Source organism: Hippoglossus stenolepis, chromosome 4 (assembly GCF_022539355.2).
Source record: "Hippoglossus stenolepis isolate QCI-W04-F060 chromosome 4, HSTE1.2, whole genome shotgun sequence".
Taxonomy (NCBI): domain Eukaryota; kingdom Metazoa; phylum Chordata; class Actinopteri; order Pleuronectiformes; family Pleuronectidae; genus Hippoglossus; species Hippoglossus stenolepis.
Genome location: NC_061486.1, coordinates 5,240,303 through 5,371,250, shown reverse-complemented (window position 1 = coordinate 5,371,250; position 130,948 = coordinate 5,240,303). Strand labels below are relative to the sequence as shown.

The 130,948-nt window shown below is 41.7% G+C and overlaps 2 protein-coding genes across 3 annotated transcripts; both read left to right on the top strand.

Annotated features, from left to right (window-relative positions):
• Nucleotides 1–29,024: 29,024 nt before the first annotated feature.
• gbe1b (glucan (1,4-alpha-), branching enzyme 1b) lies at nucleotides 29,025–109,786 on the top strand. Its single transcript, XM_035153729.2, has 16 exons — nucleotides 29,025–29,243; nucleotides 38,726–38,895; nucleotides 42,262–42,377; nucleotides 44,647–44,772; nucleotides 45,788–45,923; nucleotides 48,849–48,939; nucleotides 51,197–51,406; nucleotides 60,558–60,673; nucleotides 61,578–61,705; nucleotides 62,102–62,200; nucleotides 71,133–71,243; nucleotides 71,334–71,505; nucleotides 85,681–85,865; nucleotides 90,728–90,858; nucleotides 99,441–99,558; nucleotides 108,797–109,786. Exons 1-16 carry the CDS (start codon nucleotides 29,146–29,148, stop codon nucleotides 108,857–108,859), a joined length of 2,070 nt encoding a protein of 689 aa, XP_035009620.1. The 5' UTR covers nucleotides 29,025–29,145; the 3' UTR covers nucleotides 108,860–109,786.
• A 10,815-nt stretch (nucleotides 109,787–120,601) lies between these two features.
• Nucleotides 120,602–130,382, top strand: LOC118106194 (high affinity cationic amino acid transporter 1). Of its 2 annotated transcripts, none has more exons than XM_047339559.1 (12): nucleotides 120,602–120,776; nucleotides 122,328–122,741; nucleotides 122,830–122,988; nucleotides 123,418–123,589; nucleotides 123,677–123,810; nucleotides 123,897–124,119; nucleotides 125,136–125,275; nucleotides 125,962–126,064; nucleotides 126,541–126,746; nucleotides 126,856–127,007; nucleotides 127,442–127,550; nucleotides 127,657–130,382. In XM_047339559.1, the coding sequence occupies exons 2-12, from the start codon at nucleotides 122,372–122,374 to the stop codon at nucleotides 127,839–127,841; spliced, it is 1,953 nt and encodes a 650-aa protein (XP_047195515.1). In that variant the 5' UTR covers nucleotides 120,602–120,776; nucleotides 122,328–122,371; the 3' UTR covers nucleotides 127,842–130,382. The 2 variants fall into 2 exon arrangements, with proteins under 2 accessions (XP_047195515.1, XP_047195516.1); XM_047339560.1 differs by lacking the exon at nucleotides 125,136–125,275 and adding an exon at nucleotides 125,610–125,746 and having other exon boundaries at nucleotides 120,603–120,776.
• Nucleotides 130,383–130,948: the final 566 nt, after the last annotated feature.

Genomic DNA, 130,948 nt, shown 5'->3' with positions numbered 1-130,948 from the left:
CTGGAGGCGCTGTATGTGTGTGAATGTCCCAGTGAGAGCTTCCTGACTTTCTGTGGACTTTCTGCGGGCAGCCCCCCCCCCCAAGTAAGAAGTCCACAGAATGTCCGAAGGAGCCATGGTGAGTACGTGATCTCCGCAGTTGAATTCATAAGTTAGAGATTTCTGTGTCGTTGTAAACATGTCTAAGTGGAGAATCTCCCGCTGCGTTGTTCATGTGTTAGAGGAAACCTCCGGAGAATGTACAAACCCAATTCTGCGGACATCCTCTGGAGTTCATTTCTAAAAAACGGCTTTGCACTCATTGGAAATGCAATGAAAACGGCAGCAGGCTGTGCAGTAACAAAAAGAAAAGACCTGGCCGCGTTGTGTGGAAAAAGGCGGTTGTGACCTGGCGTCGGGGTATCAGTGCACGGGCGCAGGGGAGGTTAATGGGCTCCCAGACATCCCTCTTCCTTCAAAGGGTCCCTGTGAGTGGTGCAGGGAAGCGAGTGTGACCATCCCTAAAGACAGAGGTAGGGGGAGAGCAGCAGCTCCAGCCAGGGATCGTTTTCTGAGCCCATCGGGAGGATTTTACACATGGTTTAACATGCTGCTGGGTGAATTTGGTTCAATTTTGCACAGTGGCCTTCCACGCCACTCCCACTTCAAATCAAATTGCTGACCTGGCCGCACCACCTGAGGAAAAAGCTGCCGAGCCAAAAAAAAAAAAAAGTATCCCAGCCTCTTTAAAGGGGGTCGGCTTTTCTCTCAGAGGGGATAAATGTAAATGGAACGTGAACCTGCACCATTCATTATCTAAACAAGCAATCACTTGGATCACTAATTTTCATTGCCGAACAAGAAATGAATGCATTGTTGTTGTTTTGTTTTTTTAGCATGTTCTAATCCATTACAGCTCTTTAATCACAACAGTTCAAATCGGTGCCTTTTACAAAAGATGTGCACATCCTCCGTTTTGGATGCTGATGCTGCGTTTTAGCTTTGTAACATGGAACCGTGCACATCTCTAATCCCCGCGGAACCATTGTTGCCTTTCTGAACTGTAAACCTTGAAGGACTAATCGCTCTTGTGTGACATACATTCTCTATACGGCTCACTTATAATTCAGGGCAGAACTATGCAAACCTAATTACCATGAGGATGGTGGTAAGGAATCAATCCCATGTGTCCTGAAGGTCAATTCCGAGTCATTTCATTAGATCTTTGAGAGCTGGATTCTTCTCATGTGCCTTTTAAACACTGAGAATTTATTGACCATGTGGGTTCAGCGGAAAAGCACACGGGTGCTGACATACATCTGTAATCCAGAGGAGCATGATACTCTGTTCTTTTACCTCTGGGAGTGTTTGTATCATTTAAAATGCCCGACTGTGTTCACGTTGCCAGATATAACAAGGTCACCGGCTGCACTTGAGAATCAACCTGCACACAAAACAATAGAAGAGCAGCTTTGCATCGCGCCGTTTTCATCCGAGAATATTTGTTGAAAACGCTCAGTTTCCACTGAAACTCAACACAACATGAGATTCTGAGTTCAAACCTGCCACCATCCAAAACAAAGCAGGAGACAAAAGTTTAGGCTAAGCTGAAATACATTAATATGCATTAACCTGTCACTGATAGCATTTAATCCTCCCCGCTGATCGAAAAACAACTAATCCAGACACACTCGGTGCACAATCCATTTCAGCACGGGCCTGAGTGACAGCAGTCGGCGGCTGAATGCTTTATATGGTCCATTTCCAGAGATGAAGTGCTGCTCATAGGATCGGGGCATCGGCTGTTGCCATCTGTTTGCCACTCATGCAATAAATACTGAACTACACTACATAATCCTGTACGCGAATCCAAATTTGATGTTGCCATTTCATCAGGGTTTTTTTCCGAATGGAATCTCTCAACATGAACTTGGACTGATCACGGTCTTGGTTTGTTCTTCTGTGTGTGGTTTGAATTAACATGATTTAAAACAACATCCACATTCAGTAGAGCTCACGACTCATACACTGCAAAATATATTGTAAAGAGACCGGGCTGGTTAGCAGAATTGTTGCTTGGATTTTGAATTTTTGAACCCAAAATCAGTTAATCGCAGACAAACTGATGTCGTCATCAAGGAGATCAAAAACAAGGCTCCTGAGCCTTATTGTGGCTCAGGAGCTAGATTGGTGGATGGTTCGATTCCTGGCTCCTCCATTCTGCGTATGAAAGTATCCTTAGGCAAGACAATGAACCTCCAAATTGTCCTTCACAGATGTTCCGCTATTGTGTGTGAATGATATGTGATAGCAGGGCTCATAGTAGAGTACAGTGCTTTATGAATTTTGGTGCAAACAGGTGAATTTAGCTTGTAGAAAACCTCTTTAGATAACCTTAACAAAGTGAAATTATCTGCTCAGAACATATGTTGGTCTCAGTTCTTTAATAAACTAATTTAAGGTCCATATCAAATATGTAAAGTTACATTTAAGGTCCAGATTGAAAACCTTATGGGGATCTATCAGAAAACATAATTGCATTTCATTTATTGAAAGAGAATACTGTTTTCAGATATAATGTAGGTATTGATGCATAATCTAAGGTAACGAAAACACGTTTCTTAATTTCAAGTGATCCCTTTTTTATAAAGGACACTGCACGTTCTGTGATAAGGGTTATTCAGCTTGTTGCAATTTTCAAGTTCACATCTAGAGGTCACTAAATCCTCCAAACTGAACCTTTAAAATAACGACTGATGTGGTTATTTAACTTAATTCAAATATTAATATAGGCATCACCCTGAAAAATCCAGTATTATTTTACTTCTCAAATCTGTTCATAATATTACCTGGTCAGGTGACAAAAAAGCTAAAGAATAAACTAGTTGAAGCAGTTACACATGTGCAGAATCTATTGGATTTGTTAAACCTGACAAAAGGTCACTTTAAATCCGCCGGCTTTGAACAAGATATGTTGTTTTGACAACTGAGATTAAAATGTTCAGTTTTCATACTAATGAGCTCCCGGAACGGTTTTAATTAATTAATATAATAAAATTTCAATTATACACTACCGTTCAAAAGTTTGGGGTCACTTAGAAATGTCCTTATTTTTCAAAGAAAAGCACTGTTTTTTTCAATGAAGATAACATTAAATTAATCAGAAATACACTCTATACATTGTTAATGTGGTAAATTACCATTCTAGGTGGAAACGTCTGGTTTTTAATGAAATATCTACATAGGTGTATAGAGGCCCATTTCCAGCAACTATCACTCCAGTGTTCTAATGGTACATTGTGTTTGCTAATCGCCTTAGAAGACTAATGGATGATTAGAAAACCCTTGAAAACCCTTGTGCAATTATGTTAGCACAGCTGAAAACTGTTTTGCTGGTGAGAGAAGCTATAGAACTGGCCTTCCTTTGAGCTAGTTGAGTATCTGGAGCATCACATTTGTGGGTTCGATTATACTCTCAAAATGGCCAGAAAAAGAGAACTTTCATGTGAAACTCGCCAGTCTATTCTTGTTCTTAGAAATGAAGGCTATTCCATGTGAGAAATTGCGAAGAAACTGAAAATTTCCTACAACGGTGTGTACTACTCCCTTCAGAGAACAGCACAAACGGGCTCTAACCAGAGTAGAAAGAGAAGTGGGAGGCCCGGTGCACAACTCAGCAAGAAGACAAGTATATCAGAGTCTCTAGTTTGAGAAATAGACGCCTCACAGGTCCTCAACTGGCAGCTTCTTCAAATGGTACCTGCAAAACGCCAGTGTCAACGTCTACAGTGAAGAGGCGACGCGGGATGCTGGCCTTCTAGGCAGAGTGGCAAAGAAAAGCCATATCTGAGACTGGCCAATAAAAAGAAAAGATTGATATGGGCAAAAGAACACAGACATTGGACAGAGGAAGATTGGAAAAAAGTGTTATGGACAGACGAATCAAAGTTTGAGGTGTTTGGATCACACAGAAGAACATTTGTGAGACGCAGAACAGGTGAAAAGATGCTGGAAGAGTGCCTGACGCCATCTGTCAAGCATGGTGGAGGTAATGTGATGGTCTGGGGCTGCTTTGGTGCTGGTAAAGTGGGAGATTTGTACAAGGTAAAAGGGATTTTAAATAAGGAAGGCTATCACTCCATTTTGCAACGCCATGCCATACCCTGTGGACAGCGCTTGATTGGAGCCAATTTCCTCCTACAACAGGACAATAACCCAAAGCACACCTCCAAATTATACAAGAACTATTTAGGGAAGAAGCAGGCAGCTGGTATGCTGTCTGTAATGGAGTGGCCAGCGCAGTCACCAGATCTCAACCCCATTGAACTGTTGTGGGAGCAGCTTGACCGTATGGTACGCAAGAAGTGCCCATCAAGCCAATCCAACTTGTGGGAGGGGCTTCAGGAAGCGTGGGGTGACATTTCTACAGATTACCTCAACAAATTAACAGCTAGAATGCCAAAGGTCTGCAATGCTGTAATTGCTGCAAATGGAGCATTCTTTGACGAAAGCAAAGTTTGAAGAACAAAATTAATATATCAAATAAAAATCATTATTTCTAACCTTGTCAATGTCTTGACTATATTTTCTATTCATTTTGCAACTCATTTGATAAATAAAAGTGTGAGTTTTCATGGAAAACACGAAATTGTCTGGGTGACCCCAAACTTTTGAATGGTAGTGTACGTATCAGTCACAGAAGCATTTTCAGTTTGCTTCTTACCTTCAGGGAGTATTACGCATGTTACACATTACACATTCTGTTTTACACCGAGAAGACAAAGGCTGACTGTGCCAACAAGTTACCAAACGCAAAAGGCCTCGCCAACCCTTGTTCCCTCTGTATTAAATAAATACTGCATACGTTGTCTCTGAGATTACAACATTTACTCTCATTTTTCATCAGACACTTTTTCAGGCGCTCGTCTCCCTCTGCCGAAAGTTGTTATTTTATTTTGAAAGGGCTCCTGTCAGCACTTTGTTTCATGATTGTGAGACTGAATCACAAGTTATTGCAAAATATCAATAAACTGCAAAAGAGTATTTGGGTCTGATATGTACCTGCATGTCATTTGGGAATCGTATGCAGCTCTAATGTGCCTCTAATATTCTTGATCATGTAAAAGAGTTTGCAAATAGCAGCATGCTTAGGGAAGCAATTGAACATTTTAATTAGCACTAAGAGACTTCATCATAACGAGAGATAAACACTAATATTTTAAGGCCACGGTTAATTATTCGGCAGCACGTCTGTGTAACGACGTGCGGTGAGTAAATGTTGCTGCTAAAGACGTTAGCAGACAAAGATGAAGAGGAGCACTTAGAAGTTCAAACCAGTTCTCTAAACGATTTGTATTTATCTCAGCTTTCTCCTATTACTTGCATATCGGAAAAAACGACCAACGCCGTGTCAAGATAACGCACAGTTAGAGTTTGACTCTGTGCAAAAAGCGTTTTCTTGTTTCACTAAAAGTTTGAAGAAACGCTAACAAGCGGCTGCAGCTCACGAGGTCAGCGGCGCTGCACTTTGTGTACGACTCCCTCTGTGAGCCCGTTTCTGTTTAATCCAACGTCTGACACATACATGTTTTTCTTTTCCTGTCAGTGCTCCACGGGGAAATAACACCTGCACTCTCAAGCTTTGCAACGGTTGAACTTTAACAGTGTTTTATAATCAACGCTTTATGTCCTCGGTGCATTTTCTTAGAGGAATATCTGCTATTGATGCTCGGCGGGAAATACAACACCATCTGTTCATGGCCTTATTGATGGGACACTGCGAAAAAACGTTACATTTGAAATTGGCTTTTCTGTACCAGGCGAAGAACATGCAAGTCAGCAGCCAGCGGGTTGTTGTTATATGTAAATAAACACTTAAATATGTCGTCTGGAGATGTACGCACCCCTGCAGCCATTCCCAACAGTGTTTTAATCTAAATTCAGAATCAAATATACATAAATATACACAGTCATGATTGTTGTGCACGCGGGTTCTGATAAACATTTTAGAAGTGGAAAACATATGTTCGTCTTATCTCATCCGCTGCGTAACCTGGGGAATGCATTGTTTATAATCGGCCACACGCTCAGTCGGTTGGACGAGTCACAATCAAATCCAAAGCGATGCAGATCTGTGTTGAACGCCACAGGGAGAGAAGGAACCTGAGACTTCATAAAAACATAAACTATAGATTTTGGACAAACTTAAAGTAGTTTACTCATTAGTCTTCATCAACATTCCTATAGCCGGACTACGTGCTGCAATCCTGGCTATTGTCTGGCCACCAAATGGCCTCTGGGGGCAACAGACAGTATTTTCCATCTTCCGTTTCCTTTATCACACAAGTTAAACATTTCTCCACACAAAACACAAACAGTGATACTTCTTTTCTAGGTGTTTTAGGTCCAGACTACATTTTGGCCCATCTCCATTAACAGCTAGCTGCATACGAGTGCAGATAAATTGCCCATAGCTGATGCACTTTGGTCAACGTGTTCCGCTCGAGCAACCGCAAGCCTCCTCAAACACGATTAGCCATAAAAATCTTTTTTCCCCTCGCCTACAGATTCAACATTTTCGCATGCAGAACCTGTTTGTTACAGTAACTGTGGCTCGACATCACCTGGAGGGGAAAAAATAGAATGTGTATAATGCAAAAGTCGCAAATTACAGGAGCCCAAAATTAACAGATTTAATTAACACGTCTCATTCTCGACAACACAGGGACAAATATAGGCTTTACAAAAGGAATAGTTTGTCTTGAGGGCTGTAGCTGCATGTGTGAATGTTACTCTGTGCTTGGATCACGTTTGAGTTCACTAATCTAAGGGGAAAACTCATATTCTTAACTGTAAACTGTGGGTTTTGTAGGTCTGCATATGTTCTGATGCACTGGGAGAGTCAATAAATATATTGGATTTAAACTTTGGTTTCCCCCCCGCAAACATTTGATCATGGATGAAAATATACTCCTGGATGACGAGTAACAATAAAAGTCTTATTTCTTTTGTGAAGGGCACGAGTTGACAGAATGAGGAATGTACATATGGAGCAGCGTGGGCCAGGAGCCATTTTATTTGATGAGGCTGTAGTGTTGCTTTGTGTAGCCCCCGAAAAAGGTGGTTTATTTATTTTTGTTCCATTAGCGGTTTGAAATATTACACAAACCATGGCTCTAAATACCTAATAATAATTTACTGTAACTCCGCTGACCTATAATTAATTTCCCATAAAAATTTGTAGGCGCTCAGAGTCAGCTGGGTATAAAAGGGAGTCAATGCAGGTCACTGGTGGTCAAGACCATTACAGGAGAATATTCCTGAGAACCTCCCTCACACATCCCATATAAAAGCACATCTTCAGGGTTCGTGAGTTGAAACAGGCCCCGGGACAACCATGTTCTCCTTTCAAACTATTTAACCCACAACACACTCTGCCACTCAAGATTATTGAAAATATAACTCCAACTACACAACCTTGAACAGGGTTTTAATCTATAATGAAAGTTTTCTTAAAACACACAAACAGGTACACGGTATTCCCTGAAAGCCCCATTATCCAACACTGCCTTCGGATTTCAAGTATCCTGACACATATTAGAGTTTTGGCTGCAGTTTTTCTTTTTTCGCTCGAGTAAAACATTTCAGCACCATTTAATGTAGAAGTGCTTCTAAGGATACCCAGCGTAGTACAACAGTGCAATGTTGTGTTACTCAAATCACAGGATTTCTGGGCAGCACCTTCGCACGGCTCATTGATTGCAAATGAAATGTTAAATAAACACGGGGCCACCGGAGAACCCCCCCCGCCCCCCCGCCTCAGTCTCTGCTGGAAGTACCACTGAAAGATGAGTCATCGCTGGGGCCAGAGGAGCTGCATGGTAATCACCGTATCATTACCGCACAGCTACGACAGCATGGAGCTGTAATAATTCAATCAATACTGGCCTTTTGTCTTAACTTTACAAACCAAGCATCTTTTCCAAGGGCACACACGCACACTCCGCCCCCGTGGGACCAGTGCGGAGGCACATTCAGGCAGACGCGCCGCTCTCCACCTCTCCAGCCTCCAGCCGAACACGAACACAGCCCGGTGCCCTGGTTGTGCAGAGTAAAGTGCTTTGTGTTAGGGCTCACGTCCACCACCATGGCCCACGGCAGCTGGTGTTCTCACAGGCCACTGCATGGAAAGAGGGCTGATTTCAGGATTTAGCTGCCCGTGGTGGATCCTCTCATTCCGCGCTTGTTGGGGCCAGAAACACTTTTGATATGGACTTGCAAAAGATTAGGGACAGGATTCTCAGTCCCTGATCTCAGTTTGGTCGTTTGTTGCTGACGTTCGCCCGTTATTCGAAAACTCAAGTAGTCAGTCAAGGTTTTTAAACAACTTTTTACAAAACCTTTTGAGGAAAACATGTCAAATTCCTCTGGTTTCAGCTTCGCAAATGCCAATAGCTCCTGGTTTCAGAAGTCTCCTATGATATCAAAATCAATATTTGGGGGTTTTAGGACTGGTAATCAGTCAAAAGGGGAAACTAGTGTCATCTTGGGTTAGAAACTTGGGTTCACCTAAATGGAATAATCTTTAATTTACGTGAGGCGATGGCTCGATTCTCTCCCTCTGTGCTTATTGGGGCCAGAAACCCTTTGAGCTAAAGATAGACGACAACATTCTCAGTCCCCTGGTCCCAGTTTGGTTGTTGTTGCTGTCGTGCGCCCATCATGCAGCTTTGATTCCTCAGGTAGTCAATCAACAGAGACATTAGAAAACAATTTTGAGAAAATGTCAAAATCCTCTGATCTCATAAGTCTTGTATGGTGTTTAAATCAATATCGAAAGGTTTTGGAGACTATTAATCATTTGGAAAAGACATTTGTGTCATCTTGGGTTAGATAAAAGGAATAATCTTTGATCTACCTGAGGTCAGACACACTTTCACATGGCGAAAGATTAGCGTGGATAGATTCTCATTGTCCTGGTCTGAGTTTTGCTTCGTCTTAGCTGCTGACGTGCGCCCGTCACCACGCTGCTCTGACAAAAGCAGCCCAATTATCATACAGCTATTCAGTATTTGCATCTTAGTGAGGAAACAGGCTCTGATGCATCTGTTGTGATCGTTACGACGACCGGGGGAGGATAACGCCTCAACTCAAGCATCAAGGTCACCGCATCGCATTTGTCGATGTAAATAGAGGGGAAAAATAAGCAGCATAAACCTAAATGATTCTGACGCGATATATATTTCAAATATATTCATGTACCGAATCTGAATATGTGAATCAATCAAAAAGTGCCACATCTGGCGTCGCATCAGATGGAGTTTTAGAAACACTGCACGACTTCCTCGGCACCGTGACACGCCGAGCGCTACCAAAACTTTTGATAGTTGGATGGCGGAGTTACGCACAGAATTATGATGCCAGTGTCTCGTAGCTCATCAGCACTCTCTGCACCTCCTTTGCTTATCTTTGCATAACTACACATCCTGGTCATGTTTCCTTTCTCCTCCTGACCATCTGTTCCCTGCTGCCAATCTTCTGAGCGTGCCAGCTTCTGCCTCTACAGCCTCTCCCTACTGAGTCAATCTTAGTATTGATATCGTATTCTCCCTCTCTCCTTCTCTTGTCCTTCTCACACACACACACGCACACACACACACACACACACACACACACACACGCACACGCACACACGTCAGTCTGAAGAACAATAGAGCTGCAAACAGAAGACTTGATCAGTACGGCAGTTTGGAATATACAGTGTTTGATTTGTGTCACTCATCTTGAACTTATGACTGAGCATCTGGCTGACGTACAGTCCAATAGAAACCATAAGGAATCTCTTATATATCAGGCTTAAATAAACAATAGCCTTTTGTCTTCTGTTTATTGTTATAAAAAATGTTGGTTACCAGTGAGAGTGGTTGTTTCAAATATATTTTTTAAAGTTAGGATTAAGCTGCAACAAAAAGATAAATACTTCATTTTCAGTGATTCATTTTGTATAATTGTTTGTGAAAATGTGCCCAAATCCACATATTTCAGCTTCACAAACAACTTCTGGTTTCTGTCGTCTCCTACGATTCTAAATTCAATATTTTTTTATTTTAGATTGTTAACGAACCAAAACCAGACATTTGTTTCACCTTGAGTTGAATTAGAATAAGTCAGAATCTCTTTGTCTTTTGATTTTCGTTAAAAATCGCTCATCTGACCGACTGGAAAGCTTTTCACTGCACATATCTGCTGTCACTGAAAAATAAAATAAGAATTGAAACACAAAAAGAAACAGTGTTGTTCTGGCTGCAGACGGAGGCATCGGCAGCAAAGTATGAAAAGGTTCAGCCACCAGCTTTCCTTGAGAAAATACTTTAATGTTCCACAGAGCCGACTAATGGAGGAAATTATGGTCCTAGCCGCGGTGGTGAGTGCTACTTTCTGGTTTTTGCGACAAAACCAAACCTTCACCATGCTTCGCATTATCAGACAAGCACCCATTACCAGGTCCTGAAGACAACTCACCACCGTGTACCGGTTACTGACCGACGAGAACACATCTGCGAGCAGAATATTCATCTTCAGCCAAATATTGATGTGCGTTCCAAGGAAATGTTTTTGTGTTGTATATTTTAAAATAAAACTTTACTTTCCCCCACAGAACATTACTGTACCTGTTCCTTCGCAGACCTCTGCACTCACCACGTCCTCCTGGAGCCAGTGGCTGGCATCCAATACAGTGTATTAAGAACTCCGCTGCTTGCCTCAGGCTTTTAAAGTAATGACTAATACACTCTTTGCAAACCGCTGAAAGGCTGCTGTAAAACATCTCAACCTAAACAGAGTGATGCATGTGGGTGCAGTAATACACTGTGGTCAACACATTTAACACAGAGGTCTGCGTATTCTCCGACGTTCTGAACGTTGGCGTTTGGCAAATATGGCCATTATGATGTTTGTGTCCAATTTGCTAAACGCGAGCATCAGACACTATGGAAGTTACCACAAAATAAAAATATTACTTTCATAAGTTTTGTTTTGGAGAAAAAGTGAAATTCCATCAGTGCATTATGCATAACTAGTAAATAATTCATACGTAGATGAAAATTTCATCAAGGAAACATGATGACTGAGGTACACGCAATTACAAGCTTTGCCCACATCAAAGTAAAATAAACTGATATGAATAAATGATGGTACGTAAGGAAACATGCATTCAGGCTAATGGAGGCTCCCGGAGAATCCGCAGTGCAAGTTGTATAATGAGGTTTTTGGTCAAGCGGGCTGCTCCACTGTCGAATTAGCACAGCGCACAACGGCCTGCTGCTGATGTCTGAATTTTTTCTTTTCACTCTCTAAAAGCCGAATTTGAAAGTGCACTCGTGGTTTTTTTTTACGGCCCGGTCGAAACTTTAAAGATGTGCCTCACGAACAGCTTGTCAGGCCACAGCAGGGTGATTAGAGTTTGTTGTTGTGCTGTATGCTAACCGTGGCTCTGTTTGCAGACCTGACAGGTGCCAAGCCTGATCCATTAGGAGGCATTTGCACCTCTCCCCTAAAGAGAGTATTTCAATATGTCCTCTTTGGTCCAAACAAAGCTGCCAGGGCGACAATGCCAGACCACAGCGGACGAGAGGGCGATCTGCCAGATGAAAACCTCACGTGGAGAACTGCAAAGTTAGAAAATAATGACCTGAACTCCAAATCCTAAACTTTGAAATCATTTCCTGCTTGTTTTTTTTTTTTACGTTTTAACATTCGTGATATTTTGGTGGCAAATATATCACATCGACTCAAAAGTGGAATATTTTACCGCGGTTGCTCATTTACTTCGGGGCCAATCAACACATTTTTTTTTCTTCCTGTCAGCACTTCTGTGTTCCATTTTCAATTTCACTTTTTTCACTTTCACAAAGACATCTGGTTTAGAGGTGAATTAGCCTTTTCAGTTAATGGCTAATTCACCTCTAGAGTCTATTAGTAGTGTGCACAACCTGCTGTTTCTCAAACTGTGCAGCTAATTTTAGATGACTCTCCAGTCGCTGTACATGTGAAAACAAGGTGAAGGCCCTCAAAAGCAAAAAGCATACTTACCATAAAGCCTGTGTTGTGCTGCACGCTGACAATAAAAAGGGTTTTTAATGTCACATACCATCAATCAAAATAGATTTTCCAATTTGCAACGTTAATACATTTGTGGGTTTTTTTCCACATCAAAGAAGCACAAAACAAAACTAGCCTTGCAGATGATAATAATTTCCCCTGGGTGCTACCTCTCGCTAACAGAGCTCGAAAAAAAAAAAATCTTGATTAGTTCTCCTGTGATTTGTGTGATGCTCCGATATATCTCATTTACTTGACAAATATTCCGAAAACCATTCCCATAAAACTTTTGATTTCAGCCGTTTCATCCCCCCACATTTCCTGTGCCCTTTTCACTGGTAGATTCGGATTGATTTCTCCGCAGGAAATGTCAACACGTAATGGATCAAACTAGTTTCCCAATGTTCCTGCTGTTGCCTGGAAAATTGGGAAGGAATTCACCTGACACACACACACACACACACAAAAAGAGAAGCCTCTTTGTGTAGGGGCGAGGCAATACATCAAAATGCTGTGATTCTTCTCGCCAGACAGAGAGCAAACACTGATGTTCCTTTCGCCGTGCGCAGCATTTCATTTCACCAAGGACTTTGTCAATTATCTCAACACACTCCCTCTGTCTGTGCACGCAGGGTTATGAGCCAGAAATCTGTTGTTTTCGGTGAGATACATAGCAATAAGCCATTTCCAACTGTGCTTAAGTTTTGCAGATTTAGCCCGAGGAAATGAAACGCGCCCCGGTATCACTTTGAATGCATCTCATTTGAAATGATGAATACTTCAGGTGCTGTAAACTATAATAAATCTAATAGTGTCATGCAGCACTGTGGCAGGGAGATGGGGTGGGGGGTGGGGGGGTGGTTACACCAGCTAAATCTGCTGCTCTTCCCCCAATCAATTAGATCTGTGAAATCCATTTCTCTTTGCATGTTTGCTCTTGTTTGCAATAATTACAACCTCCACCCCAAACAGGCACGATAAACACCCGCTGATTTAGGAGTGTTTGTTCAGATCGGAGGGACCTGCTGCTTGTCTTGCTGTTTATAAACCGTGGAAATCTACAGGGATTACACAGGCTCATCACCATCTGTGGCATTACTCCAAAACAGGTCTGCGCACAGAAGAGGCCCCTGCATGGCACCGAGAGGGAGGAGGCAAAGTCAGACTGACATATAACGGGGCTGCTCTCACCTCATCTGCAGCACAATGTCATCACCATTAATTGGGACATTAGAGACTCACACAGAGAGGTACGGTATGGATGTGTATTAAAGAGATTTTTCACAGGGAACTACTTCTTATATCCCTCATTAAAACCTGTCAAATGGTCGGTTTCTCTCTATAAAAAGGTCTCAACCTTGCTCTAAGAAGGGCATTAAGATAATATGTCTATGTACTAATTCAAGAAATCGTACTCGCATATCTGAGGAAGCGAGAGGTTGGGTGTTAATATACGCTGAATAAACAGGAGACCATCAGCTGGGACTCATCAATGTAAGGGACCATGTTGATCGTGACAACGGTGACCAGGTCTGGGTTCAGCGTACTGAGCCGAGTTTCACCGAACATTGACAGGTGAACAGCTCTTTGTGCAGCAGCGGTGGTGCAGCTTCCGGGTCCTACAGTCGGCTCATTTACTGCAGGTCACTGTTTTACTGTTTCACAAAGAAAAGCTACAACCAGCATCACCACAGGTTAAGAAAACAGCCCATTCTAAACTTGTGTAGAACGGGCACTGCATTACGACAAATACATGTAATGTATTGTTAGCAAGGAATAAGAAATGTGAGTGTTTCATATTGCCTATTCAACCAAAACCAGTTGTTCTGGTGGAATATCTGTGGCCTCCAGTTCATATATATGCAATATAAGAATAAAACTACAACAAACACCTTAACTTAAAAATGGACAATAGCCTAATAGAACAATGCAGCAACCACGGCGCTCCACACATGTACGGCATCAGGATTTCTAAATCTACTTCTAGCTTCATTTTAGGCTTTAGAGTTCAGTTTACTCAGGTGAACTCACTAACAGTGTGCACGTGTGACCGATCGCTCATGAATGCACAACAGATCAGGGCCCCCGGAGACCTCCAGCTGTGAAAATCTCACACCTTATTCACACACACAAACAACAAGGGGAACATGGTGTTTACCTGTTTATTGCACATTGCGTTCTGGATTAGATTTGATTTATTTGCAACTATGTTAGAACTGCAATTCTAACCCTCCAGTTTTATGTTGTGATTGTAGAGGAACATCGTGATATTTCTTTAAAAAAAATCTAATCTTTAGGTGTTAATTAAGGATGGTAAGATTTACTGATTCGCATTGATGCACCTGCATAGAAGATCTCGATGCATTTGCACCGATTAAATTGCTCCAGATACATTTTGGGATGCATCCTTTCTAACATCTTTGCGTTGTTAACACCCAATCTATTTTTAAGTAATTAATAGATACCCTATGTCTTTATTATTTTTTAAATCTGACTAATTTGGCCGAGTCTTGCAAGTTGGAGGTGTGTGCTGGTGTTTGACAGATTATCACAAAGGAAGAGCTGCATGTTCCACTCGATTTACTACAAGTCAAATCAGGGTTTCTGTTTCAACAGGTTCGACTTCTGAAGACCGTAATGAATTCACTTAAACAGATGTGTTGTACATTGCACTTTGTTTTCTTCTTTTGTTTCAAAAAGGTATTTGAAGCCAATCGCTGGTTAAAAAGGACAGAGGGGGAGATGACAAGTCATTTACCTTCCACAAACCGAAACTTGAGACTTGTGGAGATAATCTCATGTCAGTCTTTGTAATGGACCTCTTTCAAGGGAGCCGAGCAAATTTGAATGGTCGGATGAGGCCACAGAAGGAGGTCTTAATAGTGCGAGAGCGTAATATGAACTTAAATGGAAGGTTATTAAACTGTCTTTGATGGCAAAAGGAAAGACTTGTCATAATTCTCGAGTCCTGCTGAGAGAAATAAACCTTGTAGTTAACCACTCTGCCAGTTACGGCACTGAGGGCTCACTATTATTTAATCAAATGTTGAAAGCTTGTCCTGACCACAGTTTAGGTTCTTCTATCGGGTATTTAGGCTTCATCTCAAAAGACCTTTTACAGTCAAAATGTATCATAAGGCTGACAACTCGGCCTGAGATGGAAAAGCCTCATTTGGTGCTCTTTGGCTGTCCAGTTCTAAATTCAGTCCTCAAATAATCCCAGTTTGGATCTGATAGCTCAGACAGAAATTACAGCTCCTATATCTTCTTCAAATGTCTGCTTAGAATTTTTTTTTTAAAAAGATGTTGCTCCTTTTGAGAACGATATCAGCATTTTCTTTTTTTAAAAACCCAATAACATTTTAAGAGCTATATTAACACTAAGATATGTCTTCTTATATTAACAAATAACCTTATTTTAAAAAGGAAATGCTGGGGAAAGCTCAATCTTAATCCTTTTAGACCTCAGTGATGCTTTTGATGCCAGAGATCATGAAATTTTAATTGACTGCCTCCAGCTCTGGTTGGAGATACAGCACATTGCTGGCTCAGCTGCAACATTTCCCAAAGAACCTTTTCTGTCACCGTAGGCAGTTTATCATCCTCCTCACTAGAAATAAAATGTGGGGTCCCACAGGGTTCAATTTTAGGTCCTATCTTCTTTTCCTTGTATATGTTCCCACTTGGCCATGACATCCGTAAACATAATGTCCTTTTTTTCCCGCTGAAATAAAACTAAGGGCTTCTATCTTGTAAATCTTGTTTTATATCTTTCTTAGTCTTCCTCCCGGTGTGCTTTAAACGACCGAGCACACAAATCACAGATAAAAGCATCATTGGATACAAACTAATTGTTAGCAACACAATTTATAATAATAATGTAATAGGTCTCTGCAAATACAATTAAGTTTGATTTGAATATTCAGATTATGAAAAGAGTACAGTAATGCTTCTTTCTATTAGATGAAATATGTTGTGAAGTTGTTATTCCAGCTTTGACTGTGCAGCTCAACAAAGACAACTGATCAGAGAATCATTTCTCTACCTACTAACTGAACCCACTCAAGACTTGTATGAACAGCAAGTGCGGATTTTCAAAAGCTGTGTATCTATGAATACATGTAAAAGTGTTAGAGGTAGTTTTTCGTGTCCTCGTCTGGACTCAAATATTTTGTACAATGAAGTTAGAGATTGTTTTTAAGTGGAAGAGAAAATATCAGCTCAAAAAAAATATCTGCAGTCGTGCAGACAAGGTCAAAGTTGGGGGGGATTTTTTTTCTATCACACTCTTTTGGCTCCTGAATGACCAAAGTCTTAAATTCTGATAATATTTCTGCTCTAGATTTCCATTTTGCCACATCCGCTCACTGAGTTCAGCACAACAGAGTGCAGAGAGAGACTATAAAGAATCGACTGTGTCGGCCACCATGTGGTATAGTATTCAATAAAGTCTGTAACAATGTGCAGAATATATTATGTATTGAAGAGAGATGGATCAAATAAAGCTCACCCATCCACCTGAAACACCTCTCTGGCCACAAATCTGATTATTTCTTTACAAGAAACGTTAATACAGATTTACTAGGGACAAGTTAAGTGTGTACACGTTGATTAATGCAGATAAAAGCAGATGTAGACGTATACAAACTGGATAATACAACTTTAAGAAGCTGCCAAATCAGTTTCCTTCAGATGACACTTTTTTGCACAGCACCTGTAAAAGGGGACAACAGCTGGCTGCCACAACCCTCACACAGAAAACCCATTAACATTGTACACACAGCGCACACAGCAACCTTATCCATTACCAATAAACCTTGTTCAAAACATTAACCATGTCAGATAAACCTTAACGTTAACCTTGACCAATAAACCGTATTTCCAACCATAGCCATGACCAATTTATGCCTAATCCTGATTTAATGTTTGGTCCCCATGAGGTCCACTAGTCATGACAAGATCAGTGTATATGCTAGACAGGGTCCCAAAGAGGAAACAATAACTAACACACACACACGCACGCACGCACCTGTGCAGGTGGTTATGAATCCACGTTGGATGAAGCTCAGCTGTCTCCACCCTCCTCTCTTTGTTACATCTTCCTCTCACCTGCTGCAGCTCATTGACTCGTAATGAGAGCTGAAGTAATTGTGTTGCAAAAATTAAGAGTTGTGATGAATCATGACGCTGAGTCTTTTTGACAAGAACAGCAAACGAACAAAACGACTTCCACGTGTTCTGTGACTCTGATGTCGAAACGTGCACAACGTTACTTCCTCAACACACGCAGGTGCTCCGAGGGGTGCATTTGATTTATTGTTCCCATGGATCTGCTTTGTTTTGGGGTTTTTTCAACACCAAACCTCAAACTTTATCGATGTCGTTTGCACCAGACAAAGACGAAGGTTCCTCCAAGATTAGCTGAAGAGACAATTTAATACATTTAACTCTTCATCATCATTTAATCTTGTTTAATTCATGTGACCATTGTTGAGAAGTTTCAAAGACACATATTTGTAAACTGTTCCCCTGCTTTGGATAGAGTTTTAATTTGTTTCTTATTCAAAACAAAACAAATGGTTGTGATCTTGATTTTCAACATTTAGGAGAATGGATTTGCTATTTTCAGATTATTCTGTTTTTAAATTAGCCCTTGCTAAATATTTTTGTGTCTTTTTTTATACGTTTGCTTTTGTCTTGACATCTTGTGACCATGTTGGAAATAAGTGGTTTTTTCACTTTACCTTGTTATCCTATGGATTTGTTTGTCTTTTTGTCTGCTAATTTACAAATATAAATGAATCAATATTCATGATATGTGTTTTCTAATTTCTACCCCATGCATTTGAATGTTTGTGTTCAGGGATCCATGAAGGCTGCTGGATGACAATATGAAGCAGTGAAGGTTGGTGGACCACTTGTGTGACAGCGCCCTTAATGGGTTTCCAGGAAATATAATTTATTATGTATTATGTAAATGTTAAAAAAAGTCCTGATTATCTTTAATGTAAATGTGGCACTCAGATAAACCAGAAACAAGCAGCAGCGAGGTACAGCTAACCAGTTCATACCATAGACTGTGAATAAGAATGAGTCACTCCACTTCCCCCACTGTACAATAAATAATATATACATGTCTTGACAAAATAATGAACAGTTACACATTTTCTTCTTTTGTCTTCTTTAAAATTGGCATGTGTGTATGTGCAGTTTGTAAATTATCCCTATGGTTGTTTTTATTTAAACCCTGCTGTGATTGAAAGATTGAATTTCTTTAAATAATTGCTGTGGTGTGGAGTCGGAGTTACAGGCATTATTTATTGTATTCGTGATGTTCACATCTACACATGATGTGCATATAATTGCACCGCTTCAGTTTTCATCTTGACTACATGAAAAAACAACTAAATTGATAAATATCATTTTATATCCACGGCCCTGCATACATCACTTTGCACACAGATAGATCATTGTAATAGATGAGTTATGGCTTCAATAAGCTCATGAATTATTGTAGTAAACATTTGTGTCTGTTTTGGTGCAAGATTAATTGGGAAAAGTGCAAATTGAGTTTAATTAAGCATAAAGCGTAAATACATCAGTAACTTAAGAAAATATTATGTTTTTGATTAAAAACAAGTTCATTTGTAATGTGCAGAAGAAATAATTAAAGCCCATTTTCATTCAAACTGATGGGGTTCGCTTTTTTTCTTCTTCTGGTAATTGCCTCTGATTATACATTCAGACCGTGTTGAAAACTCTGCCGCTGAGTGTTAGAGTGTCAGGTGAAATAAAATATGAAAATGTTACCGTAGCCTTTTAATGAAAGTAATATTTTCTGAGTTGGGAACAGTTAGCCCTGACTGAACAGGTTATGAGGTACCTTATACATTAATGGACATGTTCAGTCAAATTATGGGCACGCCGCAGAACGCAATTGAATTCAGATCTTCAAGGCATCCATGCATTCGTCGAGGCTAATGGAGAACATTATGTGCCTCTTAAGTTAATTATTTTAATGCAAATGTTCGCTGGTACAAATTGATCTTGTTTTTTTGGGCTTAAAGACTTGGAAAAGGAGATTAAAGCGGGACCAACTTTGAATTAAACTTTTAGTTCTTTGTCACTTCAAACTTGTAACGACATTTCCTGACATTATTCAAGTAATGTGATCAAAGCGGTATGATGTAGCTTCAGCGTATTTATGATCTGAACATGAATTTCTGTATATATCGGTGTGTGTGTGCTATTTCCTTCTAGGTAACACAATTTGGCTGAAAAATAAATGATCTTTTTATTATGTCTGACCAGATTAAGTGTGGCTCCACTGAAGGAGAATTATTATTTCTGTACCTTGGTTTGATTTCCTCTGAACAAAATATAGATACTTATAGAACATGCATTCATTTTAACTTTGCAAAACTTGGATAATATGGACATTGGACACTTCTGATCTAAAACACCTCAGTTTCAGGGTCTAAGGTCTGTGTATCAACAAAATGTGGCTTGTGTCGATTTTTTAACCTAATCTCAGCCGGTATTTGACACCTACCTGCCCCAGTGTGAAAAGAGATACCGTCACTGCCCACTTACATTAATCCATTTTGTTGGCATGTAGTAATTCATGCACCAGGGGGCAGCACAGAGGGGAGAGTTTCACAAACAAAAGAGGCACATGTGGATATTTGCCCCTTTGCCCGGGGGAAGTGACATCATATTGAAGTCTGTGTAGTTTCTGACGAAGTCTCTCTTCAAGAGGTTCTGCCATTGGTGAAATTTCTTCCTTGTCTTATGGTCATTTTGCTTGAACTATTGGCTACAGTGCCCCCTGCATGATTTCCAGTGGTACTGCTCCATTTCATCTCTTTCGTCAATATCTACAGAAGACGTGTTAATACGAGAGCTCCGTCCTTTTCTGTATATGTATCTCACGTTGAGCATATATGAGTTATGATGTAAAGATGGATGACATTGCGGCTCCCCAAACCTAATTATCTTGAGCGCCTCCTAGTGGCTGGATGCATTATGGGTCATAAACCCCTCCCGCATAAGTACCCAGGCTTTAAATATTGTCACCACTGCATCTGTGATATCGAGGCTTCATTTTTTGTAGATTGTGAGGAAGTGGAGACACGTCGTTAATCTTTATTCATGAATTATTTTTGATTGACAACATAGTCAGACATCACTCCGTATTGGACACAATACGTATTTTACAATCTCAAGGGACCGAAGAGTGAAATGTTATTCTCCAGGCGTTCCATGCGAGCCCGACTGAGCAGGTCACGTGTTCCCTTTTACATTAATGACCACAGCACACACTGAGTAGCTTTGTTTAAGACTGAGCGGCCAGTGTGATTAATTTTTTCGAACATTATTTGACAATCATCTCCTTGTTTCTGTTCGAGAAGCCTCGACTTCCCCTCACTGAGGACCAGCAGAAATTTGGCCTCTTCACCCGCGTTTCTTTGACGTCGTCCCCCGAGTCCCGGCGGCTCGATTGAAACCATTTGGCTTGTTATATTGTGAGGTCAAGTGTTAACAATTCATTCCTTCTTAAGGGGCTGACTCGTCTGAAATTCATAAACGGCTTTTGCCTGAAAAGCCTGAATATGGTAATACAGGCTTTGCTTAGCTCCTCATGTCCTCAAACTACATCGGGTCCTTCGACACCGACCAGAGGAAACCACAGAGATTCATCTATTTTAAAGGGAGAGTAAGTGATTCAGGGGAACGACTCCTTCAGAAGCCCTTTCGTTATTTCGCCCCTTTCGTTATTTTGCACTTTTGATATTTCACTACCTTCTCTGGCTTAGCTATCGTCTGTGGTGCTTCAACACTTAGCATTTGGAGTGCGTGTAAAAGTGATTGTGGGTATAACATCCTGTAAGACAACCAGAGGTGGCGCTTGTGAACAGGCAAATAATTCTGTATATATATATTTTGTAGTATATTTATATGGTCTTTATTTCAAGTTATTTATGATGGTCTTATATATTTATATTGTGCCAACTTACGTCTGTTAATGTGAACACTGGCTCATTCTTTCGGTTTTTGTTGTTCTTTATATTTTTATTCTTAAAATTAGAAGGTTTTAATGTTCTTTGTTTTTGTTTTGTTTTAAATATACTTATGTAAGTGAAGAATTTTAAATTAATTTAGCTTTACACTTTCCACCCTTTGTTGGTGTCAGATTATTTATAACATAATGTTGATGAACGCTGTTTGAGGGGCCACCTGGGAATTTATCCCTGGGGCCCCAATAGACTCTTTAGAATCGCCACTGGTGATAGTGGTGTTAGCGTTTCCAGTGCCCAACAGTAGTTGACACCTTCTGGACCAGTGGTGGCGGTTTACGTTATCTCAGGCCACTTTTTCAGGTCGTCCCTCGATAGAAGACGGCAGATGAATGATTACATTATCTTGTTTTGATTCCACAAGGTTTATTCAAAATGGCTCCAAGAAAGAGAATTAGCGTATTCTATCTTTATGACCATTCAGAGAAACTCTGGTTACCGCTGTGTCCTGTGCATGAATATGCTCGTTGCTGATTGGCTGAAACAGTGTTGTGCTGTTAGGGTCGTGTCCCAAACACAGAGCCAAGGCTGTGACAGCGCACACAGAGCAGAGATATTAGCAGAATTTGACAAAAAGTATATTGAATTAATACAACTTGCCCCTGCTTTAAACTTTGTTGCATTCACTGCTCGAATGCATATTCATCAGAGCGAGCACACAACGAGCCTTTGAGCACAACGAGCCCTGAGAGCACTGATATGACGTATCGCTCGGGAAAATCTCGCCTACATAAAGAGCTTCATGTACCTGGTGGGCTTAGTCAGCACCGGCTTTGTGTTCTGCCTCACACTTACGCACTGATATCGCTGCTTTCGTCTTGTCTCTGATGTCTCTGAGACATCATCACCATCAAGATCTCTCTCTCTGTCTCTCTGTCTCTCTGTCAGTCTCCGGTCCTCTGACATCCCAGCTCCCCCATCCTTGAAATTGAAGGCTGGAGTGAATGTTATCTCCTCTCATTTGCTTCTCTCCAATTCTCTCGTGGCTCCCTTTATTGCCGGATGTTAACCTTCTCACTTTAGCGGTATTCATGGAGAAGTGGTGTCCTTCTTTCTGTGCATGCGTTGCAATATTTCACCCCACTCTGATCCATGACATCTAATTTGAAACCCAGACAGAAGGAGGTTGTCTGGATCCTCCTGGTACGCCGAGTATAATTTCTCATTAATTGTCACATTTCCATTTTCCGTTAAGGAGACCTGTTTTAATAGGAGTGCACGAGCAGTTTAATTTATAGAGTTCCATTCTAGAGCGATTGGCGCCAAGGAAAAACACATTTTGAAGAGCATATTTTTGAGCTGTTCACGGCTTGTAAATCACAGAAACTGTCTGAACCTAATTGTCCGATGAAGAATTGGGTAATATTCAGTTCCGCAGACTTAGAAATCAGCAGCAATTTGAGACACAGAAAATGTATAGCAATTATGATGTTGGATGAATGCAGTTCCAGAAGAATTGCCTTATGCTTTTGTTTAGTGTGATTGATGTATTTTGCAAGGAAATTGGCGCCGTTTATTTATTTATTTTTTTCTTCAATCCACAAACAGAAGAGCTGACTCTGCTCCTGTCTGACAGCTGGAGTCGGTGGAAATGTCTGTTGTTTTGAAAACCTGCTCCTCTTGAGAATATCCTTTTTTTTCCACAGACTGCTGTGATGCAGTGTCCACACATGTTTTTCCCCCCATTCAAAGATACAACGTCTTTCTCTTAATCCAGTGTCGCATGCACAGATGCAGACTTGCGATTCTCCACTACTCATATTGACATTGAATTCATCTATCCTCGTTGCATGGCCATTTGGACATACATACATTTTTACTGCTTCTGCTGCTCGCTGGGATATGTATTTGTATTTTCTTAACAAATGGACCTGATTTCTGAGTTTCATTCGTCTAATTTTTCTTGTCTTTGTTCCTTTACCGTAGTGTCCTCACGTGATCCTCACAAGCGCAGCAGATGATTTAGCATTTCATTTCCACATCAAACTGTCAACGTCTCAGTCGCGAAAGATATTTCGAAAAGCTGTTTTTCTTTACTTGTATGTAAATAGCACATTTGTCTGGGAATCACAAATTAATCTGTCTTGCTTTAAAAACAAAAAATATTGAACAAAGGCAAGCGGCAACTTTCTCATGCCACAAGTTCAGCATTTCCCTCGAAGCTCCATTGAATTGCTCTGCGTCAAACACTGTGTACAGTTAAGTCCTTCATATTTTCTGTAGTTGTGGACTTTTGTCATGTGTTGTGTTGAGAATGATTTAAGACAAATAAAACCAGAGGTAAAAAAAAACAACACAATAACGCAGTATAATACCTGTTTCTGTCAGCTGCTGCCCACCAGCTGCCTACACACATTCATTGCCACCAGTTGTTTTCCTCCTTTCAACTTTCATTTATCGAGGATTTCTGCTGAACAAACTCACTCTTCTCGAGCGATGCCCTCATCGACATTCATCTGGTTGCATGCAGTCATACGTCGGAGATGCAGAGGGAAACAGAGACGGAGAGACACAGAGGTTGAAATGCTCTGAATCAGGTTTCTGATCAGATTTTGCCAAGCTTATGCATCGATTTTCTGTCTTCACTCTGCACCTTTTAAACTGTCTCATCCCATATGTGTGCTGTTCATGGTTTTCAGATCGAACCATGTATGACTTATCATTTTGTCAGTTTCAAAGTATAAAGCTGTCAGGAACTCAAAATAGATGCAACAAAGGACCAAAATATAGTGATAATAGCTTAGAATATATCTTATATATAATATAAGTAATATTGTTTCACTAGTAACACGCGTTATTATAGAAGAATGCTCAGGAGATAAAACTATAATGCAGTTTATTTATACGTAAGCAGATTTTTTCTTACTTTCTTGTGACATTTTCAATGAAAGTCACAAAGACCTAACCCTAACCCGTCAATGTAAATCACTGAAATTAAAATCAAGTTGTCTCATCAATAATTCTCTGTCTGATCATAAACACTCAGTGTAAAAGCTTCATTATTCATTGACTTCACTTCTCAATCACAACAGCTTTACATTTTGTCCTGGAGGAGGAATGTAATTCTCTCAGCCTGGTTTCGTTATCAAGCTAATAACAGGAGCTGAAAGACGCCTTGTATTGTCATCATTACACATTATATCAGTGTAGCTTGCTTCTGTACTGAGTGAGTCTTTCGGACTAAAATAGGATTCTGTTGTGGGACGGTTCAGTTCTGCAGCGAGGGGGGGAAGGGCTCAAAACAAGGGGAAATTTGCAGCATTTGAATTCCTGTTGATGATGAAACATTTAAAGACATCAATAGATATAACTGCATTGTCTTGGGGAAAACAAGCTAGATTGTCTCGGGGTGAAATTTGGGTAAATAGGACGGGAGGAGTAACACCACCACACACTGTAATCCTTAATAAATTGCATAATGTTTTGATGACAAAATATATAAATGTACCATTTCTATTTAGATTCTTACTTGTCAAAGGTACAGGGTCATTATCTAATGTCAGGTCGAGCATACAGCCACGTTTCATAGCCTTTATTTCTCAATTCAAGATACAACTAAAGAACACTTGAGCATATATCAGTTTGATAAGAAAAACCTAAAATCACAGATCTTTGAGAAGAAATAGTTTAACATGGTCTTTGACTTTTTAGTGTTGTGTGTGTTCCATCCATTAACATGGTGGAGGCAGGACTTATCACCTATACCAAAGCCAGCCACCAGGTGGAATTCAAGATGCTTTGGTTTCATTTTTGTGGCGTCTTTGTGTCGTCCATCTTTACATACAGTCTATGATAAAGTGCAATATGATCCATAATATCCCTTGTACTACAAAATAAATTCATTAGAAAAGATACTATTCCAAAGTTCTAGGAAAGAATATATATGTATGTATGTATGTATGTATGTATATATATATATATATATACATATATGCGTTTGTTTTGTTTCTTTCCTAGTATGTTCTATGTAGCTAAGAGTCTCCAGAGGTCAGATTTTTTTGATCACATGACTTTCAGCCTGTAGTCAAACTAAAGGCAGGTGAAACTGGGACAAACAGTTCTGACCCTGACCTCTGATCAGAGACAGGTTGGCAGGAATAATGATTTTGTGTGTGACACCTGCAGGTAAAACAAAGAGTATCTTTTCCGTTTGGATTTTGAATTTTTAAACATGAAGATCACGTATAGTTTATAGGTTTAGATGCTGTTTTTATTGTTTTTTTGCAATATTGAAATCAATCAGCTGCTGAAATCTAACATTTCCCCCACAAATCCCTGAGTGAACATTTGTTGTCTGGTGAGAATTTTTATGAGCGTGACTTTCTGGGGTGGACAGCGACACAAATCTATTACCCACAGACAGAATGACACTGACTTCGTGACCTTTAGTGTGGACAGTTTTATGTCGTGACAAGGACAACACTTTCCAGAGCCACACTATTTCTCCAGGCGCGGTGCATATTTATCAGCCCTTTTTTCCGAGAGGGATTCGATGTAAATTACCGCAAGGTTATCCGTCTCGAGTCCATTAAGTTACTTCTTCCACTTCTGTGAGGCAGTTTGTGCTCAAAGTTATCGAGGCCACAGACAATAAGATCAGAACACTGTGAGATTTGTGTTTCAGAGAGACGGGCAGATTAAAAGGAGAGAAGGCGGTGCAGTGGAAGCAGATGCAGAATCTGTGGAGGAGAACCACAACATTTCCAGCCGAACAACGAATCAGCGAATGAACTCGGTGTCCTTATAGACAATTCCCTCACCCACTAGCACACATGCACACAGGCTCTCACGCTGTTGTTGCTTGTTTCAGTGCTGGAGGCGGTTCCATGTGGTTCTAGGACATCGGGCCTTGACATTAAACAAACTTTGCCCAAATTAAACTTTGCTCGGATCAATGGGATCTTTCCTCGTGAAGCGTGTGTCTCTGCTAATGCACGGTTAACTTTTTACAGAATAGCCGTCCAACTTAAATCAATGCAGGCTCCTCTAATAACGTTTTCTCCACCATACATGACATAGCAAGAAATGATTGCATGCAGCATGTGCATTCATGTTCCTTATTTTCTGTAAAATTGTTTATGTTTAGGTATCATATCCAATACGTTTTTAAATGAGAATACATTACTATTACCCTTTTGCAAAACCTTCCTTGTAAAAAAGCCCCGTGTTTAATTTTCAGCCTGCACTGAATAAAATGTCACGATTAAATGACTTTCAAAAGAAATAAATAATGAAAGTGACTCATTATAAGAACAACAAGAGGTCTAAAGCCCCAGAAGTGGCCCTGAGAGGCTGCACTGTTCATTACACCTCATATTATGAAAGAGTCGGACACACCGAACAATAAATGGAGCAGCTTTTATTTTTAGAAGCAGAAACAGTGGATAGACTTCAAGTGTCCTGAGGGAAGCACACGATGAACAGCGGAGGGGTCGTTCAAATCCAAGGGAGCTTCTTTTAGGAGCAAGAAGTTGCAGTCGATTTAATTGTAATCTGTCCAGATGGACTGTAAGAAGTCTCATGAGTGTGTGAGGTTGGTATTTTGGCTGCAAGGTGACAGACTCAGGGAGCGTCCATAATGAGAATGAGTCGCTCCCTGTGAAGAATTAATGTGCTCAGCAAATAAGTCCACAAAAATCTAATCAGTTTATATTGTATATTCTTTGAAAATGGAAAATGTAGCCTGATGGTGGGTCTAGACAGAAGTCTGAGATTATGGACAGTGGACAAACATCTCATATTGCTCAGAAGTTCAGCCAATAACTCTGAGGAGAGCTTGTCAGAACTTTGGCCCGACACTGGCCTTCACCTGCTTCTAGAAAAGGTTGCGGGGTCACCAGGAGATGAGAAGGAGACGCCGCAATTGGCTCCTCCAGTTCACCTAGAGGGCGGTCACGAGGTATAACTCAATAAATTGGAGTGAATGGAGCTAAACGGCCAAAAATCACTCGCTTTTAGAAAAACAAAGCCTCAAGTTGTATTATATTTGTCAAAATTGAAATGAAACAAATACTAATGGCGATTTTGCCCAGTATCATCCTGTTAATGCAAGCTGATTGGTCCGTTAAGGATTCTAATTACGACAGCACACCTTGCTTAATGGCACAAGTCGCGGGAATGTTTATCACCATCTAAAAGGAGGAGCAGGAGGCCGAATGCAAATCAAGCTGATGTAGCGGCCGCTAACTAGTCATGGTGGGTGACTACGCACACACAAAAACTAGCTCAGGTGAAACCAAAATGGTCGTTCATACTTTTCTGTCGTCACGAATACTTACAGAAAAGTATGTCGCTACAATTAAAATGGCAGAAATTAAGCTACATCACATTATTTCATCCCCTTATATCGAAAAACATAATGTTTTGTGGCTAGAGCTAACACCTCGTGAGCGCCCCCTACACATCCCAGAAGTTGCGAGAGAGGAAGTTTTCCCCCTTGTTAGAAATTCTGTAGTGTCTGTAGCACAACTGAAGTAGCCAGTGTTGCTCCATGTTGCTCTGGACTCTGAACTTTGACTCTGCAGCAGTGCTAAAATAAGGGGGTGGGGGGGGGGCACATGAATGTTCAAACAAAATGTCGATGTCATCTGAGCTGTCTTGTTTTTCAGATATTTCAGTGTTGAACGCAAGTGACTGACCATCCAAGGTCAAAAGATACGACGGATAATCCTTCAGTGAAACACTAATGCATCCTCACAACAACTCACATCTTAAAACTACAAAAGACAGAGCTTCCTGTTGTTGATCCCAAATCTCTGGAAAACTCTCCTGATCCACACTATGAGAAATTTTAAGTTTAATTTTAATTAATCTTGTTCTGTCAATGTTTGTCATTATTTTATTTCAATGTAGCCAACCTCATCTTCTACCTGTTTTATTTTATGACAATGATCTTGATTCTATCATGCTTGCATTGCTTTCCTTTGCCGTGATTTATTGATACACCCCCGTGTGTATATCAAGGATTTACTGACTCCCTATGAGCCTGGGGGCCATCAGCTGATAGTGGTTTAGTTCCCAGAGCTCGACTGGGCAGAGGTGGACTAGAGGTCCCCAAACTCTGGAGTGATTTACCAGCTGAGATCAGAAATGCTCAATCTAAATCTGGCACTGCTTTTAAATCCCTCGTTAAAGCCTATTTAAAAATTTTAACTTTTTTGATTTATAAGTATTTTGAATTTAATTGTATTTTGTTGTTGTTTTATTGTTATTTTATCCTATTATGAAGCACGTTGTGACTTTGTTCTATATAAATAAAACTCATTTTATTATTAGGATTATCATTGTTGCTGTTGTAAAGTACTCTGACTCAACTCCTGTTATTTTTAGTGCGGTATAAATAAACTTGAGTTGACCAGAGATTCCATCCAGTTCAAACAGGAGACGAAACAAAAGTGCACAGACAATTCATCCGGACACATAAAAAAACCCAAGACTAAATCCTGACAAATCTAAGAAAGTTTAAAAAGTAGGGAATAAAAATATGTCACAATAAATAATTCTAACTCTGTTGTGACATCTTTGTGTTTTTTTTGAAAGACAGCAAATCTTTAAAAATCCTCCCCTCTGAGCTCGGATGACTTTCAAACATGCTCCCACATGTGTATAAAGGTGCGTTTGTATTAAGGTGAGCCAGAGCCACAGCCTGCCAACCGTAGACTGTATGTGCCAACGTGCACATCTGCATACACAAACACGAGTCATCCTCCTCTGACGCGCCAGATGTTGTCATCTTAAAGTGACACGGTACCCTCTCTCTCTCTCATCTCTAACCCAATGAAAACACCGGCATGTTTAATTTGATGGGCCGGGCTTTTGCAGATCGCAGCCCGATTCGCTGTCGCCTGCTCCGGACATAAAAAAAAACAAACAACCAAACCGTCTCGCGCGCACGGTTCCTGCCAGGGCCATTCCGTGCCATCCCTTGTCCCGAACGCGCATCGGCAGCTCCGCGCTCGATTGGTTCTGTCTAGTGAAAGGGGGGGACGCGATGGCAGAGAGCGAGGATAATGTTTCCATCCCCGAGTTCAGCTGCCTTCTCCAAATGGATCCCAAGCTCAAAGCGTACGAGAAGGACTTCAAGCGGAGGTAAAGAACTGGGGAAACGCGGCTTTAGCGGCGGTTCGTGCGTCATGGCGCGTCGGCACCGTGCGTCCCCGGGGCGGCGAGGGGACGCGGCGGCGTCCGTGTGTCGAAATGCACGTTAAAAAACACACAATTTAAAACAAACGACGCATCCGTGTGAGGGTTGACATTACGGGTTGAGTAGAGGTCGCAGAGACAGTCCCGTGTCCCCCCCCCTGTCCTCCCTCTTCTCAGTCACTGGCTGTTCTCTCTCTCTCTCTCTCTTCCCCAGCCTGTTGTGATAATAACAAAGTATCTCGAATCTCAGTTAATGCAAAAAATGTAATGAATCGTTGCTCAACTTCCCCCTGTTTGACAGTTGCAGAGGGCGCACGCGCTTCCTGGTGTGGTGACGTGCGCGCTGCGTCGTGACGTCACGGCCCCGAGTCGTCACGCTATCTGGCCCTGCAGGAGTCTGGTGCTGCTGCATCATCGACAGCAGACTTTGCCTTGTGCAGGACCTTGCTCCTCCATGATTGGTTTTATGTTTAGGAGTTTGTCCTCTGGTCGTTATGGAAGCATCAGTAATTTAACATTTTAAAGTTGGATTAAAGGGAAGTGGTTGGTCAATTGCTTCTGGAACACTTCTGGAACAAAATCTTATTTGTTGAAATCTTCATGTCCAAATTTCCTGCCGTCGGGATCAAATGATTGGGTGGTTGCGTACCTGTCTGTCATTAAAGCCCCTTTTCCATTGGTCTACAAAATCCACAGACGCCTGTTAACATCTGGCTTTTGTCTGCAATGGGATTCACTCCATGACTCTGCAGGTAGCGACACGGGTTTGAATCGGCTCCAGTGATGGAAATGTGACGCCCGGGTGGTGAATGCACTTATTTGGCAAAACAGCGCGGTTTTAAGTGCATCGGTGATTTCAAACATGATGCACGTTATGATGCGATTAAGACATGTACATGTTTACATTAGGAGACTAAGGTCAGAATAGTCCAAACGTCTGAATTTGATTATTGCTTATTCCGAGTATGACCCTATTTGGGTTAAGGTCATCATGTCATGTTGACTATTGGCTTGATTGTGTATATATCAGAATATTATTACAAATTCTTTATTTACATGTTGTTGTCTGCCCTTCGAAGATGAGTTTGTCCTGTGTGAGCTTTTTGAAGCTGTCAATTGATCAGAGCTCTGGAGTGAAAACCCAGATATGGACGCTTCCAACTGGACCAGTAGCTGATTGGTTTGCTTCTCTCATTGTGGCAGGCTTTGCGAAAAATAAACGACCCCTCAGACATTAATTGACTTTATGCAGCACTCGTATGCTGCACGATTTTCTCCTTCAGCCTCGATTTGGCCACCGTACAAATTAATTATTAGGGTGGAAGTCTTAAGTAGCTGACACTGTATGTGTGGAAGTGGTGATTGTGCAGTGTGCGTGTATGTGTGTGTTTGTGTGTGTGTGTGGGCTTGTGCATTTATTGTGGATTATTTCCAGCATGAATTCCAATCACATTTTACTGCAGCTGCCAAAACTGTGGTGGTTGATGGTTGTCAAGCAACACATAGAAGATTCCAAGATTTTGTTATCAGACAAGAATATGTTTGCATGCGGCATCTTCTTAATTGGGTCATGAGTTAATGCCAGAAATGGACAAACCAAAGCAGAAAGTTTTGATGAATAATACACCAGCGTTGTTGGTTCACTGGAAGATGTTTTAACGCCGATCTTTGACATTAATATACATTTTCAGTCAGAGCCACACAGGTACTAGATAAACCAGAATCCATCTTCAGATTATAACCTTGTTTATAACCTTTGGATTTGTCCTTTTCTCTTTTTGGCAAATTCTGCCAGTTTCTTGTAACATGATTTTGAGCCCATGATGTCAAACATATATCTAAAGACCAGGATGCATCTTCACTTCCTGCCATTGTAAAAAAAATGAAGCCAAAATGTCCTGCATACGTGTGCCGCCATCTTGCGCCGTTGTAACTATTTGGAGTCTGGCCAGTAGTGATCGTGGTGTGATGCCGCAGTATTGAGGTCCCTGCTGTGACTCATGCTCGACCAATCACGAGTCAGCATCGGCTGTCAATCACGATGTTTCACCCCATTTTCATAGCCTCAAATAACTAATTAAAACCAAACTTAGTATTTGGTTTTAGTTTGGTCCATGTCCTGTCTCCCAACATGGACACGGGGGGTTGATGACCAGCCACCATGGGGTAAATTATTCATATACCGGGATTAAGTTAATGCAGGAGAGACAAATCGTACAAAACCTTTTATTAGAAAATTAATTAAATGGACTTATTATCTTATACATAAATATAAAGAAATTTGAAGGGAGTTGAATATTATTATAAAAATTATAAATTGGTTTTAATCAGTGCAGTACCTGAAAATAACCATCATGTGTCTCACAGAGGTAAATACCCTGACCTAGTGTGAAGACTAATGAGCTTCTGTATAAGTCAACACTCAAATATGTTCTTTTGCTACTTATCTTTATACGTATCTATAAATAGCTTGGACTCCATGGTTTTAACCAGATAAAAACAGATTGTATTAGAATAAAGAGATGCTCTTTCTTCTCTGCTCCACCGTGACTGAGGAGCATATAATATGTAATAATAACACAATGCTGAAATCATCATCATTTATAAACTGATTCCGGGTGGAAGAACATCTGGCTCACAATGAGCCTCATTCCTCAGCTCGATTCCCGACCTCATGTCACATTAGCCCTACCTGTTGGATTTAAAGAAGTGTAATGTATTTTACTTACAGCGTGACAGTGATAATCATCTCCGGCTCACATTGCTGCAGTGCTGCCTGCTCACTGTTGGCTTGTGCCCAAAATTAGGCTTTAAAACTCTGCTTAGGGGCCATATAGTTTTATCCATTTTCATTACCGTGTATGATCCCGTCTCTAACGTGGCAGGTAAGGGGACCACCTGCCTTGTATTTGAAACGTGTGTGCAGGGCTATAGCCTCGCAGAGAGATGAGCGTGTCAGCTCCATCACAGACACAGCTTGGGATTGCCAGGCTTCACCGAGCTGCAGACGTGTCTCAAACACTCGTCCCGCTGATGAAAGTTACAGGTAAATTATTTTTTACATATAGGATCGCTGCTGTGTGAAGGTTAAATCTCGGCAAACCCCCCAGTGTTCTCAGGCTCGGCGTCCAAACACCACATCGTGAACACGGGCATAGCAATCGAGAACCTTCTCAGGCTGCGGCGTCACGCTGAGTCCCCCACTGAGCCACACAGTTCTGAGAATTCAGCTGGCTTATCAGGAGACCTATGACCACCCAGAGTGACTCTTTAGATTTCACCGCCATGTCACGGCTCAACGCTGCCCACATCTCAGGCTTGTTGAACTTTGCTTCGTGTCAGATCCAGCCGGTGTGGACAGACGGCACATTTTCCAAAGCTCCCGCTCTGATTTACTATTCCGTGGCTGCAGGCCGCTCTTATTTTATTCCTACCAGGATGTTTGTTTCAGATTGATTGTGAAAACAACCGTTGATGCCACAGTGAGCAGTGCTCTGTTGACACACTTCACTTTTTCCCCCCTTCCTGTTGCACAACTTAGCAGGAAGTGCTACGAGGAGTTTGAGGCTCGTGGCACAGAGTATCTCCTAAATTGGACCGAATGAAGGAAGGGAGCTTTGGGATTGCTGCTTATTATGGCAAAGTTTTTATTTTTTTGCATTTGAGTATGTCATCACAGCTCATTTCAAAGTGAAAAAGCGCAGTAAGCCCGAGTCTTATGCTTGTGATGGTGATGCAATATATATTTTAGGCAAAAACTGATTATTGACTTTGAAGAGATAACTACCAGTGTGTGTGCTCTGACTGAAGATTAATGAGCTCAAAAACAGGAATTAAAGATAAGTAGTGAAAAGGCAGCGGGCAGTTTCATTGGAATTATTAGAGTGACTGGATTAAATGTCTGAAACTGCCTGTTGAATTATAGTGAATGAGGGTTTTATGCACCTTTTTTATTCTAAAGGCAGCAGTTGTTTTAGCTTGAGGGTCAACAAAGGGACGAAGTTCAGTTCCGGGGGAATTTTTAGCCTTCATCAATCAACCTCTCTGCAAATGTTCAGGTCTCACTTCAGCTTCATTACTGCACTTAGTCAAAGACGGGAATTAAATGACAATAATTGAAAGTCACCTTGCTCCTGGGCTGCGTGGAAGCCCTTGAGGCAAACTGAGATCAGGACACTGAGACGTCAGAGCCGGACTCAAGGGGATTTTAGGGCAATGTTCAAATTTACGAAACAGACATATCACCCGATATATGTGTGAAAAGAATTTGGCAAGGATTCCTAAGATGAAATATAATTGAGGTTTGACATTTTACAGTTCAGCTGTAAACTTCTTATTTATATATAACTATAACTTAAAACAAAAATCTAAATATATAGAACTTGAATTAAGAAAATAAGCTTTTTTAACATTAAAATGTACAGCACATATCTGCAAACATAAATGCTGGTATGTCTGTAAAGGGCCATATTGGTAACATTGGTCAGGCTGTACTTTCTACACGTGGTTAACATTATGGTTTCATGATGTCTGTGCTTTTTTACGTCCGTCCCATTCTTGTCAAGGCAATCTATCAAGAACTGTCATTAAATATGACAAAATACTCACTTGAACTCAAGCATGACCTGATTGGAGTTTTGTTCAAAGGTCAAGTTCACTGTGACCATAAGTCCGTCCCAATTTTTGTGAATGTGCCAAATCAGGAATGCCCTGGTGGAGGGAATTTAACTGCAACTGGCACAAATGTCCACTCAGACTCAAGGATGAAGTAAAAATAGTCTAATTGGATAATATGATAAAGTGATGAAAGTTTTGTATCCAGTAAATATCCATATCCGAGTCTAAGGTCGACTCCCTTGTGACGTCATGGAGCAGAAGTGGAGAATGTGACCTTATTTCCTGCAACTCGACTGGTTGGCGGTGCTTCCACTTTCTACTTGTGTTTCTCCCGGCTGATGCAGACTGTCCTGACACCTCTGTGCTTCAGCTGTCACCATCAGTCACACGCAACACAACAGACCTGAACGCTCAGTCTAAATTTAGACACCGCATTGTCTAACAGTGAGTCCATGAACAAGTTACAGGGCTGAGCTGAGCTGTGGGTAGAATTTTAAAACCGTGGACCACAATCAAGACTCAAACTCTAACTTTATTTTATTTGAGATATGAAAAAGTTTTATTCTCTATCAATGAGAATCATCACTTTTCAGTTACAATGGAGAGCTGAACAGAATTAAAAGGGGAGTGAATATTGGACATTACCTTTGTTTGCCGGACAAATGAATGATTGTGTTGCTCTATGTCTTCTGGGTGTGTAAGCGAGCAATTTATCAACTCCTGTATTTATTTATTCAACTTACTTTTGGGAAATGCGTGTCGATTCGAGAGCAGTTGAATGCTGTGTCGTGTCAGGAACAATTGATTCTCACATCTCACAGAGGAACTCCACTTTAAAAAGTTTTTAAAGCTCGTAAATGTACGACTTTTAAAATTCGGACTTTGGTGACTTCTATTTTCAAGTTTTGAAATGATATCTGGGATCAGGTTGGGTTTGGTCATGTTGGTTGGGCCTTCTACTTATAATAATAATATTAATAATAATAGCTATAACAATAATAACAACAGTATTAATAACAAAATGCAGCTCAAAGTGCTTTACAATAAAATCAAAGACCTGAAATAAGATCGATCAATAAGACCAAGTTAGCATTGAAACAGAACTAAAAGCATAAAGGTACAAAAAGAAGTATAAAATAAAGGCAATGCTTAATAAAGTGAATTAAAAGCAACATGGTAGATCTTGAGTTATTTCAATAACAGAAGTAGCTTGTCTGATGTGTGGTGGGAGTAAAGCCGCTGCCCTTCACTTTTTATAGTTCATTTTTGGTATATTTAGCGAGCAAATAGAAGACCTGAGGGGACGGTTTGGAACATACTCGGATAAACAATCAGAATCTGTGTGAGGGTGCTGCACCAGTAAGAGACTTTAAAACAAGTAAAATCATTTTAAAGTCAACCCTCAGTGATACAGGAAGCCAGTGTAAAGACGCTAAAACCGGAGGAATGTGATGTCTTTTCCTTTTTCTTGTTGAAACCCTGGCTCAACAAAGTGCATCACTACTAATAACTTGATTTGTTTTTACACTGCACGTGACTTTAATTGGGGAAAACATCAGGCTTGAATCGGGCTCTGACAATTTTCTCTCTGACTAAGTCGTGTTTGGACAGAAAATTGCGGCCCGAGCCGGACTCTATATTTCAATCACACGTTGGCTCCTGATAACTTTGCACAACAACCTATAACAGTGAGATGAATTTTATTCCTGCCATATTGTTGCAGCTCTAAAATGCATCTTTTTCAACCCTTTGTGTCCTAGTTTAACACAACTCCCCAACTCTGCTCTTCTAACATTGACTTGACTTTATTAAGAATTCAGGGCTGCTGCTGCTGCTGGCGGAGGAGAAAAAAGAAAAAGAGGTTTGCCATATGTTATGAAATGGTCACAGTCTGAGGCTCTGCTCTTTTCAGCTTGATGGGAGAGGGTCTGACGGCCAAATGTTGCCCATGGATACCGTGTGTGGTCTCCTGCTGGATATTGTTGTAAAAAGTGGATGTGGCGTCAGTGTGAGGATAAGAAAAAGAGAGAGAGAGAGAGAGAGAGAGAGCGACACAGTGGACACAGACGTCTGACTATCAATCACAGGGAAATAAATGAAAGTTTTTTGATTTTGCTTCTTGCTTTCAACCGCGTTAATGACTTTCCGAAATGAACTGTGTCTTCACAGGCACAATTCATTTGTGATGTGCGGCAGATTTTTGCCTCCTCGCTGCATTTTCGAGTGCAAACAGACACAAGAGGGGTACGCTGCATCCATACAGGATTTTTGGCTCACGGTTTCCCCCCGCCCACCCCCACCCGGAACTCATTTGTTAGAATCATAGGCATGACTCTCATGCTTATTAATACGCCGGCAGTGCAGCTCTGCCTTTAAATGAATCCTCCCTTTGTCCCTTGTTCCTTTCAGCATATTCTCGACGTGGCGACAAAGTGGCGAAAGGAGGCATGTGGCGGCATTTGTTGGGACTTTAAAGGTTTACGTTTGGCAAGCGCCGTCTGTGTCCACTGCGCCCGACACAGGGAGCAGCTGCTGAGAAATGGCGCTGTTACTTCAGCCCATCATCACCAGCCCCAGGGCATTCACAGGCCAGTCTGAGCTTGGCTCCGGGGCTATAGGGGAGAGAGTGCACTTAACTCAGCTGGCTGAAAGAGGCTTTCTGTACCGGGGGGAATCTGATATGGACACCAGCTGGCTGCAGGAACTTAAGTGAGATAAATTGCAAAGTAGTTAGTCCATCCTTCCCAGCCGAAGGTAACGGACAGAGGTTTATCTCTCCGGATATGCCTGTAGTCACAATTTCTTGAGGGAGCGAGGCAGGTTTGCATCCTGAGGTGGGACCTCAAAGAGATAGCGTTAGCATGGGAACATTAAGATAGCGCACCGGCACGGCTGCTCTGCCTGTGCTGCAATATTTTGAGAAAAGTGGTAAATGTGTATTTTTTTTCAAAACACATACATAAAATATACATATATTAAAACTTTTCTTACTCAGAGAGTTTGAGTAAAATCAGTTAGACAAATATTACGTAACAATAATAAGATATAATACTTATAATAACTATTTTATATAGCACTGTGCTAAACAAGTTTTAAAAAATGAAGAATTGAAGGCAAACAATAGGAAATAGGCAACACTAGACAAAGTTAGAGCACAAATATACGAATGAAAATGTTACAGATAAGAAAAGAGTAAAAACTAAATAAAATTAAACATTCTGAAATAATTTAAATAGTCGGAAAGATACGGATAAGGATTTAAGAACATTTTTACAAATTTGTTGTAAAAAATATTGAAATCTATGACAAAAAGCGATGTTATCATTAAAGTGCTCATTTACAAAATGTATAATATCATGTTGTCGTAGCTCACTGCCTGTTTCCATTCGTTTTTATTCAAGGAAAAAGTTTTTATTAATCACACTAGTTCCTATTTCCTCCTTAAAGGACAAACCCACTGTAAAAGGTTAATGAACGGTCTAAATTTAAAACCATTAATTACACAGAAATAATTAACGACTCAGTTAAATTGATTGTTTGCGTTTGAACGACGTTCCAGTGTGACCGGTGATTTTGAAAATTGCTTCCGCTGCTGTATCCTTAAGATTAGTTGTCAATAAGCAATAAGTGATAACACTGAGGCCGTACAATGGAGAGGCTGCTTTTTCCGGTTATACTGGTAATTACTGATCAGTATCTTCTCCACCAGTAATTTCAATTTGATGAGTAGTTGTTTCGTGATATGTTGTGTGTGTGTGTGTGTGTGAGAAAAAAACATTACTATAATTTCAACTCTATTATTCTTCCTGTTGAGGGTAGAAGCCGCTAGTTGGGAATGAAATTGTGGTGTTACCATGTTTTTATATGAAAACTGTTACAGTGTATGAGTATTGTACATTAATAATTCATATATTATTCAATAATTTAGCTAAGAATCAACAGTTAGCTTTAGGTTTCGCGTCAATTGAATCCTCAAATCCTCGATTCACTATATTTGCACTTGAATGTAGAGAGAAAGCCGGAGAAATGCAAATTATGTTTTTGAGAGCGGTGTCAAAAAGCATTCTGGGAAATGGAGGAAAATGCTGATTTGAAGTAGAAGCAGAGCAGACTTGGGACACACACACACACACACACACACACACACACACACACACACACACACACACACACACACACACACACACACACACACACACACACTTGTGTCTCCATGACTTCAGAGGACATTACATTGACTTACATTGATTAACCTTAAGCTAACCTAACTGTAACATAAACTTAACCTAGACCTAACCTTAACTTAATCTTAACTTAATCTTCACCTTAAAATGTATTGATTTACATAATGTGGACCTGAGTCCCCACAACATGAGTAATACCTGGACCACACTCACACAAAGATACACACACACACACAAACACACACAAATCAATCACCTCAGACAGTGCAAAATAATTGAAACAAATTCAACCTCACTGAGAGATGATATGTTGTAATGTATGTTTTAAATGTTTGATATTTGTGTGCATGTTTTAAATGTGGACCCCACTAAAAGTAGCTCTGTCTTAGGGTAGAGCTAATGGGGATCCTTCTAAATAAACAAATAAGCAAAACAAATGTAACACTGCAGTTATCCAGTCTGTTCATGCAGTTGTGTGTGTGTGTGTGTGTGTGTGTGTGTGTGTGTGTGTGTGTGTGTGTGTGTGTGTGTGTGTGTGTGTGTGTGTGTGTGTGTGTGTGTGTGTGTGTGTGTGTGTGTGTGTGTGTGTGTGTGTGTGTGTGTGTGTTTCTCTCCTGTGGTTTGAAGGTATGAGCTGCTACAGAAGAAGCTGTTCCTGCTGGAGGAGGCGGAGGGAGGCTTTGACCAGTTCACTCGCAGCTACAATATCTTTGGTGTGCACCGACAGCCGGACAACAGCCTGTTCTTTGCAGAGTGGGCGCCGGCTGCAGAGGCCCTCTTCCTCACCGGTGAATTCAGTAAGTAGCCCGAGGAGAAGTGTCAGCTCCCGAACAACACAACAACAGTGTGATATCCAGGTTGTTTCCCTCAAAGTGAGTTCGAGTGCTTGTTGTGTGGATAAAGGTGTCGCGGTTGTTGCAACACCGAGCTGATGTATACGTGAACAACCGGAAATTAGAAGTTGGAGCTTTGACATAATAGTCACGTCTGTTTACTTGTTTTTTTTATTATGATTACGCAAAAACTACTGAACTGATTTCCATGACATTTTGTGGAGGGGTGGGGCAGGATCCAATGAATAATCCATGGAATTTTCAAGTAGATAAACCTGGAAATCGAGGATTCTTTTTTCATTATCTTTAACATGGCCAGAGAGGACGTTGGCTCAGGCAGAAGTATGCACTCTGAGCCCCTCTAGTTTTTTTTTGTTGTTGTAGGAATTGTAAATTTCTTGGTCGCGCATCAGATATCTTCATTCTGTTTTAAAAGAAACATGCAGCACACTGAAGATGAAGAAGAAGTTATCAATTTGCAACAAGTGGTACAACTCAGTAGAGCTGAAACCTCCACCAACGCCCAACAGTCCCCTTATGAAACCACATTTAAATTCACTAGATCTGGATTTTTATGTGGAGCTGCACCAAATTGCAAACACTCATGAATATCAGTCCCCGAAACATGCCTTATTTTATTTTTTATCAAGATTTACACCAAAATTGAATGGCTTCCTCCACCAAATGTCATGGAAATCAGCTCAGTAGTTTTGCTGTTTTTCTGCAAAAACTAAAAAACCACGGACTTCAACATAACATCCCAGTTGGGGATGAAAGAGTAAATGGACACCTTAGTATAAAGTTGAATCCTCTGTCGAGACGGAAAGGAAAAAGAAGTTTCAGTGCAAACACAAAGGTTGCGTATCTCCATGGTGCACTTAATAAGACATTTGACATTTCTGCACTCTTGAACACAAAAGGACCGACTATGAAGGAGAAGCACAGCGGACCGTGGTACGAGGGCATCGGCCCCTTTTGATCAAACCAACCTGGGAGTAGAAAATGTGGAATATATTGATTACACGGGATAAACTTGCATACTTAAGGGGGTTCTTTTGAATGTGGGAGAGTTGGTTAATATTTTAGTAGCTGGTTATTTCATCATCGACTGCAAAGTTGTGGAGGGAGTGCAACCTCTGTATTTGCACTGAAATCTCTATCCCCCCCGGTCCCAACTTTGAAAGTAATTTCAGGTTAATAGTCTTCTGAGTGTTATTTTTTCGGTTTAATGCCGTGGAAAGTGCGGCAAAATTATTTATTTTTATCATCATTAACAAGATTAAATGAGACTTGCTTTCATCCATCACACAGATACACAAGGTAACGCAATTCATTCTCTTTGTTCTCTTCCGCCCTTTTGTCTTTATCAAATTTGTTAATGCACTGAGATCTATTACACACGCCAGGAGCCGTGTATTACTCTTATTGGACAAATACAAAAATATAGTGATAGGAAAAAAGAAAATAACAAGGTGAATGATTATGGACCTGTAACTCAAATACCATTTGTCATGCCCCACCACGGCAGGAACACTACTCACCTCTGCCACCGCTGCTCAGAACCGACACCCCGCAGATAATGATAAAGGAAAGCAAATGCTAAAAGCAATATCCCAGGATTGATACTGCTGCAAAACCAGGGATTCGTCGTTTTGTTTATTGTCCCTAAAAAATATATTTTCTGCTTGTTTTGTTGCCGCTGTTCCGTCTTTCCATATCATCACCTTTTTTTTTATTCACTTCCCGGGACCTTGGGGCAGCCGCTCAATTCCAACATTCTATTCTGCCCGAGATTATATTTTGACACAACTCTGTCATATTATTTGATTTCAATATCAGAGTAAATGTGGAAACAGCCCAGCTGGCCGTATGCATGAATATGATGCAGGTTGGATGCACCTTTTTTAATTCCATTTTTTCCACGAGGAGTTTAAGCGAAGGCAGAGAAATAAATTGTGGAATAAAATAGGACTTGGCAGCCGCCGCGTGAAACGTGCTGGTGTTGTGCCGGGTCACTTCTGGAGCATCTCCCGTGATTCATTTTCTACCCCGTCGTTGTTTTTTTTTTTGTTCATGAATAACAAGCAGATATGGATTAGTGAGTATAAACAAAGCCCTAAATTGACATGCCATGGTGGTCACTTTATAATAAATGTTCGGAGTCGTAATATATTCCTGCCAGTCAACGGCAGCCGGTAATGTGCCATCAGCAGGTTATGAACGTAACGCCTCTCTGTTGTTCACTGGCAGATATAATTCAATGAGCAGTGAAGTGGTATTTTATCAGTTTTGCTTTTTTGAGATCACTGAGCCTGCTGCTTTTTTCTCGCTGCTGTAAAAAAGTCACAGGATGCGGGAGAAGCGGTGCGAAAAAACAACAAGGACGAATTATGTAAGAGAATTTAGAGGAGAGGAGCACAGAGGAAGAAATTGTGTGAAGAGTGAGTGGAGAAGTCAGGGAAATAAAGAGGCCCTGCGACCACATGGGGATATTGAAATAGAGCAAAAGCCACCGTGGGCGAGTCTCATCTGCAAACTGTTGTTAGCACATAGAAAAATGGTGCTATATTACTGGAGTAACAGTTTTCTTTGCACTCAAACATAATTAAAGCCCTGGTGGATGAATTTAATCAGTTCTGACATTTTAGAGGTGTTGAACCGAAAGAACATTAATCTATTATCTATACCTACAAACATATTTCAACTATGCATATACAGGGTTTAGGTAAAAATAATATGTACGTCTCAGTTGTCTACAAATTCATTGTAACATGAGCCTATTGGTTGTTTTAAAGCGGCTATTTCTTATTTTTATGTTTTATTATCTATCCTCTATACCGCTTATTCTTTGAGGGTCATGGGGGAGCTGGAGCCAATCCCAGCGGATATTGGTGAGATTAAGACGCAGGGTGCATCCTAGACTGGTTACCAGCAAATTCCAGGGCCTAGAAAAAAAACATAAATACAATAATATATAATATCTACAATGATGCATAGTTAGGTCTGTGGTCAGTTCCTAAAATAAGATAAGACTTTATTGATCCTAAAGGAAATGAATGTGCCATCTTGCTCCAGATTACAGAAACACAATATGTAATAGGATGCAGAGAATAAAATAAAACAATCGAGTATTAAAAGTGAAATAAAAAATATAAAGTGTAACATGGAATAATTAAGTTATGTGAGAGTAAACTAACACTAAACTATTATGTACTGATTTAGATTTTGTCATATGATCGTCCTTCTTTCTTTGATCAGGACACAGTGAACAGAACCGTTCAGACCCGTGTTCTAAACCATTTCCTCTGATGTGTTTTAAATCCTCTTCAGATGACTGGGACAAATTCTCCCATCCCTACACCAAGAAAGAATTTGGAAAGTGGGAACTGATTCTGCCGCCAAAACAAGACAAGTCTCCAGCTGTGGATCACAACACCAGACTCAAGGTAGAGAACAGAACATCTTCATGCCTATTTTCGCTCCCGCAGCCGGTGGCGTGTTGCTGTGCGCCGGCATGGGGAACGTGTCACCGTAATGTGCGAGGGAGATTGCCTGTCATGTGTGGTGTCTCATGAACCAAGTGAAAACCTGGCGTGTCGCCGTCAACAACATGTCACCCTCGCGGCGCACAGAAGGGAGATTACTGTATGTACACAGTCTGCACAGTGGAGGCTAGATACACCTGAGGAGTCCAACTGATGCCTTTTATTTCCACTCCCATCTGTGGCAGGTGTCCCTCAGGACTTGTTCGGCGCAATGCGCGGTCCACAGTGGGTGGAGATGATTGGTTTTTAGCTCTTGTAAATAATTCATCGGGGGTAAAATGCAAAAGACACACCTCCCATTCTGCATTGTCTCCCAAGCAAACAGCGCGGATGAGAAATAATCCTGAAATGAGATGCCAGGCGAGGAGTGGACGGCGGCGCGGCGCCTCTCTCCTTCGGACCGGGTCATCGTTGGCACACTCCCGCGCCCTGGACAGGCTGCCCAGCTCCCATTGTCAGCGGAGGTCAGTCTGAGGACGATAAGAAGCAGATGGAAACGCTGGCACCTGGCCTCTCCTTGTGCAACCCCCCGCTGCCTGTGATTGGCCGTCTTGCCGTGAGCCCCACTTTAGAATTAGTTCCACAGCACTCCCTCGTGGAAGCACAAGCTCGGCCGCAATCACTCTCATGTAGAGCAGCTTGTCCTTCCAGCCCCCTTTTGTTCCGAGGCCCAATTTGTCTCCTTACACAATCAATGTGCTTTTGTAGGTACAGTATTCACCGCGAGATCTCACGCTTGCAAGTGTGCACGACTTTGAAGGTAGCGAGTGTTATCGAAGTGATCGACTGCCCACGTTTTTCGTCCCCACGCCTAACTTCTTGCAAATTGCTTGGCTCCGAGTTGTTTTTCCCTGTTCGTGCGCCCGTCGGCCGCTCCAGCAAGTCAGATTTTTTCTTTAATGCACCTGATGCTGGCCAATTTGTCTGAAGGACCTCCGCTCTGTCAGGCTTTATGCCAGTCCATTTATCCAACTATCTTTTCCTAATCCTATAAACTGTGAAGCATGTCATAAGGGGAGCCAGGCAGCTAACCCCCAGGTGGCCCGGGCATAATGAAAAAACCCCACAGGGGGGTCTGGCCAAAGGCTCACAGGCAGGTGGCATTGGAACAGTCATTACTTCACAACAGCGGCCAGAATTAGCTGAGTTCTAATGCCCATTTCTGCAGGGGGACAAAACAGGGCGAACACATACTGTGGATAACTCTACAAGATCGATTTCTCGGTGGGTTTTTCAAACTCTCACGCTGGCTTTCTCCTTTCTTATTTTTACTGATGGAGGCAAAGTGACGTGTCGCGTACGATTTTTCAAACTTTGCTTATTTGACCCCCTTCCAGTGCTGTATTGCAGACATAATAGATGAGAGGCGAAAAAAAGGATAATGATTTAGATTTTCCTGTTTTTCTAAATTGCTCTCTGGCTCAAATCCCCTCTCGAGTATGGGCCAGTAAGTGGCTGCATTAAAACCAATGATAAAGCTGCCCCCTTAGCAAAATAAGAAAAACGAAACATAATTACCATTGAATCCAGATTCGCCACAACAGGTTCTCAAATCAATATTGCAATATTGATTTGTCCTCTTCCCCACATTATGTCTTCGTTGCCCCCCCGAGATCCCTCCTGTGTAAAAGTTTTACAGCCGCTGCATTCGAGAGGAAGAAGCTGCCTGCTTTTTTTTAAATTTTTTTTTTAATGTCGACACATTGAAAAATGTTTATCGGTCGAACAATCTGCACCATCTTTCCTGTATAATGGATTGGGAGCAACAGCACGGGTTTTCTGTAAGCATTTCATGGCTGGAGGACGTAAACAAATGTTGCAATGGCAAACATGGAGGGACAGGAGTCACAGAGGACCTTGAAACCTCTGTTTGCTGTGTTGTTCAGGGGCCTTTTAAAAGCCAGATGATCGTTATCTCTGTCAAACGTTTCCCATCTTTGCAGCATTTTTCTCCATTTTACTTAAGTTTGCATCCTGTCATCCTTCAAGAGGGAGAGATTCCTGTATGTTTGAACCTTATTTCTGCAACGTGTATCGTGTTGTCCTCATCCTTTGTCCGCTTGTCCTCTTCCTCTCAGCCTATGTAAAGTACCTGTAGTGTCTTTTGAATGACTGTCACTGTCCAAGTGCCCTTCCTATAACAAACACCTCATTTGTCTTATTTTCCCAGGTGGTAGTTCACACTAAGGACGGTGAGCGGCTGTACCGGATCTCACCATGGGCAAAATATGTGAACAGGGAGGAGAAAGCCATCATCTACGACTGGGTTCACTGGGACCCCCCTAACCCTTACATTGTACATGGTTTTAATTTTGTCAATATCTATTTTATCTACACATGTTTTTAGATTTATTTGTTAAAAAATGTCTGGGTTAAATCGGATTTGAAAAACACAACTGCAGCACAGTGAGTCATAGAGAGATTGGTTTATTTTTGTTTTGCGTCTGGAAGCGTTTTCCGAGCTTTCAACATCACAGGAGAACCTTGTTTAGTTTAAACAGGGGTGATCTGTGTCTTGTTGCATCAGTTCCAGGGTTTTCAGGAAAGGTTAAATTGAAGTTTATAATGAGATGGTCCTTCTTGAAACGTCAGGATGTTATTTCAGTGAAAACAATTAGGATTTACTGTAAAAATCACAAGATAAGATGTCGAAAATAAACATCAGTATGGCAATAATAAGTAAACATGCAAGACTTATAACTATTACTTAGTGACGGCTTTTTTAAAATAGCCTCCCTCCTTCTTGTCTTCTCGTCAAAGTTTTGATTTCTTGCAGAGGGAAACGCGTTTGAAATCAACTTCACATCCTCGTATCTGAACCGACTTGTGGCCGCTCTTGAAGTGGCTGCTTGATGCCGCTGATTCGAGAGGATCTATTCGACGTCCTCGGCACAAGTGTGCATGAGCAAAACAATGAGAAGCTGTTTAAGACCCCCTCGCTTTTCTTTATAGCTTGTTATTCGGCACCGTTTTAATTAGAGGAGCTCTCGTATATTCGCTTTATTTTCAAGTGGCAATCGAGTAGTGAAGATAGTGGGCTCACGACGCCTGGTGGGTAGCCATTAGGAAATTTATAAAACAAAATACCTCTCCTGTTGTGTAACTCAGACGAGAGTGAATCACAGACGTTTCAATATTTAACGTGCAGAACGACCATCGGCCTCTGTGGTGAGATATTGGTGCAGAGACCCAGAAAAACCCACACTTTGTCTTTGACCTGATGGTTCAAAATAAATCCATGTGCTGTAACTTTTTAGCAGCTTTTAGGAAGAAAAGCAACTTACAACTTACTGATTGTTTCTGTTTACCAGCAAATTCACCCTCGGCCAAAGAAGCCAGCGAGCCTGAGAACGTACGAGGCCCACGTGGGCATCGCTTCACCGGAGGCAAAGATCGCCTCGTACACCAACTTCACCACCAACGTGCTGCCGCGGATAAAAGACCTGGGTAAGACATGAGACCTCATTACCGCCGCCGCCTCGCTCTTATTTTGTTGGGCTTCTCCGGTCTGTTAAGTAAACAGCAATCATCCCGCCGCGATTCTCTCCATCTCTTCTGTGTCAGAGGGGGGTGGGAAGTATCCGGGTGGTGTTTGTATATGCCTTAAATCTGAATTTTGGAAAAACAATAGTTAAGGGGGTCTGAGAGATGCTTTTTTTTTTTAAACTGTCAGTGTCCTGTGCCATCTCTGTCAACACCGGGCCATAACTTAGCACTCATGCCGAGCGGTTTTCAGTGGCACCAGCAGCATTTTCCGTGGCAGACCTGTCACAGTCCCTCTGCACAAAGGCACATCAGCAAGTCAACATCATGTTTACTGGCATGACCTGAGGGGCTCACTGACTGCCGGACAGTGTTTTGTAAAGAGGGCTCCACAGCACAGTTCACACCACTCGGCAGTTATGGCTCCAAAACAGACAACTTGTTCCCATTTGCATGATCTGGACTCAGGCTGCCAGTAGTGGAGAAAAGCCGACTCCCTGCATCTGGTGTCGTTCAGTCAAAGATCACAGACACTTGTACTCAGGGTTAGATGATATGAGCATATTGTGGATACATCGTGCATTTATATATATTTATGACGTGGCTGCGGGCTGGTTTACTGGCTGTTGCAGCTCTTCTCAGTTTAATTATACAGTTTTCAGACAATTAACTTTTTGAATATTTATACAAGTCAACTTTGATAAAGGATTCATTATATGTATATAAATTCAGTTCACTTAGTTTTACTGCATGATGAATTAACAGAACTGTGTGATCCTTCTGCCTAATAAATAAACTAGTAGAGCACATATCTCTGCTAAGGCCCAATATAGTCACCATAAATACAAACAAAAAACATCAAATTAGTTTAATCTGATGGTTTTCACCAAGATTCATCAATTATTCCCTGGGAAATTAGTGAGAATGTTAAAAAACTGCTTTTCTCGCAATGTCAAAGAGAGTGGATCTGCCACCTGATCTGGTTCTGCACAAACATTTCATGTGTTCCTCCCTGACCCACGATTCATCCTTCCACCAAGTGTCGTTTGTAATTCATCCGAGGGTTTGTGCGTAATCTTGCTCATGAAACAAACATGAACATGGGCGAAGGTTCACTGTTTATCAGGTGAGTGGGACTATTAATGTATCTGACAACAATTATTTAATATGTGTGAAGTTAATATAACAGACGAAGGGATTTGGTGAAAAAAACGTGACTTGTTTCACAGCTTTTATTTGATAAATGACGCGACAAGCACAAGAGTGATTGGGCAGCAATTCGAGAAGTTAATTAATTCTTAAATTAGTAGAAAACATTCAGTGTAATTGTGATTTTATTTCACTGTTCGTGTTATGAATGACCGAGTCAGTGTGACTGTTCAGTTGGTCCCTTGACCAAGACTCTGCCGTGATGAAAATTAATCAAACAAAGACAATTCAACTGAAACAACAGAAGAAAAGATAAAATCTTTTTTTCCTGTTGAAGAAAAAGAAAGTATTTAACATATGATCTTGTCTCCACACAGGCCAAGTTTCCTTACTCATTAACTGCAGTGCATGATTTAATTTCCATTTTAACTCAAATCATTACGCAGATATAAATTCAAATGTGACTGTAACCTTATTGAACAGATGCCCTATCTTTGTTTGCCGCTCTGCTCGCAGGAGATGTGGCATTATTTTGCATTTAAAATACAGCCCTGCTGCAGTGACATTATTAAAAGGCACAGATATGACTGGCACAGCAAACCGGGAGCAATCTGATAAACGCCGCTTCCTTGCTCGTGTCATCCTGTGTAGTGGGAGAGGAAAGTCGAGGAGTAAATGCTGTCAAAGAATCTACCTGCAGCAGCTGAGGGAATCTGCACGATGGGATTCTCCAGGAGGATAAACTCCACTGTCTCTAGTGACGGCAGACTTTGCCAATTTCATTTTCTAGACTATGGAGTGTACATATATATGTATATGTATATACATATATATATAATATAAGAAGGAGAAACTTCCTCTCACCCCAGTGCTTTGTCATACTACTTTAAAAGCCAAAGTTTTTCCCCCCGTCTCTCTTGTTCAAAAAGAACCTCTGATACAAATAAATAAGTCTGCCGCACACGACAGGGGGAAACCACACGGCCCCCCTCCGGAGTGCTCATCGACACTTTGAAAGCCTGTTGTTCTCTTATTCAACGGGAGACGTTTCTCATCGGTTGTTTTGAAATGTTCCACGCGACCTCGTGACTCTGATAGATGGTGTTTCCCCCGTAGCCACAGCTTGTCTTTGGGATACCAGAACGTTGGTGTCAGAAAGAAACCGCCTGGAGCAAATCATCGTCACAGTGTGACTGTCACAGGGCAAACAGAGTCAGGTTGTAATATGTTGCACCAAATTAATGTGCATTTTGCATAGAAATATGCAAATACAGCGTATGAGTACAGGGTTCTAAATGAAAGTGGTGTGTGTTTTGTCAGTATAAGTATCTAAATTTTAATTTTAGCCTGTGTGGCCAGAGTCTTTTACATTTTTAACTGTTGTTTGTTTTGCTGTCTAAGCAGCTATTATTATTTTAAGAGAAATAATGCAATGGCAAACATAATGGCCCCTCCAGTTATTGCAGGATGTGAAGTTATCCAAATAGACAGGATGTAATGTTCATAATAAAACGGCACCAGGATGTCAAGCTCCATTGCATCATGCTGCCATACATCAAGTATATATAACACACACATATTCTTTGACCATACATAATTTAGTACTTTACCCACAGCTAATATCTAAAGTATTTACATCAGTTAGAGAATGTATTCTCTATAATCTGGTAGAGAATTGAGATTTTGAAACACTATAATGTTTTTACTCTCTGATTTTATCTCTCTGTCCTTTGTGTTCAGGTTACAACTGTATTCAGCTGATGGCCATCATGGAGCATGCCTACTACGCAAGCTTTGGATATCAGGTTACGAGCTTCTTTGCTGCATCCAGGTAAATATTTCTCAGTTTGTACCATTTATTTAGTGCTTGAACAGTCTTCAAGTCAAAAATATGAATCATTGAAGATTTTTCATCTTCCAAATTTAATCTATTTGGGGATTTTGGCTATTTGGTTGTAGCTTTCTGTCTGTTTATTCTTTCTGGTGATTTAAAAGTTCGGCGAAGCTCAACTCAGAACGCCGAACTGGAGAATCAGTTGTTGCTGCATTGACGTCACTAACGTTGATGAGTCCCTCCCGATGCTACAGAGAACTGGTTTCCTGTTTTTGTTGATATTGAATATGTCGCATGTCCAAATGGAACCAAATTCAATACTGCACTTCCTTGGGCCTGTACCAATACACATGCCAAGTGTGAAACCGATAGGATGAGCGGTTCTTGAGATTTCTGGAATTATTAGATAGACTTAAAAGGGAAAATGCACATTTATTATTACATGCATACTTAAGAACAACATGTAAAACCATCCGATTTAGATGCATGTGCACATTTCACATAAAGCTGAAGACCAGATCATGAGTTAAATATTTCTGTGCTAGATGACATTGTCTTTTTGTCTTTCTTTTCTAAATGTAACGGGATGAATCCTCTCAGTTCACAGTTTGTGAACAGAAAAAGACTAGTTGCTCTCCCTCTGTTGCTTTTCATTTCCCGGCGTCATTTACATCACTTAACTTAGTTGTAGAAGCCATTTGCAGCTTCTACAACTGCAAATAGTTTTTGAGAAATGTATCTGGCAGTCACTTCCCTCCGTCATGAAAGAGAACAAAGTGAGTAACTTGCTGCTCAACTCCATCACCTTAAATCAAGGTTAGGGAGTTTGACACCGGTAAAAAAAAAAAAAAACAGACCTCTCCATAAATACATTTTCCTTTAATCCAGGCAGCGGAGGGAGTTTTAGATAAAGGAGGACAGTATTTATCTCCTTTCAGAGATCCCTCCTTCCTTGCTTCGAGTAGAGCATAAACCCAAAGTGTAATGTATATGGTGTAATTTCACCCATGATTGATCTCCCGGTGTCATTTAAAACCAGAGCGGTTTAGTACCGGGAAGCCGGGTAATACTGTCGCTATGCGTCCTGTTTTGTAAGGAAGCTGATATAACGATAGCTGGAAGGACAGACGGTCGTTACTGGACAAGATGAGAAGTGCGCACACAGAGATATGTGTTTGTTTGTGTTGGGAGGTGTGTATCCATACATACAAATGCTCTGTGGTCTTCTGTTCCACAGTGTCTCCATAGTATTGGACTGTAGACGAGTTACAAAGTGTGTCATAGCTATCAAATTACAAAATCCTCATAGGCCCACTTGACAGTGTGGTCACGACGCATGATCTATAGATAGAAGCAAGTTCTGTTTGGGAAATAATAAACTGTTTAATGGTCTTCTGGTTATATTCGTTTTATGGCATTTCAATTTTTTATATTTCCTTACACTTAAGTATTGCATGTTACTTATTATTACTTACTGATGCCTATTTTTGACTCTTGCTGCTGTAATATTGCAAATGTCCCCATTGTGGGACTAATAAAGGATTATCTAATCTTAAATCACAGATGTGTTTTAGTGAAAATATAAAGCATATGAATGGGGATGCATATCCTGTGTGTGTTGTATATACTACATATACACCATATATATTTACATATACTATATTTGTCTTGCCACAGCTTCAAAATGATACGAAATTTTGTTCACACAACATAAAATATAATGCACCTTTGTATTTTGTGCTGCACACTGCTTGTCACAGTCAGACTTACCATCTGTAGCACCAGGAGAAATCTGGCCCATGTATGTGGCCTGTTTAAACATCCATGAAGTTTTTACCATCCTTGGCAGGCAGGCAGGATTCTTGGGTATAAGGTGTTTGGCTAAGGAGCAGAGTTATGTTGAGGAGAACAAATGTTTACATAAGCCTGTACTTGAACACCTGTGTGTGTCCTTTGTCATTTTATTTGTGTGCTTGGAAGGTTCGCCTTTGTGATGACAGTTGATGTTTTTCCCTATGAGAACCTGGATGTATTGTTAAATTTGTGTCAAATGTAGGTGATGAACTGGATTAGAACAGGGCCTGACTACAGTGAACCATCACCACAACTAATACGTGTGTGTGTGTGTGTGTGTGTGTGTGTGTGTGTGTGTGTGTGTGTGTGTGTGTGTGTGTGTGTGTGTGTGTGTGTGTGTGTGTGTGTGTGTGTGTGTGTGTGTGTGTGTGTGTGTGTGTGTGTGTGTGTATGTGTGTAGTCGCTATGGGACCCCAGACGAGCTGAAGCAGCTGATCGATGTGGCTCACTCGATGGGCATCATGGTGCTGCTGGACGTCGTTCACAGCCACGCCTCCATGAACACGGTGGATGGACTGAATGAGTTTGATGGCTCCGACTCGTGTTTCTTCCACTCTCCACCCAGAGGGGAGCACAAGCTCTGGGGCAGTCGCCTCTTCAACTATTCCAGGTACTTCTTGTTTGGTGCCAGTGTTAACTACTGTACTTTTATACCTGTGTGTACCTGTGTGGTTTTATCACGCTGCAGTTCATGAATCCATTAGGCTTGTAGGAGTAGAGGGTCCAGTCGATAAATGTCAACTCATGAAGGTTTATTGCTAAAGAAAGAATATCGGTAACCTAAATGATTTGCTTTCATGGGAGAGTGAGAGTGAGAGTCTTACCTTTTTAATGTATTTGATCTGTATGTTTATTGAGTTTGAATGAGAAATGTATTCACGCCACCACCTGCACGGCCTCACGTCATGCTGTCTCTTTGCAGCATAAATATGCATTAAGTTCATCGGCATCAAAATACATTGTGCTCTGCTGCAGAACGTATTTTTAGATGTGCATCGTTGCTTATGGTTAAAGCATGATGAATGTCACTTTGATGCATTTGTATCGCAAACTGCAATTTACATTTCCTGTTTCATCAAGGAGGGAGAAATGTTCTTAGGGAACACTAACGGGGGATTGTGAAGTATTTTCAGGAAGCTGCTGGAGCCTTTAGACCACATTGAATACAGAGAGCTGCACAGTGTAATTAAGTCAGAATGCAATTATCCTGACGTGTATATATATTCTTTATATCGTGTTAACAGTAGATCTGCATTTAATAAGCTCTGTAGGACTCCTTTACTTTTGTATGACTTTGTGCTAACTGAGGTAAATCCAACGTTCAGTCTATTTTTTTTTAGCCTTTTAGCACAATTCATGATATAAAAGCAAAGAACTGCCGACTGATTACTGCAATTTCATCTGAACTCCATTGTGCTGTAGATCCATTAACCGCCAATCAAATTGTATTAGTGTAGCCCATATTCACATATCACAATTTATCTATATAGGGCTTAACAAGGTGCAACATCCTCTGTCCTCTAAGTATATATATGTATATTTATATAAGAAAATGTCTGATAGAGATGAAGGGAGCAGCAGTGACAAATGAATTTAGGAGTTATTGTCAGTAATGGTAGAATATGTGAGGAGGCGTATTGTATGTGGAGCAGTAGATGTGGAGGTTAAAAGCTGATTTCAAATGCTGTCTGACACGTAGGAGATTTAAAACCAGCTTTGGCTGCATCAGATATATAAACGCTAACCTTTTAAAAAACAAGGTTGATTAATGAGCGCATTGCTTTTAGGAGTTTCTGAATTTAAAATCAAAAAACGTGTTAGCCACATGTGAACGGATTGATAAATGGGCCCAAACGGCGGCTGACATACCACTCTTGATATTTTCTGAGACTATCTGATGCGGCGCGACGTGTTGAAGGTCAGAAACAAGACATGATCGCAAAAATGACTGATTAAATCTTTCCCCAAAGTGGCCAAGCAGTCAGGTTTACTGTTAATCTGATATTCCCGAGGCATCAAATGGGCTAATAAATGTCCAATTTAGATTCCCTCAAATGCTCTGGATTTTTTTCTTTAACTTTTACAACTTTTCCCAGGCAGGTGTTGAATTTAAATGCATTACGAGGAATGGTTGGATGTTTACGGGATTGTTAGACTAGGTTATATTCACTTTATCAGCTAATTACAATAGCATGAGAGACTAGATTGGCATTAACCTCCACCAAGGCCCAACAGTCCGTTTAAATTAAATCAAGCTGGACCAAATTTCCCGCGCTGATATATTTCGTCGTTGTTTTCATCAAGATCCATGGGATAGTGTATAAAATATTTTTTTTAAAAACACACCCTTGCAATGTTTAATGAAGTGAAAAAAAAGAAATCCTGTTTCTGGATCCAAAGCAAAATTGACTGGGTTCTTCCCTGATCGATACCGAGTGCTTCTAAAAGGTTTCATGCTAAACGGTCCAGCAGTTTTTGTGTAAAAATACCAGAGAAACAAACAAACTAAGACAAATGCTGATGGTAAAAAGGTGAAAGAACATCTCAGGGCTCAGTCGGCACCAAAACTATTGTTTGGTGTTGTTGTAAGTCGTCTTAATTAAGTGTCTCTCCTGTCGCCTCGACGGCGGCAAAATGATCCTGGCTCCCATTAGAGAGGGAACGGCCACTGTCGGGTCCATCAAATGCCTTTTTTGAACTGGCTTTTAATAAGCGTGTGTCTTCTGTGTGCAGCGGTTTCCAATACATTACACAATGCTTAGTGTCAGACATGGAGGCTATAATAAGAGACCAAGGTTCCTCTTTCATTAGTTATTGAACTCTCCTCATATCAGAAGCACTCATTAGACACGGTGCAGACATATGCCGCGACTGGGAGGCATATGAGGAGTCATTTGTAAAAGCCCAAAGGAGCTCTGCAATGTCATCCTGGGTTCATTTGTCTTCTGTGCCTCTCGCAGGTTGTTTGGACGCGTCGTTTGTGTCAAGCCTTTTCTGCCGCTCCCTTCAGAAGGAAATGAACCTCGGAGGCTGGCCGCGAACCCCGTGCCAAACACAGGCTGTTTTTTAATCAAGCAGCGCCGCTATCAGCCATCACCGTCTGACCATGATGTTCTTATTAGGCTGGGAGAAGCCTGACTGATGCAGGCTATCGCAGCGAAGATGTATTTTCCCCTCTTATACGCTCTCCGCTTCCACCGCTGCGTCTTTATCAAAGAGCACCTTCTTATTTTTAGTCGGTATGCGTTTCTCTTCAACTTCCCCTCATAGGGCTTTCGACTCAGTCTGGGAGGAACGCTGTTTAGATAGATGCCTGCTGTCCTATTTGTTAACTCGAGTTGCCTCGGAGTCAAATGCGTCTTGCTCATTCACTATTTAGAACATTGGTTCCAGGCTGTTGAAATACGAGAAGTAGCTTTGCAGTCGCTGAATACCAACTTGATTGTAGAAGGACTGAGCTGCATTGAAAATATGGGAGGACGCCCGGTGGAGACTCGCAATATACACACATTGCTTGGTGTATGTCAAGAGGTTCCTGTCCCACACACGCTGCTGCTCTTCATAAGCAGAACTCGGCCTTATCTGCATTTCTCTTTGGCCACTGTCACCTTCATGATTCCTTTTCAAAGACCCCAAAGTCACCTTGAGACTGGTGACTGAGTGATTGGAGCCCACGGTTGGGTGTGTAGGGGGTTGGCAGCCAGAGCAGCCGAGCCTTTTTGCAGATCAGGGCCCTCAGATGTGAGAGTTCTGAGAAGCTTGATGTGGGCTCGTCCTGTAATCCCCCCCCTGTGCTCACGTCCCACAGGATGATTTGCATCCATTTTTCATCAATTTTTGTGTGAATTCACAAGATATGAAACGCAGGCCCACAGCCAGGCTTTTGAAAACTCCCTTTAACTCCTCTTGGTGCGCTCGTGCTGAGAGATGTGCCCAGTGTTTGAGAACTAAGGGGCAATAATTCTCTCTTTGACATGATTATTCTATACGTGGGTTTTTTATTACATTCAGATATTTGTTAATGATGTGTGAATAGGGCAGTTAAAATGGGGAGGGCATTAATATTCACGAGGGAGCTTAGCATAGCTCGGATTGTAATGTTCTATAGCATGAGAGCTCGAATACGGCAGAATCAAAGAATTCATGTTCTCTGATATATAATGAATTTCTACAACCATTGATCAAAGTAGGGTTTTATTGGAAGTAATGTAGGTTTCCTTATTGTCGTGCATAATATTTTAGTTTGTTCCATTATTATACATTAACATGCTGTTTTTAAAGCCATGGAACAAACAACAGAACATAAACATGACTTTTACAAGTGTCATTTACTGTTTCACTGCCGATCTACTGCTAAAGATCCTTTGAATTAGGAAATGTATGTAATAATACACACTAATGTGTATAATAATACACCATAATATCCTAATACACAAGGGACCATGTGAAGTGAAGCAAAGAATAATCCCGCTGATAAATGACAGGCTTTCATTGTATAAATCTGATTCCCTCATGTTTCAGCAAACTGGGACTTCACACTGTAGTTGGGACCTGACTCGTGTCTGATCCATCAATAAACTTAAAATGTCAACTCAATCCAGATTCAGTCATTCCCCCCCCGCTCCATCTAGTCACACAGCAAGAGGAAAAGCAGTTTTCTCCCTCTGGTGAGCTTCAGCTAATGAGCTGAGCTGTAGGTGTGGATGGTGGCTGGTCGGAGATGCCTGTGGTGCTTCCAGTAGGTGTTGGATGGAGCCAGTGGGTATGATCCTAGCAGAATCTATATCCTCTCGCCCCCGCACTTCATAAGCAGAAACTGGACATTGCTTGTCTATATATTATTTTTGTATAAACTGAACGAAACCGTATTTGCTTGAACTCAATTTATTAAGTTTCTTGTGTAAAGCTTACCTCAATACATGGTTGCAAAACTGTGGTTCATACTTTGCCCACCCCTATGTGTACCAGCAGTTTTTTAGGGGTTTTCACAAGGGGTTTACAGAGCAGTCGAGCAGGGGTTTTAATCCACGTATCGTCTTACCTGTTGTGCTTGAGTGAAGTGTGATGTTCTGAAGGTTTAATTAGACAAACAATGGGTTTAAACTACCTAAGTATAGTATGGTATATAACTATAAATAGATCAAAAGGTTCCGTGGCAGCAATATGTGCAAAGAGTTTTTATGGTGCAAATGAAAACCCTTAAATGCTCAAGCACTGCAACGAAATTACATCTTTAGTAAGTGTAAAGATCATACAAATGAAATATGGGCCCATAAACCTATAAATGTTTTTTATTTTATTATTTGAGTACATGACGATCTTGAATTCTCGTGAAACATATTACTCACTTGTTTTACAATATCTCCTGAGTTATTCAACGAGGAGAGGCAGTAAAATGACAAGATTGATAATTAGCAGTATCTTGCTAATGAATGTTTCATTTCCATCACCACCGATCTAAGCAAGCTGTTTTTATAAGTGTAACAAATACTAATTCAGCGGCGCCTGCTGCAGCTCGTCCTCCCTCCTCTGCTCTCCTGACCTCAGGGACTGTTACTCCCTCGGTGAAGCCTGTAAGGCTGCACCCTCCCTCAGGGCTTTCTGCCAAGTTCCGACCCTCCTGTTTTTATAATTAACCAATTCCGAGAGGTGAGCACATTACAATGGGTTATGGTGATGTCAGCCAACTAGCTAACTGTACAGCTATGATTCCTCGGGCATGTCTATAATTGACCTATCTCTTACTTTGTCAGAAGGGTCTTACCGTTCAAATATCTTCAGGGATTATACACTTCCATATCCCGCCACTACAAGAAAACCTTCAAACCACAGTTTAGAATTGGCCCATCAGAGTGCAATTGATTCCTAAAGGCAGTGAATACGTGACGATCCTAATTACAGGTTCCCAAACAGTCAAGCAGTCTCACAGGCTGCAGAATCTTCCTCCCAGGATGCCGAGCAGGAGCAGCGCGCTGCCAGGGAGCCTTAAGAACAGACAAATGGCAGATATCTGACACAAAGCACAGCGATACAGGGACAGTCTGTCAGACGGCGAGATGAGAGTTTACCCTGCGAGGCCGCCAGCATCACCAGACTGCCTGAAAGGCTGCTGAACAGTGTGCTGTGAAGTATAAAGACAAAACAAAGCTCACTGGTTAATTCAGCTGCGTTTCACTTGACTGATGCTTATTTTATGAAAACTAGACGTGATTAAAATGTCTACCTTTAAGTCACGGCTGTAATTAATTGGTCATATCCTTCAATAATTTACTGTGCGTATGTGAATTTCATGTACAAACTAGCTGAACTAATGACTTATTGCACTAATAAATCAATCAAGCATCAACCCAGAAATATGACTTTTCCTGCAGGGTCATAGTCTTTGTCCTGTTTGCGTTAATGGCTGCAGCGACTGGAGAAAGTTTGAAATGCGTTAAATAAGGAACCTTATTTGTCCTCTTTGGCCCGACAAACGCGCACCATCCATCAGGCTGTCTGCCGCCGTTGTTTGAGCATCACACTTCTTGTGGAATGACCTGTCAGTGTCTGAAATTTATTTGCTCTTATCTGCGGCTTACCTGCGATGCTGCGAGAAAAACAGGGACTTTAAATCTCTCGCCATCATGACAATAAGTTGCTGTGACGCCTTATGCAAAATCGCCTTCTGGAAAAACGGGAACGTACATGCTGTGTTATCCGTCAGAGTCATAGAGTCCGATAAGAAGCCGCTAAGCATGAAGCAGATGTGGAACAAGTATGTTGTTTTAAATAGACCTTTTATAGCAGCGTGTTGTTGCAGGTAAAGCAGCTCGCATGATGGATGACCTTGTCTTACTCTACAAGCACACAAGGACATTAGAGCTTTACTCCATTAGCGCCCCCTAACCAGGTTTCACTGTCATTGCTGAGTTTTAGCATGAGGTCAATTTGCTCTTGTATTAACACCGCAGACTCGGCGATAGCTCCATTGAGCTCGGGCAGATAAGCGGTGGGTTGCATCAGGTACAGAGATCTAACTTTCTCACTGTAATTGGACTTGATGATGAATGGCATTGTGGGCCCTAATGTGGCAGTATGGTTTCATCCTGGGCCTCTGGCTCTCGCTGGCTATTATCTGTGTCCCGTGGGGATACATTGTGTGGGAGCCTTTGTTGGCTCTGTGCAGCGGAGTGGAGGACCTAATCTATTTATCACAGGGTCTGCGTGACCACCCAGCCAGGCTGCTATATCGGATCATGCTAGGCTCCCTCGTGCTCCTCCTCAGGGGAAGGGGGCAGCGCTGATGTAACATGCGGCTTCACACCTGTCAGACAGTGTTGGGGTCGGTCATCCCTGAGGAACGGAGCGCAGAAGGCACTGCATTTAAATGTGTTTTGTGTTACGCCTCAACCGACCGAAATGAAATAAATCAGGGGATTTTTTTTGTCTGTTGCCGTGGAGGATGTAATCCTCAGCCGCGCTCTGAATATGCAGAGGGAGAATCAATGATACGTTTTAAAGAGGAGGTGTTGTCGAGAGCAAGAACCGTCTCGGGTTGGATGGATTTTTTTCGTAGTGTGAGATGTTATTGAAGTGTTGCTGAAGCATGAATCTGGGACTACGCTCGCTGCTTCACCAACTTTTTGACATGATGAAATTTCATCATTCGAGCAGAAAACTGCTGAACTGCCCGTCGGTGTGGTCACAAGCGAAAAGAAAAACAAATGATGTTCAGTATCACACTTTTTTAAATTCAGAAAGGGATTCATTGTTTTTTCAAACGGCCTCTGTAGATGTAAAGAGCTGAAGTTCTGTTCCAGAGGTGAGAAAAAAAACTAATTTAATAACACATCCAGCAATAATGAAAATAACCAAGAGTTCACTGTTAAAGTATATCTCTGATCTCAGCAGGTAGTTTGGTTCATTTCACATCTCGACAGGGAGGTAATTATTTAAATATATCTGTTTTTAGTGCATTCAAATCCTAAATCATCTGGAGACACTCTGCAGTTTATGTATATTATGTTTTCCTCTGAAATGTTTCAACACAGCAAAATTACCTTTTTGATAGATCATAACTTCCTAAACCTAATGCCAATAAAATCTGCTCCATAAAATATCCACTCACTCAAACCTGAACATGATTATAGTTTATTATCTTCAGTTGTGGATGGATATAAAACATTATAACATACATTTATTTATATTCTGGTCATGGAAGAAAGTGTTTGTAGGATTTTGTTGAAGGTCCAATGTGTATGATGTAAGGGGATCTATTGGCAGAAATCGGATATAATATTCATAATTGTGTTTTCATTGCTTTATAACCACGTTACGTTAGAATGAGCCATTTATATCTGCCTTTTTTTCGGTAGCAAGGTCGTCTAACCATGTTGCCCGGCTCTATAGAAAACCTTTTGTGCTTTCATGTTGTTCTTAAGGCCAACGCAGAACCTTCTATATGCTTGAAATCATGAAGGGTCTAGTTCATAATATCAAGTGTTTTCATAGATACACACACGGTACACACGGTACGTATTGGAGGGAGCAGGTCCTGCAGTGCTGACTTCCACTGACTCCGTTTTTTATAGTGTTAATAAACCCAACAGTGTCAGTAGAGGTTAGTGTGAAGCTCTGGAGGTCAAAAGATACTTCGTGAAAGTTTTGGTCCAAAAAAAAAAAGAAAAAAATCCCCAGATGTAGTTCCAGTTTATCTCAGGAGCAGAAATACAAGTGTGGTTGCAGGTGTTTTTGGACACGTATCATTAAAATCGTTCTTGGAGAGTTGTGGATTTCGACCTAAGCGGAGGCAGCAGTTCACATTTAATCAGTGGCACCAGTGTGTCATTCGTCTCACATCCCCGACACTTTGCTGCTGCTCTCCGCGAGTACAATGTTTCATTCGGTGCTCATTACGCACACTGCCTATAGACCAGAAGACCAAATCTTGAGTTTTAACCGACGTTACCATGGCAACACGCCGCTGAACGGGGAAGAGGTGAGGCGCTTGGTGTACTTTGCCTTGAGTGGCTGCTCAGATCCAGATGACTCTCCCATCGCTCAGTCAGGAAACGGGGACTGGGGCCATTTATGGAATCCACCTCCTCGAGCCTCCACCAACACAGTCCTGCCAACAGGCACACACGGCATTCATGTGCTTTGTAGCTCGCCACGGGCAACAAAACACAGCCATGAGTTACGCTTTCATCCTCAGAGGGCTTGTTGGTTTCCAGAGTATTCTCGCTCTTGCATGCAGGACAGAGGAGCTCGTCGTATGTTGATGATGGAAGCCAAGGAGAGGAGAGGCGTGCGATTTATGTCCTCCCCCAGGAGAGGTAACTCAGTTCCCCTGCACGGTGTTTGTTTGTGTGTTTACCCAAGTGTGGCATGAAATCCTATCAGTTCAAACACTGGGGGATGGACCTGGCTGCACTAAACGCTCGCCCAGTGGTCACGCAGGTGGTTCGATGGAAATCAGAGAAGTTTGCAGTGTCTACTGTAAACCACTGATTTCTCAGCCCCCTCAGCTGGAAAGACAGAATCCTACTTTACATTGTAGTCAATGAAAACACCATCTCCTCTCAGTGACTCACCAACTCCAACATAATGAAGCTTTTGTTATCAATATGTGAATGTCCTGTAGCTGGGAAAATTAATCTGTGGCGCCTAAAGTGCATGATGAGGTGCGTGAATAATTCACAGGCTCTTGTTTATCTGACCTTGAGTGTGTGTGTCTGTGTGTGTGTGTGTTTGTGTGTGTGTGTGTGTGTGTGTTTTTCCAGCTGGGAAGTAATGCGGTTCTTATTGTCGAACCTGCGCTGGTGGATGGAGGAGTACTGCTTTGACGGTTTCAGATTTGATGGTGTTACCTCCATGGTGTATCATCACCATGGCATCGGTAAGACTGGTTTGTGAGTGGAAAGCAACGTTTTCTTTAAAACCAGCAGGGCAGTACATGCACGACTGATTCCAGAGGGTTAAAGAACAAAACCAGAAGAGGTCTGACTGATCTCGGCCCACACGCTGTGAAATATCTATCTGCAAAACTCGTTTTAATTAAACACAGATAAAGCAACAGGAATTAAACAATTTAATTAACACATGTAGGTAAGTGAAACCTTTATTTATTGTATTGAGAACAGTTGAGCCCTTTTTCACACATGAACTCCGGAAAATGTGCGATAATTGGGTCTGAGCCCTCTCTGGACTTTATGAAGAACACAGCAGGAGATTATCTGGTTACTTAACAAAACCTTCAAATTAGGTCATTCTTCAGAGGAAAGTGTGCGATATTACAATAATGCCAGATTTTTAAAGAATCGTTTCCACACATATGATTTTATGTAAGAAACACACACATATATATTTATTTAGATCAAATCCTGTGAATACTAGTTGCATCCATGGATGTAAAAATCAAATCTGTGGAGAGAACAGGTTCGAATCCACCTTGCACATCTGCAGCAGCTGTCACACAGTGTGGAATATATGCAGTATGTTACTGTGAATCTCTGAAGAAGTGCTGCTAGCTGCTACTTTACAATGTACTTGTGAGCCGACAGTGAATCCGAGTTTCTCACATGAACGAGTTTGAAAATGAGCCATAAAAAAAAAAAGTACATTTAAGACTTGTACAATAAAGACTGTTCCGAAAAAATATATATATCACAGAAATGAAGCAAAAACAGCAGCGGCATGTGTTTGTGGAAAAAAAAAAAAAGCCGAGGGAAGAGTGAAGGATTTCAGAAGTTTCGGGCTGAAAAACATTACGAGAGTTGACTGTGTGGGTGTTTACTCCTCAGCTACCACCTTCTTGGGGGACTACAGCGAGTACTTTGGCCTTCAGGTGGATGAAGACTCCTTGGTTTACCTGATGCTTGCCAATCACATTCTTCATACCCTTTATCCTGATTGCATCACTATTGCAGAGGTAAAAAACACACACACACACACACACACACACACACACACACACACACACACACACACACACACACACACACACACACACACACACACACACACACACACACTAACGCCGTCAGCATGCACTCACTTTGCAATGACACCGCCCACAGCTATTATTAATTAAAACCACTTATTATAGCCCACTTACGTATTCATTGGCGTAATTAAGAAGTAATGCAAAAGGAAATGGGATGTCACTCTTTTTTCCTTTGGCCCTGTGATATAGGACTTCGCTCCCTTTTTAATATGTGGGTGGCGGAGTGGTATTGACGCGATCCGGGCTGACGCCTGGGAAAAGGAACCTGTGCACACAAAGAGGAAAAAATGTGATATGAAATAGTGTGACTTCTCCCCACAGGATGTGTCAGGGATGCCGGCTCTCTGCAGAGGAGTGGTGGAGGGAGGGCTCGGGTTTGATTACCGACTGGCTATGGCCATCCCTGACAAGTGGATCCAGGTAAGATTATTCACTTGTTCATTTTAATCTCCCTCCTTTTTCTGCGTGCCCTCTCTCTCTCTCCATAAGTTCACAGAGAAACTTCTCTACGAGCCACAGATAGAGAGAAAAAATGAAAGCATGTGTTTTTGGAGACGGGGATGAAAGACAAAGGGAGTAACTGGGTATGTTGGGAGGCATTGAAGTACTTCTGTGGCTTGTTGCTAAGCATTTGAGCGTTTTATAAAGTATAAATCGTAGCATGATAGTGACACGAGAATCTCAGCCTTTATATTTCCTGGAGATAACTGCACACTGCTGTGCTCGGGTGTAAGATTCATGGATGTGAAGGCTTGATAATGTGAGTTATTTGTGGCAACACGCTCGTGGAGAAATAGCAGAAATACTATCAATTGATTCCTGGAATGTGGGAGTCCAGTACAAGTGTTTCTCTCCTCAGAGAAAAGTTATTTTTGTACAAGACGCTCAATGACAAGAGAAACTACACAGGTCTGCACAATGCATTTAATAGCAGAATATCCCTGGGTCAAAGAAGTCTATAATGTTCAGTTTTATTTATATGCTGTTAATTGATATTAATTTTGTATTAGATTGCATTATATAATACAGTGAGGTATTTATATTGGATTAAAACATTGTGGTCACTTAGGGAACTTTCACACCCACCTTGTTTTGGGCCTTCTGACTATTTAGTTTAGTCCAAACCAAGATAACAGGTTTTCAGACCCATGGATCAAAATGTAATCTGACCTAAAGAAGTGGTCTCAGTCCGGATCAATTAAGGTTTAAATTGTTTGCAGAGTGAAAACACTCTTTTGGATAGATGATCCAATGTTTGAATGACATGGACGCTCACTTTGCTGGTAGTAATATTAAAATGACATTTCAGTGACAAAGAAATTTACAATGTGAACCAGTTCTTTCATTTTCTCAATTCAAATTGAAAGAAGGTTTCTTTCCTATTAACTTTATTCAAAAAGGTTCATGAGTGCAATCGCAGAATCCACAACACGCCAGACGCTGGTCAGACTACAAACCATTAAATGTCCAGTAGAGGTGGACACAGCTCACGTACATGAGTTTTCTGGATCTTTCCGTCTTTTCTGGAGTTAGTGGCATAAACTCCGTGCTCTTGTGTTTGTTTTCACCCGGAGCTGCAAGTTAGTTTCTTTCTCTCATCAAACCAAAGAAGGTCCTTGTGCTCTGTTTCTTATTAAGTGCTGATTTACTTCATTCTCTCATCATACCTGCTGTGCGAACGGGAAGGTCATTCCTCCTCCCACCAAACACAAAGTCACGATGGAAAAGAAACAAACAAACATAAGCATTTGACTTATTCATCGGTAATGACCTTAGATTAGTAATTTTTTTTCACGTCCTTTCAGTGGATGTATGCTTTCATTTGATGTGAGTGGGAAGAAAGCTGAGCTTTAATAATGTTATCACGAAGGTCACAGAGTCACTGATCCAGGCGGAAATTTCTTGTGATGTTTTTTTTCTTAAGTGAAGCATTTGAATAGAGCGTCACCTTTTATATTTCACTTTGATTCATTATCAAGCCTGAAATTTCTATCCTCGGGTCCATTTTTTTTATATTATAAAGCAAAGATTATTTCTCCGCTTGAATTCAATGCGCTGTTGATTTTTCTTTTTCTCTCTCTACCAACCAGTCGGACAATCTGAATAGAACAGAAACACTATTTCCACGACAAACAAATCCTCATCCTCGTGTCGGCCTCCGCTCGTTGTCAGGGGAAATATGGGGAACAATTTCACCCTGTAATGAATCAAAGAAGGAAATGGCCAATTATTATCTTCCCTTTTTTATTTTGTTTTTTGAAAAATATGTTTTAAATTTAACTTGAAGGAACTTTCCCATGAATAAATTTCATTAAATGGCAATAGAGCATGACAGTTTATAGACACTCATTAAACTGTGAGTTCCCTGACCAGATTTACTTTGCATTCTCAGGCTTAAATGAACATTAAATTTTTTTTTTTTTTTAATTGTGTGTGTGAGGTTCAAGTACAGTGTAGAAAACAGAACAGGATTGATGGGGGGGCCTTTTATTGTCTTCATGAATTAAATTAGAATTTGATCTTTAGTAGCAGAGTGAACTTTATCTACCACATGAACCACATTGAGCTTTTATTTTCGGGGCTGTGCCGTCCTGTGTGTTTTTTACTGTGGAGCAGTGAAAATGCCTGTGAGTAAAATGCTCTGTTGGTCGGAGCAGTTTTCTTTTCCCCGTGTCCTGTCAGAGTTTCGGAGTTTTTTTCCATGTTTCCTGAAGGTTAGCATCTGTCATAGCGTCCAGCAAAGGGCAGCTCTTTGCTCTGCTATCTCCTGGACAAAATGCAATGTAGTGTTCACACGCTCACACACACACAAACTGGAGAGATACCCACTGAACGTGTATTTAACAGGACTTTTTTGTCAATATTCAATGTTCTCTCACAATGTCGCTTCACACACATTCTGTGATCCGCTGAGAGGAACACGTCTATATCCATTGCTTCACTCCTACAATAATACGATTTTATTTTTAATCTCTCCACTAACAGACGTCCTCTTTGCTCTGCACACTGATAGCTCAGCACAGCCAGAGAAAACTCACTGATAGCTTTACATAAATACTCTGATATAATTTCAAAGTGGATTAATTAGCTGCACATACAACCTCGAATGGAAAAACCTTCACGCTGCTCTTCATATTGAATTCTTACATCTCATACATAATTGACAAAAAACATTCTGTGCAAACGTGGTGAACTTGCAAGGTTTTAATTATGGAGGATGTAAGTTTGTAATTTACAATTTAAAACAAAATTAAATTTTCCCAGAACACTGATGGTTATTTTTTAAATAAAAGTATTTTAGAGGCATGAATTAGAGTTTTAACTCTGGAATGAATCATAGACCATAAATAAAGATGATCTACGTGTCTCCACTTCCTCCCACTCTCCAGAAACTAAGATAAAATATCCCGGATATGAACTCTGCCATCTTGCACATTCGGAGCCACAGTCTGCACAGTAGCGACCATGTGGTGGCGCTGTTGTAGCCAGGGTGCCATTGACCAATCATGAGGCAATGATGACGTTTCACCCTGTTTTTATAGCATCAAATAACTAATTAAAATCAAACTTACCAGAAACATCATTACTCGATCATACATCAGTACAGAAGTACCTAAAATGACAGAGACGTGACTTTTTAATTTGGCCCATGTCTGCTTACATGGAGGAGGCAGGGTTTATGAACCATACTCCAGCCAGCCACCAGGGGGAGATCCAGGTGATTTGGTGTCGCTTTTAAAGTCATACATTTTTATATTGAGTCAATGAATGAAACGCACAACAAACGTCTTCGGCACTTGTGAGAAAATTAATTTTTTAGTTAATTGATACAGTATTTATTCACCAAAACAACTTAAAGGTTCAGTGTGTAAAATTTAGTGACATCTAGTGGTGAAGTTGCATGTTGCAGCTGAATACCCCTCACCTCACCTCACCTCACCTCACCTCACCGTCCACTTCCAAACATGACAGAGAACCCGTGGCAGCTTCAGTTGTCATAAAAACTCAAAAGCTGTTTAGTTTGTCCAGTCTGGGCTACTGTAAAAAACATGGCGGCCTCCGTTGAGAGGACCCACTCCCGATATAAAGTATTTGAATATAAAGGGCAGTACAAGCTCATACAATTTTAGATGAAACATAGTGAAAAACATCACTAGGATTATTTTATATTCACTTTCTGCCAATAGATCCCTTTCACCTAAATCTCACACACTGAGCCTTTAAATAATTAATATGACTACTAATAGTCATATTAATTATTACTGCTGAACATGATAACCCCGTTGAGTGAGTTGTTAAACACTCTGGACACTGGATGGGAAATTCCGGGTGCCGAATCTTCTCCGTCCCCGCACAACAAGTGTTGAAGCACCCTCTGGCTCGCCACTTCAGCCCAAACTGCCACTGTGAAAGTACTTAATGGCCCACGATGGAAAAACATTGTTTATAACCGAGCTGCCATCAGGTCTGAAAGTCTGCATGACGGTGATGCCGTGTAGCACAGGGAACGAACGTGCACGCCCATCCAGAGGTGAATAAATATGCATTTCTTTATCTGACAAGTTTTTTTTCTTCCTCACTGTCTGTTCCGACGCCAACATCCTGTCGTACATGTTCAGTCTTGGTCTCAGAAGACTTTTTTTTTTTTTTTCACTTTGGAGTGATGTCTGCCTCCTCTGGAGAACTTGGATAAATTTACAGTATTTGGGATCAACACGTAGCTCATAATTTATTTCCATGGCCCCCGTTGGAGTTTTCTTCAAAGTCTGCATTAATAAAAATGCCACCCATTCATCATCAGTACGCCACAGTGTTGTTTTTTGTATGAAATCAGCAAATATTACAAGTACATTTGTAGGGAAACAGACAGGCAGCCGGTTATCTCTGGGGAGGTGTGTGTCTGTGTGTGTTTGGTTTGGCTGGTGAATTGTTTTGTGTCCTGTTTCAGTGTGTGTGCACGTTTCGAGTGTAAGCAGAAGCCCTCTCCTGTTTGATACTTGACAAAAATCGCTGCAGAATGCCTAAAGAGGTTATCTGCTGTAAGATTCATGTAACGCCGTGTCTTCTTATCTGCTCGCCCACACTGAAAGTTGCACTTACTCATATTTTGGGTGGAAAAGCGAAGCGGAGCGTGTGACCTCGGCGCCGCATGCATCCTCCTGCGCTACAGTTTTTTTGTGTGTCTCTCAATGGGAGGAGACCATGCATCGTTAATCAAGTCTGTATATCGCAGCGGTGGGTTTAACTCTGTGGCGGGGATGGAGGGAAGAGAGCATAGGGGGCAGAGGGAGGGAGCGGCCGGGGGATAGTCCCAGACTTGACCTTCCTCGGTGATGCTTGCACTCGGCGTGGCGGGCGGCGCTGCACCGCTGAGAGGCAGCCTCCTTTCACAGGATTATCCTTGGGACGCCCCCAGAGAGGCTGCTGCTGCTGCTGCTGCTACACTTTTCAGACAACATCGCTCGCAATGCAATTATCATCTAGATTCTCCTGGATGCATCTTTTTCAATTAAATTTGTCGCCTCCCTGATGAGATTTCGATGCCATGCGAATCGTAGAAGTCGGCAAAGTGAGCACCGAAATTCATGTGCAGGGAAGCATTGGTATGAACATGCCTTGGTGAAGTCAGTGAAGTGCACTCAGGGCTCGCCTTGCCTCTTCTCACAGAGTGTCAATTAGGGAGGGATTTGAATGGACTCAAGTGGAGCCTCCAGTGAGGGTGTGTTGCAGAGAAGGAGACATGGAGCAGGGAGGCTACAGGCATTCAGAAAGATAGACAGAGGGAGAGAGGCAGGAGGAAACAGATGGAAAGAGAGACAAAGAGTCAGAGCGAGGGAGCTTATTTTTAGATACACATGTGTGCATGAATGAATCTCCCTCGGTTCCTGGATCGAGGCCTCACGCTGCGTTTCGTCCCCAGCGTGACTGATTGATATGACTCATTTACTGGCTGCAGAAGACGGTCGGGACCAACAGGCTGTGAAAAATGAAGATATCCTAATGAGAGGACCAGATAAGGCGCGCGGCACAAGTTTGGATGATTCGATCTGGTTATGACCATAAAATTCTGTCACTCCTAATGGATAATATTACAAAAGCCCTCTAATTTAACAGGCTCCCTTCCCTCCAGCTACAATGGATTGAGATGTAATTGAAACAATTAGAGGCGGAGGAGGGAGAGAGCTCGCCGGCCGCAGCGTGGATAAGAGCGGGCGACGCGGGTTTTTCTGGCTTCTCTCGGCTCCTCAACTCGAACGACCTCCGAGTCAAAGGCCCCAATTTTTTTCTGTTTCCGTTATTCCATTTAATTTGATTAAAATATCAGTCTGCGCCGCTCTCTCCTTATTAGTTTCAGGAGAAAAATCCATTTCTGGTGCTTGTACATTGCTCTGTCCATCATACTGAAAACACTTTCAATTAAAATGACTTAATAAAAAACCCAGGCGGCTGGCAAGCAGCGATGGAGTCAGGCTCGGTTATGTAAACATGTCAGTGGCTTCATCGCAGCCTTTTAAAGGGCGCCCACTCTCTTTGACCCCCTCGTCGAGCGTCACCCTCCACAGTCAGTAACGGCAGCGTTTTTTGGCTTTCGTTTTATTAGCTAATTGCACTCCGAGGCCTCGCTGGTGCGGTGTTACCCGGCGGTGCAGGATCGAGACGGTGCCGTGAGCCTTTTCAAACTGTGAGGTGAGCTGAGCAGGGCCGTTCAGCTTAGCGAAGCTCCTGCAGGAGACGTCAGCGTGGGCGGAAAAGTTCATTAATTTCTAAAACTGTGAAAGAACGGGGAGGCGTTCGGTTGATCCACGGGATTTGAGCGTTGCACACCTTCATTCTCTGACCCCTGGGGGCAGCGGGGAACGTGCTGAAGAGAGGACGTCCCCATGGCAACGCAAACACACATCCTCTCGGAGATTGGAAAGGTGCCGGGGACAGTCAGCCGACCGTCCCTGAACCATGTGATTGAATCAGAGAAGCTCTTGAATCAGTCACAGCGTGTCAGCGGCGAGGGAGGTGACCTCATCCTACACTGCTAGAATCTTTTTATTATTATTTTTTTTTTTATTCTGGCTCTGCCTAATTAATCCGGGCACTCTGGTTGGCTCCTGACAGCAGGCTTGTAAAGTAAGATTTGTGCACTGCTCATTATCATTGATGAAGTGGACTGTCAGTGGCGCCAGGAAGCTCGGCTGGTCGGGGCTGATGTGGGTGAGCTGGTGGTGGGGAAGTCGTCAACCCAGTCACTCCCCGTCTCCGCTCCGACAGTCCCACTCCCAGATTAATTGCTCCCAGACCACTTTTGCGGTTGAATTGGATTGTAATGATTCATAAGGAAGTGTAAAGTGTCTGATTGTAGGTGGGTGTGGAGGCGGCGGGGATGATCTCCAGGGTATTTTCAGTGGATTCACTTGTTTGAAAGGAACCAGAGTTTAGAGGATTCATGTATTTTCGGTATTTAAGTTTAGCCACAGGAATAAAATCCACATTTTTAAACTTTAGGTTACTGCTCAATTTATTCACATAAATAATACAATTGAGTGTTGTATTATAATATTTTCCAGGATGATGATAACCCAGCCTGCATTAACAAGATCATTTCCATAGAAACCTGGTCACTGTGACCCCTATGATTTGATCAGCAGGAAATTTTGTATTTAAACTATTCACAGTTTTAATACTTTTGTCATTCATGCTTATGTGTGTGTTTCTCCCTGGTGTTTTTCTATATATATTTTGCTTAATTCTACTCATATTTCATAGGTTTTATTCGCATCACTATTATATACAATATAATATACAGTATTAATTAGATATAGAGCTTGAAAATATCTGTTCTGTCACTTCTTTAGGATTCATTGTTTTTCATTCTCCTGCCAAATAACCTGCTTTACTTTTAGTTTTTTACCTTGGTAATATAAAAAGCTCCCTTTTGATTATTATTTTGGATTCTATGTTCTTTATCTCTGCTCTTTCTCTGATTTAATAAGATATGAATTAATGTATACTCTTATAAATGATTATTAGTGATTATTATTAGGATTTATTATAATTATTATTACTTGTTGTGTTGCGTATTTGCCTTTGATTAAGTTTCTTTCCTTTTTTATCATGAGTAGCTCTGTTAGCTTTGACACATTTCAGCATTCACAACTCAAAACTATTTATTTCTGCCGTGTCAAACTTTTATAAATGAAACTTGAAACCCAAAACCGTTAAAATCCAGTTAAGTGGAACAAAATGAGGAAAATGCAAAACAAAGATTTTTCTTGAGGATCCGAGGCGATGCACCGAGCGCACAGGGACAGAGCTAAAAGGTCTGAGAATGTGTCGCTCATGTAGATGACACCTTATGTTCCTTGGCGAGTTTCCCCGGTGGCGCCGGCGCTGAGTAATACGACCACACAAGGCTAAGGTGAGGAGGAGCGGATGTGAACAGATGGTGATATATAGAGCGGGGAAGCCTCTCTGTTGGTGGGACCAGCCAGTTCATCTCAGACATATTGATCGCCACAATTTACTCTCTTTACTCAGAGGATTATGGCTCTGTAGAGTAACATAAAGGTTTCCTGACATGTCAATCAGCTGTCACAGCCAATTCCACCGAGCAGACTTCAGCCTGTCACTGAGTCGGACTCGCCAACTCCCCCACCGATCACACCGAGCTGGTGTCTATCACCAGGGGTTCTTGGAGGGCACACGCTCTTTCTTTTACACATTTAGGGATGTTATCGACACCGCGGCTTTCTAGCTTCTCTGCTGTTCATTAAATCCCCCCCCAGTGCCCGCTGCAGTACATGTGGTTATCTCCACTCTGCCCTGTGCTATCATCTGCTCGTGTGTCTTTGGGTTATTAGTCGGTGTAACTGCACAGCCGCGCTCCGTGTGGGCAGATGTGCTTTGAATGCATGTTGTGTTGGCCCTCGCTTCCCCCTGACCCCTGGAAATGACTCCTGTGGCAGGAAGTGTGCATGTAGGCAGGCCAGCGACAGGGCATTGATTCCCTGGTTGGATTTATCGTCGGATCCCTCCGTTTGGATGAGAGGCTCTGACCTTGCCCATCTCAGGTCGGGGAGAGCTGATGCCTTACTACCCATGGGCTGTATTGAAGTTATTAAAAACTCCATTACCGCCATTCAAAGGTAGACATAACTCACCGTGTGGATATAGAGATGTCAAAACAGAGATTGATCTGAGAAAGAAGTGTAACCCAGAAAAAAAAAAAACTTAAGGAAGGGTAGAAAGAGGGCCGGAACTGAAAGACATCAGCTTCAGACATCAGTCAGAGCCCGACTGGATCTCTCAGCAACACATCTATCATTCCCTTTTTCAATAACCCCTCTCTGTCACTCTGCAGATCCTGAAGGAGTTAAAGGATGAAGAGTGGAGCATGAGCAATATTGTCTTCACGCTGACCAACAGGCGTTACGGAGAGAAATGCATAGCCTATGCAGAAAGCCATGATCAGGTGAGCTATTTTTCTACGTGATTCCCGGTGTCAAACAGAGTCCGTCTCATGCTCCACTGTGGATAATAAAAACCTGGTCTACCTTCTCAGGCTCTGGTTGGGGATAAGAGTCTGGCCTTCTGGTTGATGGACAAGGAGATGTACACCAACATGAGCACCAGGATTCCCATGACCGCCGTCATCGATCGCGGCATGCAGCTGCACAAGATGATCCGTCTCATCACTCACAGTCTGGGTGGAGAAGGATACCTCAACTTTATCGGTGAGTCATCATGGTAACTCACAGCAAATACCTAACGCCACGGTCGTATATACAGTCAATTAAACCATTATGTCATTTGGAAGTAGTGGTATTACCATTATCTGCCATCAATAAGATCCTGTTATATATATATATATATATATCATTCTATGTTTTATTTTTGAGTTGAAATAATGAATCCACGATAATCCATAAATTATTTGAATCACCTATCATGCAAAATATGTTTGCTCGGTTTTAAAATAATTGTTTGTTTCCCTCAGAGGATTCACTGTGGTTTTTATTTTACATTATTTTAAATTAAATATATTATTTTTATCGATGATCAAACAAAACACAGCAATTTAATACTTTTGGCTCTTGGAAAAGTGATGATTTTTCTGACTGCGCGTAATTCAAACAAAGAATTGATTAATTAGAAAGAATGGACAAATTATTCTGTAATTTATATTTTAATACAGTACACTCGTATGGCTAAATTTAATTTACACTAATCCCAGTTCAATGGCTCCATCACCACCACCATCATCACATCATTTTCACAGCTTGTATCATATTTCATGTTATTTAATTTAATTTCATATGCTATCATATAATCATACAATCTAATTAGGCCATATCATTATATAATCATGCCACATGGATTTGTGGTTCAGCTGGCATTGAAACGCTGAACTGTCGAGAGGCTGCAGAGGTCGTAATAATGAGGCATCGTCCTTCTGTTTGTTTTATTTCTTATTAAAAGAGACGAGGGGAATCATTTCAAATCCTTCTCGTGTAACCTGCGATGATCCCCCTGAATTTTCATGTTTATCACTCAGACAGACAACAACTCGACCAACAGATATAAAGATAAGGCAACAAGGGATAATTCTCTATAACTCTCACACACATTCGCACGGAATGAGAAACATAGATCCCTGTGTGTGTGTGTGTGTGTGTGTGTGTGTGTGTGTGTGTGTGTGTGTGTGTGTGTGTGTGTGTGTGTGTGTGTGTGTGTGTGTGTGTGTGTGTGTGTGTGTGTGTGTGTGTGTGTGTGTGTGTGTGAGAATCATATTTCACCTCTGCAATGATAAACATGTTCTAATTCATAAAAGGCTTAAAATAGCCCGACACAGCCCCGTGCTACTCATTTTCCATCGGGGGTTAAAGTGCTCAGTTATTAGATGTGTTGTATTTCTTTAACGGAATATATCAGTGGAGTAGCTCGCCACCGATGAGTCAAGGCTGGTGATAAGCATCAAAGAAGCCTTTTGAAGTGGGGTTGACATTAACACTCACTTTCCAGAGCTGATGGTGGAACGCACGACAAAAGCTGTCTCAGATCCGATCTGTTTTTTTTCTTTTCTTCTTCCAATGGATCCACTGTCGTTCTCAGTCTCGCTGTTGGGGCAGCTCCTCGTTTTCAACACCGAGCTGCGGCGTGATTTTTATCGAGGCCTGCTGCTAAAGATAATAAAGTGATAATTAACGACTGACCTTGGTTGAAGGGAACGTGGCTTCCTGCATGTGCTGCTCTCTGGTGTAATGTACGTATACAGCCTGCACGCGTGGTCGCAGCATTTTAGCTCCACCTGGTGATCCGGTCGGACTCCGGAGCCCAAACAATATGCTTTTCTTTTTCCTGAGATGCTTGGATTCACCATCGCTCTGGGTTTACGACCATATCCAGTCGGACTCGAAGGGAAAAGAGTGAAGCACCCTGTGACTTCCTGCTAAGTGGACTGATGTCTGTCTTAGGGGTGTGTGTGTGTTTGTGTGTGTGTGTGTGTGTGTGTGTGAGAGAGAGGGGTGGGGTGGGGGTTGCAATCAAAGCAGCTGTTCTTGATGGACAGTGATAACAGGGCAGCTCGTAATGAACAGGATGTCGGAAAATTGACCTCATGTGGGCAGTGGAGGAACGGTTGATAGTAATTATGTCTGATTCTCTGAGTAAAGTGTAGCTAAGAGGCTCACTCCTCCTGCTTGACTCCTGCTGCTGGACTCCTGCTGCTGGACTCCTGCTGCTGGACTCCTACTGCTGGACTCCCGGTGCTTTGTCTCTCTCGGATCTCTGTGCTCTCAACCAATCAGTGCACGAGGAGCTGATTCAACGAGTGAGATGCAGTGCTGCTCGCAAAGTCAATTCGACAATGATGTCATTTAATGAGTCAATCATCTTTCCTTAAAAAATAAATAAGACCCTGGGGTTTGTGAATACATATACAAACAAAATGGACAAACTAACAAATACATAAAAGAAGAGGGCTTCAAAATGGAAAATAAAGCAGAGAGCGTGATTTGTTTGAGATTGGGTGCATTTCGGTGATTCTTGCTGGATGTGTTTTGGGATTTTACCCCTTAGAATATCACCTGCACGTACATGTACTACCAAACATTTTCTCCTCTACTAAAGAGACAAATTCCCTCCAATTCTCTGTGGTTATTTATTTGGAATATACAGTTTCTCCCAGTTTCTTATTCCGCATTTTAACACAGGCAACATGCTGATCCTCAGATTTTTCCCATTTTAAACTAAACGTATTTGTAATTATTTCCCCTTTAGTTGGCTTTACTACTCTAATGACATAATATACATTATTAAAATTAAAAGAAATCTCTTTTTTCCAAGTTCTTATGGCTAATTTAGGCAACGCCACATTAATACAGGGTCTGAAATGGTCAATGTTTTATCTTCTTGCAGATCAAAATGCTTCAGTCTACATGCAACTCATTATGTGAATTCAATTCACCGTATTAATTTGTCCAAGTCCCGTTGATTCACCTTATATTGAGTAGCTGTTATCTTTAAAAAGCTAAAAACAGCAGAATTAGAATCAGCAACTTTGTATTATTTCCATTTTTTATTTATATTTTTGTGAAAATGGGTTTGACGGTCTTGTCTTTATTGTAAAACAGGCAATGCGTCATACAATGAAATTCTTAGTTTGCCTCCATTAAACATCAAAATTAGATTTGTGGAAAAATGAAAATTAAATGCTCTCCACTCACCTTCATCATATACATTTTTGCGTTTGCATTTTCAGTGTCGTGCTTTTATTTATGAGTGGATTAAACCAAAATTAGAGCTGCTAGAATAGACACCTGGTTTTTACTTGTTCTGAATCTATATTCATTTTGGATTTGAACCAGACAATGTGTCTTTCACCCGTCCTTACACAGTCTAAGTGGAAACACGTCTCTTATTACCTTATGAAATCTGCCTTTAATAGCAATCTGGCCTTTCGTCCTCTTCGCTGTGAGCATGTCTTAAAATCCAGATCAGAGATAATTCCTCTCGCTGATGCGGTTGAGACCGGAGGACGTTTATTACCAGTTTTACTGCAGGAACTTATGGATACTCTATCACGTACTCTTTGTGACTGTCCTCCACTCCCTCAGTTATTTTATTTTTCCCCCACAAGGTTTACGAGGACTTAGAAAGCTTTTTTATTGCGAACAGTAATGCATGCGATCGTGATCCTTATTGGAAGAGACAGAAGTGTGTAAATCTTTTTATGTGTCAGTTAATTTATCAGTTATTGTTTGTAAGAGTTGTGTCACGGATGTGCAAGGGCAAACGTCTCCTGCAATATTAACAGAGCAAGTAAAGTCGAATACAAATCGGCCTTTTCACAATGATTCATATTTTTACACTTAAATCAGAGTTTGCAGAAGTTAAAGTTTAATATTTTCTCTTTTCTGTCAAGTAGTTCTTGCAGAGTCACAGAAAGGAAAAAAGGTTCTCTACCGACTAAAAGAACGATGACGTCGTCTTTTCATCACAATAATGGATGAAAGTCCTTTTTCCTGAAGAATACAAAATCAGGCAAGAGAGAAGAAAGTGCTTAAAATCCATCGCTGGGAGCCGCTCAGAGTTCAAGCCGCCAGGTGGGCGAGCAGAAGGGAAAATGCACGAGAACAGAGGAAAAGAAGAAGAAAATCAAGTAAATCCGAGATGACATGCCGTGTCAGTGGATCAATGACATGAGAGTCATTTAGCCAGTGCTGAGCAAGAGCAAATTCTTTTAGCAAGCCAAATCAATTTGAAGTGCCTAGCGCAGAAAAAAAAAACACATTTATTTACTCATGGCCGATAGCAAACAGCCCACAGACAGAGGACAGAGGCAGCGTTGGTATTTGAGATGCTGAGCGATGGATACTGTTGAGGATGTTGGAGTGTCAATGACATTAAAGCGCCGAGTGGTGTGGCAGTAATGAAACGCCTCAGTGGTTTTATCATCGCATCGGCTGGGGCAGAATGGAGCCGCTCGCACTTCCTGACTTTCAGGGGCTCACTCAGACTTAAGATAACCTTGCAGATTTACGGCCTAAATTATTGAGCTAAAAACTTCTCCCTGCACTCTGTATTCAGGGAGTGTGACAGTGCAACAGGCAGCCATTATGCTGCGGCCCTGGATGATGAATTGAGAACCGGTGCTTCCTCCTCATACATTTCACACAGATAATCTCACTGCTGAGAGCCGACTGTGCTCTCAGTCTTGTGGAGCGTTCGGTCGCACGAGTGCAGTGTCTGTTCTCATCCCGCCTGTTTGGAATGGGCTGTTAGCGTCGCCTGTGTTGATGCTGCGGAGCCACTTCGCATTTATTCTTTGTGATTAGTGAGTCCACCTCAAACACTTCGACGATACACTTCTACACTTCTATGTGTGCTGGACGTTGTGTGCAGAGCTTTTTATAAACAGTCTATGGTGCAGAGGGAAGTTAGAAAACTTTGTGTTCATCCTGCCAGGTTTATCTGCAATGAAGATTTTACAGTCAGTTTTTTTACAGATTGAAATTTTGTATTCTTTATTATTGTTCATGTGTGTGGTTTGTATATGAATGCTCGACTATTTCCGAGGTCAGTCTTCAAACCCAAGTTCACAGTTTTTCTAAATAATTCTGCTCGTTACAAAGTTTTCGAGCAACAAATTGAACACTGTGCTTTAACTTTGAACACAAATTGCCAAACAGGAAGGGACCAGAACGTCGGCGATCAGAACCTATGCTGTGTGTGTGTGTGTCTGTGTCAGTCCGATATGTTCAAATAAAAATAACCAAATTATCAAAATGATCAGGCTGCGATTTTGACCCACTCGTGTCCAAATTGCACCAAATTTGTCACTTCACTTCCCCGGGCCATTTACAATACACATGCAAAGTGTGAAGCTGATAAGTTGAACAGACGTTTGTGGAATTAGTAGATACATGTGCCGATCTCAACTTTTCTGTTGGAGCGTGCACGGACGCATTAACAGGAAATCAATCCCGCAAGTGGAAATGAACATCGCATCTCGTCTCCAGCTTTTTTTCTTCTTTTTCTTTGCGCTGTATCTAAAACCTTCCGTGACTCTCGTCCTCTCCATCCCCTCTTGATTCTGTCATTGATCTTCCTTTTGCCAGAATCCCTCCAATGGAAAACACATTGATCCTTTGGCTTCTTCTTGTGCTGCTAATTACTGAGGGGACTGTGTCACTGTCAGGCCCTTATCTGATGCCGGCCGCTGTAGAGGAGTAATGGGATGTGCCAGTTGAAAGGCTGTCCGACATCAACCTGTGTAAACACGGTTGCCCCCATTAATCATATCATTATTGGAACCACGATAAATTTAAGCATCAACATCATCCGACAAAGCTTTAGTTATTTTATTACCCTTAAAACACTGGTGCAAATTCTTAGTGCAACCTCTTGAATATATATATTTTAGTTTACCCATCATTTTTAATGGTCATGATAATGTCTCACTCAGCAGCTTAACTGCTGTGGATGTGGTGACCTCTCCAACAATGAGGATACACTGCAGCTACACTGGTGGGTACACAATGTGCGTACTTTCTGCTTGGTACACAAATAGCGATTCACCACAGTAATGAGGAATGAATTTTGCTTATTATCCGACCAGTAGTGCTCCCATCAGTTGTTGAGATATTTCACTCAAAACCACAAATGTCCACCTGCTGGAGGCGGTAGATGAAAATTAAAGGAACATAAACACGAGTATTAGTATTAGTTATTAGTATTATTCATGGCAATCAGTTTAATAGTTGTGGAGATATTTCAGTTTGTAACAAAGTAGTGAAGGGACTCACTGACATTGCCATCCCTTGTTATAATTTGGGGTTTTACTTCATAGTGTTTAAAAGAGAAACAAACTTTAAGCCAAACTGTTTGATGTAAACTTGCTGAGTTGACTGTGTCCAACCATAATATATGCATAGTTTTCCAGTGAAAATTGCAGAAGAAGCTGTAATTATCCTATAATAATGTGTAAAAGAACAATCCTTGTGTAATATACTATAGAAAAACCCTTCTTTGTATTTCATTTCCAGATAACAGTACCCAAGATATATAATGAGACACAAAATGATTTTATTTATGTGTATTCGGGGTGAGAATTCGTCTTATTTCTTGGTCGTGCAGAATGAGCTCTCTGGTTAGTTCGAGCTGTGAGGGGGCAGAGGAGGGTGATTATCATGGTGATTAATTCAGGCATATGGGAGGAACATTGGCGTGTTATCGTGGAGGAGAGGGGAATGATTACCTAATGGAGGTGTGTCCAATGTGTTTCTTTAAAGCTGAAATGAAATGAAGAGTCAAAGGCTTCCATGGGTTACTGAACCAGCCTGCGCAGGAAATCAATCATCTCCACTAGACTTTATAAAATAATAACGCAGGCAAAACTGAAAGTAAATACAGGCAGAAAAAGGGGGCTGGAGCCCGAACGCCATTAATGAAGTGAGGCTCTTTTTAAAAACCGAGGATCGCTATCTCGGATAAAAAACTCACAGACTGTTTTATTCCTCCCGTGTCTTCATGCGTGTGTGTGTGTGTGTGTGTGTGTATTTGTCCCTGTATATGTGTGATTTCCTCCATAGGCCTCACACCCGCTCACAGAGCAAGTGCATGATAAGAAGGAGCTTAATGCTGAGTGCTCATTAATGGAGGAGTCCACACTTTACATTTACACACTGTGAAGTAAGTATAGGGGAAAAATACTGGGGACAATTTGTTGTGAGGTCTTGTGCGGGCCACTAGAGGAAGTCACATCACAATGAACGATGTGCAGAGCAGTTTTCTTTTGCTCATTATTTATCCCTCTCTGAGTTCAGTTCCCTCGCTCTGGAGCAAAGGAGAAAAAGAAAGTGATCCATTGTTTTCCTTTGGTTCTAGTTCATGTAAGGTTCACGCCGACTTATTCAAACCCACAGTTGTAAACGTGGAGTCACATGGGCTGACAGGCCGCTCTTTCATTGGACACTTGCGTCATCATCAGTCATCCAAAACGAAATTTATATCTAGAGCATGTGATGCCTGAAGTCTTTACCTGCTTTCTCTAAAGATCAGAAAAAGCTCGCTCAAAAAGAAACTTTTGGTCATGAGCTGCCAGTATGACTTTATTACCCATAGATATTAGAAAAGGTTTAAGAAAGTAGACGTAAACTTATACCGCAGAATGATTTGGTGGATTGTTGCCATCCTCAGCAGAGGAATGATGGACAATCGTTTAGTTTACAGTTTGAATTTGACTGTCACGTACCCACAATCCCTCTGGCTGGTCCATGTGGTTCTACAGTAGACAACAGCAACAATAATCTCACCTATAGATCAACGTGATTTTTTTTTTTCTTAAACCTCAGTAATTAGAATACGTGTTTCCACTCTGGTCTTCAGGGTTATCGGTGTGTAACGTGTGTGGAGTTCTCCAAAGTCTGAACATATGCCGCGTTGTTCCAATTCACTGCATCAGGCGTTTTCACCGATGTGCATCTTCGACCACAGAGAAGGAACTAATCAGTGAAATCATCTGTTGCACTTTTTTTGGCTGGAACAACTTGTCCAAATCCAAACTGCATACTAATGTTCATGGTGAAGTAATCTAAAATCAAGTGGGACCACCAGATGTCACTCAAACTGGGAATTTTGGAACACTGCTGCCGGTTGCACTCATAGACTGTAAATAAAGATGGTCGACGCGTCTTCACTTCCTCCGTCTGTACAAGGAAGAAGCCAAAATATCGCTGAAATGGATGCGACCACATTTGGTTCCAGAATCTGCGTCTTCGTGGAATGTCGTCGCAGTGTCGAGGTCCCACTGTTTCACAGGCCCGACCAATCACGAGTCAGACTCAGCTGGCAGTCATGACGTTCCACCTCGTTGTTATAACATCAAATAACAGCCCAACCAATCCATCGGCTAGTTTGCTGGAGCCAATGCAGCTGACAAAAGGCAGGGTGCAATCTGGATGGGATTTGAAGTGGGAAACATTTATTTGGTGTGTATTTTGACTTTTTAGTTTCGTCCATGTCCCATCCACTAACATGGAGGGGACTGGGTTTAATGACCTATGCTGCAGCCAGCCACCGGGGGCAATAAAGATGTTTAGGCTTCACTTTTGGGGAGACATCATTTCATCTATCTTCATATACAGTCTATAAATGAACTCAAACAGTAACTAGACAGATTTTTTATGTTTTTATTATTAAGAGATGCAGGATTGTTTTCAATGTTTTGGTCAAAATGAGTAGCTTCCCATCCTTTGTGCGTGTCGTTATGATTTTTTTATGCACACTCCCATCCCTGACACTGATTAATCCTTTCAATGTGAACACACAACCTACTCACAACTGGGTCTCAGCTGGTTTGACTCAGTCGTGTTACACATAGCACGTAGCTGAACGTCTGTGTAATTCATTTGTAGCTCGGCGTCTCCCTGTGTGTGTTGACAGCGGCATGTGAGGTTCAACAGCCTCCACTGTGCATTACACGCCGCCGCATTGATCCTCTTCTCACTTCTTCCTCAACGGAGGAAAAAAGAAGAATAACAACGCGTCTGTGGTTGCTCTCAGTCCCACCACCTACACATACTGTACGCAATACAGTGCAACACAGAGAGAAAACCACTTCCCATGGGGAGAAAAGCCACTCTGGGAAATGTAGGAACTCAAAAGTAGTGTCGAAGTTGACGAGGCAGACGAAGAGTGGATACACCAAAATAGTAAATTATGCATTGAACATGACATATTCATACCTGGCAGTTTCCACTTTTCTCCTGGAGAACGAGATCCCAGAGGTGATCATGCGGAGGTGATGATGGGAGGAGCCTCATTCCTGCCGTTGACCTGTTGTTGATACTATCCAGAGAATATATGGTGACTGCTTTTGTAAAAATTTTAAAAAGGAAGACTGCCAAATTGTAGCACCACTTTCCTTCCGTTCACTTTTCACTCAGCAATATATCTTGATCATACTTCCTTTACACTGAAAATGTGGATTGCATGTGCTCGGCCAATTGCAATGAGCGTATTAAACCATGTGGGGCCACACTAGACACATGGTAGCATTGGTGGAAACCTTCATTAATAGACATACTGATGGACGGCAAATTGTTAGTAGGCTGACGTCGTCTTCTTGATTTTTTTCCAGACCCCACTTGCGGCATTAAATTGTGATTGACTGCAGAGAATTCCACGATAAATCAGTCAGGAGGGCTGCTCCTGTCAAACTGTAGAGGTCATACACACGTGTAGCAGATCCAGTCAGTTATCAATGTTTTAAAGCCGTCACTTACCAGGTCTCCACACTCCTGATATGCAGCATTAGGCGCCACTGGTCCTGCTTAGAATGACCACGAAGGCCTGGGATTGTCCCCCTCAGTGCTGCTGGCTCCTCATTCATTCATTGTAAATCCACGACTTAATGCATCCTCTAATACCTTTTTAATGTCGTGAATGATGTCCCATGCCTTACGTGTGGTTGAGAGGCCTTGAGTAATTGGACTGTTTTAGATTTGAGTGTTTTGGTGCCATCGGGTCATTGGGATAAGAAATGCCTTGAGACAGTCTCCATCCTAAGAAGATAAGAACAATCCTGACGTGGCTTATAGTGACTTAGACATATTATCTGTTCCCGTCCATAAAGCAAAAGAGGTTTTTATACAACTTCATTTTTCTTGTTGTGGCTGCCTGGATGTGAGCTGGACCAATAATCTCCCTCAACAGATCTGTGATAGAGCGCATATGTCGGCCAAGGCCCAACAGTCCTATTCTATTCAATCAAGCTGCACAAAATTACACACACTACTAAATATCAGTCCCATAAATATGCCTTTTTTTCTTTATTCATCAGGATCCATGAATTATTCGCTGGTAAATTGGTGAAAATGAGTAAAAATGTGCTGCATCGGACCCTTTATCCAGATTCAAGCCAAAATGTAAAGATTTTTTTCCTTTATTCGTTCAGTAGTTTTTGCAAAATCATGCTGACAAAAAAACTAACCCAAAAATCTAACCAGAATGTCAGTCAGTAGAGTGCATTCATCAGCTAAAGCCCAATAGTCCACTTAAATTCAGTCAAGCTGAAACCAACCAAATTGCGCACACTCATAGATGTCAGACCCCTAAATACGCCTGATTCTTTGTCATCAAGATCGTTGAATCTTTCTCTGTAAAACCTGCCCTGTCTCATAACGTTAGAGAAATAGAAAAAATACAGGATCCAGTCGTTAAGTTTATTTCTTGTCCCTTTTTCCACCTTTCCACCAAGTTTCCTGGAAATTCGCTCAGTATTTTTTTCTGGTAACCATGGACAACGACAAAAAAACATAACCTCATTAAAGGGGAGGACTGTCCAGAGGTAGCTTAAATTTAGCACTTTTCCATTACAAGTCTTTCAGGTCTTTGCATATTAATAATCACTCTACTCACTGTGTGTTTTGTTCAGATTGTGTTAAACAGTGGTGTGGATGATGATTTGGACATTTGAGGAAGGTGCGTGAAATCGTTTTTCTGATGACAGCGGGTAGTTGGGGAGATTGACACTACACACTCCCCCTAGTGGCAACAGAGCACTCATGAGAACTTGTTATTGCTCCAGGGCGTTCATGCCTTCCAGAAAAACCACCTGCCACATGTGGCCACGGGCCATGACACGACGGACAGAGGCTGTAGCGTCCAGTGTGAAATTACTTTGAGAATCTGCTTAGGCAGATGTTTTTAGGGACTGATGAGATTAAAAGCTGTCTTGGAGGTGCCCTCTAGAAAAATTAAGGAGGGCCACAAGGGTGACGTCTCACCAAATCCCCAGTGTGAGGAGGACGAGAAGGTTTGTCTTCTGCTGTGCCGAGAGGTGTGGAGTTGTCTTCACCTCCCAAGGGAGGACACAGCAGCGAGGATCTGGGAGGGACAGGGGTTCCCAGTACACTCCAGTATGCCTCACTTTGATTGCACTGGAGCTTTGGCCATAGTGAATATGTTACACAGCAGTATAGCACTTCTAGCCTTCTTGTCATCTCCCAACAAAGCCATGTGATCCTTACACTCCGGCTCGTGGTTCATCCCCATGGCAGCATTGTCAGCACTGAGGTGACACTGGTGAGCCGCAGTAAAGGAGAGTAAATGAAGAGCGGCATCATCGCTGCCCTTACACAAGCTCCAACAGGGCCGGATAAACTCATTCTGACTGGCTGAGCACACACAGTGCAGGCAAATTCCACTCTGACAAAATGCAGAGTGGCTGTTTCTGGGATTGGAAGATGAAGCAGGAACGTCCGTTGAGTCAGGTGATCGTGTTATTCGATGAAAACGAATCAAGACAATCACACCATGTAGATGCTAAACCGCCCAAAGCTTAATTTGTGTTCACAGTGAAATATTTACAAGAAAATAAGCTGTTATTTCAGGACCTTCCAAAAGCATTTGCAGTAATATGCTACTCCTGTAGGAGTTCATGTTTTAGTTTTTTATTCATTGTTTGTGGTTCATGACAATAGATCGTAAATAAAGATGGACGACTTGTCTCCAACTCCAGTCGTTGCACAAAAAAATCATTTGGGCCAGAGTCTGTACAGTAGTGAAACCGTCTCAGCTGTCAATCAGAGGACTTCACTCTGTTTCTATGGCATCAAATAACTAAACTTACCAGAAAAATTTGCACTTGAATATTCAGTGCGATCAGAGCTGCCTAAAATGACAGAAAATATCTTTATAGGAAAATGTATTCAACGCGTACTGTGACTGTTTAGTTTGGGCCATGTCCCGTCCACTGACATGGAGGAGGCAGTGTTTATGACAGCCAGGATCTGATGTATAAATACAGTTAGTACTTAGAGTAAACAAATTGTTCTCACACAGATTTCATACTTTTGTTAGTTTGTTTGTTTTTTATCTCACTTTACTGTCACTTACAGTTTGTATTTATGCATGTGTGAGTAACGTAATCCTTTGCGTTGACTTTTGGGACAATAGATTTCTAAATACATGCCTGCTCACAAATCAAGCAGATTTTCTTTGACTTTTCAGTTTGGTCTATGTCCCATCCACTAACATGGAGGAGACTGGGTGTCTGACCTATACTCCAGCCTTTATATAGGCTACACTCCATTTTTTTGCGACCGTCATATCTCGAACATTAACAACCACATTGGTGTTAAAATGTAATCTCGACTCAAACTCCCCCGAGGAAGAGAAACCCTGTGACCTTCCCTCCTGCACAAAAAGATAAATGGTCCAACTATCTCTAATACAAAACAAATGTTCCTATTAGCAAGAATCCTATTGATTCAGTTGACCTCATGACGTTCACCGTAGCACGATCGTTACAGAACACTTGGAGATTTTAAATGTGCGTATCTCATGGCCTGATATAAAATGAGAGGTTCTCTGTAATTCTCCCAGGATTTTCTATTAAAGATCAAACAAAGTGCGTCAACTGAGATTCATTTAAATTTGCATTAGGATCAATTAAAGCCGTGAACCCTGCTGTAAGTGTGTAAAGCTGCAGAGCTCCTGTTGCTGTGTGAGATTATTTGCACGTGAAATATTCATAACAGGGGGGAAATTTTCACCGGTGCACGCCGAACGTGTAGTGTGCTCATTCCTCTCGGTGAGCACCTCGACTGCCCGCGCTGCGAGTTTGAAGTGCAATTCTCTCCTTTACTTTTCGAGTTCAGCTGCGTGGGAGGCTTGTTATTCACGCAGATGTCACAAGAAAAGCCACCGCCTCCTCCTTCCCACTCCACCTGCACCCCCCCCCGCCGCCCGTCTCTCAGTGCATACAGTGCGTCCCCGCTGCCCTAATTCGTAGGCGAGTGCTGCCGTGGGCTCCTTCTGCCGGCAGTCCGTGCCTTAATGCCTGCTACTTCTTTAACACCTACATGATGTACTTCATTAGAATCCACTGTCACTCCCTGTCTGTTCCACTTCATCCTGTCACTCTTGAGTTTTTCCTCTTTGTAAGGAGGAGGAGGAGGAGGAGGGAGTCGCTCTTCGCACCAAATAAACAACTGGCCTCCGTTCTGTTGTCGTGCATCTTCCTCCATCTCTTGTCTCATGTATTTCTTGCTCTGCCGGGAATTAAATTATCCCGGCCGTTGTTTTATGATGTTGTCGTGACACCCGTAGACGGATTCATTATCTCATCTCGTGACAGCGTCGCAGCGACGGGGCCCTTGTCTCCGACGCGCCCGCGGTACGCGTTGAGCTTATACATCTGGCCTGTGCAGCTCTGAACGGCTCAATGACACTCGTCTTTTCTTAAAGAAAATGAGCCGTCTCCTGGAGAAGCTGCATTCAATTACAGCAGTTGCAGTTGTTAGGTGGGAGAATAATTCTGAAATGCAGATAATGTTTTAATAAAGTTGAATTAATCAACAAGGTTATAAAGAGGACTCTCACCCAGACTTATATGTATTTATTTGTGTGAACTTATAAAGTTATTTGCACTTTTTCCCCATTTCCAGCAATGACTCAAGGTTTGCTCTGTGTTATATAGAAAAAATTATATAAAAATACATCATGGTGGATTATTTTTGCATATATTTGTTGAAAAAGTGTGAGTCAAATAAAAGCGTTGCAGTGTTTTCACTTGCGTTGGCTTCTTTTCCCAAAGTTTTATTCATGAATGGGCAGGTTCCTCTGTCACAGGAAGCTCGGCGCACTGTGCTTGATGAAAATGTCGCAGGAGCTTTGTGGCTCTGTTTAAATATGGAACGTACTAACCTCTGCTGAGGTTATGAAAAGGCCACAGATTGTGGCTCTGGTCCCTTTTGATCATTTCTTTTTGGTCTTGTTAAAAACTGCACCGGACCTGAAAAGAAGCTCATATAGAGTGGTGCGGTAGAGAATGCTAATTCACAGGGACTGTGTGTGCCTTTCCCTTCATTATGTACATTCTTTAATAACTTTCTCTCTTGCAGGGAATGAGTTTGGCCATCCTGAGTGGCTGGATTTCCCCAGAGAGGGGAACAATCAGAGTTGCCACTATGCCCGGCGGCAGTTTAACCTACTGGATATAGATCACCTCCGCTACCGTCAGCTCTACGCCTTTGACCGGGACATGAACCGCACCGAGGACAAGTACGGCTGGCTGGCTGCCCCACCTGTAAGGACTTCACACGCTCACTCTACATCAGGCTCTTTTGTGCAGACAGCCTCAATTACCAATTCACATTAGAGATATTGAAATAAGTTTGAGGAGAAGACACGCACACCTAGAAGACCCTGTTAATGGATTGTATTTGACGTAGTGACGTTTCAAGCACACGTCCCTTCCTCAGACTTCTGTCATCTTGAATACCTGCAATCCATGTTTACTTACACACATGATGTATGACAACAGTTTTAAGCAATTAAAACACATAGTAAATATCATAATAAATATATACAAAACATAGCGTACAAAGGTTAAACAACCTAGGTTACGTATACAATGTTTATAAGAAAACAGATTATATATAAATCATTATTATAGTGACACCACACATAAAGATGAAAATCCGAAATGCAATGGGACATATAGAGACGGTAGATAATAAAATATCCAGGAGATCAGTGCTACCATCTTATGCCGATGACGTATAGTTTGGAACAGTAGCGATCGAGGAATGGAGCAGCGGTATCGTGGTCCTGCTGATACACGTGATTGATCTCCAGTCGGTCTCAGGTGTCAATCATGACATTTCAAACATCAAATAAAGTAAATAAAGTCAGATACGGATTATTACTCAGCCAATATTTAAATAACGATTTATTTGATGTCGGACTTTGAGTGAATGTTTTCCGAAGCCTCCATCTTAACACACAGGTACAGTTTTATTTCTGGAGGCACTTAAATCCTGGACTCGGGCAGGAAATAAATGCACCATAAAGAGAGTTTCATTTTGGAGACGTCTTGTTTCTCTGGCTGCTGTCAAGGTGAATGTTAATAAAGTTCATCCTGTAGCTTCTCCCTTCGCCTGCTGCCGAAGCCTCTGGAAGAAAGAGAAAAGGTGTTTTTCTCTCTCTCTCTCGACTCCCTGGTAGCAAAGTGATGGGATAATGCAAATGGAGAGTGTTGCTGAATTGACAGGGATTAGAAGTAAGTCTGTGTAATTGATTCAAAAAAACCCTCCCTCACATCCCCGGGAATCCGTTTTTGAAGATTAGAACTACTTCACCTTGCTGCGTTACTCTCTGACCCGCTCGTCTCCCCGCAGCAGACAGACAAATGCAGCGGAGTCGGGAAATGTATCAGAGAGCGTAATTAAGAGACATGTCTGGTTCACGAGGATAATTTCTGCATATTGGTCTATCAATCAGAGGTGTGCTCTGACGTCCCGGAGCCGCGTGCACATTTTACAACTGGATGAAACGGAGCTTTGAAGGTGCGGCAAAGGAAAAGCAGAGTCTGGCTGGTTCCTCTGCTCCCTTTTGTGGAGTTGGAGGGAATGCTGATCCCAGAGGAGGCTATTGGCAGGGAGGATGCATACATTTGGCACCAGTGCTGACCTGCTAAACATTGTGGGTGCTGTTTTTCTTGGCTGTTTCTGTGGCGTATTTTTTTCATTTACAGCCGCGGATGACAGCTCTGAAGCGTATACTCAAGACATCATCTAATTATGTTCGTTCTGTGATTGATTACTTCAGAAACTGAAGTAAAATATTTCAGTTTACGTCGTGGCGGTCTGAAGGATATCATTTCCGCTAAGTTAAATTATGTGCGAAGCTGCAGGCGGCTGTGATGTGTAGGGAGCAGGAAGATCATCCATCACAGAAAAAGGATAATTAAGGATAATGAATATTACAGACATGGTATCTCTGATGGGGAGAGTTTACCCTGTTGAAGTGTTCTTGAGGACAACATCGAATTAGGGCAGTGGCTACCGCCGACTGACAGAGGATGAACTGGAGGTAATTAGTTCATGAAATTATGGATTTGGTTTTTGATCAAATCCAATTTAAAAGAGTCTGCCGTGATAAAAAGCTGCCAAATAATTACAGTGTGATAATCAGGAAGGTTTTTACAGGTCAGACAAGTTTAATGACCTTTTAATATCTCTTATCTATTGATTCAGATCAACGGTGAAAAAGTAGCTACGGGTTTCAAACATTAAAGCTAGGGCTAAACTTTGAAATGATGCAACGTATGCCTTCATCTTCCATTGGACCTCTCGTCAAATACGGCCCCAAAACACACTCATTTCATTCGGTCCACATAAAAAGATCGGCCGTGTTTATTAAAGTCCGTCTTTTTGTATCTTACTTTATTTATTGATTTCGACAAACAGTACAAAACGTGTCAAATTACCAACCCGACCTTTAAGGCCTTCGTCAGGGCAGGTTTTAAACCTATAGTGATCATATGATCAGTATGGACAGGTGAGCAGCACCATGATCTGTGCACGTCACAGAAATCAATTCATGCATCACATCCGAGAGCATTTCAATATTAAGACACTTAATACATACTAATAAAAAACTGTAGTTAATAAAACAATTACAGAAAATTTGAGAAATCAAGTTCCCCATTTAAACCGGTAGAAATGTAATAATGTAAAATCTAAGATAACAGGTAAATGGTCTGAAAAAGACAAAATGGCCGTGGACTCTGTAATAAATCAGTTCCAGGGGTTTCTTCAGCTTTGCCTGTGCTCCGGGCTCCGTCCTTGGAAGCGACTGATACAAAAAGAAAATCAGGGATTGATACAATATCACAAAAGGTCTTTGTAGAACATTGCTCACAGATAACGCCAATAACTGCTCAGAGATTCCGCTGTAATAACCAGATGAGTCTGAATCCCCTGTACAGCTTATCAATGACATTGCCAAGGTAATCGTGCTTAGTGGGAATATTCTATGGCTCGGTTCAATATTTCAGCCGCGGTGGGAGGATCCAAGGGCGTTGTGTAGTTGAAATGAGGAGCGGGGCGGAGAGAGGATCTGTCAGCCATTCTCCCTGTTGTCCCAGGTAGAAGCCAACTGAGCGGACTTTGCCTTTAAAAGTCTGGTTTGTGTCCGCCTCTTTGAAGCCGCGCAGCTGTGAGCTTCAAAAGGCCAAAACCGAGGACGTGAACTGCAGCCTGTGTCGGTGCAGAGGTAGCGTCACTGTGATGAAATGTAAATAAGGGCGACGCACACTATAGCGTTCAGTGTTTGTCCGTGTTCCACTTACACCAGTATTAACGGCTGTGTGACGCCAATTCAGATGCCCGTAAAGTGCTTTTTATTTTCTAGCAGTATAACTTGTATCCGTCTGTATGTACAGCAGTAAAAGCTGTTTTATGATCACATTAGAAAGATGCTGTATTTAATCATTTCAAGGTCATTGGAGGGATTTACCGAGCAGCATTCGTACAGCAGGCTGTGATTCGGTCACTGGTCGCCGTTCCCTGAGAAAACCTCAGGGGGGAGAAAAAAAATCTAAACATAATTTTATAGCAGGTTGCATCTTCAGATGTGTTTTTGGATGTCTCCCTTCTCCCTGGATACATAAAATGTTTACCCGGGGCAAAAGCAATTTTTGTTTCCCACACACAGTCCCGAGTGCTCTCGCCGCTGACTTGACGTAAGCTCCACTGGACTAAGGCTGTAGTTTGTGGAAATATTATATTCGAAACAGCGGTTACACAAAAATAATGTTTTCATTCAGGAGTGCTGAGGTCACAAATGGGGCGACTGTAGGGATTTACCCCCGCTCCCATTGCCTCGCTTAGTTCCACCCAAAACTGTTGATTCAGTACAGTGGGAGGCTGCAGGGACAGGAAATGGAATCTTAAAAACTTCAGTAGTGTAACACTAGACTGTTCATACATCATATACATCGCCTGAGGGAGATGTTTTTTTCATTTGAAAATTATAAGATAACAATTTGCATTTTACTAACGGCTGCTGAATAAAATAGGAATACATTTATGATTACCTCCAGTTCTGCTGATTGCATTTACATGTATTTATTCATTTATAAGTAGAAATGCACATTAATCCAGAGGTCGGAAAAGTTCACACACGTCTTTACTCAAGTAGAAGTACAGATAGCACGTGTTTAAAAACAACTTATGTAAAAGTTTAAGCACTGATTCCATCTGTTTGCTCAAGCAAAAGTTTACTAGTATAAAAGTACAGGCACTGAAATGTACTGAAAGTAAAAAGTTTGCCTCTGAAGGTCATTTCTACCTCCTGTACCTGTGCAAGGTAGAGAGTGTGTACAGTGAATTGAATAAAGTATTTTTAATATAATATTTCCCCTCAAATGCATTAAAACAAAAGTAACAGGCCTTTTTTAAACATATAAGGAGTAGAAAGTGTAGAGTACAGATACCTGAAAAATCTACTTAAGAACAGTACCAAAGTATTTGTACTTCTTCACCGCCCACATCTGCACTTACTGTACATGCTTGTTAGGATCAAACGTAATGAATGCTTGGTTATTTTAGTTTTTCCGTTTGCTTAAACATTCGCTGTCAGCCAGAGGAGCTTTGGCATCGCTACAAATCTAAAGACTTCTTCTGTAGAAAACAAACTCCAGACTGTCATCCCGTTCTTCCTTAACCTCCGTCCTCCCTGACGGACGGGTTGCAGGGGCGCTTATCTCCTCGCTCAGCCGTGAATACGCTGCCCAGAAATTGGCTCGGGGAACAAGGGCGCTAAAAATAGGGGGTTGGCTGACATTGATAATCTCTGCTAATGACACGTTAACAGTAGCTGGCTCCGCGGGAGAGTGGCGACTTTATCACGTGCCGCCTGACTCGAGCTGACAGCGCGCGCCTCGCAATACCCCGGGCCGCTGTTCTCTGCTGATGAGTGCCACCTGAAAATTGATGTGGGAATGTTACTCCGGTCTATTTGGAAATGTGTCGGCCACTGATATAATGTGCCCCATTATAACTCTCTTAATCCAAGATGAGAAAGGTAATGACTATTCATGAAGAAGTCATTTATTAGCTCCTCTCTTCTTCTCCCCCTCTTCTCTCCCCCCACCCCTTCCAGGCCTTCGTGAGCGCCCAGCATGACGGGGACAAGGTCATAGTGTTTGACAGGGCAAACCTGCTCTTTATCTTCAACTTCCACCCCAGTGTGAGCTTCCAGGGATACAGGGTGGCTGTGGACGTTCCAGGGAAGTATCCTTTTTAGCCTTCATCTGTCATGTCGGGGCGCTTGTTTCTTTTTTAAAATCTTTCCTCTGTCACGCCAGGCTGCACACTCGCTCTGCCTCTCAGAGTAATGATGCCTTTGTTAGTTACTTCTTTGATACAATAACGTGATTAATCTCTTTTGGAGCTTGACTGAATCACTAACTGAGGATTGTGCTGTTTTTTGCCGAGACGTCTCGTAAAAAGGGACAGAGAGGAGATAGAAGTCCAAACATGGGTTTTCTTTTTTGATCTCATTTATTTGGGAAGACATCTACAATCAGGCCCTCTTGTATCTTTGTGCCTCACTGACACGCAGTAAGACAACACCTATTTAGTACCAACTAAAAAAATCATATTAACTTTTTGTCTAGCACCACCAACATGTCTAAATTTCCGTACAGGGCCTACATCGTTGTGAGCATTCATAGTTGTGCGCAGGTATGTGTGTGTGTGCCGCCAAAACGCTAGTGAGCGTGGAGTCAAAACGCTAGTGGGCGTAGACCTTATATGCTACTGTGTTGAGTGTCTTCCGGTTTCTGTTCTGCTTACTTGAAAATGATCTGGTGTCTCTGTTTACTTCAGAACAATGGCGAGTGTTATCAAATGCGATGCTGCCGAGCGGACCAGCTCTTGCAGTCCGTGTCTCCTCGATGCGTAGTGACATTTTTGGGGAGGTGCACGTCAGGGTACGACGTAGGGTTGTGCGTGGGGGTACACGTCTACACGTAGGCTACACTGGAGCTGATGGTGCTCTATGTCAGGATTTGAGTTTATGTCTATTTAAATGGGACAGTGCACATTTAATTAACATGCATACTTGAGTCCAACAGTCCCTGGCAAGTTAGACACTGCTACTTGGCAGTAGTTTAAATATATTGTTTGGTTTTTGATTTTCCATTGGATTCATTGACAACAAATAAAATGTGGAATATTATCAGACCTTTCTGTTGGAGCAACACACACCAGCTGGTTCTGGGTGTGTCGCTGTTGTCTTTTCCCGCATTGATGTGCGTTATATGACCCCTGTGTGTGTTGATTGCACTTTATACCTGTTTTAGTGTCAGAGTATTATTATCACCTTCACCAGGGATGATTTCATCAGCGTTTTCTTTATTTTGCTGTCAGCATTACAAGAAAACTACTTGGACGCATTTCCACAAAACCTGGTGGAAGGATGTGGTGTTTTTGGTGTGGATCCAGGATGTTTTTCACTTTCTTTACCATACTCACGGCGTTCTTTGACATTTCCACTGATTTCCCAGAGAATAATTCATGGACCAAGATTCAGGCACGTTTAGGGGACTGATATCTGTGAGTGTGTGAAATTTGATTCAGCTTGATTGAATTTAGGTGGACTGTTGGGCCATGGCGGATGTGTGTGCTCCACCGAGTGCTATTGGAATTCATGAAGTTTTTCTTATAGAACACAACATCCGACAGGTCTTACTCACGTTCCATCAACGTGAGCGAGTAGCTGATCTCCAGCGTGTGACGACCAGCTACATTTTTAAACTGGCTCTGTGACTGTACTGTAGGTTTCTGTCATCAGGCAGCCCCACCTCTCTGCCCCACTACAAACTGTTGATACGAGGCTGAAGGCTGGACGTGGTTCTAAATGAGTCTGCCGTTAAATTCGTCAGCGCATGGAAGGAAATAAATAAAAATCACCTCCTTCCCCCCGGGTTGAGAAGTGAATCTCCGTTCTAAAAACGGTGCCACACGTGTTTTGAAGTAAATGCGACGTGTAAAGACCCAAACCTTTAATGGCAGCGTTCTGTCCGAGGCTAATACTTGTGTGATATAATCTCAGCGCTGGCTGCTGGGAGGAATATAAGTCAGTTGTTTATCGTGGTGTTGTTATGCTGGTGCCGAGAAATAATAGCAGGACGCAGTGATTCAGAAAGTGCTCTCTTTAGCTGCAGCGGCTGTCTGTCTTCCCAGCGAGCAGCGCGGAGGAATTTAATGAGTCCCACAGTTGTGATTACACCAGGCTTAATGATCAGGGATGTGAAGGGGGACAGAAATCTGACAGATTTGTATTTATTATAACGGACATCATTCTCTTTTGGGGCTCTGTGCTGCTCACGCCAACAGTTTCCCCACCGGAACGGATTCAAAGCTGTGTGGTTTCCTCGTCTGTGACTTAAATAATGCGGCGGCGAGTCGAGACGCAGAGTTTGTTCGTTTCCTCTGGATGCCGGCGGCTCAAATCACCACACATGAGCGACTCAGACTCAAATGATGGTGATTGGATTGTCTGACAATGAGGCTGTTAAACAGCAGTTGGTCCTTGATTTTCTTTGTTTCATTTAGATGGATAAGTTGACGCTTTGTTGTAATTATAATAAAATTTGAATGTGGTTCCTGTTAGGAAACTTTTAAATTCACTCGAACTGGAGTTTTATTTATAAACTAAAATCATCATGTGGCAAATGTCACTGAATACCATGATTATCAGAAAAAGAAAAACAATACAAGAACATTTCTAATCTCTAAGTGTTTATTTACATCCACAAAACACGTTTTAAATATGAACAGTGAGACTATAATCAAGTGTATTTGAAGATTAAAAGAAAAAAACAGAATTAACCTCTAATCTTTCGGTATCATGTGTTAATTGTCAGCCTGTTTGATGTGCAATTATTGTATATTCTGCCTCGTGTTCTCCACTCTGCCTTGATGGGGGTGAGTCTCGGGCACAGCGCTAATAGCCTCGCTGCACAGTGTCTGTAACACCATTTTTGAGGGTTTATTTTCATTTAGATGGAGCCACATCTTTTCCTCCTGGTGCTTCTTTTGATGTTTGAGAGGAGGCCTCAGACACTGGGTGGGTTGAGAGGAAATGCAAATAAATGCGAGGGCAAAGCTCTGGCTGTCATTATACAGAGAAGCAGTAAACACATAAAGGCAAATGTGCTCTGCGCACGTGCGTGCGTGCGTGTGTGTGTGAGGAAGGTAAATGTGCCGTGTGCATGAGGAGATGCCGATCCTCCGATGGGAATGTGTGCAGAGGATCCAATTAGGGGAGAAGACAGATGAAAGTGCCACTCAGAGGCAGAGGAGGTAAACAAGACAAGCTCAATGAGTCCAAAAGTGCTTTTTCATTACGCTCAGCTGTCATATACTTAAACTTTCTTACCTGTGTGAGGGTCATGGATGTCATGGAGGTGCCCCCACACCACAGCTCCATCTGGAAATAATGGCTGGATGGAGCCGGCCATGCTGTGCATCACTGAAAATGGATCCAATATGGGTTTTATTCCCTTTGGCAACGTGACAAGTCCTGTATTTTATCAGAGGGTGTTCCTCTCTAGCAGAGAAAACCACCATTAAGTTACCTTCAGTTGCCCTGGGACGCATATTGGACGACTGCATGTTGGCCGTGATGGAGTTTTCAGGTGGTTTCTCCTCCCTGGTTATTTTATCTCTTAAGGTAGAAGCATGAGCAGAACGTTGCCCTGGTTGCAGCATTGTTTTAGAAAACCCCACTTGTTCTGCATGACTTCTCAATAGGTCGCTTAATTATACAAGAAAAACAATAAGCTGTCAATGTCATGGGGAAGAAAATCCACAGTCGACGCTGTTGAGGTGTTGTTGTGGTTTTAGCGTCTGGGGCCAAATTGTAAAGCTGAAAGTCTGCTGTCGTAACTCAACAGTGATATAGACGTCATCCCGCAGTGCCAGTCCTCAGTCGGATGCTCAGTGACTGTTTGTCCTCTTCATATTTTTTTTATACAAGCTATTCCATCGCTTCTCATTGTCCTCTTTTAAATGTGCGTGTGTGTTTTTTTTTTTATCCTCCACGAGGAAGAGGAGAGCGAGTGAAGTGAAGTACCTTCGACGAAAAACGTCGGCCATTAAAATGCAGTCAAAGTCAGCTTTTCGACAGGCACTCAAACCATCACGTTTTTTTTTTTTTTTATATATTATTTTCCCTCTGACTCGTGGTGGATGCGTTCTGCAGGCAGCGGGCTTTATCTGGCTGGTTAGACTATTTGAAATCCCAGTAGGATCCTGTCATGAGAGCTGTACCTGTCGGGGCAGATTGGTCTTTGATTTACACTGTGCCAATAGGCGGTTGAGATTGTGTCAGGTCATCATTCTTCCCTCTCTCTCTGTGTCTGAGCCGTTCCTCGAACGCCATTTGGAATAATTCAACCACGGGTGCTGGTGACACTAACAAGAATTCAGAGTCAAATACGCAGAGGTGACAATAATTTACTGGGATATTATCTCGAATCAGTCATCGCAGGTGAGCTGCATCAAGATGGATGACGTCAACAAAGTTGCATTACTTTTCTCTGCGTGGGATCCCATTTAGGTTTTAACTCCGGATGCTTAAACTGTGATTTTCCCGAATTTTGTCATGTACTATTGCTGCAGACAAATTGATGAGCTGCTTCGGTTCAGGTATTAATGGGAAAATACCATTATATTATAACTTATGTGTTATTTGTGCAGCTTTGACCACAGTTTCTCTCCATCATGATGACGTTCATAACAAAGTAATGCCCGGGGTTATTGGTTTCACGGGAAACACGAGCAGTCAGATGTTCAGACAGGTTGTAAACAAGTGAACAGTTTAGCCAAATCATCTGCCACTTTATTTGGAGCTTAAATTATCCTAACAGCTCTTTGACATCTGTAAGTGTGCCGCGGCAATTTTAGTCTTGTCTCTTATTTTAATAAAACTCAGTACTTTACTATAAAGAGGTATATCTGAATTATAATCACATCCAAAACTCCTGAAATCATGATTGACTTTCAGGCATAAACCAGAACCTAATTACCTGAAAAGCCCGGGAAAGACTCTAAGTTCTCTGAGAGCTCGTTACATTTATAGTCAGAGAACAAATTGTTCTGTGTTTTCATGTTGTCTGGTTTGACAACATGATTCTGGTGAGTGGTTTGGTTTGGTTAAGACCAATGACTGTAAATGAAGATGGACCACATGTCTCCACTTTATTCACATTTTTATAGCATCAAATAAGTGAGTAAAACCAAAATTATAGGAAAAGGAACATGCACTTGAAAAGGCATGAGTTTAATAAGAACTGCCCAGAATGACAGAAACCTTCTATGAGAAAAATCGATCTATCTCTGTACTTAGTTTGGTGCGCGTCCCATCCAGTAACAAAGGTTTATGAACTATACTGCAGTCAGCCACCAGGGGGCGATTGAGACGATTGGCTTCACTTTAGGGCAGCTGTCATGTCGTCCATCTTTATATTCAGGCGATGGTTGAGACAATAAGACTCACAAGAAAAAGCATGAACATTTACCAAGTCTGTCCAAGAACTCGTCAGTTTACAACCATTTCATTTTTTATTTAATAGGTAATGACAATTTCAAAATCAAAGTATGTCGGAAAAAAATCCTGTCTGGACGTGTCACAATAAAACAAATGTATGCTGAAGGCTGTTTAGTACAATAGGTTTCATACTCTTTTTTTAAAAAACACTTTCAGGGTCACAAATTAATCCAGTGTCTGTGTTTCAGCTGCTGCCTCCTCTCCTTAGAAACAGTTTCTCGCCCGGGCTGAGCAGAGAGCGGCTCTGAAAAGGCACGACATGGTGTTTAGAATGCTTACAAGGCCGTGCCTCATTCTTCAGATGTACACACACACACACACACACACACACACACACACACAGGCGACTTCACTCATACCAGAGTGCTATTGCTTTCATAAAGCCAGCGAAGAAGAAAAATGACAAGCTGGTGGAGAAACTGGAGAAAGCGGTGGTTTGTTCTGCAATCATGGTCACGGCACAGATTGTTTTCAGGTCATCAGTGGCTCTAATCACCGAGCGTCGGACTGCCCTCTGCACGCTGGACAAAATTGATTGTGTTTTTTTTAAGGCCCCCCCCCCTTTATTCACAAAGGCTGTATTGATAACACTACTTTACGCCTGCAACTGCAAGCTATTGTTGCAGCTCGTCCGCGGCCACTTACAAAGATGTAATCACTCTAAGCTTCCAACTACCACTTTGTGCTGGTTCTGGGTTTCTGCAGGGAAACTTGACATTTCTGTGCATTCAGTGCCATAGATACACACAAATACCTTATGCATGCAACATTTCCATATTCCATACACTATGATCGTTACTGTAAAGGTATTTTTTTTTTTTATTAACCCTCCTGAAATCGCATATATCCTCTGTTTTCAGCAGTATAGCCCTGGAGCTCCGCTCTATTTGCATATCTTTCTGATGGTTCCTGTAAAACCTCCGTATAGATAAGTTTGAGTTTGTTCTGTTAATAACCCTCCATAGCGGTGAGAGGAGGTGCAAGGGGGGGGGATCTCTCTCCTCGGCAGAAACAATGCACAGAGCAGCGCTTCTTTTTAATCATCACTATCAAAGCAGACAAGCAGCTGGCAAAAAGCAGAATTTTCCCGGCTCTGGGGCAGAGCGAGGCGGTGTTTGAGGATCACACTCGCTCTCCAGAACGCCGCCCATGGGGAGATAAAGGTGATTATTCAGCCAGCCAATTAGGGCGCTGTTTGCATGTGTGCTCCTCTCTCTCGGCGTTGGCCACAGTGCCACTCCTCGCAGCTCGCCGTCCCTGCAGAGACGGGAGTTAATAAGATGTTTAAGGGTATTTACATTAAACACGGACATCAGAGTGCAAGTTTAAGTGTTTCTGATTGGCGTGAGCAAGGCTAAACTTTGCCTGGAGATGAGTTTTCAGATGAAAATATTCGTACTTCTCCAAGTGGATTTTCCCCTCATTTTAAATCTGGCTTTTTAAATATTTCCTTTGACATAAAAAAACTGCCTAGTAACTGATTCTGACATCCATCCTTTTTGGGGTTTTTTTTAGTAAAGCAAAAAGATTCAATTTCTTCAGTCAGCAACAATTTAGATATCACATGTGACAGCATTCTCCATTTCCTCCTGCTGAAGGGCCACTTCATCGTGTAATCAATTCCATCTCGCACTTTTGCAAGAAAAAAAAAAGAAAGGTGAATATATGCTGAAGCCCCCACTGGAGCATATGGTGCGATTTACATATTATTTCTAATGCAATGGCTTCTCTCGTTGGTTCCGCTTCAGTAACGCACATATTTCATGAAACTGTGGTAACCTTATTATGGAAGCTGCCAACAGTCAGCTCTTCAGTGCCTGAGCATCCTTGTTCAGAGGCACAGTGGAGACATTGTGCAAAAAGAATGAAGAAAAAGTGATGGCAAGGGGCCTCCCCTTACTGCTCACACACACACACACACACACACACACACACACACACACACACACACACACACACACACACACACACACACACACACACACACACACACACACACACACACACACACACACACACACAGACAGTACGTGCATCTTTGCTGTGCATGATCAAAGAGAGTTGCATTTTTTTTTCTTAACCGTCTCAGTGCAGCAGAGAGCATCCCACAGACCTCTCTGACATGATGCACTGCTTTACAACTTTCAATCACTGTGGATTAATCAATAGTTTTTGGCAACATATCAAATGCACTAGCAATGCAAAGTGTATTCCATATGCAGCACAAAACAGCATTTGCATAGGAAAGCAATACAGATTTCAGTGTCCAGATGTGCAAAGTTGATGTAGTACTCGATAAGTCAGTGTTGGACATAAATTCATAGATGTACTAATACTAATTTAAGAGGAATGAATATCATGAAGGTGATTTATTACATCTGCCAAAGAGGTTAGGATTTCATTGCATAAAGTACAGAACAGATTTTATTGAAACTTGGTGGAAGGATGAGAAAGAATCAATCGCAGGATTGTTTTTATCTCCTTTTTTAAACATTACGAACTTTAACCAGTTCCCAGTTCAAATCCCAGTTTCGTCGGAGGTGCTCCTGTGCGGAGTTTGCATGTTCTTCTTTTTCTCCTCGTACCTCCGTCCTCGTCCTACAGTCCAATGACATGCAGGTTAGGTTGATCATAGACTGGTGACTTGTCCGGGTTTTTACGCCGCCTCTCACCCAACGTCAGCCAGGATCGACTCCAGCCCCTCGTCTCTCACCCTCAAAGGATGAGCGGGATGGATGGAAGCACTTAATTATATGATTTGCACATTAATGAATCTTTTCTCTTGATCTGTGACAAAAAGAAGCTTGATTAATCCGCTGTGGCTCCAAGTTGTAAAACAATATAAATGCGTCCCGGAGGAGGAGGAGTGGATACTCTCTTTGTGTCTGTATATCTGTTGTCACTCACTTGGATCACTTTTTTTTGATCAAATTCATAATGTATGCAGTGAATTAGATAAATTAGACAGGCAGGCAGGATGGTTGAGCCATTACTGAATCGCTTTTGTATTTATGTTAATTTCCGGCATGCGTTCCCATTGTCTGTTGGAGCTCTGAACTGTTACAGAGGAGGAGACGAATGCTGATGGATGTGAGGATTTCAATGAGTATAAACCAGCGGAGCACTGCTAAACCCAGACTGTACAACCAAAAGCACCCGTGATAAAAAACCCTCTCTGCTGCTTCTTATGTCTTAGATCCCATAAGCGAGTTTCCCACTGCTTTTTTTTGCACCTTAACCCCAACGTCTTCGTCAGATACAAAATCAAGCTGGATACGGATGAGGAGCTGTATGGAGGTCACGGACGTGTCGACCACAACGCGGATTTCTTCACTGAGAAGCAGCCCTTCAACGGTCGCCCCAACTCCATGCGGGTAACTATTTCCATCATCACACTTTTTTGACTCATCGGAGGTCACCTTTTTTGTTGGCTCCTAAATATGGAGGATGCTCCAATTAGAAGTGCGGGGCTGTTGTAGCCGAGTCCGGACTCTAGACCACTCTTCTAATAACCTAGCGTTGTATCAACCATCCCACTCTGCATACTAATTCCAACGAGGTCTGGAGCACGTCGCACATTCCCACTGAAAAAGTGACAAAATTAAGTGTACTCATGAATGTCAGCGTGCATACTAGATGAATGTTGAGAGGGCTGTTGATGGGCACTATTGTCCCACAATGCAGTGCACACATGTGATGGGGGGTGTCGCTCACAGCTGAAAAACATCAGAAGGAGGAGTGGGCGCTGATGAGACGGCTCCAGAAATATCTCAGGAAGTTAAAAATGTAGGATACAAATTTGGGATTATTTCCTGTTATTATAAAAAGTCACTGAACACTGGAAAACCAATAAGGTATAAACTTGAGTCATATGAGCTTTAGCTTTGGTCTCATATATGTTTTTCACTTCACTTTTCAGATATTTTGACTTGACAAACACACATGAAAATCTTTTCATACTATGCTTTTTTCAGTTTTTCTTTCTTTAAGTCTGTTATATAGGTTTTTTTGTGAAAGTAAAAGTTCTGCAAATTGTCATGTGACATCCCTATGTCCCACATTTGCATAATACACTGTCTGGCACGCCCCCCAACAATGATAAGAGAAGATAATCCTTTATTCGTCCCACAACAGGTAATGCAAGGTAAACCTAGAGTGAAGGCCGACATTTCCTATACGTGCTAGAATCAGTTGACCAATCACAACGAAATGGGCCAGCCAGCCAATTAGAGCAGACTGGGCTTAATCAGGAGGAGGGGCCTTAAAGAGACAGGAGCTGAAAGTGAAAGTGTTTCAGACAGAGGCTGAAATGAGGAGCTGCAGCATTAGAGCACGTAAACCTTTTCAAGTTAAAATTATGAACCTGAATATGAGCAGAATCCAGAGAATTGGGTCCGGACTTTCTCCGCAGTTTGTTTTTTACACAATGCACAGCACAGCGGGAGATTCTTCACCACAGCAACAGATCCTGTGGAGCATTCAGGTGAGGGCTGGTGCAGCGGGCGGAGGCAGGACGTAATGTAGATCATGTGTTTTTGTTTACAACACATTGACACCGACGTTGACTCTTATCACCACAAAACTCTCCTGACATCTTTGTCGATGTCACACATCACTCACATGCTGCCGGTACGGCCGTCAAGGGCAATTTGGGGATCAGTATCTTTTCCCCAAGATAAATAATAAACATACTGAACCCCAATAATTCATAGGAACATATAAACTATTTCAATTTTCTTTGCAGCCCAGCCAGCAGTTAATAAAATGTAATGAAACCAGCTGGATGTTTTTTATAGGTAACGCTGTTCTCTATGCAGGAACAGAGGTGCACACACAAGCAGCTCACAATTACCAAATGTCAGCTGTCAGCGTGGTAATGTTTTGTCCTTTTTATGTTTGATTTCATGAATCGGTTTAATTAGCTTGAAATGGAGTTTGCAGCGGGAGGATCTCTGCGAGTCGTTCTAATGAGGCGGCATTGGGTTGCCATGAAAGAGCTCTGCCTGTTCAGAAAGACACCGTCTCCCTGGTCTGAGCCTCTCCGCCTAAACGCTGCTCTATAATTTAACACTGTCTTCATTAACATGATTATCCTTTAATGCCGAATCCAGACATGTATCAAATAGGGCTGCGTTTAAAAAAAAAAAGAAGGTTAGATGCCTGTCAGCGCTTGGTTTCTCCACAAACATTTTTTGTGAATATCGAATTTGTGCGTTTTGCTCGGCAGTTATCCCGGAGTCACTGAGCGCTAAGTGGGAATGTGGTTTCAGATTCTCCACCAAACAATGTGCATTATTGATGGTGTTAGAATTTACCTTTTCATGTGCTCGGCTCTTAAGATCACGCAGAAAAATATCTGGCAGGACGAACCACCGGGCTTCCATCGAGGAGACTGCTTAGGGCTTAATAGCACGAAATAGGTCGGTCCTTGAAAAAGAGAAAGAAACACTGATGTGCATTTTAAGCAGGCGGCTCGAGGAGCGCACACGTTTGCCTCCTGATGTAATTGTTTTCCTGATTAAAGTCGCTGAAAGGCAACAAGATGTTTATGAATAAGGTCGGGGGGATGAATTAGCGAGGCACAGATTCGCAAACACTCCAACTGTAACTCTGCTGATTGCTCGGCTTGGATCTAATGTTAATGAATCCAATTAATGTGTGAGGACAGTGAAGTGTGTGAAGTGGTCATCACATCATCATTCTGTGTTTAGTGAAAAAAACGAAACATCGAGAGTCAGTGCTCTTACGCCGGTTTAGTTTTTATTCGAGTGACCATATCAACTGGTGAAATTTTGTTTATCTGATGTTTGTCTGACCTTCCTCCCGTCAAGAAAACCTCCTCAGATTAATCCAGGACGTGTTGCCGTCAATGCATACAGGATATTTCTCCATATTAAGCGACGGACGAGCACTTTAATGCATCGCAAATGTGTTTGGCAAAACTGACGCTGCTTTTAAGAGCATCAATTCAGCATTATTTAAGACTCTGTCCACCCGTCCTCTTTCATGCCGGCTGTGATCCTCCGTCGTATTAGCTTAGGTTTCATCAGGTGAGGACTCCCAATTCCACATTCTCTTAAATCTTCTCGAACTCTTATTAATTCACACACATCGCCGCCCTCGCCCGCGTCCCTCTCGGCCATGAATGTGAAGTTTAGTTAACAAGTCAGCCGCTGATTAATGGGGAATGAAAGGAAGTGGGTGAAATGGAGCTGACAGAAATGGCGGGGACCCCTATGCACACACTATTTCCTGTAGACACTCGTATAGAGATTGCATGTTCAGACTGTAGTCTTGCATAAAGATGCTCTTTCTCCTCCTCCTCCTCCTCCTCCTCCTCCTCCTACCTGGATGTGATGAGAATAATCAGGTCGGAGGACCTAGGGGGGCTGCAAAAGGTGCCCACACCAACCGTGATTAATTTAACAACTGTTGCTTTCTACATCTGCACAAACGGGTCTTTTTAAAAGTTCTCCAGCGTCCTCATTACGGAGCGATAATAAACTCTCATATCCTCCGCGAAGGCATCACTCCTCAGACCGAGGATGCACATAATTGGATGAAACCAGCGGAGTCGAGAGCACTGAGGGGGCTTGGTCGACCGTGGTGAACCCTGCGTACCTGTAACGCCCCGTGTTTACTAATCTGAAGCCGGACTGTTGTCTTTTGACATCTCTATAGTTCTTTCAGTCTTTTTCTATTTGACTTTTCCTTAAAATTATTAAAAAAGAGAAATGCCTGCAACCTCAACAAAATAAACCAAAATAAGAAGAAGACAGAAACTGTGCAGATGCTAAACAGGCTTTGAAAATAGTGGAATAGATGAAGTAGTTGATTTCATGCTGGGTTTCAGTTTCAAAAAATAATATTTCACTCAGAAAAAAAACGTGGTTCGTAAGATTAAACTAATACGTTAGAGTTTTCCACTCAGCTACTCCTGCACAGCATCATAGACCATTGATGTGCTGCATTTATCGTTATTCCAACTATTGCTTTCCTTCATATTATATTTAGTTTTAATGTAATGTTTTCCCTGTGGTACATTGTTCTGTCGTAGTTTAGAATCAAGTGTTGATTGATGTGTGTTTAAACACTGCCCCCCCCCCCAGAGAGTCTTGCAAAACAAAACAACGGACGCTCATTGGAGTAAAGTTACAGTTCGAGTCTTTGATAACAGAGACGACAGCTCGTCGTACATAAGGTCTTGAATTTATCACAACACAAAACAACAAGTGCCATGCTGACAATCTTAACATCCAAAAGATCTCATATTAATTAATAAGAACAAATCATTTATTAACAAATAAATAAAGCCATTAGCTGTAAACCCTTAAGAAAATGTGCCTTATTAGATATATCTCTACATGTGTTTTTTGGCCTGGTGAATTTAGATTTGCATGGTTGTTGTAAATATAAGTTGAAAACTAATCTACATATATTCTTTCTAATAATAACACCAATGACAGTGACTAGCTCTAAATAAAATTCTAATATTAATATTTGTAGCCATTAAATACAGACAGTACTAATGTGTATTAAGTGGCTCCTCATTATTCTTAAAGTGTATTTGATGTAACAGGTTTTTATTGTTTTCCCTTTCTTAAGTGTTTTTTTTAGGAATCGGCTCTTTCCCGGCTCATTTCGTTTCACCCATGGTAATATGAGGAGAACGATGTTTTGATGATGTGTTTGAAGAAGTTGCCGTGATGATGAATTAAAAACTCTTCTCTTTATGCAAATAAAAACATTGCTGCCGCTCAGCCTTTGTCTGAGAGATTTGACAGTTCGACGCTCCGGAGAATCTCTCTCATCAATAACTACTCATATTGAACGTTAAAATTTCATCAATCAAAGCCCAAACTTGAGTTGGGGACTAAAAATTCCCAAAGTGAGGAAATGTATCAGAACCTCCTCTGGTATTTGTCAAATTTACAGTTTTGTTTGAGCGTTATAGTGTCAGACGTAACACTAAGAAACACTGATGAGTAATTAGCCGCTCGGAAACCTTTTGATAAACTTTGCACGCTTCAAAGCGGTTGTCTCCTTTGACAGATTCACGGAAAAAAGAAAATGAAGCTGAAGTGAGGAAGGAAAAAAGAAAGTGAGGAAAAAGTGTGGCGGGCTTGTTGCAAATGATCAAAAGACGCACATTTCCATCAGGGAGATCTGAGGCCCGTGTGTGTGTGAAGTAACCGAGTCAAAGTGTGACAAGACGCAGACGACCTGCTCCACACTTTACTTATATATATGCAGCACTGTGAAGTCCTTACACGTGCATATGGAACATATACTGAACTGAGCCTGCATTCATATGCAACGGGGGTGTGTGTGTGTGTGTGTGTGTGTGTGAGATGCAGATCAGATCAGATCATTTAAACTTCTCTCTTTAAGTTTGTCGTGTAAATCATCCTGTGAGCTGAAGACTGAAATACTGTCGCCTCAGAAAAGTTACGACGTGGTAAAGTTTTTCCACTTTACTGAAGCTTCATTTAGTTGTTTTTTTACCTCCACCAAGGAGGTTACGTTTTCCTCAGACTGTAAATAAAGATCCACTTACTCTCACTTTCAAGAAGTGAAGCCGAAATAATCCGGGATACGAACGCTGCCATCTTGACGTTTCACCAGTTTTTTTTATTGCGTCAAATAACTAATTAAAACCAAACTTTCAGTGTAATAAGAACTACATCAAATTATCTTAAAAAATATATATATTTGATGTTTATTTAGACTTTTTATTTTAGCCCATGTCCCATCTGCAAACATGGAGGAGGCAGCGTTTATGACTTTTGGAGAACCGTCATGTCGTCCATCCAAGTTACGCAAATATTGCAAAAACTACTGAACGGATTTTCCCGAGACTTGGTGGAAGGAGATAGGCCTGGAAAGAAATCCATTAAATCTTAAAGCTAATCTTGAAAAAATGACGGATCTATTTTTAGAATTATGGCCTTTTGTGGCATTTTCACCAATTTCCCAGGGAATAAATAAATGTATCTTGATGGTGTAGAGTAAAATGCATATTTAACCAGGAGGGATGTTGCTCAATAGATATTATCCTTGCATCGAGCACTGGCTCAGTTTACCATCTAAGTCAGGATTGTGTTGTTACCCACTCAGATCCTTGGTCTTTGCCTAAAGTACAAGCTGCGTGTACAGAGGTGCTTAGTGGGAGCTGATCCTCGTTTAATGAAGAGAAGCCGAGACATGTCTGGCGAGTTAAAGTGCAGAGATATTCAGGCGGACGTCTCACCGGCAGCTGGGGTCAGGAGACAGACACCTGGAGGATGAAATATTCCTGTGAAAGCACCTCATGAATCCTTTATCGGTGTGTTTGAACATTGATCAGATCGAGTATTTGCCTGAAGGCTGGACTCTGCTCTTGAAGGGAGAAGAATATCTGAATCCTCACGTGTGAACTTAATACGAGGGCGAGAGCGTCCACGAAAACACAAGAAGTCAAAAAAAGGACAAACTGCCCCGGATAACTTTCTCCCAACACAGCTCATGCACCTCGTCTCATTTTGATTTGCCGCTCCGATATCAGCAACTGGGACCAATCATCAGATTTTCAAAGCTTTCGTTGTCTCAGTGAACTCTGTTGGATTTGACTGCTGTTGTTGCTTAGATATTGAAACGTGGCTTGTGAGTGTTTGTCGATGAAGAGATATACACCTACTCCAAGTGACTCATCAGAAAGCAGCAGAGAGCTTCATGCACGTATTCACACGCGTCAAGTCCGATATGCAGGAGGTCCAGGTTTGATTTCTGCAAACTTTGTGCTACACTGATGAGAACTGTGTCTGACATGGCGTCTGAGAAAAGGATATTAATCCTGGGTGATTGGATGAGTGATTGAATCAGATCTTATCAGTGGTTAACCAGTAATGGGAAGTAATTAGCACTGGGAGATCAGCACGGTGACTATGAGGCTGCTGCAAACTGCTGCTCGCTGACACTGGAGCAGCCGTTAACCCAGGCTCAACCTCTGTGTTTACGTCTGTCCATTAGGTCCCTATGACCTGAGTCGTACACACTGGACCTTTAAGACGGATGAAATGACTGAGGAAATTATTTGTTATTCACGTGACAGTTAAAGTACGAATCTAATTTGCACCTTTTCTGTTGTGAGGAGTAATACTTCAATGAGAACGTCTTCCACAAAATTGCTGTGCCAACACTCAGGACAATCGTCTGCTCCCTGCTCTCGGGTTGACTCAGGATTTGGTCTGTGTTTCTGTCTGTTTGGTGGAAATGAAAGCTGTTGACACATTCAAGGTTAGGCGCGGCGGTTGCTTTCGTCTAAACAGGTGCAATGATTCACGGCGCCGTCTCTCTCCCTCTCTTTCTCTCTCCGTCTGTCTCCGTCTGTCTCCCACTCTCTCCCTCTCTTTCTCTCTCTTTCTCTCTCTCTCTCTCCCTCTCTCTCCCTCTCTCCCTCTCCGCAGTGCTCCTGCGTGGAGACTCTCCCACTGTGACTGTTTAATTAGTCACCAATGTCTGTGTCAGTGCTTTCAGCGCCGGGCTGCTCGACTCCCTCTGTGACAAACTGTTGCCAAAGAAACACATCCACAGCGAGCTCAGATCTACTGATGCCGAGGGGCGGCTCCAAGAGTTCGGGGGGGTGATTGAATTGTTTACAGCTCTGCTCTCTTTTTCACTTTTTTTCCGTGGGGAAATGCGGGATCGTTTATGTCTGCTCGGCTGTTCCTTTGGCATTAATCTGGAATGACAAATGGTACACAATGGCGTCTCGCCTCCAAATGACACTGTGAATATCAAAAGGATTGATCAAACTCTTTATTAGCTGCACCGCTCCAAACCAACACCCCCACTGCACACTTGCACTGTGTATATACGAGGTGTCTGACATTTCCACACTCGGTTCCTTCTCTGTTTTTTTTGTGCTGTGCTTATTTTTTTGCTGACATATTTTTTCTTTTTCTTCAGTCCACTAGAACTCAGGAGATTCTTTTAGCCGAGCTTATGCCCGCTGGCAGCCTGTATCTTCACAGAATCCCAAATTTACAGTTGATGCACAGCCAATATTTAGAGATGATGAAACGCACAGTTATTGCATTGATCAGAGCGTTCAGAATTGAAAATTAGGATTTTTTTTTTCTTTTTTGCTTCCTCACTCCGGGCTGGGTTGCTCATTTGGAGATGGTTCACCCGAGTGCACAAGCTCGTAATGCAACGTAATGCTAATGTAATGAATCTGAGACTGTTTAATCGATGATTAAGGAACGCATATTCTCCATAGATCAAGGTTTAAACTGAAATGCTGCAGCACCAGTTCAGTGGCAGAGGCGAAAGCGGTGGTGACTCTTCTCCTCACTGCAGATCAGCAACCCGCTCGTCTTCATGCAGCAGTTTCTGCTACGTCATCTGGATATGGTTTCCCAGGGAGGGTTCCTAACTTAGAGTGGAAGTGACTGTTGAACATGTCTCAGCTCAGATGTTCCGGTGTCTGATAATATTAGAAAGAACAACTTTATTAGGAATTCATTAGATACAAAGCGACGATCCTGTAATAGTCCAAACTACAAGGGAATTTGCAGTGTAACAGACACAAAGGGGGTAGTGAAAATATAAACATCAGTAAAATAGAATGAGAATAGGATCGAGCACAATCCCCCAAAATCCAGCCAAGCTGAACCAAATTTCACACACTCATTGATATATTTTTCCCCTTTTGTGTGACTTTCTATTCATCAAGATCCATTAATTATTCCCTGGGAATTCAGAGAACATGCAAACTCCACACGAAAAGAGAAAGACCAAGCTGGGATTCTAATCAGGAACCACTTAAAGCTAGCTTTGTTCAAGAAGGTAGAAATAAAACCCTCGATCCACCCCATTGTCCGGATTTGCACCAACGCGTAGTGGATTCTTTATTTCTGTTCTGTGGTTTTTTGCGCAATCCTGCCGACAAACAAATCAACCAACAAATAAATCAACTGGACAAAACAGAATTTCTTCGTCTGACCTAAAAAGTAACAAATAAGTAAACACATATGAACACATGGTATAAGTACAAGTTTATACACACTATAAAACATGAGAAATACTGTCTTCAATGCAAACAGAATCTGTCCAGTGTGAACAGGGTGGAAATTTCAGTTATAGACAGTTATAGAACTTGCAATTCAGCTGTATTATAGTGTATTTATGATCACAGAGCAGGGTAGAGACAGATAAAGGTTTGAAACCGGCTGACACCAGGCAGAATGCAAATGAAACATCATGAATATGCTAATTAGCGTATCGTGTCATCAACTGACTTTTTTTCCACTCTTTACCTTCCATTGCAGCTGTTTACAGCGGTTTTCAACTAGGTCCTCATTTCCACACACATGGTCGTATTTTGTTTTTTTCTCTTTCTCTTTCTCCTCGTCTTCGTTTACCCGTCTCGCTGACCTTGATTGTGAGAAGCAATCAGGCCTGATCATCAAGGCACCACCAACTTTCTCACTCCTAAAAAAAAAAGGATAAACCGGAGGAGTCAGTAATCTCCAAAAATCGGTGATCACGTTAACGTCATTAATCTCCAATTGTCATCTCACTTTTCTCCCTGCTCTCTTCCCTCCCTCTGTCTCCCCCTCCCTCTCTCAGGTCTACATCCCCTGCAGAACAGCTATTGTCCTGGCCAACGAGGAGATAGATTACTGTTATTAGAGGATGATTGTCTCCACAGAGACGAGGATCGAGAATGGATTCCAACCCCAACTGAGTGTTAACAATCACCTTCATCTCAAAGTGTCAACCTTGCGCGCCACCCAAACCCACTTTTTGAGTTTGAGTCTTTTTGCTAAATGGGGAGAAAATTGTGAGCTTGTGTGCTTTCAGACACCATCTGCAACATTAGATGCTGTGTAACCCCATTTGCTGCAGATTGGTCCATTTGGGCAGCGTCCAACATTACCAGCAGCTAGATGCTAAAACCCACAACCCTGCCGAGCCCATCCACCATGAGCCAGCAGCCATTTATAGGCTCTGCTGACTTTGGTGTGTCGTCTGAAACCCACGACTGACAACTGTGGCCGAGCAGAGGAAAAGCAGCATCTTTACACACACACTCAGAGAAATGAGAATATTTTAGTTGGTTTGATTATTTTGTATTTAAATGCAAATAGTATTATAGTGTCAAAGACACGGAGCAATTTTTAGTTTCACCAGCACTTACGTCCACGTATTTAATCACTGAATTGGTTGTTAATTTGCCTTGTGGGACGTATAAAAAATGTTGTAATTTGCACAAAATAATAAGATGCTTTGAATTATTACACTTTTAATGGGTGTCTGTAACAGTTGTGTTGTAATGTTTGAATTTATTCAGCTACCAGGAGCATTTATGTGGTTATTTATGGCCCAGTTATTAAGTCAGTAATTTGCAGTTGAAGCAAAGTGATAAAATCCCCTAATTTGGATTGTTCATAGCGTGTAGTATATAATACACTAGTAACTGAACCAACACAGAGTTTCCACTTTTCATAAAGTCATGCACAGTTTCTCTCCTGCAGTAGATCACATCAAGTCATGTGTGTCGTGAAGTTCAGCAAACTTTTCAAACTGCTCATTCAAATAAATTGATTCTGATCCTGATCATTTTGTGTGGCAGAAGACTCTGGTTCATTTTTCACCGTGTTCATGAGGAACTTCAGCATATATTCCACTGGGATTATTACAGAAAAACATAGAAAAAGTACAAATCCTGTGTTCCTATTAATGTGAGAAGAGCATTTATTAACAAATACATTTATTTGTAAAGCACATTTGGAAACAATAGTTTTGTGCGGCACAGTCAAAGCAGCCAATAGCATAAAGCAACAAAATAAAAACGAAAAAACCCATTTAATAGACAATAAGGTAGTAAAAGCAATAAGACCATAACAATAAAAAAAAACTGTCGTGCTGAGCAAAAAGCCAGGGGGGAATAAAAATGTGTTTTAAGACGTAGGGGTCAGCCGGATGATACCATGTCCCCTGTGCTGCGACATTGATTTTGGGACAAACCAATAAGTCTTAACTGGTCAGCGGACCCTGAGTGACCTGGATGGGGGGGGGGTTGTCAAAGGTCAGGGAGATGGTTTGAAGCTGTAGTATATCGATTTGTAGGTGAACATTAAAATCTTAAATCAATCCTGCAACATGAAGGGAGGCCGGTGGAAGACAGAAGACGAGCTGCAGCGTTCTGCACCAACTGTTGGAGAAGGGGCCTGGAAACACCAAAATAAAGGACATGAGAGTCGTATGAACTCATGTGTGACCTTTTTAAATCATTCAAACATCTAAAGACTAGAGTGTCACTCAGTAGAGCTCATATACGTCAATAATCTCCTCAAATTCTGCATCAGTCATGTTTGTTCGGACATAAAACTATAGAAGATACATGTAAACTTGATTTCCTGAATTCACATTATCTCAGCTAGTGTTTACAATTGTGTAGCCCTGTTGTAGAAAAAATCAATTTTTGGGGGGATTTTATTTGGAAGATAAAAGAGGTAAAGAGATTTAAAAGGGTAAAAGAAGTAAAAGGGATGAATATGTATGAACATTTTAAAATAAGTTAAAGGAGAAAGATAATACAAATTAAATAGATGGATTTAATAATAATAGATTAAAAACTGGGGTGTATCATAACCTTGTTGGAGTTAAAAAGCACGATTTGATGTCAGAATCCGTCTAAATTAAAGTCATTTCTTTACAGTGGGTTTTACATATACTGGAGAACACAGGTTATTATCCCAGACACCACTGGTCAGTCTCACTCTCATTAAAGTAAAAACCTTTGAGGCCGTCCGAGCTGTGACGTCGGTGAGACAGTCCATCAACGGTGCATCTTTGTGTTTCAAAGACAAGTAGGACCTGACCTGACCTGACCTCCAGCTGAAATATGTACGAGCTGAGGAACAGAGGTGACTGTTTTGTCACAGCTGAACTCGCTCACTCAGGCACAGTGTCGTTTAGATGCTCTTTAATACGACAGGTTCCCTCTTCTCAGGTTGTGTTTCGCAGACGACTGTGATAACTGATCTTTTTTCTCTCTTGATTTTCCACCCGTCTTCTAAAACTCCCCCTTTTTTCCATACGAATGAATTTCCTTTGGACAATTTTTCAATCCACGTTTTATAACAGTTATTCTGTTACGACTAAAACAAGAGCTGATTGTGGGCAGCCCAGATAAAAGCGAATGCTTTGATTCACTGCGATCCACACCTACTGCATCAGTGCAGACTCTCAGTCATTTAAGCCGTGTATTGTAGCATATGGCAGGTTTTGATCTTCCTCCCCTGCAGCTGAAGAAAGGAAACAACACATTTAAATTCAGGACCATCCCCCTGTGTTTAGCCAAAAGTATCATGAGCATGTCATTTCTTTTTGTGTGTCAGCAAAGCATTTTTTTTAAAAGCCTTTTCTCCTCCTCTGAGAGGATCACTCTGCGTGAACCTCAAGCAACGAGGTTGGTAGAAAGAAGTTTAATCATCCCTCATCGGATCGTGTCATCGTCAGTTTACCTCTGCCGAAATTAATTGTCTGCATTTGTTCTCAAAAGTACATCTGATGTCTGGTTCACAGCAACTATTGCAGCACATTTCTTTCACTATTATTATTAATGACAATGAATCGGTGTCAAGCCACAAGAAGCTCGGTAGAGCTCGTCTCTCCAGCGAGGCCCATCAGTCCGCTGAGTCTAATCCTGCTGCACCTTCACTCACCTTCATATCAGTCTTGTTTTCATCTAGATCCAAGAGCTATTCCCTGGTTAACTGTGAAAATGTCAACAACAACAAAAAAAAACCTATTTCTCAATGTTAAAGAATGTAAAGTTTTGTGTTAATCCGTCCAGAGGTGTTTGCAAACTAACAGACAAACAAACAAACGCTGATAAAAACACAGACGGAGGTATTTCTGTGTTTGAAGATGGACAACGCATCTCCACCTCCTCCTGAATCCTGTCATCTCGCTGATCGGGGGAGGGAGCTCGACCAATCGCAAGGCAGCCTCAGCTGTCAATCATGACAACTCAAATAACTAATTAAAACCAAACTTATCAGAAAAATTCCCACTTGAACATAAATCAGTGTGATAAGAATTATACCTACAATGAAAGAAACCGTTTTTGAGGGAAATTTATTTAACATGTTTTTTTTGGTTCACGTCCCATCCACTAACCTGGAGGAGGTGGGGTTTATGATACTACAGCCCGCCACTAGGGGGCGATCAAGACACGCATGTCATTTCATTTCGTCCATCTTTAAATACAGTCTATGAATTAAATCAACACAATAACTGCATGCTAGTTGCATACTAACATGCTTTCAGATGCATACATGGTTATTTCATCTCCATCCCCTGCAGACACGACTGCCATGAAATATGCAGGACACACACACACACACATACACACACTGAGCAGTAAAACCAGTAACCTGTTTTTGTGTGTGTGTGTGTGTAGTGTTGCAGATGAGAAGATTTCCTAACCCTGAAAGCAGAAGAATGTATTCTGTGTTGTAGCAGTTTGTCTGTTTTTGTGTATTTCTCGTGAGCAGACGAGGATAGAAGTGCCTGGAGGAAAGATCCAGGGGAATCCAATATTGTCGTAGTCAGGAGTGAAGCGATGACATGCACAAAGAGGATGTTTTCAGAGGCTGACCCGTGAGACTGAACAAGTCAGGCAGTGGTTTCACCGCGCACGCCGCTGCAGCTCGAATGTAAACACGCCTGTGACGATGCATTCGATTCTGCGACGAGGTTTCCTGATGAATCCTCTTTAATGCAGAGACAAGAGAAATTACAAATGCAAAGTTAATTAGGTTAATTTGTGAAATGTTGGTTAGGTCACGTGATGTTTTATCTAATCATTTTGGGGACAAACGCTGGCGGCTATTTGGTGTTAGTGCTCAAATTCTGATTTAAAGCAACAAGATCCGTCATGAAATAAATACTAAAAACCTTCTTAGGGAAAAACAGAAAAACCTGCTCAAATAGCATACAGAGAATTTCTTTAAGGTAATTGTGTCCAACAGCTCTTTACCCATTGTGCTGCACTTTCACGGACACAATAATAGACCATTAATGTCACAATCTAAGAGATGTTTTTTCCTCCTTGTGATTATTCTATACATTTCTCCCATTCTGTTATACAAAGAACAAAGTTCACCTTCCTTCTCGAGACCACTTGTTCTTTTCACCGCTGAGTATGTGGAGCCGGAGAAGCACATGTACTTTTCATCATTGTTTTTCTAAGAAGAGGTTGCCTGTGGTTCTCAGGAACAATCAGCTCCTGCCGATTTGAGCACCTGGGGCTCGCAGTGTGGAACCTGATCCTTTTAAGACCAACTGGCTGCATTTTTCTCCAGGATTGAGACATTGTCCTCCAGAACGTTTTCAGTCTCTCACATGGTCAAAGGGGTCGCATTTCTGGGTTGGTTTGGAGGAAGGTTTTTTGAATTTTAGTGTATAACAGGTAAGAGTGAATTAACAGGGCTTCAACACCAGCAGACAGTGGATACAAAATGGAAAAAGGTTTGATTTGGATTAGCCCCATGTACATTTTTAAGGTTATTTTTACATTTTGCTGCTGTTTATATTCATTTTCATTCGAAAAGGTCGTCGGTGAATTAAACATCATGAGCATCACTCATTGAAAGCATGAAGGTGTCGTTGATATAAATATTTTTAGTAAACCAGCAAATTTCTCCCAAAATGTCTTAATATTCCTTCTGTGTCATTATGAGGATCTTGAGAGGGGTGGGGGGGGGTCCTTTGTGTCCTGGATCAAACTGACTGGACTGGTTTTAGTTTCAATGTGGTTGAGATGGTTGTAAAAGGCTCTTATAGACAGTATTTCAGGGGGCTGATATTCTTTTTTGTCATTATTAACATTCAGTTGTTCATGTTATGCAAAACACTGGCAGTGACTGGTTCCAATGCAGATCTTCAGGACCCACAGTGCCACTTGTTTTCTATTGTACAAGGTAATTAACCGCATCCTCCTGGTATCTCATGTCTATTCTGTCCTCATTAAAACGGCTTGAATGAAAACCACCAGCGCTGGAGCTCCTGAGCAGCAGAACAGGGAAATAATGTACACGGCCTTTCGTAAGAATTGCATTGAAACAGAATACACTGGCTGTCATTTATGAAAGTGGGTAAGATGCAGGGGAGGTTGCAGATTATCCACCAGAAGTGGTACTGTGTTTAAAAGAAGCAAAAATGCTGCAATATCTGGAGAGAGGGGGGGATGCATGCAAGTATTTCTTATGAAGTACTTCCTCCTCCGAGGTCCCACAGGAACTGCATTACTTCAAAATCACCTTAGAGCTCTGACTCCCATTTATCAAGGCGATCCGCAATTGGCCCACAGGGTGAGCGGCAGTCAACCGTAAATCCAGAAATGTCAGATAAGGCAGCATATACAGCACTTCTCTTACCAATTATGTCTTGGCGAGCTTTGATACATGTAGTAGTTATAGTCAAAGCAAAGAAGGGAATCATGAAGCAGCCGATCCCCAGCTGATCGCAACAACCTCTGCAGTTAGTCCCTGCGAGGCCTGAGAAGTTACTGATCTATAGCTGGAGGGAATCTCTCCATCCCAGGCTGCACGGGGCCCAAGCTTCTGCTGACTGCCGGATCCCCTTATATCGATAATCCCAAATCCTGGAGTAGGAGTTTAGGTCTCTGCTTATATATCGAGCATCGGGCTGAGGTAAGAGGATCACGACGTGGTACAGCGGCGTTCAGCAGCCCCAGCAGGAAACTTGGGAGAATAGAGCGTGACAGCTTTGTTTCCCCCCACTGAGAATTTGGGAAACTTTCACATGCGACATAATAATCACCCTCTGCTGATGTGAGGATGAGGAGGAAGGAGGAACAGCAGGGGGAAGATGTCAACATATGCATACTGACACGGAGCCAAATTTCAAAATTAAGACGTGACTGCAGGGTGTGTGTGTGCTGGTGTGTGATCGCCATCCAGGAGGCCTCAAGGAGACGGCTGCAGCAGGACCAGCTTGGAGGCAGCATCCGCTTGTCCACAGCGCCACCCAATGGTCGCAAATAGATGGCCTTTGAAGAAAAGGGAGTTTTTTTTGTTTTTACAGCTGCATGGAGTCACAAACAGCTGGGCGGACTTAGGGCAACACCTGCCTACAGCCCATTGGTCAAAAGTGTCAGGTCTATTGTGAGGAAACCAGGGCTGCACCTTCTCTTCGAGGTCGGCCATTATCAAAGGTGACACCAAGGTTTTTACACTTGTATCCAATGTTTATGGACAGAGAACGCAGGTGCTTTAATGTGGAGGTTGTGACTCTGTGGGGTCAATAGTTATCACCTTTTCCTGCAAGAAGCCAGACAGCATTTAATATCCAGGATACAATCATTGAGAATACTAAGTTGATCAGAGTCCTGCAGGTCTTTATAATAATTCAAAGAGAAACACAGTTCTCCACCTGCTGCAGGATTTTAACCCAGTATTACCTGTCAGCAGAGTACGGTGGCCGAGAGAACTTCCTCAATTTGACGGCACATGAGCTGCAAAAAGTCACAACACATGCAAATCAAGAAAACACATGCAAATAGTGAAAACGACAACAGAAGTGTGTCCAGGGGAGCTACCTGGCTGTAGCTCAATGCTTTGTGAAGTTCCATCACCACTGACGAGTAGCAGACTTCAACAACTTCACAGAGCGTTGAACAACAGACAGCTTCATCATATGTGTCGACACATGTTTGTTTTCTTTATGCACACGTGTTTTTTTTATATTTGCATGTGTTGAGCTCTCTCTGCCAGAAATCCCATTCGTCCTTGCTTGTTTGTTGTAACACAACAAAAACACAAAGATGCTCTTCAACAGTATATTCAACGTGTGTGTGTGTGTGAGAGAGAGAGAGGTGGCTGCAGCAGCACGAGCATGGAGGGTGCATTTGCTTGTGCACAGCGCCACCCAGTGGTTGCAGGTGGTGCTTGCAGAGCGTTTATAACCTGGCCATCCTTGTTTGTACAGATGGGCGGAGCCACACACAGCTGGGCTGGACTTTCAGGGCAACACCTCTGTTCAACTCATCTGTCAAAAGTATCCGGTCGATGCCTGCGTCCATTGACAGGAAACCAGTTGTTCACCTCCTCTCTGTGGTCGGTGTCTTTGTGAAGAAGGTAAGAGGCTTTTTAAACTTTTATAATAACCTCTCAAAACTCTTATTCTGAAATCGGAGCTTGAAATGTACACATGTTGCACGTGGGAGGCTGTGAAGTTTTGTTATTTTTTTGTGTAAAAAGAGAAGAATGCGCGTGCTGCATCTCTGAGCCACGCGCGCTCTGCAGTAGTAGCTGGAGGTTTGTGCACGTGGTGAGAAGAAGGAACAAGGAAGTATCCGGCTGATGCAACATGAGCTCAGCTCATCACAGAGCAACTTTTAATGTGGAGGAGGAAATCTGATCCGGTTACTGGACAGAGAGAGAAATGTGTTTCCTGCAGCTTTAGTTTGACTGATTTTACAGATCAGAGAACAGAAGGGGAAACTTTTCCTTTTATAGCGCCACCACATTACAGCAGTGTGTGTGTGTGTGTGTGTGTGTGGGTGGGTGGGGGTGAAATCACACGAACCCACCCCAACTGTAAATACAACAAACGACTTAAATGAAACATCTCTCCCACTATGAGGACATATCTTCTAACTATGTGAAGCTGTCAGTGTGTCATTGGTTTAAACATGATTTTAATTAAATTGTAACCCTGTGTATATTAGACTTATGTTAAAGTAAACTCTACTCAATGAGATACTCATAATAACAGTTTAACTAAATCAGATAAAGACTTTACTCATTTCCATCAATATCAACATATTGGGCAAGACAAGTTTATTTGTCAGCAACCAGGCAATTCAAATGGCTTGATGTCAAATATAAAAGGAATCGTGACAAATTGTAAAAAGCAACATAAGACAATACAGAAAAGAATAATATGAAAAGAGTTACGAAGAGAATAAAACGGATAATTAACATCAGATATAAAAGATTGACGGTAACAGTGCAGTGTAAGAAATTAGTAATTATTAGATTTAAGTCAGAGGCAAACGGGAAACTTCTCAGTCGGCGTTTTGTGGAAAGTCTTCACAATAATATTAAAAGGAATCTCTGTAAACATTCCTCTGCTCTGTACTTGCCAGGAGCAGATTCTGTCCTATTACATTTCCAATGTGAGACATTAGGCACAAAACAGTCTGTAATATGGAAAAAGGAAATCAGCTAAAATGAGGCATCGCTTGTTTCTTTTACTGTTATTATCTCTCTACCTCAGCAAGACAACTAAACCGTGTCAATAAAACCCAAAGCAATACTATATCACTATACTTTATTTATTTAAGCTTCTTGTATATTTTTATGTTAATCCCAAATATTCCAGTGTTTGATGTCAAACAAGTTTAATTTCAGAGTCAGTTACTTGATCTGAAGCGAACACTGACGAGATATGTACCTAACGTTCGAGTGTCAGTCCTCCAGCAGCAAAAGTATTAATCAGGTATTATTTTAATCAGGAGCTGTGTCGTCTTTCACACTTGTTACCAAACAGTTGCTGTTATCACAAAGAATTATTCTGATCAGTAACGCCTCATTACCTGGAAATACAGGCTTCTGTTTCAGGCTTCTGTTAAAAATTGTTTGAACAAGGTTGTTAAGTGTTTGTGATATTTTTAGTGATATGTGTTGAAAAATGAATATGTAGAATTGCGTATTGGCTGATTAGGTGCGTTTTTTTAAAGATATTTACAAATTAATCTAAACAACGATGTGTGCATTGTCAATGAACAGTGTGAGCACCTGCCAAATGTTTTATTCTTTAGAACATTTAATGTGTGTCAACCAGTGGGTGGACTCTCGAGGAATGATCCTGGAAATCAGGGACATTTAAATTAACATATGTAAATATTCAGTTTGTGAAACATATGGCTTCCTGTGGTGTCATGCTGACAAGCTGGAGTGTAAATCCTGAGGGAGGTGCAGAATGTAAACACCGCATCAGACGGTGAGAAGCTGCAAGGTCACGTCAGCCGAGCCAGAACAGGAGCCTGTTTTTGACACCGCACCTGGTTTTAAACCGAAGTGACAACAACTTAGAATCTACACGGATTATACTATTATTGGCTAGTGTGTGTGTGTGTGTGTGTGTGTGTGTGTGTGTGTGTGTGTGTGTGTGTGTGTGTGTGTGTGTGTGTGTGTGTGTGTGTGTGTGTGTGTGTGTGTGTGTGTGTGTGTGTGTCCAGTTATTTCCTCATGTGGGGACATAAATCTGTTTTAAATAGTCAAATTATGGGGACTTATCTTCCTTATCGGGACAAGAAGACTATTGAGGTGCTTGTTAAATTTGCAAAGCCACACATCTTTGGATATGTTTTGAAAAATGTTCCTTGTTCAAGCACAGACTAAAAAATATGAACATTTTATAAGCTGTCATATTTATTGTTAGTAAGTGACTAGTGTGTGTGTATATATATATATATATATATATATATATATATATATATATATATATATATATATATATATATATATATATATATATATATATATATATATATATATATAACTACAGACAGTACTGGGGAACTTCAGGGAACCAATCAGATTTCAGCTGGGGTCCGTGCCCCCCCTAGCCCTGCCCCTGGACCCGCCCCTGCTGCAGTGAAAGCCAGTTGTTAGTCTGAGTTTGATGATGTCCAGATGACCAGTGTAGCAGCTTCCCACTTTATATGAGATATTCAGACTGCAGTGAACATTTATTTATGTGCGTCATGAAGGCAGAGTTGTTCCAGTTTTAAATCTAAGTGATTGTGTGCTAGTAATTGTCACAAGTGCAATAAACGTTACATGGATATTCCAGCTATAAACACCTCAGACTCAGAATAGTAGAAGCTGTTCTTTTTATGATAGATGGCTGTTTTTTTTTAGTTTTGTCCTTCCCCAGCTGCAGTGGTACAAGGTCATCGTGGCCCTAGAGGTGTCGCCAAGGCCCGAATCCCCGGAAAGGAACGTTTGTTTGGCTCGTGTGAGCCGTCTGCTTTGTGATGGCCCTCACGTGGCACTTTGTTTGCTCCGTCCCCCGTTACACCACAAGGGCAGGTGGGCTCTTTGTAGTGCTGCTAAATGCCCTTCGCGTGCCAAGTGCCAGCCCGGTGGGCTCCAAATGGGCTCTCTGCCGCCTCTTCCATCTTCTTTTCCAATCCACGCAGGGAAAACTGTAATCAAACACCTCCGGCAGCATTTCTCAAATTTATGTTCGGGAGAGAAAAATGTCAAGTTGCCTCGCTGAAATCTTTGAGATAATGTGTTTTGTCCGGACGCAGGTGGTTCTGCAGGTGTCCGTCTGTTGTGCGTAATGGATGTAACAACATTTGTAGCATCGTTTATCAGCCAACACGCACATGCAGGTTCAATATTAACGCTTGAGTGGTGTCCTTGTTGTTGTGGCTGCTCAGAGGATATAATAACATTTGTTAAACACCACTATCTTCAGGTGGATTCAGGTCATGTTCATTTAAAGTTTGACTTCAGCTGTATTTTCTATGTACATTAGATTATGCCTGAGCTGTGTGCTAAATTCCTTGAGAGCCTAAACAATGTCACAGCCAACACACGTGAGTCGTTTGAAGGAGTATTTTGCCCACAGCCAAGGAGTGACGAGCATGTGACTCACTGCTATTCCAGATTCACCCACACAGCGAGCTCAGTGATTGGCCGAGGAGAGGGCAGGGTCCTTTCCCTGCCCAACCTTCTTTTTATAGCTCGATCTCTGCGTGTCCCATCATGTGCGTATGTGTTCGTGCTGAACCATCGACTGTTCCACCACCTTTGTTTTCTCTCCCTGGCTGTGATGGAACAAACGTTCACCCTTGAGCAGCCTCTAAGGACATTTTCTCTCCATGTCCTATACTTTTGACACTTCTTGCTTCCTATTATCAACCACTTCTGGCCTGATTAAATATCTGGCCCCAACTGTCCCAGGTCATCACAACCCAGACGGACAACATGAAATTGTTTAACGACAAATACGGCTCATTTAGTCCATGAATGTGTTTTTCCTCTAAGAAAATCTAGACTAGAAGAGATAACTCTCTGCAACTTCATATTTCCAGAGTTCTGTGATTGTAATAACTTATACGAGCCACATTTACAATCACAATCACTCCTTAAGTCTTGTACAACTATTCAACTATGTACAATGGCCGTATGTCTGCTGTGAAATCAGATCCTTGCCCTCTTGTTTTTGTTATTTGATGATGATGGTCAGTCCTGTGTGGGTGGAACATGGCCATCGTCCCAGCTGCTCCGAGTGTTTGAGTCCTGAGGCCATGTGACACGTCACGCTTCTATTTGTGAACCGGACACCTGAATGGTTTGTATACTAAGAGGCGTCGGCATCACGTGTCAAGACAGCGCTTGTAGACGTCAGTGTCTCTCGGCTCTGTTCATCTGAAGAAGGGAAATCGGTCCACAGCTACACACACACACACGGAGAAAGTGGTTGAGAGGATTTATAGATTGAAAGAAGGGTGAAGGCGGAAGATCCTGCTTTGTATTGTGTTGTTGTGACAGTGAGTATTGTGTGTGTTGTTGTGTAGATCTGCTTTCTGTGCTCTGCTATGATTTTAAACCGGATCTCGCTTGGATTTAGAAAAATTTGACACGTCCGGGTTAATTCACATTTACAGCATCTGGATATTCTACCTGGTATATTTCCATTAAATGGAAAAAAGCTCAGCAATCCTTTGACATCTCGGTCTCGTCCTTTCTGTTTTACTGCTGCCGTCATTGCAGCCTGGAACAATAGAACTTCACCATGGATAATTATAGGAGAGGAACAAGTCTTGCTTTTTAAGGTAGAATGATCGTCCAATCAGAAGCTGTGTTGGCTGAAGTATGCAAATTATTGGACTTTACACAATCAGCCTCGCTTCCTTAAGACCAAACTGGTCAGAGGCATTTTCTTAAACTATAGTAAACTATATTTGAATAGTTAAACATTAGTTTTTAAGCTAAAATGTTTTCGTTGAGATTTATATCTGATTGTTTTTATGATGCTCTAATCAATACTAATGATGTATTAGTTTGTTCTCACGATATAGATTTGTTGCACATTGAAGCAGTTTCCAGTTTATCCTTTATATCAGTGTTAATATGTTACAGTGCTATTAAAGTGTAAAAGGCCTATTTGAACCTTTTAACAATATTGCAAGACGCAAAGAATTGTGGGACATTTTTGACTGTGTTCACACCAACAGCTCCATTAATTCTTTTGATATTTCTTCCTGAAGTGAACCCACACTTTCTACATGGTTTATTGTCATGTTTTCATCTTCACACCTGAGAAAACTGAACTCAAACTCCTCCATATATGTATCGTAAGGTTATTTCCTCTGTTTCCTGAGGCACGTTTTGTTGCGTTTGTCTGGTGACGCAGTCCAAAAGCTCTGAGCACTCGACAAAGCCGTTGGAAGCCTTTTGAACTTGGAACAGGAACAGTTGGGTGTCTCTATAAAGTTAAAGTCTTGACCTTATTATGTTTTGATTTGGTTCTTCAAATTCAACATAATAACTTTTATTATAATTCATTCCTCATTTTGCCATGGATCTTTTTTCTGTGAAGAACTTTGTAACCTTGTTTTAGGTAAGTGCTATACAAATAAAGTTATTATTATTATTATTATTATTATTATTATTATTATTATTATTATTAAAGAAAGGGATAAAAAAAACAGAATCTGCCATTTGTCCAGATCCATGCCAAAATTGAAGGGGTTCTGTCTTGGTCCATATCTCATCGTTCTAATAAACAACTCCCCGAAAGTGAAGCCAAAGCATCTCAATCACCCCCTAGTGGCTGGCTTCAGTACATGTCATTAACCCTTCCTCCTCCATGTTAGTTGCATGGTACACGGAACAGTCAAAATACACGTTCAAAGTTTAAGAGAAATCCGATAAGTAGTTTTTGAGTAATCCTGCTTCCAAACAAAACCAGCCGACCAGTAAACAGACAGGAGTGAAAACATACCCTCCCTGGAGGAAGTAAGAAATACAAACTACATGCATTGTGTCTGTTTTCATTCGTGTAGTAACTCCGTGCTCCTGTCTTGTTATGTCAACAGGTGAATTACCTACAGTAGAGCATCGGTACACAGTGCCAGCCAGGATGATTCTGGCCAAACTGAAAGACGTGGGGAAGCAGCTCCTGCGGGTGAAGGTCGTCGACTGTAACGCCGAGGACTCCCGCTTGTGTCGATGCCTCAACACATTCGATCTGGTGGCCCTCGGGGTCGGCAGCACGCTGGGGGCCGGCGTCTACGTGCTCGCCGGCGCCGTGGCCCGAAGCAGCTCCGGACCTGCCATCGTCCTCTCCTTCCTCATCGCCGCCCTGGCTTCCGTCCTCGCCGGGCTGTGCTACGCCGAGTTTGGAGCCCGTGTCCCCAAAACTGGCTCGGCCTACCTCTACAGCTACGTGACCGTGGGAGAACTGTGGGCCTTCATCACGGGCTGGAACCTCATCCTCTCTTACATCATCGGTGAGACACTTTAAACAAGGGAGGGAAGGAGTTTGGCTTCTCCACCAGATATTTCTTCGGTTTCTATAAAATTATTTTCTCTGCACAGGAACTTCAAGCGTGGCCAGAGCGTGGAGCGCCACCTTTGACGAGCTGATTGGACGGCACATTGAGATATTCTGCAGACGATACATGACCATCAATGCCCCGGGCATCCTGGCAGAATATCCGGACATATTTGCCGTCTTCATCATCCTTATTCTGACGGGTCAGGAACGGATCAGCTATACTTTAGATGTATCTTTTGTTTCCTATCTTTATTCACGAGCTCAGTCTTTCAGTTTTAAAGCAGGACTTAATGATTCCACGTTCAGATTTTTGTTATGCTCTTTCTCAAAATTCGGCGCTTGCACTCAAATATTTGCTGCTTGTGCTTATTTCTCTATTTCTCATCGAACTTGCGCTGCTTCTGTGCACGTGTGAAACGTCTGCTCTTGGATTTCTGCTCTGATTTTTTTATTTCTGAGCGCGAGGAGAAGAGCTGAAGCTGAAGCACAGGAGGGTATTTGAGTGCAAGTGCAGGGTTTTGAGTGAGAGAATTACAAACTGAAACTGAAACAGCAACCTCTTGTATAAAGATGCGAAAACTCTCATATGTTTAAATTTTTCACTTTGTCTTTTTTTCGTTGTCTTGCAGGACTGCTTGTATTTGGAGTGAAGGAGTCGGCCATGGTAAATAAAGTGTTCACCTGCATCAACGTGCTGGTGCTGCTGTTTGTGGTCATCTCCGGCATGGTGAAGGGAAACCTGGAGAACTGGGACGTGAACCCTGAAAAGGTCCTCAATTTCACCAGAAACTCCAGCCACAAGTGGGTGAAATGAAGAACCTTTTAAGAAATTCCCCATAAAAATATTACCGTTCCAAATAATCAAACGTCTTCCTTTTTTATTTCCAGCATGACTGATTATTTGCCAACAAAAGAATCCCTTGGTCAGGGCGGTTTTATGCCATTTGGCTTCTCTGGAGTCCTCTCTGGTGCGGCCACGTGTTTTTATGCCTTCATCGGGTTTGACTGCATCGCCACTACAGGTGAGAGGAAGCCCATCCATCTGATAATCATCTCACACGATGACGATCTTCCTCTGACATCTCCGGGTTGTGTTTCCTCCCCATAGGAGAGGAGGTGAAGAATCCCCAGAGGGCCATCCCTGTCGGGATCGTGGCCTCGCTCCTCATCTGTTTCGTGGCGTACTTCTGCGTGTCCGCTGCGCTCACTGTGATGATGCCGTACTACCTGCTGGACAGAAACAGCCCTCTGCCCGTGGCCTTTAAGTACGTGGGCTGGGAGGGAGCCACGTACGCCGTGGCCATCGGCTCTTTGTGCGCCCTGTCCACCAGGTAAGAGGACCTCCTGCTGCCTCTTGTGATTGTTCTGCATTAAACTTTGAAAACATTTCCTGCATCGTAAAACATTTGCAAAGCATCGTTTGTATTCATGTTTACATCCTGTGAGCCTTGTGTTGGTGCTTTGCTGTAACCACCACCTGTAGATCAGTGGAATAATGTGAAACCATTGGCAGGAATCAGTATTGTCACTGGTGCATGAAAGCAAACAAAATGGGCTCCAACATATTAAGGAAATTGTTCTGATTAAAAACCCAGCACTGTGTTTTTAATCCAGCTTAACAAACTTTTTTGGGGACAAATTTCAGTCCTAAAATTTTGAATATTGTTGCATGTGGTTGTGATGTGTATATATTTATTTTCTAGTTAATATTAACTGAATATTAAAACAGCCCAAGCTAATTTGCAGAGCTCATCTTTAGATGATGTTGAATGATGCACTCCTGGCATTTTTAATGGTTTGAGCCACTTGGTAATTGAATTAATCTTAATGCTCCAGCAAAACAATATTTTCCTCAGCAAATTTTTTTTTTCCTCATGACATAAAAAAACTCATCAATGTTTTATGCACGTGTGAATTTCACAGAGCCGCTGACCTCGACCGACTCTCTGAACGTGTTTGCGATGAATTAGAATGATGACAATTGCACATTAGGTTTTATTACTCAACCATGAACCGAGGAAGAACCTCTAACATGTTGGTGCAGATCTGGATCCAGGAATGTTTTTTTTAAACTAACTAACAATGACGGGCGTTTACCCACATTTTGCTTAATTCATCACAGCACAATTCAACTTAATATTTATTTGTGCAATTGATGCTGATCCAAATAAAACTCCTGATCCGGTGAATTTAAATGTGGTTTCATAAAGGGACAGTTGGGCCTTGGAGTTATGTGATCTTCTGAGTGACACAAATATTGAATTGACCCTGTTACTTCCCTGTTCTAATTGTGTGCATTCACGTGCACGGCATGCTTTTGTTTTTTTCTCTCTCCCCCCCACACTAGTTTACTAGGCTCCATGTTCCCAATGCCCAGAGTGATCTGGGCCATGGCAGAAGACGGGCTGCTCTTCAAATGTTTGGCTAAAATCAGCGAGCGAACCAAAACCCCTCTAACAGCTACAATAACATCGGGTGTCGTGGCAGGTGAGGCCGCGACCTAAACCTACTAACTGGTTATGGGGGTTCCTGTCAGAGCCCTGCGAGACTCTTGGTGCACACGGCCTCAGCACGAGCACAAAACAAAGATGGTCACACGGCATAAAGTCAAAAACTTGTATTTTATGCAACCCTGCAACATCCTGAATACACCGTGCTGTGTTCAGGGTGTGAGGCTGTGTGTGGCTGCAGCTGAGGCCTTGTGTGAGAAACCAGGGTTCACAAACTGAGGATTTTTCTCCACATTATAAACCTCTTCCTCCTCCTCCTTCTCCTCCTCCTTCTTCTCCTCTTCCTCCTTCTTGCTTCACCCTCGGCTTAGTCTCCTCGGCTCCCTGTTTCCGCTGCCTCGCATTATCTTTGCTATGGCTCGGGATGGTCTGCTCTTCTCCTTTATGGCGCGTATCAGCAAGAGGAAGACGCCCATCATCTCCACCTTGGTGGCGGGGCTCTTGTCTGGTAGGTAGCTGAGCTGAGGGCAAAGGCAAGACTGCCCCCTTGTGGCAGAAGGATGGTGGTGTTTTGGGTGGTGTTTTGATCAATTTTCTAAAATTCAAAGTCTAGAAATTATTTTACTTTGTGGATAATATGCTTACTCTGCTGTTTTAGCCTGTTGGATTCATTTAAAGATGTTTTTCTTTTTGCTGACATGTATTTTCTTTCTTCTCCTGCAGCTGTGATGGCGTTCCTGTTTGACCTGAAGGACCTGGTTGACCTCATGTCCATCGGCACCTTGCTGGCCTACACCCTGGTCGCTGCCTGTGTGCTGGTCCTCAGGTAGAGTCCTCAGGCTGGATAACAACATATTAGTACATCCACAGACTGAGAAGGAAATCCTCCACTCAGAGGCTAATCAGACCAGGCCGTCCAAAAGTGTAATAGATACTGAGAGTTTATCAAAGTAAAAAAAAAGTAATGATTAAGAGACAATGCATTGAAACCTTCAGCCTTACTAAAGTTTGTGAATGTATCTTATACATTTCATGTTTTTTATGCATGTTGCAGTAAAAATAAGGATCATAAACTTTATTTATGAAGCGTAATCTATGCATATAATAAAACACGAAATGTATGATAAAACAATAGAATTAAATAAAATATACACAGCGGGTTAAGACAGATGTCAGATTACATTTATGAATCATCTACATCACTTGCTGCATATTCACCGTAGAAAGCAGGAGACTGTACTGTTATTAATTTGTGTTTGAGGAATTCTACAGTTTCCATGTGTGGTGGTTTGTGGTGTGCAGGTACCAGCCCGTGCAGCCCAGTGCGGCCTACGAGATGGCCAACACTCAGGAGGAGCCGGACAACAACGAGTCGTGTAGCGAGGTGAACATGGACATGCTGTACCCGCCCGCAGATCGCTTCTCCATCAGGAACCTGTTTTGCCCCTCGAACACTGAACCTTCGCGACTGTCTGGCTCCATTGTGAATGTTTGCACCAGTATACTCGGTGAGGGACGCGCGCGCACACACACACACACACACACACACACACACACACACACACTCCTGGTTACCTGGTTATCATCCCCTGACGTTCTCTCTTCACCCCCCTGCAGGTGTGTTGGTGTTTGTCTTCAGTATTGTAGCTGTTCATGGAGGGATAGCGCCCTGGTCACTGACCATCCTCACTATCGTCACGGTGACCTGTCTGGTTCTCTGCGGCATCGTGTGCCGACAACCTCAGAGCAGAACCAAGCTCGCCTTCAAGGTACAGCCGCTTCCAAGAGAGAACTGTTTTATTATAGTTTTACTGAAGACTCTATTGTTGCTTCTTACCTGCTCAGTTACTACACATCTTTTAGACTAGAAATCGTTTCTTATCATGAAGTATTCACAAAATTAAGCATAAGTTGTTTGTTTTTTTAATTGATTAAAATTGAACTCATTATTATAATAAAATTGCAGTAACAAAAGACACTTTTATTTCTATAGAGTAACGCAGACTCTTTCCAACTGCACTAAAACTTTTTCATGCAGAAATGTAAAGTTGTTCATTGTTCCAGTCTGCTCGAGGTAGTTCCCTGTAACATTACCCTCTGAACAGTTTTGTCGTATTGTCCATATTTCCCATCACTTTTTGTGTCTTTTCTTGATATCAAAAGTTGAACTGTCTTAAACTTCACACTCTCTCTCTCCTCCCAGGTTCCCCTGCTGCCGTTTCTCCCAGTCGTCAGTATGTTTATTAACGTTTACCTGATGATGCAGCTCGGCGGAGGAACCTGGCTGCGTTTTGCCATCTGGATGGCTCTAGGTACTTAGGATTTTTTTGTGATTTATAAAAATAATAAGACCTGTACTGTTATTAATTTGTTAGAAGGAATTCCTCTTTGCCTTAATGTATCCACCCCTATCTGCAGGTTTTGTTATCTACTTTGGCTACGGCATTCGAAACAGCGCAGAGGCCACGTCGAACAAGTCCGGCCCCTACAAGCCGGCCTGCACGATAAAGGGAGAGCCCATGACCAAGGAGAAGGAGGCCTTCCTGCGTGACGGGCAGAGCGCCGCCGCAGACGACGAAGATGAAGACGACGACGAAGATTGAGGAAACAGGAGGTTCACTAATCTACTCTGTTCTGCGTATCAAAACAATGACGTGTGACTGAAATCCAGGAGACGTATGGAGACTCGTGTGAACCTGTCACTCAGAGCATTGAGTTGTTTAAAATTATTTGGTCTAATTTGGCTGTTTGACTCAGTAAAAGACGAGATGAATATCTGGAAACCAAGATTTTAAGTCGAAAAAACATAATTTTTGAATATAAAATATGATTTTTTTGTTTTAACAATTTTGATATGATCAATTTTTACTGAGCACAAATGAAGCTGTGGATAGGAACCAGAGCAAAAGTACAATATGTGCAGTACACATGTGTATTGGTAAAGTTTATTTTGGTTCCTTCATCTACAGGATAAGCTTCATTATGATTATTTAAAAAAAAATTTAAAGTTGTATTTGAGCTTGAACTTTGAGAGTTCAGTATCTGTTACTTTCCTGATGAGGAACGATGCTGAACAATGAACACCCAAGCAGACCCAGTGATCAGCTGCTGGTTCATCACAAGAGCATTAAAACCGACAGGACGTCGCTCGTAACAAGTGAAATAATTACAAAACTATAAAAGCTTTTTTTTATGAAATGCAGCTCAACTTGGCATTCGGGCAACTTCGCGTGGCAGATTTCCCGGTAGATTTTTGTCACTCATCTTGCTGGGTTATTACTTTTTACATCCGCATCCTTTTACGTTGCATTTTCATTTTTAATTAAGAATCTGTAAATAATAATTCCTCAAATCACAGCGGAGAATTCCACTGTGTTTAAAGGATGACTGTTGTTACTGGGGAAAGTTCTAGAAAACACATGTCTTTTATTTTTTATACAATAACTGTGTAGCTCGGGCAGTCACAGCATGGTGCTACGTACATTGTGATTGAAGAGTTTGATGTTTCGTGGAGTTGTCTTTGTCCTCATGCTCACGGCACAAACATTTATCTTCAGAGGTTCGGTCGTCTCTCACTTTAACAGAAGATACGAACACAAAATCCAAAACACGACTTCAAAAGCCGCACAATGGAAACACAATCACAACGGAAGTGAGCGACAACGGACGCTGACAATGAGCAGAGTAACTTTCTGCTGTCGGGTCACGATCTGTCATTTGTGAAAACTCGCTCAAGCCAGTCGCCGGTTAATATTTGATGCTTTTCTATTTGAGGAGTTATGGTATAGGTGCATTTTTTTTTTACCCTTTTTACCGTAAAACTTCAAATAAACAAGCATCATGTTTTAAGCAGTGATTGGATTGTCCAGGTTTTTGATCCCATCAGGTTACTCTTCTCGTTTCATCGTCAAAATCCGTTGTCGCTCGCTTCCGATGAGATTGTGCATCTTTTGCATTTGTGTTTTCTGTTGATGTAACTTGTGTGAGACATCTCGGCAGCTGTATTTATCAGTGACACACGGCACCACACCACATGGCGGTGCTTTCTACCAGGGAACTGCACTTTTTACCTCGTCAACGTAATACAAGTGAAAGAAGCTGCTAATGTGACTGGATTCATTGGATATTTAAAGGGATGTATTTAAGTGCGTGTTGGCCAAATGAATGTAAAACCTTTTAGAGGCGTGACCTGCTACGATTGTGAAATATATATATATATATTTTAACCGTTTTGTCTGTATAAAATGTACACTCTAGATTTTTGAAAATCCTATATGTAAATACATCTATAAGAGAAATTGAACAATTTCAGATGATTTACCCTTTTTTGAGTTTGCACTAAAAACTGAAAATGCAACAAGGTAAAAAATATCTCTTCCCTTTTGAAATGAACTCTGTTAAACTATTGTTGTTTTGACCTGTAACCTGAATGAAATTGTGTTAATTTAATTGGATTATATGTTAAAAAGCATTGTTTATTGACAAAGCTGCTGTATTTCCTCTATTGACGTAATTTAAAAGTTTAGAAAACTAGATGTAAATAACATTTATACTTCAAGATATTGAAGCAGCATTTGCAAGCGAGATGAATCTTCAACAATAATTAGTTTTCTTTGCACTTATTTAAATTAAAACATGTGCATTATTACCCGAAAGGCTCATTTTCCACATTTGAACATTTGTAAATACAGTTTTGATTGATTTATTTTAAGTTACTGCCCATAGAAAAACTTTGACTTGTCTACAACTATCAGCGTGCATCTAAAACCATTTGTTACAGACATCATGTAAAGTAAATAACACTGATTTCAATGTATCAGCACTGAATTCATGTTGTGTGTTTGTTTTGTAAGAACCGGACGGGAGTTGTTCTCGAGGTCAACGCCTTCTTCACTGATGTTATGTGTTTTTTGATATCGATGCCGTGTCGAGCTGTTGAAACCACAACAGTTTGGATGTTTGTCCTTGACACTTGTCTCTTCTGTGTGAACCTTTATTTGCATGGTGACGTATCTAAAGTGTAAACATCCCAGTGCTGCGAGGTCGGAGCAGTGGAGATCAGATGTACAGCTTTTCTACAGCCGCCTTTTTCGTTGGTTGCAGTTTGTATAGTTTTTTCTGCTGTAAATAAATAATGCTACATATTTTGTGTGTTTTTTTCATGTCACATAAATGGTTTGCTCAATGCGGCCAATTGTTTTCTATGTACTGTCCTGTTTCCCCTTTATTTCTGTGTCCATGCAAAATTTATTTGTTTTTCATGAATGCATCATTAATTATTTATGACAAATTCGAATTAAAAATCTTAGATTCACTACCCTGTGTTTTATGGACAGGGCAAAACTGATAATGTTGTACAATTGTACACATGAAGAACCAGGATTTATCGTTTTATTTTATTACAGTAAGAAATACAAAATGTACAATACACTCTATGGCCCTTTATGGGGATATAAATATTGCTTATGTTATTTTACACATTTTTACATGGATATTTTAAATTATTATATATATTTATACTACACTACTTCCTTCTTTATTCGCTTTATCCTTCACACTAGTTTTTTTTTTTTATCTAATATTTTCTATGGACCAAACACCACAGCAAATTCCATGTATGTTAAAAAACTACTTTAGACTGATTAATCTAAAGTACTGTACTACAACACTATATAATGACATTGAATATATGAAAATAAAAATGTGCAGT

What these genes read in the sequence shown, in the direction of transcription:
- LOC118106194 (XM_047339559.1), top strand. Translation starts at nt 122,372, where the DNA reads ATGATTCTGGCCAAACTGAAAGACGTGGGGAAGCAGCTCCTGCGGGTG. An exon ending in ACCAGAAACTCCAGCCACAA is followed by an intron (nt 123,590 to 123,676) that starts GTGGGTGAAATG and finishes TTTTATTTCCAG; the next exon opens with CATGACTGATTATTTGCCAA. An exon ending in GCCTGTGTGCTGGTCCTCAG is followed by an intron (nt 126,065 to 126,540) that starts GTAGAGTCCTCA and finishes TGTGGTGTGCAG; the next exon opens with GTACCAGCCCGTGCAGCCCA.
- gbe1b (XM_035153729.2), top strand. Translation starts at nt 29,146, where the DNA reads ATGGCAGAGAGCGAGGATAATGTTTCCATCCCCGAGTTCAGCTGCCTT. An exon ending in CGCCTCTTCAACTATTCCAG is followed by an intron (nt 51,407 to 60,557) that starts GTACTTCTTGTT and finishes GTGTTTTTCCAG; the next exon opens with CTGGGAAGTAATGCGGTTCT. An exon ending in GTATCATCACCATGGCATCG is followed by an intron (nt 60,674 to 61,577) that starts GTAAGACTGGTT and finishes TTTACTCCTCAG; the next exon opens with CTACCACCTTCTTGGGGGAC.